The following is a 117,217-nucleotide window of genomic DNA, read 5'->3' as shown; positions in this document are numbered from 1 at the left end:
CTCTAAGGTTATTTTGTCTACCTTTCATGTATTTTTTATATGCTTATATACAGTGACTTGCTAGAGAGAGCCAACTGTTAAATTTTCAGGATGAGCATTTGATCTATTGTTTTATTGGTTGTCTAGAGGTAAGAAAGTGCTAGAAAACATACTAAGGCGGATAAAACCTAAAAGTGTGTAATGAATACATTTGCCTCCAGAGAGCCAGTTGTTAAACATTTACAAGCATTTATAAGCAACATTTATAAGCAAGCCCCTACCTAGGTGACACAGTTGTATGTGTCCTGTAAGATCCTTGAGGGCAAGGACTATTTCACTTTTGTCTTTTCATCCCCACAGCTTAGCACTGTGCCTGACATATAGTAGATAGGTGCTTAATAAATACTTGATACTGAGATATGATACTGATATCTGAGAGCTCAGGAATTTGAGCATTGCCCTGTGCTTTTCACATTTTTATCAATGACTTGGATGAAGCCATAAGATGGCATTCTTATCAGACTTGCAGATGGCATAAGCTGGAAGATGGCTAACACATTAGATGAGAATCAGGATCCAAAAAAAAGAGCTTGACAGCTTGGAACATTGGATCAAATCTGATAAGATAAAATTTAATAGGGAGTTGGCAGTGTGGAAGGGAGGAGGAAGCTCCACAAGTACAGAATGGGTTAGGCAAGGCTAGCCAGTAATATATTTTTAAAAGACCTAGGTGGCTCAGTGGATAGAGAGTGAAACCTAGAGACAGGAGGTCCTGGGTTCAAATGTGGTTTCAGACACTTTCTTATTGTGCAAGACCCTGGGCAAGACTCTTAACTCCCATTGTCTGGCCCTTATCACTCTTCTGCCTTGGAAGCAATACATAGTATTGATTCTAAGAAGGAAAGTAAGGGTTAAAAAAAAAAGACCTGAAGGTTTTAGTGCACTGCAAGCTCAATATGAATAGAAAGCATATGAAATCTTGGGCTGCATTAAAAGAAACCTGGTGAGGTAATAACCCCTCTACTTTTTCTTGGTCAAATCAAGCCTGAAATGTTGTCATCACTTCTGGGTACTACTTTTTAGGGAGGAAAAACTATTAGCTGGAAGATATTCAGAAGAAGGCAAACAGGATGGGGAAGGGCCTCAAGATCATGCCATATAGTAGTCCTTAGTAGAAGGAGTTGAGATTTTTAGCTTAAAGAAGAGACTTGGAACATGGCGATGCTCAAGTATTATAAGGACTGTCATTGTGAAAAGTGTTTAGACTTATTCAGGATTATCATTTTAAAGCTGGAAGGGACATTAGAGGCCATCAGTTCTAACCTCCTTATTTTATATATGAGGATACTGAGGCCCAGAGAGTTTGAGTGATTTATCCAGGGTCACACAGCTAGTAACTGGCTGAAGTTACTAGATCTTCCCCACTCAGTCCTGTATCTTACATTATTCTGCCTCTCTACTTCTACTTGGGCCCAGAGAACAGAACCGTGAACAAGTATTAAAAGTTGCAAAGAAGAGAATTTAGGCTTACTAGAAGGAAAAACTTGCTACTAAGTAAAACTAACCTCAAGTGGACTGGCCTGTCTCAGTAGGGATAGGTTCCTCCTCAATGGAAGTCTTCAAGTAAAAGTTCAATGGCTTCTTGTGAGGAATGTTGGAGAAGAATCTTGTTCTGAACAGACTAGATTAGATGCCCTCTGGAGTCTGTTCCAAATCTGAGCTTTTGAGATTCTGGAAGTTTTGATTCTTAGGTTGAGAAAGTCTCTAATAGGCAGAGGTACAGGAGAGGATGTTTTCATCCTGGAGCATTAGTGATATGGTTCAGGGGTGATGTGGCTGCTTGTCCCTGAGACGTTGGGAACTTTGCAGAAAGAAATGGGTGGGGGGAGCAACTGAGAAAGAGAGATGAAAGAAGGAACTATTAGAGAATGGGGGATGGGGAGGAGTGAACAAAAGGATAAATGACCTGAATGTTTCTAACATATTGGTCTTCTATACTGGGACAGAGAGGCAAATTTTGTTTCTCTGTGGGATCCACAATCTCCCCTTGTTCGACTAGGTTTTAGGTTGGGGCTTAAGACACTTGATTCCCCAAGACACCTGCTGATCATGTCCCATGCAGGGCCGGCCATGATACCCATATCCCATGCTTAAGAACCCCCCCGGGGACTTTGCCTTCCATCTCTCGCCAAGCCTTGGCCTGGGAATTGGGCTTTGGGCCAAGGCTAACAGTTCAGCAGAACGGGAGGAGGGGCAGGTTAGCACAGCTTTTGTCAGGGGTCACCCCTTCTAGGGAAGGGATTGGGAGCCCCAGGCAGCCCAAAGGGGAGTTCTGTGGCGGAAGGAATGGGCCATTGACCCCCTCCCTAGGGAAAGAGGGAGCCCTGCAGCAGTCCCACTGGAGGCCAGCTTGTTGCTCAGGGACAAGAATGTGTCTAGCCATAGAAAGGGGAAGGAAGGATGCTGAAAACTTGGTCCTGCTCAATGAGCTATTTATAGGCCAGAGTTGGGAGTCTCACCCTCCCTGCCCCCTAGGCTAGCCTCCACCTTTTCTCATTCTTACCATTTCTGTCTCCCCATCTTACCAGGTGTCCCTGCCAAGTGCTGGAGGTTGGGAGAGCTGGGAGAGGATGGAAGTGGACAAGAAATAAACTGGAAGAAGAAATAGACTGTGACTTAATCCTTGCAAAACTTCATGACTGAAGGGGACAAAAGGGAGTCCTGGAAGTTGGTACCCAGGCAAGAGGGTATCTGGTAGGGGATTAGGGGAGGTATCACAGCCTTTGCCATTCTCCTACAGCCAGTCAAATACCCTCCCTCACATAGAGGACTACAAGCTCCCTTTTCCATCCAGATGGCTAAGGTAGACACACATCCAGGCTTCTATTAACTTACACTTTTAGAGAGAGCCATGAAGACTTTCTATAACCTTATAATGTCAGGGTTGGACGACCATTTAATCTAGCTGTCTACAAATGAGCAAACTGAGGCCAGAGAAGTTAAGGTCAGTCACTTGGCTGTCAATTTAGTTGTGTAACAAAGTCCAAACCTTACTCCATACACAAAGGCCAGAGACACAAAAACACTCCCTTAACTCTCCTCCCAAAATATCCCCCACAGCCCATTTTTTACAAGCACAGGTGGATAACATACAAAATCCAGCAAGAATACACAGCAAGACTTGTACATATAGACTGACACAAAGCTGACAACAATGTCCATCCACTCAAGAAGGGGTAAAAATGAGGCTACTTGGTGGCACCTGGAGCCAATAAGAGTAAAAGGAAACTGGATTCTCAAGCTCAGTCCTTAAAGCTTTTTCTGGCTTGGCCTCAAGGGAGACACACCTACCCAACCACCCATCCTCTTCTTTGTCCTTTTACCTCCCTCCAAATCCCAGCAACTGGACTAGGAAAGCCTGAGGTCTGGGTTTTAGCCCCTCTGTCTCCCCAGCATCAGACCAGCTCCGGGATGGATTGAATTGAAGGTAAGGGGGTGAAGAATTCGGTCTTGTTGGCCCTTTGGGCTGGTGGTGTTGGTGGCGGGAAGGTCTCTTCATCACTCCCAGGGCATCTCCAAGAGAAGTCTCTGGACCGCAAGGAGGAAGAGGTTGGGGGAACGAAGACAGAAGGAGGGGGAGTTTAGAATGGGGAGGGGGCATGAGGGGGGCGTGCAAAACTGGCAACGCATGCGCACTCCAGTCCCAAATCTTCTTTATAAAAAAGGGAGAAGGCAAAGAAACCGCGGCGACAGACCCTGAAACTCGAGGGCCCCAGCGCTGCAGCCACCTGCTGGGAGCGGGGAGTGCAGATCTACCTAAGAGCCATCTGGGCCCCCCAGCGGACGGACAAGCGGGCAGAGGTGCAGCGGTAGTGGGCGCACCGGCTAGAGCACAGCCGGAGCCTGAGGCTCGGCCGCTTTGTGCTGGGCTCCCCTCGGCTCGCTTTTCTCCCCTCTTCCCTCCCCCCGATGCGGAGCCGCCTACCCGCCCCGGCAGCGCTCCGCCTCGCCGGCGCTGCGGGGATGCGCCGGCGCTAGGAGCGGGTGCCGCCGCCCCCTTGGCCCGCGGGCGGTCGGACCCACGGACGGCACGGCAGGAGGAGCCCTTACGCAGGTGGGTGCGCGTCCCGGGTCTGGGCCTGAGGCTTAAAGCGGGGGGGGCAGATTAAAGGCGGGGGGGATACATTTGGAATTCCCCGGCTTGGCAGACAACGCAGTCTCCCGGTTCGCAGCCCGCCCCGTCCTGACCGCCGGCTGAATTCTGCTAGTTCTGCTTGGCCGGGTTAGAGGTGCTGGAGGCGGGAATTCTAGTCGAACTGGCCAGCTGCAGCCCCCGACGCCTTCTCCTGGAAACCCAGAAAAGGGGAGTTGACAACTGGCCCGTCCCCAGAGGCGGCTGACTTCTGGGACCCGTGACTGGCGCTCACCATCCCCTTCCCGCTAGTATCCCTGGGGCACCTACTTCTTGAGGAGAGGGGCTTGGGCCATGTTTTCTTTTCCTCCCCTCTATCCGGTTGTCGAGGACGCTCGAGGGTCGCGATGGAGGGGACCGGTACGGGAACGGAGGATCCTGCCAGTTAATTTGGGTAGGAAGGTGGAGTAGAGGAAGAAGAGTTTGGGAATGGGTTTGTTATAACAAGATCTGGAGGAGGGGGTTGCGGTCAGGGACTCGGGGAATGGGGAACACAGATGATTGCTCCAAAGAAAGGAGATAGAAGCAGATTGGGAGCACCCTAGATGAAGACGACACCCAGGTGACTCAGGATCCTAGGGGATTTGGGCTAGGACGACACCCAGGAGAGCCGGGGGTGAGATTAAGATTCAGACATCCGTTGAGTGGAAGAACGGGTCAGATGGGGCAGAACTGAACCCGTGCTAGCTTCCCACAATGGATTCTTCATTCTGTCTCCTCCCTGGATTAGGGGCAGAAGTCCCCTCCTCTCCCTAGAACGAGGCAAAGAAGGAACTTTGAGGTGGTCTGTACTGGGCTCTGTGTGGTCAAGGGCCTGTAGAAAACACCTCTGGGATAGAGAACCTGAAAGAAAGCTGACAGGCTATGGAGATGGAGAGTGTGAAGAGAGCTAATGAGAAGTACACTAGAAGCTCCTTCCTTTCAGGCGACATATAACTAGGTGCCCTTCCAGAAGTGGCACTGGAAGCTGGAAGGACAGGTTTCCCAAAAGGAGAATCGGTCCAGACTGCCTCAGAGGAAATCGGAATGAGAGACTCCCTGGACAATATACAATGTATCCCTCCGCCTGCTCCCCCTCTCCTCCTCCTCCTCCTCCTCCACTTCTCACCCTATGCCCTGGTATATCTCGTGTGTGGAAGGCAGGGGTTGATGATGGGGCAGGGGGACAGCCCTAAAATACCAATTAGAAAGGCGGAGAGGAGAATCTGCAAGGGCCAGTGAGTAGCTCAGGCATCTCCACTTGGACAATTCCAACCGTCATCCTTATTCCTCCTTCCCTTTCCGATGCCTGAACAAACCAGCTCTTCCACGGGGTACCCCTGGCTAGAAGTCCTCGAGTGGACCGAGCCTGGGCTTTGTTCGATTACGGGGCTTCCCCGTTAGTGTGCCTGCCTCCTGCTGGTGGCTTTGATTGGAGGGGTGGATTTCTTAGGCTGGGTAGCTGCTGCTTGCGCTTCTCAAGCCCGTGCTTTGGGGTGAGGGAGGAGGATGGGAGGGGAAGCGGGGAGGGAGCAGAAGAGAAGATAGGTTATACTAGAGTATGGAAGAGGCTAGTTCTTAAGAGAAGAGGTCATAGCGTTCAGCAGCCACCCCTTCTCGAAAGACATACGACCCTCTTTCCTCATTCCCTGCCCCCTCCCCCAGCCCACCTTTTAATCTCTATATGGCTGTAAATGCATGTCTGGAATGATTGTATATCCCTGTGTGTTTAGAGAGGTGTCTAAGGGGGAGTGTATGTGGTTGTAACTGTGTGTGTGCACGACACTGCAGCCATGTCTTTGTGTGTGAGAGGGGATATGTCTGCTGGGGTGTGACTATGTGTTAGGATGTGTGGTAATCCTTGTGTTGAAATGGACAGATCCCTGGAACTGGCATTAAAGGAACTGGGTTTGAATCTTGGCTTTATTGCCTCTGTGACCTTGGGCAAGTCACATGACCTCTCTGAGCCTTGGTTTCCCCATCTGAGCCTTTACATTCCTATGTAAAAATGAAAGGCAGTTCTAGATCCCTTCCAGCTGTGTGCACATATGTCTGTAGAATTATGTGTCTCCTGGCACATGGCTGTGTGTGTGTGTGTGTGTGTGTGTGTGTGTGTGTGTGTGTGTGAAAATGATCCTTGGGTTGTGACAATGTGATTCAGTGGTGTCCAGGAGAACCCGGGATGTGAGGGCCACATCTTTCAGCCTTCAGGAAGCTCCTTGGGACTTTTCTGGAGCCAGTTTGGCCCCAACATTTTCCTGGGTTTCCACCCCTTAGCTGGTGACCAGCCCTACCCTTAGGATTTGTCCTGGGACCTTTTGAATGCTAATACTTCCCCAACCTGAGATCCAAGGGATTTCAAAGGGATCATAGTAAACCCGGAAAGATGGGGAGGAAGGGAATCTCATCTCTATTCATCTATCCCCAAGATTAAATTTCTCTGTGCTGTGCAGCTTGTACCCCTCTACAGAGTTGGTTCCACCCCTTCTCTGCATTCTTTCACACTCCCATAAATACAGATGCAAAGAAAGCTGTATCCATACCTACAAAGGCATACCAACAGAAATGAACCTTCCCAAACTCCTCCACAAAAACACATGAAAAAACATGCTTGTACACAGAGACAGAGACACATGGACATTCACAAATTTTCCCCTACAAAGACATCTCATGGCACATACTCATACTAGTATCCTTCACATACACATATCCTCAAAATTAAGAGGTCAGGGAAATCCAGCTAGGAGAGGGAGCTGAACATCCCCTCTAATCCTCTTCTCTCACCCCACCCAACCCCTCAACCCTGCCATTTGCCCGGAATTGGAGTGGGTTCCAGCTGAGGCTGGTCTCTAGCTCCCTCTTTGCCTCCACTTGCATATGTATGAGCTCTATGAATTATTTATGAGGTGACAAAACCCTTCACAGCTGTGAAAATTCACTAGGACTCTAGAGTGAGGGGTTATTTTAAGAGTGTGACTTTGGGTGACTTGTGCACCCTGTGTGTGACTGATTGCAGGTATGGGGGTGGGGCAGAGAATGTGGGAATGTGACTGTATGACTAACTGGATGATTCTCTGTCTGTGATGTCAACTGAGTGACTGCTTGTGACTTGGGGTAAGGTGGGGTGGGATAGGACTCTGAAAGAGCTTCTTATGATGGGGTTGGAACATACTGGATGCCAGCATTTATTGGCACCCGAGGGAGACCCCATCCCACATCCCCATCAGTCAACAGCCTGACTCAATGCCTGCCTGCCTGGCCCTGGCCCTGAGCAAGATGGATTTTACAAATTGATTTCCATTTTAAATGGGGATTAAAGAAGTCAATGGGGAATCTTTCTGTAAAACAAATACCTTCCCCAAGTTCCATCATCACTATTATCGGATAAAATCCTAATGCTTATATGTTAAGTTTCCATAAAGTTTCCATAAAGTCCACCTTCATTCTAGATTGGGAGAAGGGTATGATTAGGGACCAAATGGAGTCAAGGGCTGAGCAGCCCCTTGCCAAAGTTCATGGAGAAGACAGAGGATACTCACAGTTGAATAGTACCATAGGCTAGAAACTAGATTAGTTACCATTATCACTGCAGGCACCCATGTCGGAATATCCAGTTCCCAGACTTCAGTTAAGAAGGACCTGACTAGAGAGTTGAAGGACCCAGATTCAAACCTCACTTCTAATACTAACTACCTGTGTGACCATGATCAAATTACTACAAATCTTTGGCCCTTGGTTTCCTCAACTATAAAATGAAGGAGTTAGATTAGAAGGTTCCTGAGTTGCCTTCCAGTTCTTAAGTCTACAAGCCTATGATCCCATGAGAATTCAGGACATATAATGGAGGTAGGATAGATTGAAATATGTTTTTGGGGGGTAAAAATTAAGGGACTGTGCAAGTCCTTTGACTGTCAGGTTAAGGAACTTGAATTTTATCCTGTAAATCATTAGTTTAAAACCTTTTGAGTATGAGGATCCTTTTTTTGAATGGCAGGGTTTCTTTTTCTTCCTTCCTTTTTTTCTTTCTTTCCTTCATTTTTCTTTTTCTTTCTTGAATGCTTCTAATACAATAGCAATTTCACTTTTTAGTATGTGTTGGTTGAGAAAATACAAAGTATGGATAAATCTGCTTTGAATTGAATAATACTTTTAAATGAGTTTATATTTTGTTTATCAAAAAAAATCTACATGCTTTTGGAAAATAGGAATGTATATTTCTGTGAGACATTTAACTTACAGAAGGTAGATTTGCTTATTTATGGATTTTGATTTGGATTCAGGAAGTTCTTACAAAAACTCCTGGTCACAGGTTAGGAATCACTGCTGTAAGCAATGAACAGTCACTATAGTTCCTCAGTGGTCCCTCTTTCAACCCAGTGATCCTACAGAAGTCACCAGATTTGTTTTAGAATCCTAGAATGTCAGAACTGGGTGGGATCTTAGAGCATATGTTTGTCAGAACTGGAAAGGCCCTTAAAACACAGGATTTCAGAGCAGAGAGGGATTTTAGAGCAGAGAATAACAGAGCTGGGAGGGACCTTCATTGTCATTTAGCTCACCTCAGTGACTTTTTAGAAAAGGAAACTGAGACTAGATTCAGTTTCATAAAGCACAGTTCTGAAAACATCAAATCCTCCTCTGCCTTCTACAGTTCAGATTCCTTATCCTTACTTTCAAGGATTTATATGCTGAGGTCTTGACCCTTTTATCCATTCCACTGATATCAAGGATGGGAATAGGAGAGAGAGCTACTGGATGGCTCATTATAGCCCTTGGCTACCTTGGGGCCATAATTCAGGAAAGAAGGCTTCCTAGCATTAGGTGCTTTCTCAGCACCATGGACAGGGTCTTCTGCTTAGGCAGGACTCTAGCCACCATCCCCATCCAGGAGCTGTGGGGTGATGTTATGTTAGGGCTATGGCTACAAAAAAAAGTCTTTACCCAGTGTTGAGTGGCCTGCTCAGCCCTGAAAGTTTCTTTCTCAGCAGGAAACTCTGGATTTTCTTCCCACAAACTATAGTTCTGCTCTTCCATTCTTCCTCATCCCCAGTGCCTATTTCACCTTTTTAAACAGAGGAAAAAAGTGAAACCAGTCTGAGCTCTTGTTTCCAGCTTCAACTCCTTTCGCCTAAGATAGAGATCAGAGATATATGACCTAAATCATAGATTTTGAGCTGGAAGAAACCTCAGAGGTCATTGAGTCTAAAAACTTCATTTTATACATGATGAAACTGAAGCCAAGAGAGGCAATGACTTGCTTGGTCATATATCTACATTTTCCTGATTCCAAGTCTGGTACTCTATCCACTGCTAGGTCTAAGCCAATGATGATTGACTAACTTTTGGGGGTAATTCATTCACACTCAACCCACTACCACCTTCTACTCCAACCCCTCCTATCTCACATTCAGTGCACCCTCCCTCTTCCTGTACTCAAGGAAATCTCAAAGGCCCTCTGTAGTCAGTGAAGGATGGGGGGTGTTAATTATAATGTACCCCTATATCCAGATAAAAATCTACAAGTCTGTAATAAACAGAGGAAAGCCTCAAAAGAGAGGAACCATGGATTCCTGAGTGGGTATTACCTAGTATTATGAATCAGGGGGAATCCTCTTTTTATTTCTATAAGACTTTCTTCCTTTTGACATTCACAGACTCCTGGAACAGAATCCTAGAATTTTGGATTCTTGAAATAGAATCCTAGAAAAATGGAACAATAGAATCATAGAACAATTCTTTTGCTTATCAGCAGATATTTGCCAAGTCCCTACTCTGTCATCGCTGGAGCAGATACAAAGATGGACAACAATAATAAAACATTTCTCTTACTCTTTCAGCTTTACAAAATGCTTTCCTTAAAATGATCCAGTGAGGCAAGTATCAGGATTTGAGTGTCAGGAGGAATAGGACCTGGCAAAGGAAATCACTTGGCCAAGGTTAAAATGCTAGAGAGGAGCAGAGCCAGGCCTGGAATGCAAACCCTCTGACACCAAACTGAACTCTTTCCACTACCTTCTCTTGCTCCCAGGATCTTAAAGGGGAGAGAGGGTAGAATGGGAAAGGTCTAGATAGCTTTGCTAGGTTCTGCCCTGATCAGACCAATCCTGAAGACTTTTGATACCATTCATAAGAGCAACAACAATAACAATGGTTAACATTTATATGAAGCTTTAAGGTTCCTTCACAACAATCTGGCAAAATAGGTGCTATTATTATCCTCTCCTTTACAGACAAGGAAACTGAGGCTGAGAGAGTTTAAATAACTTGCCCAGGGTATCACAGCTAGTATGTATCTGAGGCAGGATTTGAACTTCGATCTTCCTGTCCCCAGGTCTATTGCTCTATCCACTATACCACCTCACACAAATTCTGTGCATATCATTTTAGGAGAAACCCTGACAAACAAACATCTAGAGGAGGATCACTAGGAAAGCAAGGTGACAAGATATTATGCTTATGTGAGGACTGGTTGAAGGAACTGTCAATTTTTAGCCTGAATAAGACTTAGAGGGGACATGATAAAAATCTTCAAGTATCTAAAAGGTTGTTTTGTGGAAAAGAAATTAGACTTGTTCCACTTGTTCCTAGAGGGCAGAAATAAGAATAATGGGGAGAAATTGCCTAGAGGCAACTTTGGGGCTCGGTGTAAGAGGAATCTTACTTTAATAAGTAGAGATATCCAATCTATGGAATGGGTTGCCTCAGGAGGCAATCTGTTCCCCATCACTAGTGGTCTTTTACCTGGTGACTGACCATGCATTGGCTTTGTGTGTAAAGAGTTCCAATATCGATTGGACTAAATGACCTTTGAGGTCCCTTCCAACATTGAAATTCTATGTGAGATGGAAAAGACATTAGAACATGGAATGTCAGTGCGTGAAGGAACCCTAGAGGCTACAACTATTTAGTCTAGGGACTCTCAAATTCTTTAGTGTCTTGGACCCCTTTGGCAGCTAATAAAGTCTATGGATTTTCTCAAAATAATGTTTTATATGCATAAAATAAAATACATAGGATTGCAGAGGAAACCAATTATATTGAAATTCAATTATTAATTTTTAAGTACATGGGCTCCAAGTTTAAAAGGCTCTGATTTAATCCAAACACTTCATTTTAGAAATGAGGAAACTAAGGCCCAGGAATGTGATGAGGTGCTAACCAGAGGTCACACAGGGAATTAGTGGGAGAGACAGAGCAAAAACCCAGGTCTCCAGCTCCCCACCCTGATATTTCTTCCACTCTACCATACTTGCTTACTTTAGCCACCTCCATTTCTGGGATTAGGCATTTATGTGTCTGGAGTAGCATTGGTTTCCTTAAGATTCTCTCTACTTATCCCTAGATCTTGCTTAACCCCTACCAAGCCATTTTCTCCCTTCCCAATCAGTGTCTTTGTTGATCACATTCTCTGCAAGCAGAGTCATTGAATTTTGCTACCAGCTAGGGCTAGTGCTGAGGCTAAGATAGGTACCATCCATCTCCTGGATAGACTATCTTGACATAGTGGCATCCTTCTTTGAAGACCTATGAAGATAATTTTCAGAGGCCTTAGCCTCCAAAGATGGGACCCTGGATTGGGGAAGTCTTAAAGCATCAGAGAAGTAGTTGAGAAGGGATAGGAAAATTACCTTCTAGCTGTAGGGAGAATATCATGACTTTCCTCAGAGCTCACCTTTTCCAGGAAGTCCATAGTGGTTATCTGAAGAGAAATTGTATAGAGAACATCCACTCTTTTTTTAAAAATAAGTTTGTGTTTGTATCTTTGGTTTTTACATTGCCTAAAATTTCCTCTGTATCCCTCTTCTTCCTTTCTCCTAGTGATCTATTCCATATAGCAAATAGTTTTTAAAATAAAAAGACCTGTCAATACATTGAAAAAATCTGAAAATATATGCAAGAGTCTCCCCTATCTCTTTAAAGGAGTCAAAGCAGGGAGCACATTCACTTTTAAGGCTGGGCTGATTCACCATCTCAAAAAGTTTAGCTAAAACCTGTAGTGCTGGGAGCCATCAGGCCATGATGCCTTGACAGAGTCATGTGTAGTAGTTAAGGAGGCCACAGAGTGGCCCTTGGCAAGATGTGATTGCCCACTCAGTCCCCCTTGCATGACCTCTCTCATCAATATCCCTTACCTATGGAACTGACACAATTATTATTCCCCCTAGTCTCAAAAGGAATAATGCAAGAGCAAAATACCTGGACCCTAATTCTCTAAAACATCACCAAAAGATCAGACCCTCAAATCCAACCCTAAAAGACTGTCATGGGTTAACTTTTACTTGGGTAATAATCCCCAGTGAAACCACAGCTACAGGCCAAGCTCAGAACTTTCCCAATCACAGAAACTTATTCTCATGAAGCCAACACACATATCAATCATAAAAGGTCCATACAAAAGGTACAGGTACACCAACCTTCAATATGCCTCAGTGATTCCACTTCACAAACCAGTAACTCAGAAACTCCCTAGTAAACCCTGAGAAATGACCAATCTAATATTATTAATCTGAATTGTGTTCCCAGTACCCTTCAACCTCAATGATATGATTGTTGAATTGTCTTTTAAGAACTTCTGATTAATTATTCCATTTTATTAAAAGCAATAATTAATTTTCCTTGATTGTTTGTAAGCTCAAAACTTCTCACAGGGTAATGAGAAAATTAAGCAACCTGTGACAAAATCATTTATCTAGTGTGGAACCTTTATGCTGTCAAGAATCTGTAATCACAATACAAGAATATAGAATGTTAATCAAGTGATTTGTTAAAAGTTAATGTATCACTTTTCCAATTATCTCTCTTTGGACATGTGTTGGGTAATGTATCTGTGTGCCAAGAAAATGGGTATAAAAATAAACACCAGGCCTGGGGATGGCGGAGCAGCTATCAGATGCAAAGCAGTTCCATGGCCATAATGATTAAGCTGTCTTCCTTTGTTATTTTTTTGACTGATCCTTCGCCACCTCTCAGGAACCCCTGGAGTTGTGAGTAAGGGTGGACCTCGCCCGTGGCACTCTAGGGCAGTGATGGTGAACCTTTTAGAGACAAAGTACCCAAACTGCAACCCTCATGAATCATGTGAGGCTCACCCACCCCCTACCTTACTCCAGAGAGGGGAGGGAGGAAGCACTCCCATTGGGCTTCTGGGCAGAAGGGTGGATGAAGTAAAGAATGTCCTCAGGAGCAATGGACACGGGGAAGAGAGCAGCCCCCTCCAGCATCAGTGCCATAGGTTTGCCAACACAGCTCTAGAGTAAACATTAACTTTAGGGTAAGGCATGGGCCCTGTCTATCTAGTACTCTCAGTAAATGAGGTATGGGTTGGGGAAGAGCATTCACATTGGATTTCTATTCTAGATCAACAACAATTTCCTTGACAGCCCCTAGACCCCAAAGAACCTAGGCTGTGCCAGAGGAGGGGTGGAGGGAGGAATTGAATGACAAAGCCAGGAATCCAAAGAATACTAATTATTAGACCCTAAGAGACACAAGAGAGAAGGAAAAGGGGCAAGAAAGGTACTGAGACTATAATAAGAGTTACAGAATGAAATAGAGAAAAGCCAAGAAAGACAGACAGATAGACATGGGTGGAGGAACCCAGAAAGAAAAAGACCTAGAAGCATAGACAAGGTATTGAGGGGGAGAGGTTAGGGAATGGAAAGAGAGACATTGTAAGAAAGATAATAGTTGGGGCAAGGGAAGGATAGTGCTTCTCATCACCCTGGGGATGGATTGTTTCCAATTATCTTGAAGAGATGTATATACAGCACTGACCCTGACAGTGCCTTCCAGATCCAGCTTGCTTAGAGTAGAATTAATTGGGCAGATGAGGGCAGGAAAGATCAAGTGGATTGGCATCTTTTTCTTACAGAATAACCCTGGACGTTGAGGACTGTTGTATCTATAATTTTCATCATGAGGTTTGATGTGTGGGGACAAGGAGATGGAGCTGTCCCCTGGAGAGGGAACACTGCTGTGTATGTGGAGGGACTGGACCCTGGGGGTCCCTCTACATGCATAGGGCTCAGAGGTCTCAGGGGTCCTTGAATGAGGAGAGAGTGGGTTAAACCTTCAGAGATCATCATTGTAAATTGTGTTCAGTTTGGGGGTGGAACTGAGCCCTGAGGATCTGGGGAAGGGCCCTGGGAATCATTCTGCTTTGAATTGGGAAAGGGAAGATGACGGACTTGGACGTATCATAACATATATAAAAAAGCCCCTTCATATGGAGAAATAGGACAAGGTTGTCCAGTGATTCTGGGGCTATGTAAGAAGAGGAAGGTCACTTTGGGATGTAGTCTCTAGGGCTGTACCTTAGCCTAGAAGAGTCCATGTGGCTCCTACAGTAGGCTTGCTCCTGTCCTCATTGGGCCAGGAGAAACCCCAACCAGTCCACTGCTAAAGTGTTCTTAACCAAGAGCTGAGATTGAGAACAAACTCATCTTTCCTCTTCTCTCCTCCTCCTTTTTTTCCAGGTTCAGGATGGGGAGCCCATCTTTCTGGGCTGCCTGTGGCCTGCTGCTCCAGATGTTATTTCTCTGGGTCTGGGGGCAGGGTAAGTTGGTACCTGGGGATTTGGGGAAGAACCAAGGGCAAGAAAGGGTGGGGAATCTTTGCTCATCCTCTGATGCGCTTAATTTGCTCTCTCCTTCCTATGGTATTCTTTTCTTCTTTGGGTCCCAAGCCTGGGATCTGGCTCTCAGTTAAGTAAGGTCCACTAGCCTTTGGATAGCTCGATTTTGTCCTAAATTCCCTCTTCTCTTCAGAGAAGGAGGTCTAGCCACTTGTCTGCTTGGAGTTAAAGACCTCAGTTTGCTGCCTCTGTACCCTCCCCAATTCCATGACTTGATTTCAGATTTTGCCCCGTCTTACTACACACATCCTATTTATACCTTATTTGTACATAGTTATTTGCGTGTTGTCTCTCTCATTAAAGTGTGAGCTCGTTGAGAAAAGGGATTGGTTTTGTTTTCTTTTTAGTTGTACTTCCAGTGTACCCACAGACCTTGACACATACTAGACACTTAATAAATGCTTTCTGATTTGACCTCGCTGTCTCAGCCCGCACCTCACCACTGCAGCCTGGTACGTCTAGACTTAACTAACCTGTGATGGGGAATTCCTTCCCAATGAGTTCCCAGGCCTTTCTTCAGGTAGCTGGGTTGACATTCTCTTCATTCCTGAGGCCTTAAACTCCCCTATCCAAATACTGGCTCTATTGGATCCCTGTAGCTACTGCCATAATCTCCTTGCCTCGTCATAGAGTTTAGTTAGACAAGGATATTGATTTACAAGGGAAGAAATATAATGCTAGAAATGCAGAAAATGTAGGCTTTTGCTAAATATAGGCTGCATCCTTAACAGGAAAATATATAGAAACATCCTGAAAAATAATGGCACAAAATGACCATAACCCCAAAGTGGATTTCCTTTGAAAGTTTCACAGACTGTGTTACACAATTCGTGCAATTCCTACAGAGGTGGGGGGTTCTGATGATCGAAAAGAATATAACTCAGCCTCATTCAGGCTTAATGCAAATCAGCTTTGGGGACAAGGGATGGCCTGTATCAGGACCGATATAATTATACCCTAAATTTAAAAGGAATCGTTCTCTGCTCTCCTGCCTGTTTTCTCTCCTTATCAGACTCAGACTCTTCAGTCGTGAGAGGGCTGGGAGACAAAAATGCTCAGACTGGTCCAGCTTCAAGAAGGGAAGGAAATGACCCTCTGAGGCCTTGGGAGGCTGCCAGAGAACATACTTATGCAAATCTATGCAAACTTGCACATGCCCTCCTTAATGCTGTTATGCACCTGGTAGACCCTTTCAGGGAAGGCCTCTGAGGGCTTGGAAGAGGAAAAAAGGATGTGGGAGGAAAGAGTGGGGGGTGGGGAGGGCAACAAGCCTACCATCACCATTGGTTACTGCCAAGAAAGGGAATGAGTGAGAAAAGGGGACCAAACAGGGGAATGGTCTTATGAACGTAACACATCGTATCTCTAGCACACAGAGATCTGTGTTGACTGCTGGTGGAGATGCATAGGTTAGTCAAGGTCTCCTCCCTGCTCTCCTGGAGCATCTGGTCAAATGGGGGAGGACAACACTCACACAGATATCTATAATATAAATGATAATTTAAAGGTAAAGAATAATTTCTATATTAAACTATAAAATAATCAGAGAGGGACAGAGCATTTAAAGTGTGAGTGAGAAGGTCACTACTGACCCTCAGAGGCATCAGGGGAGGTTTTGAGTTTGGCTTTAAAGGACAAATAGGAATTTAACACCCAAAGGTGACAGGGCATAAAGAATAGTATGGATAAAGGTTCAGAGGCAGAAGAACAGAGTCTGTTTGAGGTGGGGAGCTCAGAGAACATCACAGAATGGCAAAGCTAGAAAGAAATTAAGAGATTATTTAATCTTATCCCTTTCATAGACAGGAGAATGGAGACATGGAGAAGGGAAGGGATTTGCCCAAATTCTATTTGTCTGGGTTAACCTGATTCGGAGGCCAATGATCATACACTATGTTTAGAGTTAGAGGGTCTTGATTCAACTTCTGCTTTTTCTGCTTACTATTTAATAATAATAATAATAGCTAACATTTATATAGCACTTATACACCAGGCATGATTCCAAGCACTTTATAAATATTGTCTCATTTTATCTCACAGCAAACTTGGGAGGCAGATGCTATTATTTTCTCCATTGTAGAGATAAGGAAACTGAGTCAAACAGAGATTTTTTTTAAGTGACTCATACAGGATCACATCTGAGGAGGGATTTGAATTCAGTATTCTAGGTACAGCAGTTTAGTTACTGTGCCATCTAGCTGGCTAACAAGTTACTTAACCCCTTGGGGTTTCAGTTTGCCCATCTATAAAATGAGATGATCTCTGAGATCCCTTTCTGCTCTAAATCTATAATTCTATGATCTTTCTCTTCCACCATGTGGCTGCCTAACCCATGTGCCCTGGGGACCTATATCGTCCAGAAGTTGGCATTTTTCTCTCTTATTTCCCATGAGATTAAGGGAGCCAGTATAGCCTTGACTTGGAACCTTTAGATGGTTCTTCTCCACCCAGTGTGGATGGCCCTGCTTCTTGGCAGACTTTTCTCCTAGTGGCATCTGTCCGGCTGCTCATTATTTTGTAAGCCAGCGAGGAGACAAATGTGGCTTCCAACTCCCCCTTTTCCCCCTGGCAAACATCTCAAAGAGGCCCTTCCTGGGTGTCAACCCTTGATTCCACTCACTTATCCTCAGCATCTTCACTTCTTTGTCTCTGGCGTTGTACTTGAATCCTCCTGAGCATCCTTTCCTGCCCCTCTATCTTGGAATGATCTAGGGATAACCTTTCTGTATGGAGCAGGACGATAATGACATGGAGACAAGCAGTCTGGAGTTTTTTCTGAGCTGGAAATGAATCTTACTCCACTTTACAGAAGCCAAGAACTGGCGCTTGTCCCTGTGTACAACTCTGTTCCTCCGTACAAGATAGTGTGCAAAATATGGGGGTGGAACCCAGGATGGGAACTTCTTTGTGAAAGGGAGAAGCTGTTCCTAGACTAGTCCCATGAACCTATGAGACAGAGCAGTAAGGCAGAGCTGGCGCTTGGGACCAGATTGAAGACATAGGTGAGTGGGAAAGGGCTCAGAGAAATGAAAGATCATGGAAGCATGTATTTGGTCAGGACACACACACACACACACACACTGGACGGGTTCATCCCCATAGATTTTTTTTTTAACACTTTCCTTCCATCTTAGAATCAATACTATGTTTGGTTCTAAGGTTGAAGAGTGGGAAGGGCTAGGCAATGGGGGTTAAGTGACTTGCCCTAGGTCATACAGTTAGGAAATGTTTGAGGCCAGATTTGAACTCAGAACCTTCCATGTCTAGGCTGGCTCTCAATCCACTGAGCCACCCAGCTGCTTCCTAGATTTTTTTTTAAACCTTTACCTTCTGTCTTAGAGACAATAATGTGTTTTGGTTCCAAGGCAGAAGAGTGGTAAGGACTAGGCAATGGGGGTTAAGTGACTTGCCCAGGGTCATATAGCTACAAAGTATCTGAGGCCAGATTTGAACTGAGGGCCCATAAATTTTTTGGTGATCTTATGGAGTGATTTTAGAACTAGATGCCTTAGACACCATCAAATTTAACCCCCTTTTAAAAAATATGAGAAAACTAGGGATAAAAGACTTGTCTAGATAGTGTCCAGGGTAGAATCTAAGTTCTAGTCTTCCTGACTCTAGGCTTAGCATTCTCTCTACTATGCTGACTAGCAGCCATACGAGGGAAATCTTTGACAGTGAGACCCTCAATATTTCCCCCATGGACCCAGGGGCCTTCCCTCTAATAGCCCCTCTACCCTCATACCTTGGCAGAGAGTGTGAACAGCCCTATCTGAGTTCCAGGAGGAGGGAAGGGATGTCATATCCCATGGAAGCTAGACTTTCCTCCCACCTTTGCCACTGATTCAATGGGTGACTTTGGATCATGCCTCCTGTCAATATCCTTATCTGTAAAAGGAAGAGACTAGTCTAGCTAAATTCTCTGAAATTCCAAGGTCTCCTCTCCTATCAAGAGCACCCTACCTGCTGCTTACCCTGGACCCTACAAGTACTAGCTACAGCTATGAGTATAATGGACCAGGATGGGTTTAGAGCTATTAGGTTCCTCATAACTTATCTACTCTAGCCCCATTCATTTAACAGATGATACAGCTGAAGCCCAGAGATATTAGGTGACTTGTCCATAGTCATTGTGTGTCTTCATCCAGGAGATGCATGGCCCTGGCCCCAGCCCTAGAGGTGGCAAAGTTTGTGAGGCAATTAGTTGGTACTATGGATAGAATGCTTAATCCTGGAGTTAAGAAATTCAAATCCAGCAACAGACACTCCCTAACTGTGTGACCTTGGTCAAGTCTCTTAACCTCCTTTGGCCTCAGTTTCCTTATCTGTTAAAAAGGAGATAATAATAGTATCTACCTCCCAGTTTTTATTTGTGAAGCACTTTGCATACCTTAAAGCACTATCTAAATTCTGGCTTTCTGACATTCCAACTCCAGCATTTTGCTAGGATGCTTCTCAGGAAACAGTGCTAGGCTTGGAATCGGGAGAAACCTGGATTCAAACCCTTACTTTGATACTTACTAGTTATCTGATTTGGAGTAAATCACTTACCTCTCTGAATATCAATTTGTTGCCTGAAAAAACAAAACAAGTAATATTTGTATTATCTGTGGCAGGCATCTAAGTGGCATAGTGGACAGAGCACCCGGCCTGGAGTCAAGGAAGACCTGAGTTCAAACTCAGCCTTAGACAAGTCATTTAGCAATCTTTGTTTGCCTTAATGGCAAATCACTCCAGTATTTTTGCCAAGAAAATGGCGTAATCCACATTAATTATTATTATTATTATTATTACTGAACAACTACAACCTCAGGCATGGAGTGTTCTGCATCACTGAAGGAAATCTTCGTATTTATAATCAGGAGATCACAGATTCATAAAAGCAAGGATCCCTTGCCTTTCTATGTATCCTCAACCCCTGGGGGCAATCATTCCAATAAAACCTAAGAATCTCCTTTCTCAGAATCATGTTTGTAAATGTGTGAAATAAAGAAGGAAGAAAACAAACATTTATTACACTCCAACTATGTGCCAGGCACATACTAAGTGCTTTTCAAATCTTATCTCATTATGCTCATTTGCTATCTAGAGTTGCATAGAACAACTCTAGAGGCAGGTGCTATTTTGATCCTCATTTTATAGTTGAGGAAACCAAAACATAAATAGTTGAAGTGATTTGCCTAGTCACTTAGCTAACAAGTGTCTGAGGTCACATTTGAACTTGGATCTTTCTGGCCCCAGGCCCAGCATTCTATTCACTGCAGTACCTAGATGCCTCTGGTCATGATATAATATTTATAAGTACCTGGCATCGTGACTTGCACACAGTAGGCCTTCAATAAAGCCAGGTCTTGACTAGAGTGAATAAAGAATCCCCTCAAGTGATCACATGTATTTGAATTTATACTTATTCAGAGTTATAATTATGTAAAATATGATCATTGGTTCCAGCCCAATAGAAATATGCAGTGCTCCTTTGAATAATTTATCCAGTTCAGGGGGTTTGTTATTCTAACTAATAAGGGCCTAGCTACAAATGTCTAGTCAATTAGAAAGAGCACTGGGCCTCGGGATACCAGGTTCAGACCCCAGCTCCAACATCCTACCTTGGGCAGGTTATCTCCCCATGCAAAGATTTGGTTACTTGTCTATTAAGATGAATGGGTTAGACAAAATGATCCTCAAGAGGCTATCAGCTTTGACTTTCTGTGTTCTGAGGGTCCACCTGTGATTCTTTGAAACAGATTTCAATCAGATGAGGAAGGAAGGGAACCAGGCAAGTAGGGTGACAGGGAATGTGTCACTCAGGCTTCTCAATTATATTTCAGCATGACTAACATAGTTCCTGTTTTCTCTGACTCAGGAACCCAGGATGGTGAAGAAGTGATCCAAATTCAGAAGGTGACCCATGGGACCGTGAGGGCAGGACTGGCAGAGCTGGTGGCCCTACCGTGCCTCTTTGTCCTCCGACATCCACAGAAGCCTGGCCCTCCACATGACCCAGCACGGATCAAGTGGACCAAAGTTCGGGCTGCCTCAGGCCAGAGGATAGAACTACCAGTCCTAGTAGCCAAGGACAATGTGGTAAAAGTGGCACGTGGCTGGCAGGGCCGGGTGACACTGCCTGGTTACCCCCAGAACCGTTCCAATGCAACCCTGGTGCTGGGGCCCCTGAGAGCCAGTGATGCTGGCCTCTACCGCTGCGAGGTAGTGACTGGCATTGAGGATGAACAGGACCTGCTGCCCCTGGAAGTGACTGGTTAGTACATGGCTAGAGGGTCACCATAATGGCCTTTATCCTAGGGCTAGAGGAAGCTCTAAGAAATGAGAGGCCCTTGGACTATGGAAAATCAAAACCCAGTGAATTGTTTATTCTTCTCTCCTTCCCTCTTTCTCCTTCAGGTGCTCAGTAAGGCAGGAAAGTGGTCCTACAGCCAATGTCTCCCCACTTTTCTCCCCATTTTCCCTTACTATGAAGGAGAGTAGAGAAGGCAGGAGACATGAGCTGAGGGTAATGTTATTAAGGCGGTATCACCTCTATGAAGGTGACAAATTGGCCAGTAAGAGAAGAGACTAGAAGTTGGGTCAGGCCAGACTAGACTTGGCATCACAGAATTGTGGGCATATTATTGTTGTTGCGTTGATGATGTTATTATCACTACTCTGCCTGTGATTTTATTGGTCCAGGGAACTCCCAGTTGAGCAGCTCTCTCTAAAACAGATAGAAGGAACTCCTTTGCAACTGAAAACCATAGAGACTTGCCTGAAGCTCTGAAAAGTGAGGTGACTTTCCCAAAGTCACACAACTAGTCTCCCAGTATCTTTCTAATTCTCATGACTTTTTTTTTAAAACCCTTACCTTCCATCTTAGAATCAATACTGTGTATTGGTTTTTAGGCAGTGGGGGTTAAGCCCAGGGTCACACAGCTAGGAAGTGTCTGAGGCCAGATTTGAACCTAGGACCTCCTGTCTCTAGGCCTGGCTCTCAATCCACTGAACCACCCAGCTGCCCCATAATCATGATTTTTAGAGCCATAAAAATGAAATAGAATCAGAATTTATGCAAATGAACGGAATAATTGAATTATGGAATTCATAGGATTAATATATTTTGTATAATCTAACTCCCAGCCCTATAAGATGACTACCAGAACTAATTCTCCAGCCCTGACCCACTTCCCCAGCTGCCTCTAGGATATATAGGATCATAGCTCCATTGACTAGCATTTTTAATTAGCATACCTCTAGAGCTGGAGATACTTCAGAAGCCATCTAGTCTGATTTCTCATTTTACAGATGAGAAAATTGAGACCCAGAGAGGTTAACTGACTTGCCCCAAGTCCCATGGAGTAAGTAGCATAAACAGGACTCTGGAGACAGCATTATTTACCCTGTGCTATGCTGTCTTCACTGAGAGGCCCAGTGGCACTGTAGACCCACCTTGTCCAAAACCAAGCTTGTTACTTGCACCCCCCCCAAAAAAACCCATCCCTCTTTATGACTTTATTGTCTTTATCAGTGGCCACCAGCATTTTCTTATTCTCTCACCTGTGAGAGCTAGGAGGAAGGTTGGAGAGGGTAGATTCAGAGGGACTTAGACAGCAGGGAGAAAGCCAAAGGTCAGACTTTATTCAATTTACAATTTCACTGTGGGAGAGGAGGGACAAGGATGCTATATATAATTGCCTCAGAGGCACACATCTCAGCCCAAATGATACTGGAATAATCCTAGTTTGAGAGGGGTTAGGAGAGCAGGCCCAAGGAGAGAGAATTGGCTTGATAATGATGAAAACTGACATATAGAGGATTTTAAGATTTGAAAAGTACATACATTATTACTGTGGCCTCTTAGTGAGAGATGCCCATTGGATTAAAGGTTTAAGGTGTCCACCATCTTCCTCTCCACTTCCTTGAGATCCCTATCCATAATGATCCTCTTCCATCCATCCCTTCATTCCCCCAGGTGTTGTATTCCATTATCGGGCTGCCCTGGGCCGCTATACCCTGAGCTTCCAGGCAGCTCGAGAAGCCTGCCGACGTAACTCTGCTGTCATCGCAGCCCCCCGCCATCTGCAGGCTGCCTTTGAGGATGGCTATGACAACTGTGATGCTGGCTGGCTCTCTGACCGCAGTGTTCGGTGAGTGGGTCCTGGGAGATGGGATGGGATGGAGCCAGTGACATTGGCATAGTAGCAACTCTGGCCAGCCCCTCAAAGCTGTGGGTGTTGCTTAGAGGTGGTAGTAGGGCAGACCCTCCCTTGGAAATGGATTTAGATCCTAGAACCTTGGGATCTCAGAAATGGAAGGGACCTTCGGATTCATTTCCTTGCTCATTCAATGATCATCTCCTTCATCCCTCTCTCTCTTCTTCTGTCCACCTACCTTAGGAAGGTGAGGAAGTGATCTGAGCTTTAAGGGTACAACTGACCTTTGAGCCCTGAGACTTCTCATATCTGTCTCTCTTATTCCAGTATCCCAGGAGAGTGGGACACTACAGGCATTAATGTACTCACCAGAACCCGTTGTCTCTTAGGTACCCCATCACATTGTCCAGGCCTGGTTGTTATGGAGACCGAAACAGCCTTCCAGGAGTCCGTAGCTATGGCCGACGAGATCCTCATGAGCTCTATGATGTTTATTGTTTTGCCCGGGAACTGAAAGGCAAGTATAAGTCCTGCCTCTTAGTCTAAAACCTACTATTGCCCACCCTAAACCCTTGCCATGCCTGCCTACCCTGTGTCTTCCCCTTCCTCTGCAACTCAGAGAGTCAAAGCAATCTACCCTGCAAGGTTGCCCACCTCATAGCTGGGGACCTCTGCACAGAAAACTTCCCTCTCCACCACTTCCCATTCAGTTCAGGATATCTAAGGGTCCAGGATGACCATCCACTCTTTGTCCTCTTGTTCTTCCTGGTAGGAGAAGTCTTCTATGTGTCACCCCCCAGCCGACTCACGTTGTGGGGAGCCCGAGCTCAGTGCCGGAGCCAGGGGGCAGAGCTGGCTACTGTGGGCCACCTCTACTTGGCCTGGCAGGAGGGCCTGGACCAATGTGATCCGGGCTGGTTGGCAGATGGCAGTGTCCGTTATCCCATTCAGACACCCAGGCGGCGCTGTGGTGGTGAGGCTCCTGGGGTTCGGACCCTCTACAATTTCTCCAACCGTACTGGTTTTCCTGAGCCTTCAGTCAAGTTTGATGCCTACTGTTACCGAGGTATTTATTCATTCAACAAACGTGGCTTTACTTTGAGTGATGGGATTATAGAGATTAAAAATGAAATCTTATCTACTCTAAGGAATCTGGGGGGTGAGGAGGAGGTGGGGGGGGAATTAGGTGAAGAAGCAAGGGAGTGCTCTAGCCCAGGCCAAAATCTTACCTTCACTTTCCTTCTACCTGTACCCATTTCTCCTGAAGCAGCTTCTAGACATTTGCTCTAGCTTCCTCTAAGCTGATAGACTATTGGGGCTATAGTCCATTATTTATTTGGCTGAAAGTTATGCATTTTTCTTCAAATGGGCTAATGATTTTCAATCTATTCTTTATCCTGGTCCCTAATTCAAGACTAAGTCCCAACCCTGTCTGCTCTCTCTGAAATATGTGATGTTGAGCATAATTTAAGACTTGAAAAGAGTACAGATGGTTCTTTGCCTCTCATTCCCACTCCTAGGACAAAGAGCAGGTTATATCCATCCATCAGCTTCGTAGCCAAGCTGGTCTGCTCAGACAAAAGTCAGGGCTTCAGAGGGCATCAGTCAGGCACTCAGCAAACACTTGTTATGCACCTACTCTGCAGAATTTCATCCTGGAGGTGACAGGAAACTACTAGAGTCTAATGATTAGGAGAATAACCTGGTTAGACCTGGGCTTTAGGACAGCTATACTGAATGAGGAGAGACTTGCAGCAGGCTGACCTATTAGCAGGCTGTTGTAATAGCCCAGAGGTGAGGTGATGAGGGCCTGCACCAGAGTGATGGCAGGATCACAGGGAGTATATGAGAGGTTATAAAGGTACAATCTGTTGGTCTTGGCAAGAGACTGGATATGGGTGAGTGAGAAATAGTGAGGGATTCAAGATGACAACCTGGGGGACTGGAAAGATTGGTGGGACCCTCAGCAGCAGCAGGGAAGTTAGGAAGAAGGGAGAGTTCAGGGGGAACGTTTAGGACATGTTGAATTTAAGATGTCTAGCGGTTGCCTAGTTTGAGATGTCCAAGACGGGGTCTTGCCTAGGAGGAAGAAGTAACAGGTTATAGTTTCTTAGTTGTCCCATGTGTGATAGGCCTTTCAGCAGTGACTGGATAAAGGACAAGCAGGGGTCAAGGAAACTGGAAATTCTATTCCACACACATTTCTAAGCTTTCTTGATCCCTTATTCCAGTCCTTTCTGGGAGGCCAGTTATGCACCATTACAAAATGTTTTAGCTGAAGACATTAGACCTTAGACCAGGGGTCCCCAAACTATGGCCCATGGGCCACATGTGGCCCCCTGAGGCCATGTATCCAGCCCCCACAACACTTCTGGAAGGGGCACCTCTTTCATTGGTGGTCAGTGAGAGGAGCACTGTATGTGGTGGCCCCACAAAGCACAGTGTTGCTCACATACAGTACTACTTCTGGTGACATAATCCTTTGCGTGGAGCCTTGTTCTGAGAGTAACTGAACGAGAACGAGGCACCACACAAAGGATTATGTAGCTGCACAATGGAAGATGTCATCGGTGATCTGGGTGAGCAGCGATCTGGGGAAGGGATTCCACACTGTGTATACTGCTGCCCAGTTAGGGATAGGTTTTTATAGTCCGGCCCTCCAACGGTCTGAGGGACAGTGAACTGGCCCCCCTATGTAAAAATTTTGAGGACCCCTGACTATAGAATGTCAGAGCTGATTTTACAGAGGAAGAAACTGAGGCCTAATGAAAAGTGATTTGCCCAAAATCACATAACAAGTAAGTGAAAAACTAGGACAAGAATCTTCATATCCTGATTATTAGTCCAGGCCTCAATAATAGTAATTATAACATTTGTATAGAAATAAATATAGAAAGATCATTCTATACTTTATATAGAAAGGCTATTTTATTCTTTACATAAAAGATTATTCTGCATTTTATATAGAAAGATTGTTCTTTGCTTTATATAGAAATATATTTTATATACAGAATATGTATACAGAATGTTCTATATTTCATATAGAAAGGTTAGTCTATTCTTTATACAAAGAGGTTCTATACTTTAGAGATTGTTCTATGCCTTATATAGAAATATTAATCTATTCTTTATATAGAAAGTTTATTCTATGTATAGGAAGATTGTTCTATTCTTTATACAGAATGATTATTTTATACTTTATATAGAAAGATTATTTTATATTTTATATAGAAAGGTTATTCTATATACAGAAAAATTATTCTGTATTTGACATAGAAAGATTGTTCTATACTTTATATAGAAAGGTTATTCTATTCTTTACACAGAAAAATTTTACTCTTTAAATAGAGAGATTGTTCTATGCCTTATATAGAAATATTATTCTATGCTTTATATAGAAAGTTTATTCTATATTTTATGTAGAAATATTATATCTATATGTTTGCAAAGCACTTTACACATATTATCTCATTTGATCCTTACACTAATCCTGTGAAGTGGGTGCTATTATTATCCCCATTTTACAGTTTAGGAAACTGAGGGCAGACAGTAGTTAAGTGATTTATTCAGAGTCATGGAACTAATAAGTGTCTGAGGCACGATTAAATCTAGCATTCTATCCTCTGTCCCACCTCTCTGTTCAGCCTCTATACCGTGGAAGACATGTCTTTAGTTTCCTGGAACAAATGGGTGGTTGAGAAACTTATAGGCTCAGTGATCAGAGTTGGTAGAGACCTTGGACTTCCAATGAACCCTGTATACCTCTTGCACTTACATAGCCATTTGCATGTTGTCTTCCCCATTAGCCTGGGAGCACAGGCTGTCTTTGCTTGTCTTTATATCCCTAGTGCTTAGCACAGTGTCTGGCACATAGGAGCCATTTAACAAATACATATTGGCTGGCTGGAGGCCATCTAGTACAACTCTGCCATTTTATAGTTGAGGAAAGTGATTGCCCAAGATCACACAGATAGTAAGGGTCAGAGATAGCACTGGGGAAGTAGGTCTTTGTGTCTGGAGAAAGCAGAACTTGGACAGGGTGATGATCACCCTTCAGGGTCATTGTGCTTAGAAGGCACAGCTGCCTTGGGGGACTAATCAGTTTTTCCCCCACACCCTGCAACCCCGCACTACATAACTTGATTAAACTGTAATTAAGATTTATAATATGCCTTGTCCTGGCCCCCTGATAAAGGACCTTCTACCTCTTGAGAGACCCTCCTCCATCCATCTCCTCCCCCTCATCTCCCAGCTGCCACCAAAAGAGAACTCGAACAAGGAATCATCATGAAATGTGATATCATGAGACCTCAGAGTCTAGGGAGAAGGGACAGGCCATTGCTTCCTGTCCCTGAGGAGAGGGTGGGGTACTAGATGATCTCAAGTTCTTTCTAGTCCTGACATCCTGTGTTCTAAGAGCCTTCTCAGCTCTGACATTCTCTGTTCTAAGGTCTCTCCCAGCTCTGACATTCTCTGTTCTAAGGTCTCTCCCAGCTCTGACATTCTCTGTTCTAAGGACTCTCCCAGCTCTGACATTCTCTGTTCTAAGGACTCTCCTTGCTCTGACATTCTCTGTTCTAAGCTCCCTCCTAGCACTGACATTCTCTGTTCTAAGGTCTCTCCCAGCTCTGACATTCTCTGTTCTAAGGTCTCTCCCAGCTCTGACATTCTCTGTTCTAAGGTCTCTCCCAGCTCTGACATTCTCTGTTCTAAGGTCTCTCCCAGCTCTGACATTCTCTGTTCTAAGGCCTCTCCCAGCTCTGACATTCTCTGTTCTAAGGGCTCTCCCAGCTCTGACATTCTCTGTTCTAAGGATCCTCCCAGCTCTGACACTCTGTGTTCTAAGGACCCTCCCAGTTCTGACATTCTCTGTTCTAAGGACCCTCCCAGTTCTGACATTCTCTGTTCTAAGGACCCTCCCAGTTCTGACATTCTCTGTTCTAAGGACCCTCCCAGTTCTGACATTCTCTGTTCTAAGGGCTCTCCCAGCTCTGACATTCTCTGTTCTAAGGTCTCTCCCAGCTCTGACACTCTCTGTTCTAAGGACCCTCCCAGCTCTGACATTCTCTGTTCTAAGGACCCTCCCAGCTCTGACATTCTCTGTTCTAAGGTCTCTCCCAGTTCTGACATTCTCTGTTCTAAGGACTCTCCCAGCTCTGACATTCTCTGTTCTAAGCTCCCTCCCAGCTCTGACATTCTCTGTTCTAAGGTCTCTCCCAGCTCTGACATTCTCTGTTCTAAGGTCTCTCCCAGCTCTGACATTCTCTGTTCTAAGGACCCTCCCAGTTCTGACATTCTCTGTTCTAAGGCCTCTCCCAGCTCTGACATTCTGTGTTCTAAGGACTCTCCCAGTTCTGACATTCTCTGTTCTAAGGCCTCTCCCAGCTCTGACATTCTGTGTTCTAAGGGCCCTCCTAGCTCTGACATTCTCTGTTCTAAGGAGTTCCCCAGCTCTGACATTCTGTAAAGGGTCCCCCCAGCTCTGACCTTCTCTGTTCTAAGCTCCCTCCCAGCTCTGAAATTCTGTGTTCTAAGGATCCTCCCAGCTCTGACATTCTGTGTTCTAAGGGGTTGATCCTCCCAGCTCTGACACTCTGGGTTCTAAGGACCCTCCCAGCTCTGACATTCTCTGTTCTAAGGTCTCTCCCAGCTTTGATATTCTTTTGTAAGGGTTTTCCCAATTCTTGACCTCTTTGTTCTAAAGCCCTTCCCAGCTCTGACCTTGCACATTCTGAGGTTTCTCCTTGCTTTGACATTCTTCCATGAAATTCAGGCCCCAGGATCCTTGATGCTCCCCTTCTTCTCCCTCCCCCTACTTTCACCTCTCAGCTGCCAACAAGCACCGTCTGCACAGCTCACATTCCCTATTTTTGGCTGGAACAGAACATATTGGGACAGGATATATTTATCCCCATCCCCGCCTGCCTTGGGGGATCCACAGGCTCTGTTCCTGACTGGGTTGTTTGGGGGAGGATTATTTGGGCTGAAGAAGAAAATACTCTCCTATCCCCACCTTGTCCTCTCCCCATCTACTCCCTTTCCCCACCCCAATCCAGTCCAAGCTTTCATTCCTGCATTCCGAATTTCTGTGAAGGGCACCAGCATTACTTTAGTCATCCAGGATAGAAATGCTAGTGTTCCCTGGGAATACTTCCTTTCCTCCATGCCCCATGTCCAATCAGTCCCCAAATCTGTCAGTTCTATCTCTGTAATATCATTTTCATCCATTCCTTTCTCTTCATCTCCTGCCCTTAAGGAGTCTCCGGGCTGGAACACAACTAGAAAAAATCAGAACTACATTTGTTGCCTCCAGAACCACCGATTTCTTAACAGTGGCTAGTGGGATAGCTGGGACACCTAGGTGGCAAAGTGGATAGAGCCCCTAGACCTGGAATCAGGAAGGCCTGAATTCAAATCTGTCCTCAGATACCTACTAGCTGTGTGACCCTGGGCAAGTTGTTTAACCTTGTTTGCCTCAGTTTCTTCATCTGTAAAATGAGCTGGAAATGGCAAACCATACCAATATCTTTGCCGAAAAGATCCCAAATGGGATTACAAAGAGTGAGATATGACCGAAAAATAACTAAACAACAAAGTAGGCTAACTAGGTGGCAAAGCTGATAAAATGCTGTGCTTGGAATTAGAAAGACTTTAGTTCAAACTTACCAACTGGGTAACCCTGGGCAAGTCACTTCACCACTGGCTGCCTCAGTTTCCTCATCTGTAAAATGGAGATAATAACAGCACTTATCTTTTCAGAGTTGTTGTGAGGATTAAATGAGATCATAGTTGTAAAGTGATATTTGTAAAGCAGTATATAAATACTAATTGTTATAGCTGCCGAAGTCTTGATATTCCTGATTCTCTTACAGCTCATCACCCCACATCTCCACCCAGGTACCAAGATAACCCTGCCACTGATGGGGAAGACCTAGAGTCTCTGTCTGCAGAGGATCTACCCATCACAGGCCAAGAGAATGCCCTGCCCTTGGATTCCCAGGAACCGCTGGTGTTCAGTGGGGTCCCTGCTGATGAACAATCCCAGGATTCCTCCCTGCTTCCCAATGAAGCTGGTTCTGGAAAGACAGGGGGGACCCCAGTCCCATTCCCTGGGAGGCTTTCCTCAGTCAGAACCACATCCCAGAGGCCAGAGCCAGCCAAGCAAGAGGAACCATGGTTGAATATGGTAGATAGAACACCCATGCCTGGAGGTTTCCAGATCGAGACAGTCCTTCCAGAGGGTACAGAGACCCAACACCCAGCCATGGTAGGGGCAGAAAGTGCCACCCCAAATCCTGGAATCACAGGAGACCTTAAAGCCAAGGGTACTGTGGCATCTGCCACTGAAATGGGCATGGAGTCTGATGCCCAATCACTGAGCAGCACTGAAGCAACCCCAGTGGGCACCACAGCCAGGAGGAGGGGTCTGAATGGACGGTACTTCCAGCAACAGCATCTGGAGCAAGCAACCTCCAGGACGGGGTGGGGCATCAGGACAGGCACAAGCCCCACTCTCCCAGGCACCAAGGAGACTGGGAACCATGTGGAATTGCCCCTAATCACAGCCACTAGGCCCATGCTGGACCCCCAGAACACTCTGTCCAATGAGGTGGACAGATCCCACTCTAGTGAGTCTTCCATCCCCACCAGAGCCATTGGAGGGGACCCCGAAGCTGGAAATTCTCCAGAACCCCTTGAAGCCAAAACTATCCTGTGAAACCCTTCTAGGCAGAACCCTTGGGGACCTCTGAGCCTAAAGGGGGAGTCACAGAATCTCAGAGCCAGAGGGAGACTCAGAGGACATCTGACCCAACCCGTCCATCTCTCAACAATAATCTCTTCTTCAGTCTCCCTAACAAAGGGTCACCCAGCCTCTCCTGAAGACCTCCAGTGAGAAGGGATCTGCCTCTTTTTGAGGCAGCCCATTCCACTCCGGGAAATCCCTAATTGTTAGGAAGTTTCCCCTGGCAGCAAACAGAATTCTGCCTCTTTGCAAATTCTATCAGCATACTGCCTGCTGGGAACAAGCAGAAAAAAAGTCCAATTCCTCTTCCAAATGACAGTCCTTCAGATACTTAAAGGGTCCTAGATCGCCCTTCCCTTCCTATCCTCCCCTACCCCAGGGCTTCTCTTCCAGAGGCCAAATACCCCCCTTTCTTCAGAACATCCTACTCTAATAGGACCCTGAAGCCCTTCACCATCCCAGTCACCCACCTTGGGATGCTCTCCAGCTTCTTGCTGGACCATAGGCCATAGGACCAGGCAGAGTCAGCTTCTCAAAGCTTCCTCAGGGCTCAGGACAGGAGCGAGGGGGTCCTGCAGTGGTCACCTTTTTGTGCACCCCAGCAGCTGGACTTTTCTGTTGGTTAGAATAAAGAGCAGGGAAGACACAGTGCCATCTGAGGGGAGGCTTCTTTCCAGGAGAGATCTAAGAACGTAGAATGTCAGAATTGGGAGGAGGCTTAGAAAATTGCCTAAAGGATATCAGGACTGGAAGGTTCTTTGAGATCATCCAGTCCAATATTTTCATCTTATGGAGAAGGAGACTGAAGCCTAGAGAGAGGAATTGAATGGTCCATGGTCCTTGTGGCACCTGGAAAGCCATGGATGGAGGAAGGGGATTAGATATAAAAGAGCTATCCTCTATGCTGGCTTTGGTGACTCTCTCCAGCAAGTGAGGGGTTGGGTCTGGGAAGCCTTGGTTCTGCTCCTGGCTCTGTTACTAACAGTATGACCTTGGGCAAGTCACTTTTCCATCTATAAAAATGAGGGGGGGACTAGATTGTCTCTAGGGTCCCTTCTAGCTCTGACATTTTGCGTTCTGTCAAGCCTTGGTAAGTTGAGACAGAGAAATCTTTTTCCCAAGGGCATTTGTGAAGAGGTAACTTGCCCTGGGGGTAGTGGTTGGTAGGGTGGCACCCATGTCATGTCAGGATCATCCAGGTTGAGAGACGTGACACTCCCAACTCCCAATCCACCCTCCAGTGTCAGAGGATTTGACTTCCAGGGAAGGGCAGCAGCCTAAGCACAGCCGATGCTTTATTTTTCCAACTAAAAATAAATGTTTTGTGGAGGTAGCTCATTAAAACTAGAATTGCAGATTGCAGCAAGCCATTAAGTTTTATAAGGGAAGTCATCAATGGGACTCTCAAGGGAACAGACATCTGCAGAGATACAGAGCTCACCTAAGCCACTTGGTATCTCCTTTTCAAGCAATCACTTCCCTTCTGGACAAGAGTCTGGGCCTGCAGCCCCCACCTCCCACCCCAGTTCACCACTTTCTCTTTAAGGCCCAGGGAAGTACCCTTGAGTCAGGAAGCCTTGAGGGTCAGACTATCCGTCCAAATACCCCAATTCTGCTATTTTCTATTGTGGTGACAGAGCCCTGAGCAAGCCATTCTCTCCATAAATGAAAGGGTTGGACCACTTGGGCTCCAAGTTCCCACCCAACTGTGCCATTCTATACTCAGTGCCAATGTGATACAATGAAAAGAGGATTGGTGGGGGCACTGGGTGGCTCAATGGATTGAGAATCAGGCCTAGAGATGGGAGGTTCTGGGTTCAAATATGACCTCAGACTCTTTCTAGCTGTGTGACCCTGGGCAAGTCACTTAACCCCAACTGCCTAACCCTTTCTGCTCTTCTGCCTTAGAATCAATTGATTCTAAGATGGAAGGTAAGAGTTAAAAAGAAGAGTATTGGTTTTAGCATTGACGTCTGCAGCTTGAAGCTCAACTCTGCCACTTGTTCCCATGTAACTTTGGACAGTCTCTGGCCCTTATTTCTCTCTTCTGTTAAATGAGGAGGATGATCTAGATGACCCGAAGTATCCTTTCCCACACTAAATCTATGATCCTGAGGTTCCCTCCAGCACTAACATTCCCATCTTCAAGTATATGTATGATCTCTCTGGGCCTGGATTTTTCTTCTAACACTCTGCCTTCCCCCTTGCCATCTGAGTGAAGTTGGGAGGACTCTGAGAGAAAGGGAAACCATGGGCGGATTTAGGGTCAAGCTTCTGAGGAGCTGCGAACTAGGAGATGTCAGGGACAGATAGGTCTGGGAGAGACCCCAGAGCTGGAAGAGGAGGTCTTCCTTTCATGGCATTGGGCATAAGAAGGGAATTGCTTCTCTGACTTTGAGTTGGAGCAGGGAGAAAAATAGGGCGGAGGGCAAAGACCAAGATATATGTGTGGGGAAATGAAGTCTTATTCCCACTGCTAAGCCCTGGAAAAAGGGAAGCCAATCAGTGTTTCCTCTGATCTCAGCCCTCTTGTGCTTCAGCCTACAGATGGTCTCAGTTGTCACCATTAAAAGACCACTTTGGCACTGAGATCCTGAAAGCCAGCCTTCTCCTTCTCTTCCTTCCCTCACAGTAGACAGTGAGACCCAAGAGCAGCTTGCCTCTATTCCCCAGGACCCTTCAACCACAGTATGCTGCTTCCGTGGCAACCTGCAGGGGCTGGGTTTGGCTGATTCTCTCTAGATCTTCGAAAACCCAAAGCCAAAGCTTTGGACTTTTCCTGGCCTGGTCCCTGAAGTGGAGACATTTTACCTGGCATGAGGAGCCATAGAAGCCAAAGGCTGTCAACCCAGAAGGGAAGCTGCTTAATTCTGTTATTAATAATATTAATAACTCTCAATGCTATAACGTGAGGGCTGTTAACCTTTTCTGTCTGTACTTTTAAAGGCATAAAAGATAATGTGTAGGATTACAAAGGAAAACAACAATTAGTGAAAAGCAAAATGTGATTTTTTTCCCACCCCATTTCACAAGTACCCCTGAAATTAATCTACAAACTCCATGATAATTACCCCCATTTTAGACTGTCAGGTTTGCACCGATTACTTCCCAAAAAAAGCCAAGCCCAACAACGTAGGTAAGTGCAAGTGTTGTTATTTCCATTTTACAGATGAGGAACCTGAGGCTTAAAAAGATTTGCCTAAAGTGACATAATTCAGAAGTTTCACCCTGTTGTCTGACCTGTAAGACCCCTTTGTCCTCAGACCTTAGAAGGACTGAAAGAAGAGATCCTATGATATGACTGATAAAATAGCTCCCTTGTGGTAGGATCCCCTGACTGACACTCCCAAGCTTTAATCAGTTGGCTATCTCTGCCCCTAATCTGCTATATGGTATTTTTATTGTAGGCTCTTCAGGAATCCAGAGTGAGGGGACTCCACTGAATCCCAACTCTGTGCCATCACCAGCCCCCAAGAAAAAAGAAGATGCTTTTCCTGGGAGCCAGAATAGTCCCTGGGATCCCGAACAGGGAACCTCAGGCCCCAGCAAAGATCCCCACCTAGGCGTGGAACCAGGAGAGCCTGAGGACTCTTCAGGGGAGGCCCATGGGGATAGGGATCTGCCTGTCCTGGCCATGCTCCGGGCCCCAAAACCCCCTTTAATGTCCCTTCCCACACCCACCCTGGACACTTATTTCCCTGTAAGTGTCAGAGATGACATGGGGTTGTCTGAGTATGGTGGAACCACGCCTGCCCCAGAAACACCCCACAGCCCTTTCCCCCCCTACACTGACTGGCCAGTCGAAGGGAGAGACATCCTAGGAGAGACTGGGATTAAGCCAGAGATAAATGGGACTGAGTCACCTGTACCATCCACATTCCCTGGCCCCAGTCCCCAGAACAAAGGTGATCTAGAAGGTGATTCCTGGTCCCTAACTGTAGGGTGGGACAACAAGCAGCTTGAGCAAAGCAAAGAAGCTAGCCCAACTGAATATGCTGGCTCCCATGAAAACTTGGGGCTAGGGTCCACCTTACCAAATGAGGAAGACACTTCATCCCCAAGGCCAGGATCTGGCCTGATGTTGGCTCAAGACACAACTACCCAACTTGAGACTGGAGAAGAGTCTAAGGGAATGAAGGAGTTTGATTTTCATACACCCAGTCCTTCTCCTGCTCTAGTCCTTGGAACCCAGAACCAGCAGCTCAGCCCTGACCCCGAAGCCAGGACCAGTGAGCCTACATCTCAAGAGACATCTAAGCTAGCAACCTCCTCACTCCAGCCAGCTTCTGAAGCTGAACTATCCATTGAACTCCCCTTGGCCACCCTGGATCTAGTCAGTCCAGTCTCTCCCCAAGGACGCAGCCCCTTAGGAGAAGCAGTCTTCATGCCCTGGACATCAGGAGCCTCAACCCTGGCCAACAACAATTGGGCAACCCCTGCCACCCCAGAACCAGAGGGAGATGACACCTCTGGAGAGGGGCAGAAGGGGGATAGCCCTTTGTGGGAGGCCTCTCAGACCAAGGTTCCCTTACTGCCTGGTCTGGAAGATAGTGAACCAACCAGAGATACAACCCAACACATACAAAGGCACAGCCTTGGGGACCTAGAGATTCCTGACCCACAGGAGGTTGGACCAAGTTCTACCTTGGATGCAGGGGCTCATGTTCTGGGTGAGGTTGGGAGTGGAGAGGAGTCTTCAATAATGGGAGAAGTGGAAAGTGGATCATGGGCTGGAGAGAGCAACCGGAGCAAAGAGGAAGGTGAGTACCAAACCAGGACAAGGGTGACTGACCAGAGGAAAGCAGCTAGCTCTGGGTGACAGGACCTGGGGATGGGGAAGGGAGGAGTCCATCTGTGGCCAGTGCTTGGACATAGTCTCATTCTCTGGACCTCTTTTGCCCGGCTCTATCAGGATATACTTTCTAGGTTATTGGCATTTTTGATTCATTCGTGCTACAGCCCACAAAAGCCCTCTGTAACCATGAAGAGCTACAAAGATGTCAATCATTGTTAGCCCACCACTCTATTATCCTCCAATTACCCACCACAGCATGGAAGTGACTCTGAGCTCTCAAAGGCTAGGCCAGCAGAATGTAAACCCTGATGGAGAACAGGGACTAGACCTGTAACTTCACCTTTTCTGCAATTTACTTTTAGAGAGGTACCTAGCCCTGAGATTAAGTGACTTGTCCAGGGGCCACAGAGTCAGGGCATCAACCTATGACTTCCTGGTTTCGAGACTGGCTATCTATCTACTCTGCCACACTGTTCCCTATAAATACTGGCTGATCCTCAAAGTTTTGAATAATGGGTGGTATATGTATGTCCAAGAATCAGCCCCTAGTTATGTTCAGAGAAATTCCCCCCAGGTGATGGCATCTTTTTATTTATTTATTTATTTTATCATCAACAAACATTTAGTGAGCACTTTTTAAAAAAACTTACTTTTTGTCTTTAAAAAATTTATTTATTCCCCCCTCCCATGGTAACATGATTCATGTTTTCTCCCTCCCCTTAACTCTCCCCCTTTTTGGAGTTGATAAGCAATTCCACTTGTTTATATATATATATATATATATATATATATATATATATATATATATATATATATATCTCACTTGAGCCCATTTCCATATTATTCATTTTTTAAAGTGCAATCCTTTAAAACCAAAACCCCAAATTCCATACCCATGTAAACAAGTGATAAATCACATCTTTCTCTTGATGTGGATAGTATTCCTTCTCATAAGTCCCACAAAATTGTCCTAGATCATTGCATTGCTATTAGTAGCAAAGTCTATTACATTTGATCACAATGTTTCAATTACTATGTATAATGTCTTCCTGGTTCTGCTTATTTCACTCCACATCAGTTCATGGAGGTCTCTCCAGTTCTTCTAGAAATCAAGCAGTTCATCATTCCTTATTCCATCAGATGGCATCTTTTTAGCTACATAAGCTCATGAAATCATCTAAGGCATGGAGAAGTTTCGGCCCAGTTCTGACTACACTGACATGTCCTTAAAACACTGATATGGATAGATGAACTTTGGCCATCAAGGATTGAGTTGAATTCTGAATAGATCTTAGTGATCTGACCAATGACCCCACTCTTTATGCTTCAGGACCCTCCCACCAAAGTCCCAATATTCATGATGCTCATCTTTAGAACTAGAGGCCATCCTGTGTCAGGTTCTCTTTCCTCCTGGACCATCAAAGACCAAGGTAAACTGATCCAGAGACTGAGGCCATGAAGAGAACTGGATTTTCACATATATTAAACTTATTGCAAATAGGTTTGGGTTTTACAACTGATACCATGGCTAACTATCTCATCAGCTGGTCTGCCAAGGGGCAAGACACTAAACTAAAGGAGGCGTCGGGGTCCTAATATATTGCTTCTCTGCGGTCACCACTTCTGCAAAGTGCTGCTCAGAAGCAGGACTGGAGTTTGGAGATTTGAGTTCTAGCCCTGACTTTTTTCTGTTTTTTTTAAGTAATTTCTCAGAGGCAGCTGGGTGACTCAGTGGATATAGAGCCAGGCCCAGAGACAGGAGGTTCTGGGTTCAAAAATGGCCTCAGACACTATCTATATGACTCTGGGAAAGTCACTTAGCCCTCATTTGTCTAGCCTTATCACTCTTCTGCCTTGGAACCAATAGACAGTATTGATTCTAAGATGGAAAGTGAGGGTTTAAAAAATAATTTCTCTTAATAAGCAACAATCTGCCTTTTTTCTATTTGTTTCATTCTGATCTTCAGTGAGTTCAGAGCTAAATTTTGCACATCTTGTCCCAAGTTGTTAATTCTCCTTCCAATTCTTCCAACTCTCATTCCTTTTCTAATTGTTTCCCTCTAACACTCATTCCATTGATAAGATATTTAAAACTCTTTAAAAAATAACTCTTCTGACCCTGAACAAGCAACAACCCCCATTGTCTAGCCCTTACTGTTTTTCTGCCTTGGAATCAACACACCATTTTGATTCTAAGATGGAAGGTAAGGATTTTTTAACAAAAACAACAACTCTTGCTTCCTCCCTCCCAGGAATTCTAGTTGAATTTGTGCCCAAGCTATGGTTTTCTTTGAGACTTTGCTTGTAATTATTTTGTAGTCTACTCCTTTCTGGGTCTGGGTCTTGAACATCTCTGCCATCACAAAAGCTTTTTTATAGTGGGATTCTTTTTTTTTTTTGTTTGCTCACTCAGCCAGCACACTTCTTCACTTTTGCAAGGCTCTGCTCACTTTTGGAAGGAATATTGAGAGTTGTGTCATTCCAGGAACTTCAGGACAGATCAGGTTTGAATCTGAGCAGCAAGCCTGTAGGCTTGCCTCCTCTGGAGTTTTAGTAGACTACTGTTAGACTCAGTGACTATCAATCAGCCAGCTGGAAAGCTCTGCTGGTTCATGGTGACAGAACTAAGCTTTCCTTTGGTTTTGGATGCCTGCCTTGGCTATTCATCTGTAGGCTTCAGACTGGGCTAAAGGCTGGATCTGAGACCCAATTCTGCTCTTGGGGTCCAAGCCACACAGCTGCTGTTTGCTTCTGAACTTGCTTCTCACTCAGTACACAGCCTAGGAACTTACAACAGCTGCTCATCCTAGAGGACCATGCCTGGGCACAGGTTCTCTTCCTCAGTCCGCTTTGGATCTATGAGCTGGAACTGGGTAATGAGTAGCAAAACTTTCAATTGGCACCTACTCTGCACCTTGCATGAGGTCAAGGTACAAGGTTGGAGATCTTGTCTTGCCTGAGTACACAGCCTCTATCCGTCAGTCTTTGGGCACTGGAATGTTTCATGTATGTTTTCACTCCTGGCCAGACCCTGTCCCTGTTGTCAACAGTCCTCCCAGTCTCTCTCTTTCTCTGCCAACCTGGGCTAGAAAAATGACTCATTGTGACTTTTTCTTGGATTTCTCAATCAGGATGCAGTCTGATGTATGTTTTCTAGATCTGTTTGGCAGAGTTTTGTTAGGGAGAGTTCCTTGCTGCTTTGCCATCTTGGCTCTGCCTCTCTAGTCCCAGCTCTAGCTCTCTCTTCATTGTGTGACCTTCCATAAGTCATTGCTCCTTCCTGAGCCTTAGTTCTCTTGTTTTATGACTCAGATGGTTTAATTTAGGGGAGAAAACCAGAGATCTCTAAAGCTGAGAATTCCTGAGAACCTTTGCCATCACACTGACTTCTGGTGGGAGATTAGCAACAGCTAAGCAGAAGGAGACCCCCTTTTTCTACCCCAAGGGATTAATTTTGTAGGATGCTAAATATCAGAACCAAAAGGTACCTCAAAGGGGATCTAATCCCACTACCTACTCAACATAGGAATTTCCTACATAATATCTCTCTTCCATTTACAAGGAGCTCATCATCTCGCAAAGGAAATCCATTTGGAATTCTAGAATCCTCAGGTTGGAAGGGCTTCAGAGGTTCTCATTTTATGTAATAGTCTTCAATTCCCTCACAATCCTACTGGTTTTCCTATAGATGGTCTCCATTTTCCCCTAACCATCCTAAAAGTGGCACCTAGAACTATACCCAATACTCTAGGTGAAGTCTAATCAAGGAAAAATACATATGGAAAAGCTGTAATTTTCTCTATTTTGTATATCAGAATATGGCCTGGGATATGACTAGGAGGATGGTGGTGCCCTCAACAGTGCTAGTTCCAGTGATTGGAAAAGGGGAAGGTTTAGAGGGGAAAGATTGAGTTCAGTTTTAGACAAAGAGTTTAAGGTATTTATAGGACATCCATGTGTGGAGTAGAATTCTGGGGAGTCTTGAACCCCCAGAAACCACTCTGATGAGCAGATAGGAGACTCAATAAGATGCTGGGAGAGAAAAGTGGCATTATTTGGAGAAAACGGGTTAAAGGGGAGGTAAAGGGATTTTGCCCACCCAAATGACTTGCTCAGGGCAAAAATGTCCTCTCTTCTTCTAGGTACAATCACAGACTTTTATAGTAATCCTGATGGAAGATTCTCATCTTTCCCTCTGTCCAATTCCACAGAAGAAAGGGGTTATGACCTTCACAGTCTTGATTGTGATTTTCAACATTATGTACCCCTAAAGACCCCCATAATCAAGAAAAACCCATGACTATCATGGGGTTCCCAGCCTAGGACAAAAAGATACTTTTGAAACTCACTATATTATCCTTCCTTCAGCTTCTCTTATAGTTTGACATTCTTCTCAAGGTTTTTGAAAATAGGTCAGGAAAACTAAAAATTTTATGGGGTGGGGGGATAGTTTTAGTCTAAAGAATAGTAATACTAAGGGGTCTGGAAAATTGGGGTTACAAGTCAAATACTACTCTGAAAAATATACATTAAATCTCATCCCACACATCTAGATTGAGATGTCCAAAAGGCAGTTGGAGATATGAGATTGGAGGTCAGCAGAGAGACTAAGGCTGAATAAGCAGATATTAGAATTACCTTCATAGAGATAATAATTGAATCTTGATCACCAGGTGAAATAGTATAGAAGGAGAAAAGAGTCCAGGACAGAGCCTTGTAGGATGACTATGGTTAGCAAGCGTGACTTGGATGAAGACCCAGCAAAGAAGATTAAGAAGGAGTGGTCCAGAAAATAGGGGGGGAACTAGAGCAGAGCAATATCAAAAATAACTAGAAAGAAGAGAATATCGAGGGGAAGAGGGTAATGGTAAAGGTTGCAGAGAAATCAAGAAGAATGAGAACTGAGAAAAGGCCATTCGATTTGGCAAGTAAAAACTCATTGGTATTTTTGGAGAGTAGTTTCAGTTGAATGATGAGATCATTAATAAGAATAGAGGAAGTTAAAAAGAGAATGAGGGGAGAGGAAGTGGAGGTACCTTACACAGACAGCCTTCTCAAGTCGTTTAACCATAAGAGAAAGAAGAGATGTAGGAAAATAGCTAGCAAGGATGGATGGATCAAATGAAAGTCTTTTGAGAATGAAGAAGTCTTGGGCATTTCTGTAGGAAGTAAAGAATCAGTCAGTAGACAGAAAGAGATTGAAGATAAGTGAGAGTAGGGATGATAGAGGAGGCGATCTGCTGGAGAAGATGGGATAGAATGGAATCAGTTGTTCATGTAGAGGGGTTTGCTTTGGCAAGGCAGGCTGGCTGTATCTTCATGTGAGATAAAGGTGACTGAGGACATAGTGGCAGAGGGAAGCTTCCTAATGTGAGATGAAAAAGAAGGGAAGAAGAGAGATCTCAGCAAATGGCCTCAAATTTTTTCAGAAAAATATGAAGCAAACTTGTTACTTGAGAAGATGGAAGGAGAGGAACTAAGGGAGTTTCAAAGAGGGATAAAAACATTTGGAAGAGACTTGTGGTAAGTGGGATAGTGTATTGATTAGGGAGGTATAAAAGCCAATATTGACTCCAAGGCAGGAAAGTAGTAAGGGCTGGACAATGGGGGTTAAGTGACTTGCCCAGGGTCACACAGCTGGGAAGTGTCTGAGGCCAGATTTGAACCTATGACCTGCCATCTCTAGGTCTGGCCCTCAACCCACTGAGCCACCCAGCTCAGGTCCACCCTTAGGACCCAAGTTAGATGAACATGAACATTAAGTTGTAGTGGCCCGAATCAACATGGTTTTGTGATTTCCTCCACCTTCATTCAGCAACATGCCCATTTGATTTCACTATTATCCAGCCCACATTTTTCCATCTTGGCCACGTGAGAGACTTCATACGATGTTTTACTAAAATGTAGGTATCTACAGTATTTCCCTTATCTATCAACAGGCATTTATTAAGCAGCTACTATATACACACACAGCAAGCATTGTGCTAAGTGCTGGAGATACAAAGGCAAAAAAAAAAGTCCCTACTGACAAGGAGCTCACAATCTAAAGGAGGAAACAACAACATGAAAACAACAAAGTTCATAAAAGCTATATAAAGGATAAACTGGAGATAATAAACAGAGGGGAGATAATATAATAATATAATATAATAATAATAATAATAATAATAATGCTAATAGCATTAAGGGGGATGGGGATGTGAGATTTTAGCTGGGACTTGAAGGAAGCCAGGGAAATCAGGAGGTGGGGGTGAGGAGGGAAAGGTTTCTAGGCTTGAGGGACAGACAATAAAAGCACTTGGGAGTCTGGAGATGGAGTGTCTTAGCTAAGGAAAGGCCAGGAGACCAGTGGCACTGGATTGAAGAACACCTGGAAGAGAGTAAAGTATAAGACAACTAGCAAGGTAGAAAGGGATCAGGTTATAAAGGGCTTTGAATGAGAAACAGAGGATTTTATATTTGATCCTGCAGGTGATAGTGAGCCACTAGAATTTATAGAGTAGAGGATTATTGATAGAGTAACTGGGGGAAAAAATTAAAAGGGAATAGGGCTAACCTGACAGGACCTGTTCTTTTCTTTTCTTTTTTTAAACCTTACTTTCTGTTTTTGAATCAATTTGTTGGTTCCAAAGCAAGAGTGGTAAGTGCTGGCAATGGAGGTTAAATGACTTGCCCAGGGCCACACATCTAGGAAGTATCTGAAGTCAGATTTGAACCCAAGATCTCCCATCTCTAGGTCTTGCTTTCTATCCATTGAGCTAACTAACCACCCCCAAGACCTGTTCTAAATGAAATTCTGTCGATTTCTTGATCATCACTTCCTTTTCTTGCTGGTCACTCTTTACACTTTCAATAATATGCTCTAGAATTTATAAGAAATAGAAGTCAAGCTCAAGCTGCCTGCTGTTTTTATTTTCTGCTCTACCTTCTTTGGGAAATTAGGACAACCTTTGTCCTTGTCCAGTCCTCTTCCGCTCTCTAAGATTTTTCACAAATTACTGGTGACTCAGCAATCACACCCTCTAGCTCTCTCCGTACTATGGGCTATACTTCATTTATCAAGACCTGGGGGTTTGGACTTTTCAAGGGCAACTAGCTGCCTTATAAGCCTAGCGGAGCAGAAAAAGACCTAGATTTGGAGTCAGAGGACCTGAGGTCAAATTTAGGCATTTAATATCTATCTGGGTGACATTGGTCCAGATGCAACCTATCTGGGCCTTAGTTTCCTCCTCTATAAAATGAGGGGATTGGACTATATGACCTCTAAGAGCCCTTCTAGTTCTTAATCTGTGGTCCTATTATCTCTTTAGTTATCTTGACGATTAACTCCATATTCGTTATTTTTGGTTTTCCTTTTCCAGTCCAAAGATCATTCTCCTGGCCAGAGCAAACAGAAGTCAGATAAGGACTGGGCAGCACTGGCTTCTCACTGTAGCCTATTATTATCATCCTTTCCCCTCTCAACAATGGTTCCATCTTTTCTTTGACCTCCTTTATTCCCAATATAGAAAGAAAAACTAAACCACAAAAAAAAAGCCCTCCAACCCTTTTAAGTGTCTTTAACTTTCCATACCAGTCTCAGCTCATTCTTAGCTTCAGCACTCCTGCCACTGTTCTTACAGGACCACGAGAATATTGCATTCATCCTCCATTGCCTGTTCTTGTCCTCGTCTTCTTGGTGTGTATTTTAACAATCCAAGTAGGTCAATGAGTTTCCTGTGCACCCACATTGGTCTTCTTTTTTCTGCCTCCTCAGAATGGTTTCTCTTTGTATCTTCAGAATTCCATTCTTGAATTTCTCATCCCTTCTGCACTGACTTTTCCTGGAGGATTTTAGTTCATGGTGTCCATAACTCTTCCATGTTGGAACCCTTTGAAGGCGCCCCAAGGATGCATATCAAACAATGGCCAACTTTCCTTCCTGCTTTATTATAAAATTCTAAGATGCAGCGGTTCCTCTCCTCCAAGATTCCCCTCATTGCTACTTCAGCAACTGGTTTCTTCTTATTATAGAAGATTTGATCCAGAATAGAACCTCTTCCTCTTAGCTCCTACATCTTTTTGAGGATGAAATTAGCAAATCAGCAAGCCAAGAATTTAATCGCCTCTGTGCTCTAGGCAAAGAGAGAATTCAGACAGATGTTTGGATAATTGAAGGCCAAATACTGTGCCACCGTCCCAGATTTGTGGTCTGTTTTCTGATGTCTCATCTCTTTCTTTTGTTTGGTCCAAGGGGGTCTGTAATATACCTCTACAAAACTCTCTCTTCAGTTTCTGTTTCTGTTGCTGTTCACTCAAATGTTCTGCTCCATGTTTGCTAACTCCTTCTACTTTCTAGATCTCTCCACATGAGTACATGGTATCTTTTTTAAAAAATTTAAACCCTCACCTTCCATCTTAGAATCAAGACTGTGTATTGGTTCCAAGGTAGAAGAGCACTAAGAGCTAAGCAATGGGGGGAGGGGGGGAAGAGGTTAAGTGACTTGCCCAGAGTCATGCAGCTAAGAAGTATCAGAGGTCAGATTTGAACCTAGAACCTCCCATTTCTAAGCCTGGCTCTCAATTCACTGGGCCAGCCAGCTGCCCCTGATTCTGTCCCTTTTCAGTAGCAGCCCCTCCCAGAACTATATTTCAGGCATGGTACCCATACTACCAAGTCATACTGATACCTGTAAGGTCAGATTTTCCTCCTTGCATTAGGATCACTAGTTTATCTTACTTTAAAGAGAAACCCTAGGGGCAGCTAGGTGGCTCAGTGGATTGAGAGCCAGACTTAGAGATGGGAGGTCCTGGGTTCAAAATTGGCCTCAAACCCTTCCTAGCTATGTGACCCTGGGCAGGTCACTTAACCCCCATTGCCTAACCCTTTACACTCTTCTGCCTTGGAACCAAGATCCAGTATTGATTCTAAGAGGGAAAGTACGGGTTTAAATAAATAAATAAAAATTAAAAAAAAAAATAAAGAGAATCCTTTGTATATTTGAGAATGGATTTCTGAGGCTATGCTTTTTATTGCTAGCTTCTTTCCCATATGTTATCTCCTAGGAATATCTAGGTATCTCTACTGCTTTTCTTCCTCATTATATGCTGGCTGACTGAGTGAATACATATTGGTAGTATTCTCCCTCCTCCTGCCTTTTCATCTAAAAGTCCTTTTGATCAGATTTGCAAGACAACAGGCAAGGCACTCTAACCAAGCCTGGTTAAAAGCAATTGTTTCTAGCCAGGAGCTCCTTATTTCTAATTTCTAAGCTATGGTCCAGACATCTAAATCTTCCTCGTAGATGTCATCTTCTTAACTGCCTGTTGATTTCCTACATCTGCCTTTTCTTCTGAAGTCTGGGCCTTTGATTAGGATAGGTGAGGAAACATCATTCGAGTCACCAAGGTCCCCAGTTTATTGGCCAAGTCCTTAGCAATGCTTTCTAGGATCATGGTGCTCCCATCCATCACCAGAATCAGACGGGAGTCATGAAGTTTGACAGGTCTTGGGAAAGTCTCTATCACCATGGATACATGGCCCAGGAAGAAAGCAGACTTATCTCTTATTATTTTCAGCAAATCATATGGCTCCCTCGGTGGGTGCTCCTGTATGGGAAAAGCACCAAGGCAGACAAGAAACAAACAGAGCATTTACTGGGTGCCAAGTCAAAAGTTCTGGGTTTGAGTCATTATTTGGCTGCTTACTACAGGACTGACTGAACAAATTACTTACCCTCTCTTGGCCTTAGTTTTCTCATTTGTAAAATGAAGGGCTTCCAAGGTACTTTCCATTTCCAAATCTATGATCCTATGCCCACCCCCCAGCTGGAAGCCCCCAGTCTCCCCTCTCCACTTGTTTATCTTCCTTTTTTTAAATTGAAAATTTTTATTTAATTAATTAATTTAGAATATTTTTCCATGGTTACATGATTCATGTCTGTGTATCTTCTGACCCTTACTGGCAGACCTCTCACCTGAGGGCTCCACATAATCATTCTTTAGAGGATGAGCATCTCAGATGGCCTTTGTTCCAAGTGGAATGTGATCTTTCTTCCTTTCCTTTTCTGTGTCACATTTTCCCATCCTCCTGTCTCTAAACATAGGTCAGGATTCCCGTCTGCCTCTTCCTATCCTTTTTGTTCTTTGCTTTTATGTTGAAATCCTTCTTTGGGGTTTTTATAGAAACCCTTCATTCTTCCTAATAACCTAGAAAGCAGAGAGAGAGTCTTCAAACCCCTTTACAATCAAGACTAAGCTGTACTTTGAGTGTGGATAGCAATTACTTGTCTTGGATGCTAATAATCTCTAACATAACTTTCCCTTTATCACAATCTGTTGTCACCCCACCCCTCCCTTGGATTTGTAATCCCAAACCCTGTTCTTTGTCCTTACTGTGACCTCCAATCCCTCCACCCCTCAAGTCTTTCTCAGACCATCACTCTTGGACCAGTTTGCCTTCATTTCCCATCTTGACCCCTCAGAGAACCAGGTCAGCTCTACACTGTCTTTGCTTGAGCACTCTTTCCCCTTAGCTTATAGTTGACCTTGCTCTGCCAAGCCCCAGGCTTATATTACTCCCATCATCACTCGAAAATCGCAAAACTGGGCTGACCAGGCCTATTACAAATTTGTTAAATAATTCCAACTGGGCCTCTACTAAAGCCAGGCAATCCTTCAGCTCTTTTATACCACCTAGCTGGTTCACTAGGGCAGGTAGGTAATGCAGTGGACAAAGTACCAGTCCTGGAGTGAGGAGGATCTGAGTTCAAGTGTGGCCTTGGACACCTACTAGCTGTTTCATCCTGGGCAAGTCACTTGACCCTGTTTGCCTCAGTTCTTCATTTGTAAAAGAAGCTGGAGAAGAAAATGGTAATTCACTCCAGTATTTTTACCAAGAAAATCCCAAATGGGGTCCCTAAGGGTCTGACACCACTAATTGGCTAAACAACAATTGACTCATTATACCACTTACCAGCTCATTTTTCCAAATGTTTGAATCCCTCCTCAAACCTTCCATCACTCCCTCTCACCCACCTCACCCCACTCAGGTGAGAGTCTTAGGTGTTTCACTGAAAAAATGGAGGCCATTCTAGGAGATCCCCCTTTTGTCTCTACCTCATCTCATACCACTTGAATGTCTTCTACCACCATCTCCTATTCACCTGTCTCACCCAACGTGGTGCAAACCTCTCTATATGCACAAATGATCCATTCCATCCTACCCTTTCCAGAATATTGCCCCTTCCATCACCCCCATTCTTTCACTTATCTTCAGTCTCTCCTTATCTCTTGGATATGTCTCTACCACCTACAGACATGCCGATGTCTCTCCCATGTTCCAAAAATCCTCATTTGATCCATCCATTCCTACTAACTACTTTCCAATATCTCTCCTCTCTTGTGGCTAAATTTGGGAAGGTTCTCTATAATAGAAACCTCTACTTCCTTTCTTCTCACTCTCTTCTTAACTTTCTGTAATCTGGCTTCTGCTCTCCTCACTCAACTGAAACTATACTTTCCAAATTTATTCATTACTTATTTTTAATTGCCAAATTTAATGACCTTTTCTCAATGCTCTTTTTCTTTTTTAACCCCTACCTTACATCTTAGAACCATATTATGAGTGGTAAGGGCTAGACAATGGAGGTTAAGTTATTTGCCCAGGGTCACACAGTTAGGAAGTGTCTAAGGTCATATTTGAACCCAGAGCCTCCCATCTCTAGGCCTGACTATCAAACTACCGAGCTACCCAGCTGCCCCCAAATCCTCATTCTTGACTTTTCTAAAGCCTTTGATAGTGTCAGTAATCTCTTCTTGGTATTCCCTTCTCTCTAGGTTTTTTGTGTTACTGGTTTCTGCTGGTTCTCCTCCTACCTCTTGAACCACTCCTTATCAGTTTCTTTTGCTGGGTCTTAATCTAGGTCATGTCCCCTAACTGGAGGTGTCCTCCATGGACCATCCTGGACCCTGGTTCTCTTCTCTCTGTATATTGTTTCACTGGTCGATCACATCAGCTCCCATGGTTTCAGGTATCATTTCTATGCAAATGATCCTCAGATTTATTTGTCCAGCTCTAAACTCTTTCCTGCCTCCCATTTCCACTTTGGGAGCATCTAGCCTAATAGATGTATTGAACTAGATGCTCCCAAAGTTTCTTCATTGAGCTCAATATATCTGAAACCGAACTCTATTTTTTCCTCCAAACTCCCCCACTTCTGAACTTCTCTATTATTGTCCAAGGTACCACCATTGCCCCCAATCATCTAGGCTTGTCATCTCGATGTCCTCCTCCATGTTTCACCCTCACCCCCTTATCGAATCAATTGCCAATCCTGTCATTTCTACCTTCCTAAATATCTCTCCCAAATGCCCCCTTTGCTCCTCTGACATTTCCACCAGCCTGGGACACATCCTCAACACCTCACCCCTGAACTAGGCAACAGTCTGCTGGCTGGTCTCCCTGCCTCAACTCTCCCCTCCCTCCCCTCCTCCTCCACTCAGGTGTCAAATTGATTTCCCTAAAGCACAAGTTGGGCCCTGGCAGCCCCCCCCCCATTCCATAAACTCCAGTGGTTCCTCCAGGATCAAATAGAAAAGCCTCTGACCTTCAAATCCCTTCATAACTTGGCTTCTTCCTCCTTTTGTGGCTCCTCTAACCTTATTCCCTCCCTTCTCCTATGTTCTTCTGTCCAGTGACAATGGCCTCCTTGTTGCTGCTCAGACAATGCATTCCATCTTCCCACTCCAGGAATTTTCACTAGCTGTCCCCTGTGTCTGGAAGGCTTTCTCCTCATCTCCATCTTCTGACTTCTCTGCCTTTTTTTCAAGGCTCAGCTAAAGTTCCATCTTCTACCAGAAACCTTTCCCAGTCCTTAATTTTAGGGCCTTCCTTCTGGGTTTATCTGTAATTTACTCTTTTTTGTTTTTAAAACTCTGACCTTCCGTCTTAGAATTAGTATTGGATATTGGTTCCAAGGCAGAAGAGTGGTCAGGGCTAGGCAATGAAAGTTCAGTGACTTGCCCAGGGTCACACAGCTAGGAAGTGTTTGAGGTCACATTTGAACCCAGGACCTCCCATCTCTAGGCCTGACTCTCAATCCACTGAGCCACCCAGCTGCCCTTGTAAATTACTCTTATTTTAAAAAACCTTTCCCTTTTGGCTTAGAATCATTAATACTGTGTATTGGCTCCAAGGCAGAAGAGTGGTAAGGGCTAGGCAGTGGGGGTTAAGTGACTTGCCCAGAGAGTCACACAGCTGGGAAGTGTCTGAGGCTATATTTGAACCCGGGTCCCCTGGACTATCCACTGTGCTAGAGGGGTGCCCCTATTGTGTCCATTTCCAAAGTCCTCTTACTGTACAATCATCCATTCCCCAGCTTCTTTCTATCTCAACCTAAAGGCCCATCAGTAGTATCCATTACCAATGAAATATATCTGAGGCACAATTAATGCAATCTGTAAAGTTTTCCTGACTTTGTTAAATGCTTTTCTGACACGCCTATAGTTTGAAGACTGTATTGGCTTCCTTTTTTGGAAAACGGAGGTGTTTTCTCTTCTCTAGTCCTGTGGCAGCCCTCCACTGTGTTTCAGCGATCACTGGCATCCGCTCAGTGGCTCTTTCGAGACTGGGAAATAATTCACTCGGGCCAGGAGACCCGAACGTTCTATTCTTGAGCCGTTTTGTTTGTAAGAAAGTCCTTGTCTACATGAAGCAGAATCTGTATCTGTTCTCCTCCCCTGCTTGTCTTCCCACTGGTTCTCATTCTGCCCATCTACTCCTTCCTCCAGTCTGTCGGTTCTTGGAGTCATTTATCCTCCCCTGGGAAAGCACCCTTCCAGAATGGGATGGATAATGGTACCCATGCGGCCACTCCTGGCCCTGAAGGGGCCACGGTCTTCTCCAGGGACCAAGCCCAGCAGTACTGGGAGCCCCTGGATTCCTCTCCCACTCCCAGATGGCAGACCCCACCGATGAGCATCCAGGGGCTTTGACCCACGCTCACCTCATAGCCCTGTGTTTGGGACAAAGACCTGTTGGGGAAAGAGAACTGACTGACTGCTCAGAACCACAGCTCAGCCCACCCTTCCACTCTCCTCGAGCCAGCAGGCAGCCTCTTGCCGTTGTCATGGCAACGGAAGAGGAATCTTGGCACGGAGCTTGGACAGGCATGGTAAAGTTCTTTCCCTGCCTACTACCCCCTTCTGCCTAGAATGAAGGCTCCGTTAATCCTCATTAAAGCCTCCAAAATGCTCATCCTTCAAGCTTTCAAGCTTCCCCTTCCCAGGATTCAGGGGGGAGGGAGATGGCTCTTGGGGCTGGGCCTGTACCTTCCTATGGGATCAAGTATTCCTCCAGGAATGATATCCGGCAGTCAGAAACCCCGCAAAGGTCAGGCTCATATCTCCTTCCTCCTCAGAGGGGAGATTCCCCGGGAGTCAGGATCATGACTCCTAAGTCTACTGTCCAAGCCAGCTCCATCCATGAGGGCAGGACCTGGGCTTAGGCCTTAGACCAGGGACGCCTCCAGGACAGGGGCCATGTCAGCCTCTCTTTCTAGGGAGGGATGGAGGCATGTTTCACCCTCAAGCTAGAGATAACCACATTTTAAATATGCGTATTCTCTGCCATCCTGAACAGATACAAGTTTTCCCATTCCACCAGTCTCTCTGTCTGTATCTGTTTGTGTCTATGTCTGTCTCTGGCTCTTTCTTTTTGTTTCTCTCTCTGCGTCTCTTCTCTGTTCCCCCCCCCCCTCCGTCTCTCTGTTTCTCTCTGTCCTTCTGTCTGTTTCTGTGTGTCTCTCTGTCTCTGTCCATCTATCTGTCTGTCTGTCTGTCTCTCTCCTCTGTCTCTCTTTCTGTATATATCTCTGTCTCTATTTCTGTATCTTTCTCTCTGTCTCTCTCTGTCTCTTTCTGTATCTCTCTGTCTCTCTGTCCTGTCTGTCTCTATCTGTTTCTGAGTGTGTCTCTATGTCTCTTTCTGACTCTGTCTCTCTCTCTGTGTCTCTGTCTGTCTGTCTCTCTGTCTGTCTCTCTCTCTCTCTCTCTATCACACACACACACACACACACACACACACACACACACACACACACACACACACACCCTTAACTCTCAGGCTTCAGCTTGTGCTGAGAGATGACAGTCACACTTTCCATCTTAGAATAGCTCTGGGCATAAATTATTCAGTGATGGGTCAGGTCACTGACAATATCTAAATGCTCCTCTCCCAAGGGATCAGTAGACACATAATTCCTCCTTCTGCTTCCTCTTTTCTCACTTCTCTTTGACTCTCCTAGGGGAAAAAGGTCATGAGACCTCGGTCCCTAGAATTCCAGCCCAAGACTCCTGCCATCCAATCTAGCAGACCAAATGTTCCATGCACACCATAGGCAGAAAATTTAGGATGGAATTGGACCCCGTGGTGATGCATTGTTTGGGGCAGAGGCCAGAATTTCACCAAAAATCATAGCATTAAAGAATAGCAGAATTGGAACGGACTGTAGAATATAGAACATAGAATGTTAGAACTATGAATCATCTTAAGACATCTAATATTAGAGCCGTAGGGAACCTTCAATCATTCCTTCAGATAATTCACCAAACACTCGTTGAACAACTTCTCTGTTTCTGTGCTAGGTACTAGAGGAGTTATAACATTTCATTGGGTCACCAAAATGACCTTCTTTAAAGTCAGCAGTTGGGGTCAGAAAGACTGAACTTTGTGAGTTCAAATCTGGCCTCAGACACTTACTAGCTATGTCACCTTGACTAAGTCACTTAATGCCATTTGCCTCAGTTTCCTCATTTGTAAAATGAGCCAGAGAAGGAAATGGCAAACCACTCCATTATATTTGACAAGAAGACCCCAACTGTGGCCATGCAGAGTAGTAAACAACTTAAAAAACAACTTAACACCAACAGAGTCACCAGTAACTTTATAATCATCAAATCCAAAATGGACTTTTTTCTAAGCCTTATCATTTCCTGATTTCTCTGCAAATTTGCCCACTTTTGAGCAACCCCTCTAACTGAATACTCACTCCTTCTTTGCCTTCAGAAGCAGTACATTCTCCTGGTTCTACTCCTACCTCCCTGTTCCTCCCACCCCCAACTGTTTCTTTTGTTCCTCATCCTTTTCCAAACCCATTAAAGTGTCTCTTCACCAAAGACCTGTCTACCTCTCTGCAGATGACTCCCTAATCTACACGATGCCTCTAGTCGTGACCGCACTTCTGAACTCTAGACCCACATTTCTAACTGAGGTCTCCATCTACCCAGAGGTCTCACTGACACTTCAACATGTCCAAAACCGAGCTCTTCAAGTTTCCTCCTGAACCTGCCATTCATTTGGTCTTTTATGGCATTAACCTCGAGTTTATCCCTGGCACTTTCCTTCGTCTCAACACTGACACCTACTCTGTTACCAAGTCCTATCAGCTCCTTCTCTACAACATCCCTTCTCTCCATTCTATTCCCATTGCCATCATCCCAGTGCAGCCCCCCTACCCCATACTCATTTCTTTCTCCAGCTAATCCTTCATTCCTCTCTAAAGAAATGTTTTTTAATGCATAATCAAGTTACATCCTTCCCCTGCTGTGGCTCCCTATTGCCTCCAAATAAAAGTCACTCTTTGACATTCAAGACCTAGAAAGGATTGTCTTAATAGCCTTATCATGTTTCACTCCCTTCCACATACTCTTTGCCAAATTGTACACATTTATGACACTCCCCCTTCCTCAAATTAAAACTCAAAACCATGCCATGCACTCCCAGACTTCCATGCCTCTGCCCAGTCTGGGAAGTGTCCCTTGTCTCCCAACTTTTCTTATTAAATTCTTTTAAAAGGCAACCCAAAAATCTACCTCTTCCAAGAAGTCTTTCTTAATTTCCCTGGTTGGTAACACTCTTCTTCAAATCTCACAGAACACCTCATTTTACAACTCTCTAATGAACTTAATAGCCCTGTGGTATAATATAATTAATGCTCTGTCTTATTCTCTACTAACTTGTACCTTCCAGATGGGCAAGTTTTATTGTAGCTTAGCTAAATTTTGCATCTTTGCCAGGACTATCATAAAGCTATGGACACATTTTTTTAAAATCAGAAAATACATAGAAAAATATTTTCTATTATTTCTAAATATATATTTCTAATATATTTCTAAAAACAAACAAACCCTTACCTTCCATCTTATAATCAAGACCGGGTATTGGTTCCAAGGCAGAAGAGCAGTAACGGCTAGACAATGGGGGTCAAGTGACTTACACAGCTAGGAAGTGTTTGAGTTCAGATTTGAACCCAGGACCTGGCTCTAGATCCACTGAGCCACCTAGCTGCCCCAAATAACAACTCTTAAGAGAGGAGACCAATGATCAGACAAATAGGGTTGTGACTTGAACCCAAGTCCTCCAGACTCCAGGCATGGCTCTCTATCCACTGAGCCACCTAGCTGCCCCCACACCATAATCTCAGTAAATGCTATGGATTAGTAACTGATGGTCTATGAAAACACATTGATCATAGACTTTGAACCAAAGGAAATGTAGGAGTAATTTAATCCAACATCCTCATTTTACAGAAGAAGAAATTGAGTCTGGGACAGATTAAGTGTCTTGTTCCATGTGATGGAGAACAAATAATTAAAGATAACTCTAAAGGGTCATATACAAAGTAGACTGATTAAATGAGAGGTTGGAGAGTGCTATTGACACTGAGTCTAAAGAGAAAGGGAATGAGCTCAGATTTGGACATATTGTGTGTGAAGTGCTGTTGGGACATCTGTATAACCACTTCTCTCTTTTTTTGCATGTAAATATTTTTCTTTTAGAAATATTTTCTTTATATTTATCTTATTCAGCCCCTCCTTCCCCTCCTATATCATAGAAGGCAACATCTGACAAAGTAGATTGATGGCATCTTTCCTGTTTCCACTTCTCAGTTCATTCTCTAGAGGAGAACATTCACAAATTATTCTCCAAATATTAAATCTGTAGCTATATATAATGGTCTCTTGGTTCTACTTGTTTCAGTCTTCATTATCCTATGTAGTTCTTTCTAGGTTTTAAAAAAATTGAACTGCTTGTTGTTTCTTGTGACAATCATATGCCACAACTTGGTTAGTCATTCCCCAATTAATGGACAATTAATCCCAATTAAGGAGATCCTTGATTTCCAGTTCTTCGCCACCACAAAAAGAGCTGCTATAAATATATTGGAGCATTTCCTTTTCCCCTGATCTCCTTAGAATTAGACTCAGCAATAGTATTGCTGTGGCTAAGGATATACACAATTTTGTGGTTCTCTAGTGAAGCTACTTCTTGAAGATAGTTGGAGATGGGAGGCTGGGGCTCAGCCGAGATGAGAGACTGAGATTAGAGTTTTCTGGGAAAGAGTTGGTAGGACCAAGTGGTGGGAATGAGTGAGATTGCCAAAGGAGAAAGTGTAGGAAAAAGAGTCCCAGGATGGATCTTTGGGAAACATACCCATTAATGGGAGTTAGAAGAGAAGCAGGAGAATGTGGGGTCTTTTTGTATGTCCAGGAGAAGGGAGTGATCAAGAGCAGCAAAGACTGCTGAGGTTTGTAATGTGGCTCTGAAGGAGGCTGGATGGAGTCTGATTAAAGGCTATGGTGGAGGGATGAGCTTTAGTAAGAACACAGAATATCAGAGCTGGATGGGACTTAGAATTTAGAATGTGATTATTTGGAGGGTTCTTAGCATATGAAATGTCAGAACTGGAAAAGATCTTAGAACATGGAATGTCAGAACTAAGAAGGACTTTAGAACATAGAATGTGACCACTGCAAGGGACTTAGAACACAGAATGTCAGCATTGAAAGAGGCTATAGAATCTAGAAAATAGTATATCAGAGCTGGAAGAGCCTTTAGGACTTAGAACAAGGAATGTCAGAGCTGAGTAAGCCTTTGGAACACAGAATGTCAGAACTAAGGAGGGATTTTAGAACACAGAATGTCAGAACTATGAGAGACTTTAGAACATAGAATGTGATAGCTAGAAGGGACTTTAGAACACAGAATGTCAGAACTAGGAGGGACTTTAGAACATAGAATGTGATAACTGTGAGGGACTTTAGAACATAGAATATCAGAACTAAGATGGACTTTAGAACACAGAATGTCAGAACTAAGAGGGACTTTAGAACACAGACCGTCAGAACTAGGAGGGACTCTAGAACACAGAATGTCAGAACTAGGAGGGACTTTAGAGCATAGAATGTGATAACTGTGAGGGACTTTAGAACATAGAATATCAGAACTAAGATGGACTTTAGAACACAGAATGTCAGAACTAAGAGGGACTCTAGAACACAGAATGTCAGAACTAGGAGGGACTTTAGAACATAGAATATCAGAACTAAGATGGACTTTAGAACACAGAATGTCAGAACTAAGAGGGACTTTAGAACACAGAATGTCAGAACTAGTAGGGACTTTAGAACATAGAATGTGATAGCTAGAAGGGACTTTAGAACACAGAATGTCAGAACTAGGAGGGACTTTAGAACATAGAATGTGATAACTGTGAGGGACTTTAGAACATAGAATATCAGAACTAAGATGGACTTTAGAACACAGAATGTCAGAACTAAGAGGGACTTTAGAACACAGAATGTGATAGCTGGGAGGGACTTAGAACACAGAAGGAGCATTAAAGAGGCCATAGAATATAGAATAGAGCATATCAGAGCTGGAAGGGTTCTTAGAACTTAGAGCATGGAATGTAGTCAAGGTAGAAAGGGATCTTAGAGACCAACGGCTCCAGTGTCCCACTGGTCTCCTGCTAAGCCCCTGTGGAGCAGGCAGGAAGAAGCAGTCTTTTGGCCCCATTGCTGGTGGGGTGGAAGGAAACTTCATATGGGGGAAGGGTGTGAAGCAACTTAGGGAGCTACAGACAGTCTCTCCTGGCAGAAATGCAAATGAATATGAAAATAGTAATCAGCGCTGGAAAGAGCGCCTGAGTCATTGCAGTTCCGTGGGCAGGTGAGAGAGGGTGGCTCCACAAGCCTCCCACATGGGCCCATGCTTGCCAGACACAGACCAGACCTGGACACACACACATGTTGGCTCAGCAGCATGTGTGAGCACAGCCCCTGTGTACATGATTCTCTCCAGCCTGCTGGTGCTCCAAGGGACTTGTGACCTAGAGCAGGGGTTCTTGACTGCTTCCTGTGTCCTAGATGCCAGGGGCAACCAGTCTAGAGAAGCCCACAGCCCCCTTCTCAGAATCCTGTTTTTAGGGGACAGCTGGGTAGCTCAATGGATGGAAAGTCAGACTTGGAGCAAGAGGTCCTGGGTTCAAATCTGACCTCAGACCCTTCCCAGCTGTGTGACCCTGGTCTTTGCCCCATTGCCTAGCCCTTATTGCTCTTCTGCCTTGGAACCAATGCACAGTATTGCTTCTAAGACAGAAGGTGAGAGTTAAAAAAAAAAAAAAAGAATCCTGTTTTAAAGTCACAAACCGAAATCCTTAAGATTACAAGAACTAATTATGTTGAAGTAAAGATGCCGTTGTCTCCTCCATCCGAGTTGAAGAGCCCCCTGAAATCCAAGCCAAGAAGTCTCGCCCTAGAGTTATCTTTGACTGGAGATGGATGGCAGGATGGTGTCTTGGAAAGGTGGCTGAATCTCAAGGCTAAGAAGCTGGGTTTGAATCCTCCCTACCTGTGTGATCTTGAGCAAGTCCTTTCTCTCCCCAAGCCTCAGGTCCCCATCCAAGAAAAGAAGGTTTTGTGCTAGATTATCTCTCAAGTCCCTTTCAGATCTACATGTTGCCACCTTATGGAAATGGCTTTGAGGATTCTTTGAGAAACACACAATTACGCAGGCAATGGGAAGGTCAGTCTTAGACACTGTCAGCCTCAGAACAAGTGGCTGAATGTTCAGTCACATCTATAGCTTCAGTCACAGATGCCATCCATCACCCTAGATACTTACACAATATCATGGGTGGTACACTATGGAGTAGAGTGCTGGTCTTGGACTGAGGAAGACCTGAGTTCAAATTCTACGCCGATACTTACTGTGTGACCCTATACAAGTCACTTTACCTCTCTCCACCTCAGCTTCCTCCTCTATAAAATGGGTATAATAATAGCATCTAACTCCCACATATGTGATGTGCTTAAAATCAGGGGTTCAGGGAAAGCCTGAGGAACCTCCACAGTAGGGCAGCTAGGCAGCACAGTAGATAGAGTGCCAGGCCTGGAGTTGGGAGAACCTGGGTTCAAATCTGGCCTCCGACACTTCCTGGCTGGGTGACCCTGGGCAATTATTTAACCCCAACTGCCTAGCCCTTGCTACTCTTCTTGGAATTAGTGCTAAGACATAGAGTGAGGTTTAAAGAAGAACCTCCACAGATGCTCCTGTATCTCCACAGCTGGGGCCATGGGGGGCACAGATGGTAGACTGCCCTGGATCACCTGCCTCCTCTGCATCGCTGTCTCTGTGTCCCTCTGAATCCCTGGGAGGGACAGGACACGCCATGCCTGACTGTGGAATCGATTTCCTTGGCAGTCTCCACCCTTTTATCATAACAATTGACTGAAAGGGAAGAGAAATAGGGCATATGTGTTCTTGGCTGAGCTGCTGAGAGAGGAAAGGGCTCTGGGCAAGCGACAGAACCTTCTGGAGCTCTCCTTGCCCCTCTGGGCTGGGGAGGGTCAGCTCTGCCTTATACCCCCCACACCGCTGCCTGTGGTGGGAGGCGAGCTTAGGGTCAGCAGAGGGATCTCCCACCCTGTGAGTCTGAAGTCCAACTCCTTTTTTTTCCTGCCCAGTCCACGGGTGCCAAACAATTGTGTCTCCCTAACATGAAAGGACTGAGCTACGGGGAGCTGGGTCCCCCTTCCCTCCCCCCTGCCTAGATACTCTTCCGGCCAGGCCAGAATGCTGATCTCCCTCGGGGGAGAGATGGCTTAAAGTCAGTCAACTAATTAGAGAAGGAGTAATTGATGCCCAGGCTCATGCCATCTGCTGAGGCATCTGTGGGGCCCACGCCGCCTGCTGAAGGAGTGGCAGCATTGGGAGCCTGGACGGGAGGTAGTGGGAGAGGAGGTCACTGGATTGGGTTGGGATAGGAGCCGCCCGTGGGTGCTGGGCAGTGTGGACAATAGGGAAGAAGGAAATGCCGGACAGTGTGAGGGAAGGAAATGACCAGGAGCAGATCAGAGAAATCAAGGAAGGAAGCAAAAACTAGCTGCTAAGGGCCAGAGAAGGAATACTGCCTCCTTCCACCATCACCCAGACTTTCCCCCGTCTAGCCATTACCTCTGGCAGAGGCAGGAGAGAAAAGGACCCCAAATTCCAATGTTCTGTTTGCTCAGGACCCTTGCAGCTCTGACATGGAATATGTTCCTGAGGTTCCTCTGCGTTCTAACATTCAGTGTTCTAAGGGTCCCCCCCATTGTTGGTGTAAGTGCCCAGGTGATGGTGAGATTGTGTGTGTATGTGTGTGAGTGTGTGATAGCATGTGTGAGTGCATGTGAATGTGTGCATGTTTGTGTGAGGGTAGATGTGAGTGTGTATGAGTGTGTGAGAATGAGTGTGCGTACGTGTGTGTGTGTGTGTGTGTGTGTGTGTGTCTGATTGGGAGACTGTCTGTGACAGCACCCCCCCAAATTCACCTCTCCCAGGATGGGTCATCAAAATCTCAGTAGAGTATCTCTCCCAGCAGCCCTCTCAGAGAGACCTGGTTCCATCCAGAATGATTCAGAGTTGTGGTCCCTTGGCTACAGGCCTATGATTGGGGAGAAAAACACACAGCTGTGGCCCTGTACTGTCCCAGCAGTCATCCCAAAGGAAGGGCCATTTCTTCCTGCAGGACCTGCATCAGAATCATTATATGATGGGTTTTGTCTATCTTTTTCTCAAAAGGATACCAGGGAAGCAGCTGGGTGGCTCAGTGAATGGAGAGCCAGGCCCAGAGACGGGAGATTCTGGTTCAATCTGGCCTCAGACACTTCCCAGCTGTGTGACCCTGGCCAAGTCACTTAACTCCCATTTCCCAGCCCTTACCGCTCTTCTGCCTTGGAACCAATACACAGTATTGATTCCAAGAGGGAAGGGTTTTAAAAAAGTATGCCAGGGTACAGGGAGACAGATTGCCTGAAGCCCAGCTGTGGGGGAAGAGAGCTAAGAAAGTGACCACTAAGTAGAGAAAGATGGCCCCCATCCTCACTTCAGTGACACTCCCAGGGAAGCCTATCAAATCTGGAGCCAGAAGAGACTTGGCTTTGAAGCTGGCCTCTATTTTCCCCAGCTGTAAAATGGGCATGATAAATCACTGCAGCTCTCTTCCTCACTGGGTAGCTGAGAAGCCATAATGAGATCATTTCTTTAGAGAGTTTTGCAAACCTCTAAAATGTCATTTAAATGACAGTTGTGTTTTCATTCGTGATGGCGGTAGTGATGATGTTAATTTTGTTTCTTGGAATCCAAACAAGACAGAGTTGGGACGCTTGTTCCCAGGGGAAAAGAAGAGTACAGATAAGAAAGGGGGGTGGCATGTTGGGAATGGGGTGGGAGTGATCTTCTGGAAGAGGAGTCATTTCGGGGCAAGCTGTGCTCAGAACCTTCCAAGAGAATTTGTTTTGCAACTTGTTATCTTTACAAGGGTTCTAAGTGTTTTCTTTTTCTTGTCAATGTTGGAGAGAGAGAGAGAGAGAGAGAGAGAGAGAGAGAGAGAGAGAGAGAGAGAGAGAGAGAGAGAGAGAGAGAGAGAGAGAGAGAGAGAGAGAGAGAGGAAGAAGGAGAGGGAGAGGGAGGAAGAGGGGGAGAGAGAGGGAAAGGGAGAGGAAAAGGAGAAGGAGAGAGAGAGAGAGAGAGAGAGAGAGAGAGAGAGAGAGAGAGAGAGAGAGAGAGAGAGAAGAAGGAGAGGGAGAGGGAGGGAGAGGGGGAGAGAGAGGGAAAGGGAGAGGAAAAGGAGAAGGAGAGAGAGAGAGAGGAAGAAGGAAAGGGAGAGGGAGGGAGAGGGGGTGGGAGAGGGAGAGAGAGGGAGAGGGAGAGGGAGAGGGAAAGGGAGAGGGGAGGAGAGAGAGAGAGGAAGAAGGAGAGGGAGGGAGAGGGGGTGGGAGAGGGAGGGAGAGGGAGAGGGAAAAGGAGAGGGAGAGAGAGGGGAGAGAGAATAAATTCTTAATTGAAGTTTTAAAAAAAGAACCTTTTTAACCCTGGGCCAAACCTATGTCTCATAGAACATGAATTCCTTGAGGGCAAGGATTGCCTTATTGTATCCCCCACATCTAACACAATGCCCAGCTCATAGGAGGTGCTTTAGAAAAGCTTGTTTGGGCAGGGGAAGGCAGCTGGGTATTTCAGTGGATTGAAAGCCAGGCCTAGAGACTGGAGGTCCTGGGTTCAAATGTGACCTCAGACACTTCCCAGCTGGGTGACCCTGGGCAAGTCACTTAACCCCCATTGCCTAGCCCTTACCACTCTTCTGCCTTGGAGCCAATACACAGTATTGATTCTAAGACATAAAGTACGGCTTTAAAAAAAGAAAAGAAAAGCTTGTGCCTTCGTTCTGTTGGGGAGAGGACAAAGGCAGAGTCATTGAGGATGGGGGAGAGAAGCAGACTTGCAGGCTGGTATCATCCCACCAAGACTTTCAGATCATCTCTTCTGGCTACCATTGGCACATTCTGAGGATTCATGGAGGCCAAGTGGCTGGAATTGGGTCTGGGCTGAGGTGGGCAGGTAGGCGCCCCTGCTTACTCTCAAGCTTCTGTCTTCCAGTTCCAGCCAACCCCTGTGAGAACAATCCTTGCCTTCATGGAGGCACGTGCCAAGCCAATAATAGTACTTTTGGCTGCAGCTGTGACCATGGTTTCACGGGGGAGAACTGTGAGATTGGTGAGTGTCTTCTTGAAACTTTGCCCTCTCTGCCAACTCATGTACCACCCGCCATCTTGAAGAAGGAGACTGACTCCTGTCCTCTGGAGCCTACATGCAGCCTGAGGGGGAGCCAGCCAGATGAATTAGGCAACCACAGACCCTTAGACTCAGAGGGGACCTTTGGAAGAGGCTGAGGATCAGAGACAGGAAGCCTTGCCTATGCACACACAGCCTGTTAGAGGACAGAACAGGACATGGATCAGGATCAGGACTCCCCTCTGCCCCCCAAGTTCAGAGCTCTCTTCTGCATCCACCAGCAAGTAAAGATCATGAAGATATTGAAGAGTTCAGCTGCAGATAGAAATACGTTGGTAAACATTTAACAACCAACTTTCTAGGGAGTGGGGAAAGGCATACAACACATTTTAAAGTTTAATCTTCCTTCTTAACATTTTCCCCATCACTTTATTAAGTCTAAACAGTCAACAAAACAACAAACCAAGCCTGGTTTGTAATATTTACTGATTTCTGACCAGTGATTTAACCACTGGCTCTCAAAAGCCACTCCAGCACAAAACTGACTGCAAATAACATGGAGTTTTCGAGATTATAGAATGGAGCATTAGAAAAAACATTAGAAATCCCTTCTCACTTTATGGGTGAGGAAACAGGGGATGTGCCTTGCTGAAAGTCCTATAGGTGGCAAAGAAAACAGCTGGGATTTGAACTCAGGTCTTGTAAGAATACCTGGTACAACCGATTTAGAGTCAGAAGCACCTGGATTCAGATCCCAGCTTCTTCTGTTCTTTTCTGTATGACCTTGAACAAGTCATTTCTGCTCTGTGGGCCTCAGTTTCCTTATCTGTAAAGTGAAGAAGTTGGACTTGATTACACTTAAGGGCCCTTCCAACTCTGTGATCCCATGAGACCAAAACCAGTGCCCTTTCCACTACTTCATGAGGTTGGAGACTCAAAGAACAATTCGGACCAAAGAAGGCTGCAGCCCAATCATTGGATCTTCACTCTAGTGGTGGAAGAGACCTTAGTTGCCATCCAGTCCCAACCCCTCACTTTAAAGCTAAGGATCACATAAACAGGCAGGATTTGAACTGGGGTCTTCTGATTCCAAATGCAACCCTCTTTTCCTCTCCCCTATACTGCCTCATCACCCTCCGATAAATCAACCTCTATAACACTCTCACCAACCAAGCAGCAAGCTTCTTAGAGGTGGTTCCAGTTCAGTGCTGCCATGTCTCCAAGGAAACCCTTGGGAGCCACAGAGTAGACCAGACAGAGGGATGAAAGCCTGACTTAACTGTCCTTTTCCATGAGGGTGTGTAGGGACAGAACTGTGCCTTGTTCTCTGAATTCTTGACCCTGGAGCCTGTCCCCCTCCCCTCAGGATTCTAGTCCTCGCTCTGCCATTATTTTACTGTGTGTCCTGGGGTGGGGCAAGACCCTCCCTGGGCCTCAGTTTCCCCATCTGTACAATGATGGGATTGGAGGAGATGGTCCAGTGCTAACGTTCTGTGGTTTTGTGATTCTTTACAGAATCTGGCTCTTGCCTCAATCCTGGAGAGTTTTGGGGGTGGAGGGGATGCATTAGACTTATATCCCTCCCTGCCTGAAGCCTGCATTGGCCCCTCCATCCCCTCCCTCCTCCTGCCCAGAGCCTGCTTATTCTTGGCAGCTCTTGTGGGGCCCTAATTAATGCTAATTGCTTATGGAGCTGCCTTCTCCATCTGCTGGAAAGCCACCCAGGGGGAGGGGATAGATTGCAGGGTCATGGTCTCTGCTTTTGGCATAGCTCAGGAACTGGGGGCTGAAGGGAAGTGGAGGAGGAGGCTTGAGGGAGGAAAGGAGGCTGCTTTCTGAACCCGACACCGTCTCCTCCACAGATATCGATGACTGCCTGTCAAGCCCTTGCCTAAATGGGGGGACTTGCATCGATGAAGTCAACTCCTTCATCTGCCTGTGTCTGCCCAGTTATGGCGGAAGCCTCTGTGACAAAGGTGAGGTCGTTTCTTCATCCTTACCCCAACCCACCTCAGGAGCCCCACCAGTCCAGTCCAAGGCCCAGGAGCCCCCCACCAGTCCACCCTGGGCACCACCTCTCCTTCTCCAAAGGGAATAAGATTCCATGCTCCTCCCTCCCCCATCCCATTTACTGCTATCTTAGACCTTGCTAAAAGCAACCTGAAACCAGCCCTGGAAGGGAGAAGAGAGGATCCCCAGGGTGGCCATTGCCTCTGGCTCAGTATGGAAGAGGAGATGGAATTAACTCAAGCAAGGTATCAAGAAAGAAGGAAAGGGAAATGACCCTCAAAAGGGGACAGAGTTCTGAACCCCAAATGGTTTCCCCTTAAGCATCCCCCCTTTTCTCTGACACAGTGAATTGAGAGTGGGTCACTGTAGGAAAGTGGGCTCACTAAGGGGAAGGAGGATGGAGAGGCAAGGGCTCACTGATGAGGGGGTGCAGTGAGAAGAACTGGGGCTCTATGTGGGAGATGGAACTTGGTGAACGGAATGAGGTACCATAAGGGGGACTGGGGATCGGTGAGGGAAAGTAGGCACCATTAGGGGGTGAGAGTTTCGTGAAAGGGCTATAGGGAGCCCAGGAAAGATGGGAAATTCTCAGGAAGCTTGTATGAAAGTATAATAAAGGTCTGGGGCTCAGAAGGCTTTGGGTGGTTGGATGAATCCATGTTTCTAGTTCCTGCAGGTAGGGAATTGGGGTCTTTTGAGAAGAAAGCAGCTGTGACTCAATATCCAAGCCCCCCAAAGAGGCAATATGGTACAGTGAAGACAGCTCTGGCATGAAAGTCGGGGACGTTGGTTTCCAGTCCCCCATTTACCTTTAGCTACTTATGTGACCTCAGAGAAGTCTCTAACTCCATCTGCAGGCTCTCCCTTGGTAAAATGAGGAATTTGGACTCCTCAGTGAGGTCTCTTCTAGTGATGACCTCCTCCAAATCTTTTGATCTGTGATTCATTCAGGATTTGCCAGATGCTAGAAATATTCCAGCAAGAGAAATTCAATATTCTAAGCCCCCAGACTTGGCTGGGCCATTGAGAGGGGATAGGATGGATGGAAGAAGCTGAGCCCTCATGAGCTGGTGGAGGGTGGGAGCTGGGCCTGGCAATTCCAGTTGCTGATCATTTGCTGTGTAACTTTGGAATGGTGCCTTGGCTTCTTGGGGCCCAAGCTTTGGGTAGGTGGGGAAGTGGTTGGATGAGGGGTGAAAGAGTAGAAGCTTCCAGGTCAGGGATTCTAAATATCACCTCCCGCTTCTGGCCCCAGACACAGAAGGCTGTGATCACAGCTGGCACAAATTCCAGGGACACTGCTATCGATACTTTGCCCACCGACGGGCCTGGGAGGATGCAGAGAGAGACTGCCGCCGCCGAGCTGGCCACCTCACCAGTATCCACTCTCTTGAGGAACATGGCTTTATCAATAGTATGGGCCTGGGACCCTGGAGTTGGGAATGGGGAGGAGGGACCTGGGTGGGACCTTTGGAGATGGAGGAACAGCCAGGAAGATCCAGTCAAATCAGAGGCAGCGCTTCTCAGTATGTGACTGGATCAATCTGAGCCTCAGTTTCCTTGGATGTAAAATGAGGAGGATTCTTTTATCTCCTGCCTCAGAGGTCTCTGAGAAAAGTGTGTTGTAAGCTTTAAAGCACTGTAAAAAAAAGCACTGTTATTGCTGTGGTTGAATCCAAGGACCCCCAAATCCTGGCACAGTGGCTGCTCATCAGTGGTCTCTGCACAAACTCTCCTCAGGTGGTGGGATTCATGGTGACCCCTAACCTACTCCGCTTGGGCATATGGGGGATCCCACTGGCCTAGATCCCCAGTGATGGCCTTGTTCCCCCATCCCCTGGGCTGGGGCACCTCCCTCCTTAGGCTTCGGCCATGAGAACACCTGGATCGGGCTCAATGACCGGATTGTGGAGCGGGATTTCCAGTGGACAGACAACACAGGCCTGGTGAGCTGAAAGAGGGGGAGTCAGTGAGTGGCAGCAAGGTCTGAATCCCCTGATTTGGCCCTGGGGAAAAGGGGACTGAGTCTGGGGCTCTCTGGAGGAGTACAGCTGCTATAGGAATGGCAGAAGGGAATGAGGATGTATAAGGGTCCTAAACTGAGAGTCAAAAGAACAGAGTTCCAGTCAAATCACTTCCCTCCTCTAGGACTATTCTATAAAGTGAAAGTAGGGAATTAGATGCTGTCTAAGGTCCCTTTGAGAACCAAAATTCCCAGTGGGAGCCTGTGGTCCTGAAGCCAGTCCTAGGGCAAGAAAGAAGTAAGAGCCATGGTTTCTCTCTCCCCTCTCCAGGGAGCTAAGGGCTAAACAGGGACTCTCCACGTTTGGCAATGGCCTTGGGAGAGGCATCCTAAGCCAGAATGGATGTAAAGAACAGAAGAACTCTCTCTCTCTAACAGAGATAGGGCTGACACTCTCCCTTTCCTCTGACCCAACAGCAATATGAAAATTGGCGGGAGAAGCAGCCAGATAACTTCTTTGCAGGTGGGGAAGACTGTGTGGTGATGGTGGCCCATGAGAGTGGCCGCTGGAACGACGTCCCCTGTAACTACAACCTTCCCTACGTCTGTAAGAAAGGCACAGGTAACAGCAGCCGCTCCAGACACAAGACCCCGGGAAGCTAAAGGGGTGGGATAGGCTAGAGGGGCGAGAGGGCCATACTGGGGGATCCAGAAAAGGATAGAATCCGAAGACCCATGGTGGAATACAGGGAGCTCTGATCTGGGAGTCGCGGAACTTGGGTTCTGGTCCTATCTCTGCTCTTGTTTTGGGTTATATGACCTTGGGTAAGTCTTTTCCCTTCCACATATGTCCCTTTCCTTCCCTGTGAAATGGAATGGTTAGACTGGATGGCCTCTAAGGTCATTGAATCATAGATTGGAAAAGACTTTCAAAGCCCTGTAATTCAACCCCACTCATCACTTACTGTATTACATATCATTCTAAATGTCAACCAGAACCATCAGCTCACCCCACTCCCATAGCATTCTGCAAATCCGCTACGTTACAGCCAAGCTGAAGGTTAAGAGGTGCTTGCGTGTGGGAGTGGGCAAATGAGTGGGATGGATTACGGTGATAAAAATGGCGGAATCTTATATTCAGACCAGTAGAGGACATACACACACAGAGGCATGCATATCACGGGTATGTCTAGGTATGTCTACCCACACTCCATGTGTATCCATCATGGCCCACACATCAACATTTAGCTTGTGTTCATGCATCACAGGTCAAGCGTTCTATTTATCTCTGTTCCGTAGGCAAATGGTCTTACGTACAGATCTTAGCCCTGTTTAGGGGCCCCTGGTCTCTCCCTTCCCCATGTTCTAAAGTCCCTTCCAATGCTGACATTCCCTGTATTTCCATCAGAAAATACCAAGCCTAGAGAATGGAGCAGCCTGCTGCTAAGGGAAGTCTTTCCTAGGGCTAGTTACCCCACCTTTTCCAGAGGTGGGTCCTCTCCCCTTGCCTACACACCCACATACCCCTTGACACAAGGCATTTTCATTTCTGGCCCAGCCTGACCCTGGGCTTGTCCTCTGACCCATTCTGACTGGGTGCTGGCCCCTGTGTCCTCAGTGCTATGTGGCCCCCCTCCAGCGGTGGAGAACGCCTCGCCCGTCGGCCCTCGGAAGGCCAAGTACAGTATCCACTCCAGTGTGCGCTACCGGTGTGACAAGGGCTTCACTCAGCACCACGTGGCCACCATCAAGTGTCACAGCAATGGAAAGTGGGACCGGCCCAAAATTGTCTGCACCAAACGTAGGTGACTGCCCCTCCTCCTCCACCCCAGCCCTACCCTGATTCATCTAACTAGCCAGGAAAAGAGTGTTGCCTCCCTGGAGTCTGAGCAAGGAGAATACAGATTTACTTTTCTCTAGCAGTCCAGGGGTTTAAGAAATGCTTGTTGACTTGACCTCTTGGGAGAGAAAATGGAATAAACAAACATTGATGAAGAGAAGGTGTGGGGGGAGGCTGGGGGAAGTGGTCTTCATCATCCAGGAAGCTGTACTATTTTCTCTCTGCAATCAGTCAGTTAGGAGATACCAGTGACAGCGATGATAATCAACATTGAAATGCAGCTGGGATCTCATAACAGGCACTTCCATCACCCCTACAAATCCTGCACCCTCTCTCTCTCCTCCTGTGTGACTCTTGCCCATGGCCTCCCAGAAATCCTCCACCAGAGCTGTTGGTTGAGTCCAAATGAAATAAAATATTAAAGCTACTCTCTCTCTCTCTCTCTCTCTCTCTCTCTCTCTCTCTCTCTCTCTCTCTCTCTCTCTCTCTCTCTCTCTCTCTCTCTCTCTCTCTCTCTCTTGTCTCTCCCTCTCCCTCTCTGTCTCTCTCCTCTCTCTCTTCCTCTTCTCTTCCTCTCTCTCTCTTTCTCCCTCCTTCCTCTTTCTCTCTCTGTCTCTCTCTCTCTCTGTGTCTCTCCCTCTCCCTCTCTGTCTCTCTCTCTTCTCTTTACTCTCTCTCCCCCTCTTCCCCTCTCTCTGTCTCTCTCTCCCTCTCTCTATCTCTCTCCTCTCCTCCCTCTCTCTGTCTCTATCTATCCCTATCTCTCTCCCTCTCTGTCTGTCTCTCTTCTCTCTCCTCCATCTCTCTCTCCTCTATCTCTCTGTCTGTCTGTCTGTCTCTCCTCTCCTCCCTCTCCCTCTCTCTCTCTCACCTCTTCTCCCTCTTACTTTCTGTCTCTATTTCTCTCTCTCCCTCTCTATCTCCCTCTCCCTCCTTCCTTTTCTCTCTCTCCTTTTCTCTCTCTTTCCTTCTCTTCCTCTCGCTCTATCTTTCTCCCTCCTTCCTCTCTCTCCTCTCTCTCTTCCTCTTCTCTTCCTCTCTCTCTCTTTCTCCCTCCTTCCTCTTTCTCTCTCTGTCTCTCTCTCTCTCTGTGTCTCTCCCTCTCCCTCTCTGTCTCTCTCTCTTCTCTTTACTCTCTCTCCCCCTCTTCCCCTCTCTCTGTCTCTCTCTCCCTCTCTCTATCTCTCTCCTCTCCTCCCTCTCTCTGTCTCTATCTATCCCTATCTCTCTCCCTCTCTGTCTGTCTCTCTTCTCTCTCCTCCATCTCTCTCTCCTCTATCTCTCTGTCTGTCTGTCTGTCTCTCCTCTCCTCCCTCTCCCTCTCTCTCTCTCACCTCTTCTCCCTCTTACTTTCTGTCTCTATTTCTCTCTCTCCCTCTCTATCTCCCTCTCCCTCCTTCCTTTTCTCTCTCTCCTTTTCTCTCTCTTTCCTTCTCTTCCTCTCGCTCTATCTTTCTCCCTCCTTCCTCTTTCTCTCTGTCTTTCTCATTCTGTCTCTGTCCCTCTGTCTCTGTCTCTCTCCTCTCTTCATCTCTCTCTTTTCCTCTCTCTTTCCCCATCTGTCTCTCTCCCTCTCATTTCTTTACATATATATCTTTCCATTTCTTTCCTCTCTCCCCTCTTTCACTCCATCTCTCTCTCCTTGCTCTCTCTTTTCATCTGTCTCTCTCCATTAATATATATATATAATATATATAATATTGCCATAATTTTTATTGAAGGAGCTAGACAACAGTATATAGTGTGCTATACTTGTAATCAGGAAGACCCAAATTTAAATCCTGCCTTTCACACTTACCAGCTAACTATATGACCCTACATAAGTCACTTAACTTTTCTTTACCTAATTTTCCTCCTTTTTATCTTTTTTCTTCTTCTTCATTTCCTTATTTTTCTTTTTAATTTTAATTTTTTCCCTCCTCTTTAGAAAATGAGGGACTTAAGCTTGGGGGCCTCTGAGCTCCCTTCTTACACTAAAATGATGATCCTATGATTGCCAGCTCTTACCCCAGCATGATCCCCTCATCTCCTTTTCCAGTCTTCTGACATTCTTTAAAGCAATAATGTTCAACTCAAATGCAAAGGGGCCCCTACCTATGGATCCCTGTGAGCTGCGTATTGACTTGGTTTTTAAACGTAATGTTTTCTATGTTATGTTGTATTTTTCTTTATTTTGTTAAATATTTTCCAATTACATTTAATCTGGTTCAGGCGACACTGGGGACTGTTGTGGGAGGCATGTAGTCATGTGTCTGACACCTCTGTTTTAAACTACTGATCTTGTGCTGTTCTCTGTGACATTTGCAGCCTCCTCGAGCACCGCATACACTCCTCTGTTGCCCTTGGGGTGACCCACAACTTAAATTCTTGGAACACTATAATACTTCATGCCTCCAGCCATACAGCAACATTATAGGAGTATTACTTTTGCAAAGATGGGCTTTTGTTCCAAGGAGAAGCTTGGATCCTTTAAAAGCCCCACCTAGTTTCCCAAAAGCAATTTAGTTTGTTCACCTCTTTCTCAATCCTGGGCCTGGAATGGTCTCTTTTAATCCAAATTATCCAAATTTTAATCCAAAAGAAGGAAGTGGCATATTTCAAGGGTAAGAGTATATATGTATATATAATGTATATTATATATAATTATATTATATAGCCATATATTACATAATATTGTATAATATATATATATATATATATATATATATATATATATAATAAAAGTCTGGAGTCATAATACCTGGGTTCAAATCCCATCTGTAGCTTGAAATACTCTCCTTCCTTCCTTTAGTCTCTTGGCTTCCCTGACTTCCTTCATGTCCCAGCCAAAATCCTACCTTCTATAAAAAGACATTTTGATGCCCCTTCATCCTAGTGCCTTCCCTCTGCTGATTAGTTCCAATTTAGTCTTTCTAGGTCTTATTTGTATATAATTTCTTGTGTGTTTTCTCCCCCATTCATAAGCTTTTGGAGAGCAGAGACTGTCTTTTTTAATATAATACTTTTTGTTTTGTTAAATATTTCCCAATTACATGTAAAAAAATTTTAACATTCATCTTTTAAAATTTAAATTTCTAAATTCTCTTCCTCCCACTCCTTCCCCTTCTTGAGAAGGCAACCAATTTGATATTGATTATACATTCAAAATCATGCAAAACATATTTTCATGTTAATCAAGTTACAAAAGAAAACCCAGACAAGGGAGAGGAAGTCAGGGAGACAGGGAGAGAGAGAAGAGAGGGAGAGAAGGAGAAGGAGAGGGGAAAGAAGGAGGGAGGGATGGAGGAAAGGAAGACAAGAAGAAAGAAAGAAAGAAAGAAAGAAAGAAAGAAAGAAAGAAAGAAAGAAAGAAAGAAAGAAAGAAAGAAAGAAAGAAAGAAAGAAAGAAAGAAAGAAAGAAAGAAAGAAAGAAAGAAAGAAAGAAAGAAAGAAAGAAAGAAAGAAAGAAAGAAAGGAAGGAAGGAAGAAAGGAAGAAAGAAAGGAAGGAAGAAAGAAAGAAAGGAAGAAAGGAAGAAAGAAAGGAAGGAAGGGAGAGAGAGAGAGGAAAGAAAGAGAAAGAGAAGTAAGGAAGAAAGAAAGAGAGAGAAAGAAAGAAAAGTATATTTCATTCTGCATTCAGAGTTCATCTTTCTTTCTCTGGAGGCATTTTTCCTCATGAGTCCTTTGGAATTGTTTCAGATCAGTATCTTGATCTGAGTAGCCATGTCTTTCACAGTTGACCATCCTTACATTGTTGCTGTTACTGTGTATGATGTTCTACTCACTTCACTTTGCATTAGCTCATATTAAGTCTTGGAGGGACTGTCTTGTCTTTCTTTGTATTCGCAGTGCTTAGCCTGGTGCCTAGCATACAGTAGACATTTCACAAATGTTTTTGGCTTCCTACCTGTAGGACCTTGGGCAAGTTAGTTAACTTCCCTGATCTATTTCTACAAAGTAAGATCCCTTCTAGCTCTAGGTCTCTGGTCTATAATCATATATGTGCCCACTCTATGGGGTATCATCCATCCAACAACATAGCAGTGTCTATACAATAGTCATTCTTTATCCATTGGGTCTTTTTCTGTGTCGATAGATAGTTAAGCTGAGCCTTTTTAAATAATCTTGGATCTCAGTTAGGTCTTACAGTGATGTCACAATGTCATCCACAAACAGGTCAACCTCGATCAACCTCTCCATCTATAGAAAAATCCCTCTTCTATTTGGACAGTGCCCTGGACACCCTCCAGAATGGTGACAGACGCCTTTGGCAAGCTCAGGGCTCCCAGTGTGATGCCTCAGGTGATATTTATAACCCGAGTCATCAAACAAAGTTATCTCTGGCACATCTTTCAAGAAATATTGTGTAGCTTTGACAAATGCATGGGAAACACTTTGTTGGAAGAGAACCTTCAAAGAGTTGCTTCACTGTGTTGGATCAAATGATATTTCTTTCTAGTCCACAAACAATGGATGCAGGGAGAACTACACCCTTCAGCCAGCTGTGACACAATAAAGATGTGGATTTAGAATACCATCTTCAAAAGCCTGCCAAGTTCCCTTCTCTGACTTTCATCATCTTGTCTAGAATGTGGCCATTAAAAAATTTATAGGAATGGGAAAATAGACATATGGGTCAATAGTAATTGAAATGAATTCTCTTGGTCACCTCTTTTGACAACAGAAATTGCTATTATTTAAATGATTAAATGTCATTATTAAATTATCATATTACATTTACTTTGCTCAATCAACAAGCATTTTTTAAGTGTCTCCTATGTTCTGGGTATTCTTCTAAGCTCTGGAAAGGCAGAAATAGTTATTGTCCTCAAGGACCTTACATTCTTGTAGGGAGTGACAGCAGGTATTGATCTAGGTGCATGCAAGGTACATAGAGAGTAGGTAGAAGATAGCCTTTAAAGGGAAGGCTCTAGCAGCTGAGGGATGCAAGAAAAACCTCCTACTGAAGGCAACAGCTGAGCTGAGACTTGAAGGAAGGAGGAATTCTAAGAGGCAAAGTTGAGGAGGGAGAGACAAGGGACCATTTCTGGACTTTAGGGATCTCTCATTTCATTCATATGAGGGCTACTCCCACCATCACAGAGTCTATATAACTTCTTTGATGTCATACTCACTCTTTCAGAGACCTTGCACCCAAAAACATTTGACATTTGGTCAACATGGTGATGAATTTCTCAGAATTCAGCCAGGATGGTCATTGGATAACGGACGCGTCATCTGTCTCTAAAGCGAAACTCAAAGTCTTTCTAGCTCTGTTGGGCCTAATAACTTCTTTACAAATCTTAAATTTCTATTATAAATACTAGCTATTATTGCCGTTGTCACAGTCATCATTGTAGTCATCATCATTATCGTTATTGTTGGCATAACCTTCAAGAACCCACACCACAAGGAGAAAACTTTCATATTGGCTTAGTAGCATTTTATTCTCTTCATCAAAAATAGTATATGCCCACCACCCCACTTGGGCTCTAACATCACTATTCCTAGCATACAATTTGGGGAATTAAAAATGATAGTAAAGAAAACAAACCAAAAAAAGACAAAAAATTTTTTTTCAATCAGTTAGTTGTGCCTGATGCTTTGTGACCTCATTGGGGGTTTTCTTGGCAAAGATACTAGAATGGTTTGCCAATTCCTCCCCCAGCTCATTTTAAAGATGAAGGAACTGAGGCTGGATTTGAACTCAGGTCCTCCTGACTCTAAGGTTGGCATTCTATCCACCCAGCTGAGTTAGCTGAAGAATACACACAGAAGAGGTCCATTCTGGAAGTATGGCAATTTAGAAGAGGACGTTATAAAGATATATAGAGGCAGGAGCAGAGTGCCAGGCCTGGAATTAAGAGGACCTGGGTTCAAATGAGGCCTCCGACATGTCCTAACTGTGTGACCCTGGGCAAGTCACTTAACCCCAAATATATAGCCATTACCATTCTTCTGTCTTGAATTCAATACTTAGTATTGATTCTAAGACAGAATGTAAGAGAGGGTTTTGGCGGGGATGCTGAGCTATGTAGAGGCAGCTAGGTGGCACTGTAAATAGAGCACTAGGCTAGTCATCAGAAAGATGAGTTCAAATCTAGTTTCTGACCTTGAACCCAGACCTCCTGATTCCAAATCCAATATTCTTTCTATGATGCCACATTTACCCTTATAATAACTACATATAGGCATCTGCTGGCTAGGTGATCAGGAGCAAGTCACTAAACCTCCCTCTGCCTCAGTTTCCTTATCTATAAAAGGAAGATCACAACAGCACCTGCATGGGTTGTGGTGAGAATCAAATGAGTTAATATTTGTAAAGTACTTTGCAAACCTTAAAATGCTAAATAAATGCTGGCTATTATTTGTATTATATCTGAAAGAAAGAAGGTTACCAAAAGGTTGGGGCAAGGGAAATCAAAGCCATTATTATAATTCCCCAAAAGGCAATCAAGAGACTACCACTAACTACTGACCCATATTTATGCTGCTTTCCCATCTCTCTAAAAACCTTTGAGAATAATCTACACACATACCAAGGGGATCCTTGACAAAGTTATGAGAAAGGAAGAGGCAGGCTTTCCCAGATGGTATCCTAAAGCAGGCTGCATCTCTGCCATTATCCAGTTGACCAAATGGCGCCTATCTCACCATGATCATTTATTGTTTGCTAACTCAATGGAGTGAAATATGACTTCAAAGACTGTCTTCCAACAAATGGAACCTGTGAATATCTCAAGATCATGCACGATTCCTTGAAAGATGCAGAAAGACCCCTCGGATTATTGCTATGAAGCAAAGCATAAGATGAGGAGGCATGTACTCGACAAAGGTGTTTGTCAACTTTGACATAGATGTCCAACACATTCCAAATGGAAGAGGACATCCTTCGAGATGGCAAGTACCTCCAGATTATTCTATTTGGAGGTGGCATTGGGCTGATTGTGTCACACCTTGGAGTATTACAGAGCCTCCTGTGTGACTTTACTGGTCTTGATTAGAATCACAGTTCACAGAGTAGTACCAAGTACAATCAGCTCCTCTTAGGAAAAAAAAAAAAAGCTCTTATCTTCATAGCATTTTATTGTTTAAAAAGTACTTTAAGGGCAGCTAGGTGGCACAGTGGATAGAGAGCCAGGCCTGGAGTCAGGAGGACCAGGGTTCAAATCTGGCACTTGAGGATTTTAAAATTAATATCCAAAATACTCCAAGGATCATTTTAAATAAGATTTATTTATAATACCTTAAAGCAAAAAGGGAAAATAAAAGGCTAGAGAAACAGAGAGAGCTCACCCAGCCTCAAAATGGAAAAAAAGAGAGTGAGAGGGCTGAGCCCCAAAATTATATACAAACACATAACAAACACAAACGTGAATGAAGGGAAAAGGAATTTGGGGATGAGGAAAGAATTCTGGATGATGGAGTCCAAATTCTTCTAATTATACACACTTCCTGTGTGACTCTGGTCAAGTCACTTAACCCTAACTGCCTACGCCTTGCCCTTCTGTTTTAAAGCTGTTACTAAAACAGAAAGTAAAAGGTTTTTTTTTTTAATCCTAGCTGCCAAGAACACATGTGATACCCAGTGGAATCATGTGTCGGCTATGGGAGAGGTGGGGGGGAGGAAAAGAAAATGATCTTTGTTTCCAATGAATAATGTTTGGAAATGACCAAATAAAATAATGTTTAAAAAAAAACCTAGCTGCGAGGCCCTGGGTAAAAAACTTAGCCTAGCCTTTACCTCTCTTCTGCCTTGAAAATATACTTAGTATTGATTCTAAGATGGAAGGTAAAACACTTTCTCATTACAACAATTTCGTGCAGGGTAAAGTAGTACAAATAGTAATATCCCCAATTTACAACTCGGGAAACTGAGGCCCAAGAGAAGTTAAAATAACTTGCAAACTGCCACACAACTTATAGATGTGGGATCGGGAATTTGAACCTAGACCTCCTGACTCCAACCCCAATATTCTTTCTATGATGCCACATTTACCCTTATAATAATAGCTACATGTAGGCACTGCTTTAAGATTTACAAAGTTCTTTAAATGAATAGCCTTTTTTAAAAAATCATACTTCTGACTTCATAAATGTAGGGATTACTTGGGTAAGAACTCTCTTATCTATAACTTCTCCATTAGAAAGTGAACTGAAGCACTGAAACATTAAATTACTTACCCAAGATTCCTTAGCCAGAGTAGAGCAGGTTTTCCTGATTCTGAGGCAGGTTTTTTATTCACTATGCTAAGCTGATTCATATAAAAGGCATCATTTTTTTAAACTCTTAGTTTCTGCCTTAGAATCAATGCCATGTATTGGTTCCAAGGCAGAAGAGTGGTAAGGGCTAGACAATGAGGGTCAAGTGACTTGCCCAGGGTCTGAGGTCAAAATTGAACCCAGGACCTCCCATCTCTAAGCTTGACTCTCAGTTCCCCGAACCTTTTAACTGCCCCCAATAGCATTTCTAATTGATACATCTCTATGTAAGTGTGTTTCAAAATTCTAATTGATACATTTCTATGTGTGTTTCAAAATTCTAATTGATACATCTCTACATAAGGGTGTTTCAAAAATTTATTCTCCTGGAAGGACCTCCAGGAATTGATGCAGAGTGAAAAGAGCAGAACCAGGAGAACCTCATACACAGAGACTGATACAATGTGGCACAATCAAATGTAACGGACTTCTCTACTAGCAGCAATGCAATGACCCAGGACAATTCTGAGGGACTTAGGAGAAAGAACGCTATCCACATCCAGAGGAAGAACTGTGGGAGTAGAAACACAGAAGAAAAACAACTGCTTGATCACATGGGTTGAGGGGATATGATTAATGACACATGTAAAACCCAGTGGAATTGTGCATCAGCTACGGGAGGGGGTGGGGAGAAGGGAGGGAAAGAACATAATTCTTGTAACTACGGAAAATATTCTAAATTAACTAATTAAAATTTTCAAAGAAACAAACAAAAATAAATAAAGAAATGTATTCTCTGAGGTAGGCTAAACATTCCCCATGGATAAAATATTTTTTCAGTCATCTGGGGCAGGGTAGGAGAGGGGAGAGGGTGGTATATGTATAGTTTACTTACACTTTTCTTTTTAAATCCTTACCTTTTGTCTTAGAATCAATACTGTGAATCAGTTCCAAGGCAGAAGATGGAGGTAAGGGCTAGGCAATGGGGATTAAGTGACTTGCCCAAGGTCACCCAGCTATGAAGTGTCTAAGGCCACATTTGAACCTAGGACCTCCCATCTTTAGATCTAGCTCTCCATCCACTGAGCCATCTAGCTGCCCCCTACTTATACTGTTTTAAAATTTTTTATATTACTTATCTACTAACAACTCTTTATCAGCAAACAGATCAGGAGTCAACTTCAGCCTAGCCCCTGTGCGAATGAGTGATCAGAGGCTAAAACTCACAAGGTTTGAAGTATGGAGCTTTGCTCATGTTTGTGTTTCTCTCTCCCTATAGCTCGTAGGTCACATCGCCTACGGCGTCATCACCATCACCACCAGCATCACCACCAGCATCATCACCGCAAATCCCACAAGGAACGGAGAAAACACAAGAAGCATCCCAAGATAGACTGGGAGAAGGAGGAGGAAGACAACTTCTGCTGAAGGGCCAAGGCGTAGGAAGCACAACCCTCGTCCCCACTCTGCCAGATCCCTCTCTCTTCCCTAACCTCCTTTGTAAAAAGCCCTTCATCCCTATTTCTCACCCCCCACAAGGTTCTCCCAAGTATTCGAAACACAGTCTGGCCCCTAACAGACCTCTGGTGTAATGTCCGAATCAAGGGAAGAACAGTCAGGAAGTGTGTATGGTGGTTTGTGTTGAGTTGAGCCTTCTCTTCATGAGGCTGATTGTTTATTTGTGGTTAGGGAATTTGGCACTTGAAGACATTTGAATTTACTTTTCATGAATTCCTTTTCCCCACTGGGGGACCAAGAATAACCAACACATTGATGTGCCACTGGTCCTAGACAGAGCTGAAATTTCTACCTGAGACGATTCTTCTTGGGATTCAAGGAATGGCAGAAACATACACGTGACTTTCTTGATTGTTCTCCCTCATCATGGGCATTAGCTAGCTCATGGCAGATCTTTATGACATGACAGATACACTTCTGCACTGCACCCCTGTGTGCGTGTGTGTGTCCTCTTTTTGGTCTGAATAGAAGATTCACCCTTTTTTAATCACAATCTCCCAATTCTTGTAGTATATCACACCCACCTCTCCATATCCAACTCACTCGATTACTCAAAAACTCTTAACCTTCCACTAGGATGGGATGGTGCTTTTAGGAGGTTCTGGGGGTGGGATCCATGTAGAGTCAGGGATGACCTATATTTGGAGCAATATGAAAGGCAATGGAAGGAGGGAGGATTCCATGGATTGTAAGGTGCCTCCCAACTTCAAGATTCTAGGATTCTGAGGCTCAGATTCTAAGATTCCATGATTTTAAGATTCCCTGGATCTGTGATTCTGAGATTGTTTGATCCTATGATTCTGGGATTAGGAGAATCTATGATTCCTATTGTCCAAGAATCTATGATTCCAAGATTCTCTGATTCTGAATTTTTAAGATTCTGCGCTTTGGAGACCCAGTGCTTGGCAGGGGAACAGGATGGCTTGGATTGCCGCAAGGCCCTGGCTCCTTCATACCTCCCAACTTCAAGCTGCCAGGTCCAGGGGATCTAGACAGCCAGCAAGACAGGCTTAGGAGCTCCATGCCAATCCGAGGAGGGGGCCAGCTCATCTACACCTCTGCCCCTCTTCCTCCATAGCTCAGGCATTGGTAATCTCCATTCCTTACCCCAAGCCCTTACTAATCCCCTCTTTTACGTCCCCCCCATTCCCCACTCCCAACTCTGGTCCCAAACCTCCCCACCCCCATTTCCAGCGGCTGGCTGGTTGAATAGAAATGCATAAAATTCGAAGTAGCAACACCCACCTTGTGATCGTCTAGTAGAAAGTTTGCAGTATTAAACACACACACACACACACACACACACACACACACACTTTTTTTAAAACCACTTTTGGGTTTTTGTTGTATTTTTTTTAAACAAAGATGTGAGAAAGAAGGAACGTTTTTCCCGTCCAGAGAAGCCCCATCTCCACTCCTCCCCCAGCCCCCATCCTGTTTTTAGCTCAGAACCATAACAAACAGAGCAGTGAATTATACCCAGGAGGACCTGAACTGGGGGCAGCGCACGATTCCGATCCCACAGCCTGGGAAAGTCTCCTCACATCAGCCACTGGCCCTCAGCCTGGATCCCTGCCCAGGTCAGCCCAGACAAGACAGGGGAGACTGTGGCTGCGACCCAACGGAGGAGCGTGGCCAGTAAGAACAACGAGCAAATGCGGGATTGTGGCTTCTGTTTAGATTTCCTGATGAGAAAAAAATAATTGTTGTAACTGTAAAGGAAAGACTGGACTTTTAGCATGAGTTTTAAAGAGGGGGGAATAGTGTTCCCTGAGCCTGGATCCCTGAAGGGGTGGCGACGGGCTCGGAGGAAGATGGGGCACTCCACTTGTTAAACACTGGGAGGAGTGTGTGTGGTACTGGGGGGCGGGGGGCGTGGAGGTGTGATACCTAGCCCTGAAGGGGAGACGGAGAAATAGGACGTGGTTCGTCACCTTCAGAAACTCACTCAGTGACAGATGTGCAAACACCACTCTGATTTGGGACCTTTCTCTTATTTTTTCCTGCTGTGGACATTAGCTGTATTTCAGTCTTTAAAGTGGTCGGATGGAGCCACGGTCTGGTGCTGGTTTTGTGCTTTTCTTCCAGGAGAGTCTAGAAGCCTTTTTTTTTTTACATGTAAATGAGGCCGGCCAAGGATGGTCACGATTGTTCGCCTACCCACCTTCCTTTCTTCCTTTCTTCTTCGACTTGTAACTTTGGTCTCTTCACAGCCACAGCCTCTGGGTTTTCTGCTGTCATCCCATGGCTTCCTCCCTGGCAAGGTTGGGGAAAATTTCTCTCTCTCTCTCTCTCTCTCTCTCCCTCTCTCTCTCTTCCCTCTTCCTCCCTCTCTCTCTCTCTCTCTCTCTCTCTCTCTCTCTCTCTCTCTCTCTCTCTCTCTCTCTCTCTCTCTCTGTCTCTCTCTCTCTCTCTCTCTCTCTCCCTCCTCTTCTCTCTTCTTCTTCTTCTCCTCCTCCTCCTTTCTCCCCTCCCCTCCCCACCTCTCCCTTTCTCTTTTTCTCTCTCCTTTATGGGGTTATTACCTTTGTGTGCGGATGTGTAGGTGTGCCTGTGTGCGTGTATTTGAAAAGCTTTGGACTCAGCTGGTTTTGCTGTAACTACAGTGTTCTGTAGGCCTGTGGTATCTGACACTGTGCATTGGTGTGCTCTCTTGGACATTTTAATAAATTTTTTTAACACTTCAATTGTCGCTTCCATTTTGGTTCAATTGTCAGGATTGACAGTCATACTATTTGGGATTTCTAGGGGCACTCAGCTTGCTCAGCATTGCCCAGATACCTATTGGTCACAATATAGTGGAAAGAAGGGGCAGCTGGGGTGGCTCAGTAGATAGAGCACCTGACCTGGAGACAGGAGATCTTGGGTTCAAATTTGGCCTCAGACACTTACTAGCTGTGACCTTGGACAAGTCACTTAACCCCAATTGCCTGGCCCTTACAGTACTCCTACCTTGGAACTGATAACTTAGTACATATTCTAAGACAGAAGGTAAGGGTTTGGGGGTTAATTTAATTTAATTGTCCCCCAACTACATGTAAAAACAGTTTCCAACATTTTTCAAAGAATATTGAGTCTAAAATTCTCTCCCTCCCTTCCCCCTAACCCCCATCCTCTTTAATAATAGTAAGTAATCTCATATAGTTTTTACATGTGCAATCATGTAAAATATTTTTCCATATTAATCCATTTGTGAAAGAAAACTCAGAGAAAAAAGTTCACCTTGGTCTGGATTCAGATTGAGTTCTTTTTCTCTGGAAGTAGAGGGCATTTTTTATCACAAAATTTTTGGGATAGTTTTGGATCATTGTATTGAAGAGAATAGCTGTCATTCATTGTAAAGTATTCCTTTCACTGTATAATGTTCTCCTGGTTCTGCTTATTTCATTCTGCATCAGTTCGTGCAAGTCTTTCTAGATTTTTCTGAGCTTTTCCTGCTTGTCATTTCTTACAGCCCAGTAGTGTTCTGTTTCAATCATATACTATAACTTACACAGCCATTCCTCAGTTGATGGCCATCCCTTCGCTTTCCAATTCTTTGCCCCCACCTAAAAAGAGCTGCTTTAAGTATTTTTGTACATATAGGCCCTTCCCCCCCCTTTTTTTTTAAATATCTTTGGGATACAAATCTAGTAATGGTATTGCTGGGTCAAAGTGGTATAACCTTTTGAGCATAGGTCCAAATTGTTCTCTTTAATGACTGAATAAGTTTGTAATTCCCCCAACCATGTATTTGTGTCCCAGCTTTCCCAAATGGGGAGGTGGGGGGAGGATTAAAAAAAAAAGAAATAATACATTGGAAAGAGTTCTGGATTTGAATTTGGAAGATCTGAGGCTGCACTATGTGACTTTGAAAGCCACTATACTTTTCTGAGACTCAATCTGTAAAATGGGATTATAATACTATCTATATGAAAGAGGATATAAGGGAAAGTCCCTTAAATAAACCAAATAGTAATGGATAGATAGATATAACAATAGACTATATGGATTATATATAGTTCCTATATAGAAAAATGAGCTACTATTACCATTTTATTAGTCTGAATCAACTAGATTCACTTCTCAAATTTGCCTCCTATAAAATGCATTGAAGCCAAATTTTCGCTTTTATTCACTTTTCTCATTTCCACTTGCTTTGTGAGGAAGACAAAGCAGAATCTATAATGAGAACAATGAATAAAAGCAACTGCTTTTATTTTAAACAATTAGACCCATGCCCATTAGAGTGTAAGCTCCTAGAGGGAAATTAATTGCTTTGCTTTTTCTTTGCAGCCCCAAAGCTTAGTATAGTGTCTAGCCCAGGGTAAGTAGTTATCCAATACTTGTTTGCTGCTGCTACATGGGTAGATTGTTGGCCTCAGCCACTCACACTTACTAGATGGGTGACCCTGAACAAATCACTTGGCTTTAGGCTTCCTCAGTTTTCTCACCTGTAAAATGGGGATAAGAATAGCACTTCCCTTCCAGGATTGTTATGAGGATCTTTGCAAACCTTAAAGTGCCATATAAATGTTAGCTATTATTATTGATTGATAGATTGATTTGCTGAGCACTTAGCTTGGCCCTAGAGAAAAAGGGATCTGTAATGTGTTAAAATTAATTGTCGTTGGACTCTGAATATTTATATAGGTGGTCACCAGGGATTTAATTTCTAAAGCCCAAAATGAATTACTAAAGTAAATTGAATTTATGGTAGTTTATTTACAATAGAGGAAAGATATTAATGAATGAGAGAGAGAGAGAGAGAGAGAGACACGAAACTCTGGCTTCCTCTGAGCCAGGTAGAAATACTAAGGCTGATACTGAATCTCAAGAAATACTTGAGATTCAGGAAAAAGAATCTCAAGATGATGGCCCTTTCTCGGAGGTTTACACCTCTGAGAAAGGCAGGGTAACTAAATCAGCCTTTCACTCACCAACAGTGACCATCTAAATGGAAAGAAGTCTGGGTGTCTGTCTTCCAGTCTCTCCTCTGAGTCCAGAGAGCTCTTCTATCTCCTGGAATTGAATATCTTCCTCTTCTGGCCTCTGGTCCTCTTTTTAAAGATCTTTTTCCCTTGTGTCACCTCCTCTAAATTTCACGTCTACCAATCACAGCAGATGCTCCTCTCCAGGACTGCTTTGGTTAGATTATACCTTTTTTGGTTACTTAACACCTTTTTGTAGTTAAAATGGGTAGATGTACTTAAAATACTATTTTTAAAAAGGTTATCACCTTTTTAGGGATTAAAATCTAAAATTGTGGATTGTGGATTACAATTCAATCTTTCCAATAAAGGAAGAGCTAAGTACCTTCATTGTTACAATCAGGCCATAGCTAAATCCAATCTTCACAAATGAAAGCAACAACTCTAGACAAGAGAATTTATTGTTGTTCAGTCATGTCTGACTCTTCTTGCTCTCCTAGAGAGAACGAAGAATTGGCACTTTAGGATCTAGGCAAGCTCATTTTGAATTTTCTTGACAAAGATACTGGAGTGATTTGCCATTTCCTTCTCCAGCTCATTTTACAGATGAGGAAACTGAGGCAAATACGGTTAAGTGACTTGCCCAGGGTCACACAACCAAGAAGTGTCTGGGGCCCAATTTAAACCCAAGAATCTCCTATGTTTAGGCCTGGTTCTCTATCTACTAAACAGCCTAGCTGCCCCACCTCCCATCTGACACATATTAGCTCTGGGATTAAGGACACATTATTTATATTCTGTGAGCCTCAATATCTTCATCTGTAAAATGGGAATGACATATAGCACAAAGCAGATGCATCAGACTCACATGGAAGCATGGGCAGCTAAACCATGCATAAGGATCCTTGTGGACCATATAATGACTTAGTTTTCCGATGTAATACTATCTATGTTTGTTATATTTTAATTTATCTCGATAAACATTTCCTAACTACATTTCTGGTTTGGGTCACATTTAGGAAAGTGCTGAGTGTTTTACACCTCTGGTATAATGGACAGAGAGCCAGACTTAAGTCCTGTAGATCTGAGATCAAGTCTCACTTCTGCCATGTAAATTGTTAGTAGTGCCCCAGGAAACTTGAAGAAAATAACGTGCTGAGAAGGGGGATCTCTTTATTGGCAGGAGTTCTCTTCACCCGGCGCTCCCCCTATGGATGAAATCCCAGGTTTCCATACCTGCTTCATACCAAATGAGATGGTCAATCAATCAATCAACATTTATCAAGTGCTTTCTATGTGCCAAGTACTGTGCTGAGTGCTGGGCATAGGAAAAGAGGCAAAAGACATTCCCTACCCAGTAGCTCAAGGATCTAAATACAGTCATTCACAAATTTTTTAAGCATTTGAGAAATGTTAGTTATTGCTGTTTATGCAGAGGGGACCCAGGCTCCTGTCAGTGGAAACCAAACTCAAGCAGATACTACAAAGTTGGAAGGGGTTTGAATAAAGGTCCAACCACCAGCTAGGTTGTGTCACCCAGAGGTTGGCTGCCAGGGGATGACCCATTTCAGAATCATCGAAATCTCAGCAGGACTCCCCTCTTTGACATCTCTGATAAAAGCTCACCAAATATCCCCTTGAAGTCTACTGTCCCCTTACAGCACATTCCCAGAATGTAGCAGGGATCTTGCCCTAAATTATTTGACCAGATAACCTGTACCCACTACAGATGATTCATTTGGGGACTGAGGACACTAAGGCTAATGAAGTCCTGGACAAAGGATTGAATGCCTTGGGGACACGGGTGGTGTTTTCATGACTGCTATCAATGGAAGGTAGAATTAAGCCCCAAAAGACAGCTTTGGGAAGTAAATAATTGGCTCCCAGTATCTTAACTGAGAAAGGGGTTTGGATTTCTGGGCCCCAGATTAAAATAGAGGAACAATGAGTTATCAGTCAGGAATAAAATACCCCTAACAAAGTTTAGTATAAATATATTTGCTCAGAGTCTTGTGAATTTCTTCAAAAGGGTTTTTAATTAAAGGAACCAGGAGGGAGAAGATTGCTAACATGGATCTGACAAATTTGGTACCAGACAGTAGCAGGCACCTCAGAGGAGGAGGACTAGCAAAAAGAGGACAAGTAATTCATTGGCGATGATAGCCAAGGAAAGAGGCAGCAATAAAATGTCCATTTCCATCCACATGCCCAAAGTGTGGGTTGTAAAAGAATGAACTAGAGGTCTTAATGCAATTAATTCGATTCAACCTCCCTGATGAAAGATGGGTTAGCACTTGTGACTGGAATTTGAGCCAGACAGGATCCCGGGTGCTTCTGGGAAGTATGTTAACTTTATTAATATTAATTAATATTTAATTAATAACTCAATTAATATTAATATACATAAAGTATAGAAATCTTATGAAGGATGTGAATGGGAGATCCCTAGAAAATGTCCATGCTCCTGGTATTTCTCCTTCAAAAATATCAAATATGAATTATGTATTATCAAAAGGACTTAAAACAGACGGCACCAGAAGAGGCTTAAGTTTCCTTACTTAACTTTAAAATTTCTCTGAGCCTCCTTTATCCTAGAACTAGTCCATGCCTGAAAGGGGTCAAGTTAGTTTGAGAAACGTGCTATATCCAAGGAGATCTAGAAAGTGAGGCCAAACCTGCCTCAGATCGGAAGTCTATTCTAATGCTATTCTTTCTCAAGCAGGAGCCCAAGACTGCCACTGGAGGTGTTGGCCAGCTCCCGGCATGTAATTAGCACTTTGATGTCCTATGTCTTAGGATGGCCAACCAATAGGATTTTACTGATTTTAAATGCATTACCTAAAGTTTTAGCCAGGACACTGGGACTCAATACTTGTCTTGTCACCAAAGGAACATTGTTGGAACCATTGGTCTCAGTTGCAGTCTCAAGAGATCTCAATGCCCTTAATTAAATAATGTACTCTATAAAAGGAAAACCAAAGTTCCCACAAAATGCTGCTGGTTTTACATTACTGTGATGGGGAGCTAGGTAGTACAGTAGATAGAGCCCCAGACCTGGAGTTGGGAGCTCCTGGGTTCAAATGTGCCCTGGGGCACTTCTAGGTATATGACCCTGGACAAATCATATAATCTGTTTGCCTCAGTTTCCTCATCTAAAAAATGAGGAGAATAATAGCATCTACCTTACAAAGTTGTTGTGATGATTAAAAGAGACAATACTTGGAAAATGCTTAATATAGTGCCCTTCTAGGTGTATGACCCTGGACAAATCATATAATCTGTTTGCCTCAGTTTCCTCATCTGAAAAATGAGGAGAATAATAGCATCTACCTTACAAGGTTGTTGTGATGATTAAAAGAAACAATACTTGGAAAATGCTTAGTATAGTGCCCGGCACATAGCATATCTAAATGTTAGCTATTATTATTGTTATTATTATCATTATCAGAAGTGATAGTCCTCTACATCAACCAAACGGGTCTACACCAGTCTACACTCTGCCACCAATTACCTTGTGGCTTTTTGGACTTTGGCACCTTGGATTCAACTATTCTCTTCGGCCAGAATGCCTTTTGCCCTCCTCTATGGCTATCTAAATTCTAGTGGTCTTTTAAGGTCCAGCTCACATCCAGTTTTCACCATGAAACTTTCCTCAATGATCCCAGCCCAAAGTGAATGTTTCTTTTTGTGGTGTCTTCTAACACTTACTTGCCATTTCTTCATTTAGTATAATCATGTCTTATTTGGCATGGTATTATTCAGTACGTAAAATAAACAACTTACCTTTCATCTTAGAATAAATACTGCTCCAAGGCAGAGGAGTAGTAAGGGCTAGGCAATGGGGGTTGAGTGACTTGCCCAGGGTCACTAGGCAAGGGAGAGCCTGGAGTCAGATTTGACCTCCTGGTTTGGCTCTTTATCCACTGAACCACCTGGCTGCCTCCTATTCATTACCCTTTTACTGTATATCAGTTCAGACTCAGCTAAAATTCTAACACCCTTAAAGGAAGAGACTGTATCATCGTTTCCATTTCCCCCACAGTACACAGTAGCTAGGCACTTGATTCATCTGAATGATTGCTTGCTGAGTATATGGTAAGGTAGATTCTTTTCTGAGTATGAGTTGGACTAGATGCCCAACTCTAAAGTAGAATTTACAAATACTAAGAGGTTATAATCATATGAGGAAATCCAGGAACTTTAGGGGAGGAATGAAAGAGAGGATTTGGATGAGGATCAACAGAAGGAGAAAAAGGCGATGTTGCTGTAGAAGTATATTCTACAAACCACTTGGACAGATGGAGGAATTAGATGAAGAGTTTAAGAAATATATCATAAATCTGGCACTTATCTAGCAGCATCTTGGTGTAGTGATGACAGATGTCAACTACCAAGCCATCTGTTGGCATTCTGCCAAAAGCAGAAGAGCTAATAAATGTGTAGCTCAGCTTGGGAAATTTTTCATCTTTCAGTATCTGGAGAAAGTAAAAAGGGCAATTTCTATTCTGAACTGGATTCTGATAAACAAAGAGAATTTGGTTGCCAAAGCAGAAAAGATGAGAACTTTAGGGACAAATAGTTATTCCATCAAATAATCAATCCAATCACCATGAGTTTATTATGTGCCATCATAGTGTTTGTGATAGAAAAAGAAAAAAGCTGGATACATAATGGCCCAATATGCTTCCCAAATTTTGAGAGAGCAGATTTCAAAGGGTTCAAGGAAAGGATAGGTCATATCCAATATATTGAAGAAGTCAACTCAAGAGAGATGGATCACTCTCAAGAATAAAATTGTGAATCGTAAATATTTCCAATGAGTAGAGAAAAGGGAACCTGCCTAAAAGGATTGATTTGGAGATGTGAAGGATTCCTTGATAAATAAGATTTAAAAACAGATTAAACTATCAGGTGGTACTAGAACTATAATAGATATCATTTATACAGTGCTTTAATTTTTGCAAAGTGCTTTATATCTGATACTTTATTTGAGCCTCACAATAACACTGTGAGGTAGCTGTTATTATTATTATCCCCATTTTGCAGATGAAGAAAGTGAGACAAGCAGAGAGGTTAAAAGTGACTTGCCCAAAGTCACACAGGATGTGTGAAGCAGAATTCAGGCTCATGTCTTCAGGCACTTAAGTCCTGCACAGCATCTGCTGCCTATACCTAGCCATTAATGTACCTTATCCTATTCACCAGGAAAATCAGTTTCAGGAGTCCCAGACATACCTTTGTCATTGATATTCTCTACCCCCATGTATAGAAAGAACACAGGCTCTGGAATCAGAAGACCTGAGTTCAAATCTCTTCTCACTATCTGACCTTGGCAAGTCATTTAAGGTCCTGGACTGAGTTTTCTCACTTAGAAAAGTGAGGACGTTGGAATAGATGACTTCTGAGGTCCCTTCCAGCTCTAAATGTAGGATCCTATGATCTTATGAGTATATGCATTGGGGAATTGCAAGGACAACTTTTCATTCTCCAGCTCTGCCTTTCTTTGAGTGGTATTGTCATCCCCTAATGGAAATTCTATGTGAACTTTAAAAAAAAATTTCAATGATTTGCATTTCAATATAATTGATTTTGTCATCCTGGATGTTTTATTTTGTGGAAGAGAGGAAATAAACATTTATATAGTACTCAGCATGCACTATGCTAAGTGCTTTACAATATTATCTCATTTGATCCTCACAATAACTTTGGAAGGTAGGTGCTATAGAATCCTCATTTATAGCTGAGGAAATTGAAGCAGAAGTTAAGTGACATGTCCAGGGTCACACAACTATTATGTGTGCCTATGGCTAGATTTGAGCTTCTCTTCCTGACTCCAGGCCCACCACTTGGCTACCATTTAAAGACATTATTCTGAGGGTAGCTAGGTGGCTCAGTGGATGGAGAGCCAGGCCTTAGAGACAGGAGGTCCTGTCAAATCTGACATCAGACACTTCTTGTGTGACCTTGGGCAAGTCCCTTAACCCCCATTGCCTAGCCCTTTCCACTCTTCTATCTTAGAACCAATATACAGTATTGCTTCTAAGATTTCTGGAAGGTAAGGGTTATGAAAAAATGCATAAAAATGTAAAAAGACATTATTCTGAGGAATCCATAGGCATCACCAGCCTGACAGGGATGGATCCAGAATCCAGTGAGGTGTTAAGGACTTCTAAAGTGATGAGTGCAAATTTACCCTCTCTGAAGAGTTGTGGCCCCATCCTATCATATACCCTGCCTCCTCCCTGGATCTGCTATAATTTACTGAACCCTGGTCAGCTGATCTCAGTACACTGGGGTCCCTCTCCATAGTAACAGACAAAACGTTAATCGCTATATAAGGTGTTTTATTATTGGTATTAAAATGATGGTAGCAATGAGAGGACACAGAATAAAATGCCTACCAAGCTCTTTGGGCCCCGCAGCTTCTCTTAGCCCTAGCCAGACCCCTGACAAGTCCCAGGATGCTCTGAAGCCAGGAGCTCTAGAAAAGGCATTATTTCAGTTGGTTCAGCCTCTCCTTCCATGAGTAGGCAAAGGAATGTGGACAACACAACAGAGTTCCTAACTGAGCTAGAAAGGATGTTTCTTAAATGACGACTAAGAAATTCCGGACCTTGGTCACAGCTCCTTGTCCCAACACAGGGCTCACAAATGGAACCCTGTAGGACGCAGCTCAAAAATCTAGATCTTTGTCTTTTGGAGTCCTGACTCCAATGGGCCTCTCTGACTACTTCTCGTCACAACATCTCATCATTTATGGAGTAGGGAGAAGAGAGTTTATGGCAGGTAACGAGGATGGCTTCTCATCATTTGACCCTAGTAGCTCCCTGACCTCAATCCCTTCAGTTCCAGTTTTTAGTTGATAAAGAGTGACAGTTTTGATATTGAGATGGTATTGAAGTTGACTTAGTGCTAGTTGGTTAGAGTACCAAAGACCTTAGTTCAAGTCTTGCCACAAATACACATTAGCTGTGAGACATTGAACAAATCATTTTATCTCACTCATCCAGTTTCCCCATCTGCAAAATAAGGATAATAATGGTACTTACTTCACAGGGTTATTGCAAGGATCAAATGAGGTAACATACATAAAGTGCTTTGCAAATCTTAAAGCACTATTTAGGGGCAGCTAGGTGGCCCAGTGGATAGAGGGCCAGGCGTGGAATCCAGAGGATCTGAGTTCAAATGTGGTCTCAGACACTTCTTAGCTGTGTGACCTTGGGCAAGTCACTTAAACCCCAATTTCCTAGTCCTTACCCTCTTCTACCTTGGAGTCAAGAGTATGTATCCATTCTAAGACAGAAAATAAAGGGTTGTTTTTTTTTAAAGCACTCTTTACATGCTAGCTATTGTTATTTTTTTCTATCACATCCCTTCTCTCTCACTAGGTTTTATATCTTGTTCCCCAACATCTGTCCCTTGGCTGCCACATCTCATCACTTCTGATTATACACATCCCTCTCTAACCTCCACCCACAGTCAAAGGCCCAGAACTCCCACTTTGCTATGTATGAGTACAAAGGGTTAAAACCCAAGAGAAACCCTACATTTATAGACGATAGAAGCAGACTCAAATCACTACAGATGACTACCATAGCGCAGAGTAGTCTTGTTAAGATTGCAAAAACCGGTAAACAAAAACCAACAAACCAACCAAAAATCATGATAAACACATAATAAATCTCTACAGCAGCTTCAAATCTTAGTTAACTGCATTCAATGTGGGTCAGCAGTGGGATATGATGGCCCAAAAAGTAGAATTATTTTAGTCTGCTTCATGGGGAGAATGTACAGGATTAGGGAAGCCATAATGCTATCTTCTCTGCCTTAGCCAAGCCCCCAGAGTGTTCAGTTCTGGACATCACATTGAGGAGATATAAAGTGGAATGGGTCCAGAAGAAAGTGATAGAATAGAAGGACTGGAAGACAGAGAGAGGAGGGACAGAGAAGAGAGAGATGGAGAGAGAGGAGGGAGACACAGAGGAAGAGAGAGAGACAGAGCCAGAGCCAGAGAGGGAGAAAGGGAAAGATGGAGTCAGAGAGAGAGAGAGAGAGAGAGAGAGAGAGAGAGAGAGAGAGAGACCAAGACAGAGAGATAATCAGAGACAGAGAGAGAAAGAGACAGGGGGCAGAGAAGAGAGAGGGAGAGGGAGAGGGAGAGGGAGAGGGAGAGAGAGAGAGAGAGAGAGAGAGAGAGAGAGAGAGAGAGAGAGAGAGAGAGAGAGAGAGAGAGAGAGAGACCAAGACAGAGAGACAATCAGAGATAGAGAGAGAAAGAGACAGGGGGCAGAGAAGAGAGAGGGAGAGGGAGAGAGAGAGAGAGAGAGAGAGAGAGAGAGAGAGAGAGACCAAGACAGAGAGATAATCAGAGACAGAGAGAGAAAGAGACAGGGGGCAGAGAAGAGAGAGGGAGAGGGAGAGGGAGAGGGAGAGAGAGAGAGAGAGAGAGAGAGAGAGAGAGAGAGAGAGAGAGAGAGAGAGAGAGAGAGAGAGAGAGAGAGAGAGAGAGAGAGAGAGAGACCAAGACAGAGAGACAATCAGAGACAGAGAGAGAAAGAGACAGGGGGCAGAGAAGAGAGAGGGAGAGGGAGAGGGAGAAGGAAAGGAAGAGGGAGAGGGAGAGAACATGAACTGGAAAAATGAGGATGGCTTCCCAGTGGAGATAGCACTTAAACTTGGAGTCAGGATGTAGAATCTAGGAGGGAATGCACTGAGAAAGGTTTGCAGGAATGCATACAAGTAAGAGATGGTATAAGAAGTCTGGGGAACAGCAACCAGTCTAGTTTGGCTGGAATGTAGAGTGAATCAAGGGGAAGGAACAGTGTGAAATAAGGCTGGAAATAATACTTTATAATAATAATCTCTTCCATGAATTGAATTGGATGCAGTACAGGTTACAAAGTGTTTTTCTCACACCCCTGGGAGGGAAGCCCACTAGGCATTATTATTCTCATTTTTTACAGGAAAAAAACCAGGGCCAAAGAGAAGTGACTTTCCTAAGATCACATATGGAGTCAAAGCAGGAGTTGGAACTCAAAACCAGGCCACCTGACTGCCACTGGGACACAGACTTTGCCTTCCTGATTGAGGTAAAGATCACAGCTGCTATGCTGCTTGCCCTCTGCACACATGCTGACCAAGGGCAGGAGAAAGTCAACTCTGAATTAAAAATCTGCTGTGTTTGGAGCATGGAGAGGGAGGGGAGGAAGTCATTAGTGCAAGCTGGCTGCCTTGGAGCCAAAAAGAGAATCCCAGCTGTTAGCATCCATAGTCAGTTTTTAAGATCTACCCACCCACATCCAGTGGACATCCAAGGTCGAATCATCCCTCCCCCACCTCACCTAAACTATCTCTCCTCATCTGAAATCCAATGCAATGCAATAAGCATTTATTGGGAGCTTACTTGCAAGGCACTGTGTTAGGCACTGGGAATGCAAGGGGAAAATGAACAAATAGTCCTGCCCTCAAGAAGCTTACATTTTCCTGGAGAGTTTTACATGCACAGATAATCATATGCAGGAAAATTGGGGATGGGGAGGAAAGAGGTCCCTTTTTCAATACTTTCCAGAAGAAAGCTTTACCCCTCCTTAGGCCCTACATAATAAATAAGAAGTTCTTCCTTGGCCTTATTTGAAAGATCAACCCAATTCAAGATCTTGCTCCTAAATCCCATTCTCTTTGCCCTGGAAAAGAACAGCTCCGTGCAGCCACCATGACTCCACTAATGGTGAACACACAGAAGCAGCAAACACAAAGAAAAGGCTCTTCCACCAGATGGGAGTTCCATCATTTAACATTTATTACTGTGGAGAGAGCCTTTATCAGCCTCTTGTCTGGGGATCACAGCTGGGTCCCCTACCAGTCTCTAGTGCCCCCTTTCAACATGGAATCTTACAGCTTGGGAGTTTTGATGCCAAACATACTACAAAGGGTCTGGCCCCAAGCAGCAGGGAGCAGAAGCATCCTGGCCACCCAGCCTGAGGGTGCCCCAGGTGAACTGAAGCCCATCTCAGTCTTTGACTCTCTTTTTTTGTTGTATGTGTGAGAGAGGAAACCCAGACCCAGAAAAGAAACCTTAATAGGGACATGCAGATAAAACAGGCACAGGCTGAGATGGGTTGGACCTGCACTTTTATTTGGGGCAAGAGGGCTAGACAAGCAGGATGAGGTCCTGGAAGGGGAAGATCTTCTCCTCCCCAGGTAACCCCTGGGGGCAGTGGGGACAAGGGACTGGTTCATGCAAGCCTCTTGCCTCCCAGTCATAAGATCACACATTTGGAACTGGAAGGAGTCTTAGAGGTCATCTAGTCCAAATCTTTCATTTTAGGGATGAAGAAACTGCGGAGTTACCCAGAGAAGTCACATGACTTGTGACTTGCCCAAGGTCACACAGATAGTGTCAGAGCATGGTCCTTTGCTCCAAATCCAGTGCTCCTATGGCTTTGCTGATGTCCTGTCCCTGTAGGAAGTTCAGAGGAAAAGGAGAAGGGGAGAGGAAAGCGGTTTTTGGGTCCCGGGAAACCAGGCGTTCTGTTTTGTTTATTGTAAACGTCCCGAGGCCGCCTGCGGAGTCGGGCGCAAAGGATGCCACCTGGAGGCTGAGGTATCAGTTCCCACAGAGATGACTGGGTGGCTAAGAAGAGGTCAGTCACCGTAATGACTGGTGGAGGGAGGAGCCAGTCACTATGGCAACAGCAGAAGTATTCCTTCAGGGGGGTGGGGCAAAGGTCAGTCACCATAGAAACAGCTCTGAGGACCCACAGCCCTGATCACCATAGCGACTGCTAGAGGACCCCTTCCCCTTCCAGAGGCGGGGACAGGACTAATCCTTCCACAAAGGGGCGGGGCAGATTGGTCTTCTGGTTGAAGTCTCCAAACATCATACCTCCCTCCCCCAGGAGGAGGGGCAGAGGCCAAAGTTCCTTCCCTAGGGGCAGGACAGATGCTAGTCCCCATGCCTAAAAAATGCCCTTGCTGAGGAGAATGGAGTGGATGTTGATCTCCATGGTGACACCCAGAAATCCCTCTGGCCGGGAGATGGGGGAGAAAACCCGATCAGATGCTGGTCCCCATGGCAACATCTTAGAAAACTCCTTCCACTCCAGGGGAAGTAGCAGATGCTGGTCCCTGAAGAGGCACATCGAAGTCCCTCTCTGGGGGCATGGCAAATGCCAAACCCCTTGGTGACCGCTGAGGGAGCCCCTTCCTGGACCTTCCCCCCAGTTAGACGTGCAGGGGTCTCCAGGCGCTTGGGTCCCGCCAGCCCCAGCCCCAACGCGCTGCTCCTGGGTCCCGGGAGCCCGGCGCTCGGTAGCAGTAGACACCAAAAAGGCGATGTTTCTTGTCCGGGAAACCGAGGTTGCGCACTCCCGGCCGCTGGCCTCCGCAGCGAGCCCGGGGGTTGACAATGGGGTAACGCACGCTGCCGTCTCCCAACCAGCCAGCCTCGCAGCGGTCCAGCAACTGCAGCTTCCAGGCGGCATACAGCTGGCCCACCTTGGCCACTGCAGCGCCACTGCCGGCACAGGCCCTCACCGCCTCAGGGAAGCTCACCTTGCGGTAGGGCTTCAGGAAGAATACTTGACCTGTGGACACAGACACAGAGGATGATGCCCAAAAGGCTAAAAAAGAATGCATACCCTTTGATCCAGTAATCCACTGCTAGGTCTGTATCCCAAAGGACCTGCTTGTACAAAAAATATTCATAGCTGCTCTTTTGGTGGTAGTAAAGACTTGGAACAATTTTTGGTATATGATGGTGATGAAATACTATTGGAATAAGGAATGATGAACAGAATGACCAGCAAAAGAGGAGAAAACCTTCATGAACTGATGCAGAGTGAATAAGCAGAACCAGGAGATCATTATACAAAGTAAGTGCAACATTGTGGAAGGATAAAGTGTGAGAGACTTTGCTACTAACAGCAATACAATGAATGATCCAGGACAATACTGAGGGACTTATGAGAAAGAACACTATCCACATCCAGAGGAAGAACTGTGGGAGTAGAAACACAGAAGAAAACACATGATTTATCACTTGCTTATTTGGGCATATGTTTTGAGGTTTTTGCTTTATAAGATTATTCACTTATAAAAATATGGAAACGTGTTTTGCAGGCTAATACATGTAAAACCCAGATTGAATTGCTTGCCAGCTCCAGGAGGTGGGAGGGAAGAAGAGAGGGAGACAATGTGGATCATATGACTTTAGAAAACCTATGTGGAAATTTGTTATTAAAATGAAATTAGAGTGAGAGGCCAGGACTGACGGGAGGAAGAACTGACCGAAGGACCAACAGGAAAGTCAAAAGCTTGGGTTTGGGGCCGTGGGCCTGGGAAAGAATATAAGAAGATTGAGGTGAGGAGTGCTGAGGGACTATCAGGTCCGGAAAGAGCTGATAGGGCAGTCAGTATAGAAGGTGAAAGAGCTGACAAGAGATAAGAGTGGAGTAGCTGCTGAGAGAATGAGGATTCGGGAGTGGGGGTGGCAGGGATGAGAGATGGCTTGGAGACCTGAGTGGGTCTAGAGAAGGATGAAGATGGGAATGGGGGTGGGGTGGGGGAGGAGGGGCAGTATTGCCGGAGCAGGGCAAGTGACTTCAATGAAAAGAGGCAGAAAGGAAGGTAGGGCCCAGGGGGTTTGGGGAGGAGCCCGAAGGCCAGGCAGGGCATGCACTTACCCTGCAGATTGGACGTGAAACAGAAGGCATCGTAGCGCTCATCCTCCTTGTGGCGGTAGCCGTAGTTGCGCACGCCCACGGGAGACTCCCGGCGGCCGCACTCTTCCCGTGGCTGACCCACGGGGTACTGCACGGAGCCGTCCTGCAGCCAGCCCGCGTTGCACCAGTCTAGGCCCTCCCGCCACGCTGCGTGCAGCTGCTCATAGGAGGCTAGGATGCCATCCTGCTCAGCGCACGCCCGCTGCGCTTCAGGGTAAGTCAGCGTGTAGCGACCCAGCCGGGGATGGTAGGGGAAGATCACACCTGATTTGGGACGAGAGTGGAAAACCTGAGATTAAAAAGGCCCAGGCACAGAGACCCCCCCATCTACCCCCTCTATCTTCCCCATCATCCCTCCTACACAGAGGCCATCAAAATCACCTCCCCAAAGCCTACAATAGGACATTCTATCCTATTCCCTGCCGTTAAGCCCCAAAGCCAACTCCCATCTGCCCCTGGATGACTCAGGCACCAGGCAAGACTTACCTTGTCCACAGGAGAAGGCCTGTAAAAATGGAGATTTGAACCCCAGACTTCAATCCCCAGAAATCCTTGGCCACTTCCCAGAATGCTTTGTAACCTCACCTGAATTCCCACCTGGGCCGAGAACAAATTATTGTTTAAAGGGTCTCCGCCTATGGCTCACTCTCTTGCTACTTCCACTTCCAAGCAGACATGTCTCTCATGATATAAGTGAAATTGAATGGGCCTTTCCATCCTCCTAGGCACGTGCTTTCTTACTTGTCTTTTCTTAAATTCTTAATCTTTAATAAACCTCATAAAATATAATACTTCTAGCAGAAAAACTAATTTTTAAATGCTACAGGCCACACTCCTCAGGCTAAGAGTTGAGGCTGTGGATTACCTTGGCTTATTTTCCCCTGAAATTCCCCCCTCACCCGGTTTCACCCATTATTCATGGCTAGCCAAACTAAAAAATCCTCTTCTTTTTTTTCTTTGCTCATGCATTTCCCATGCTTGGGATGCCCCCTCCCCATCTAAATCTGCTGTGGGAGCCCATGGTTATTTTCTCTTCCTTAGTTCCAGTTTCCTCATCTATACAATGAGTTGAATTTGATGATCTCTACCTCAATTCCAACTCTTAACATGATGTCCTACCTCCTAAAATACCTCCTGGCTCAAAGATTCTGTTCTAAGGGGCCCTTCTGGCTCTAACACTCAGTAGTTTGAAATTCTACTGGTCTTACTAGTCAAAATCCAACTTTCTCTGACCCACCAAAATAGAAATAATTTTTCCTTCCTTTGAACCTCTCGCCCTTCCCTGATCCCTACAGAACCTGTATCTAAAGACTTTTAATACCCCTCTACTTGGTATGGGAAATTATCTGTCTACTTATCTTATCCCCTACTAGATTAAGTCATCTGAACAGAAAAGACCCTGCCACAATCATTTTTATATTTTCCCTAGCACCAAGCTCAAAGCAGGCATTCTATATCACAGAAAAATTAGCCCATCAGAACTAGAAAAACATCTTCAAGATGGTCTAGTCCAGTAATGGCAAACCTTTTAGGATCTTTTAGAGACCCTCTTTTAGAGGGGCATGTGCCATGCCATACCCCCAGACCCTCCTCCACCTAGTCCCCCCTACCCTGCCACCTTATCCCAGCCAGGGGAGGGAGTAAGCTCAGAGGGTCAGGGAGACTTGGTGGAGAGGGGGAAGGAAGTAGCTCCACCTGAGTCCCACTGCCTTTCTAGTTACTAATTCTGCTGGGGATGGTGAGCATGCCCACAGAGAGGTCTCTATGTGCCATCTTTGACATGCATGCCATAGGTTCGCCATCATGGGTCTAGGCCAATATACTTCTTTTACAGATGAGGAAATAGAGAACTACCTCCTACTGCCTAAATGTTGTTATTTAACCAGGCATATATCCAGGTATGGATATATGCCTCAAGGCTCTGAACTGACTATATGTTCTTCTTTTGCAGACTTACCAGCCTCTTTATATCTAGTTCTAATCTTCCTCCCTCTTTTCCCCACCATTGAAATGAAAATCTATATCACTTACTGCATGCTGAATGTCTCCACTTGTATTTCCCATGAGAATCACAAATTCTACATGTCCAAAAAAGAACTCATCATCTTCCTCTCCTTCATTCTAGCATCACATTCATGACATTGGAATTATCTTTGACAGTTTGCTCCCTCTTACCTCCTCATCCACTCATCTGCTAAGTCTTGTGTATCCTGCTGAAATTTATCTCATATTCACCCCCCTCTCTACTTAGACAACCAACACCATAAATCAGGACCTCATCCCCTCTTCCGTCAATTATTGTAATAGCTTCCTAATTGGTCTCTGCTTACGAATAGCTAGTATTTAATCACACTTCAAGGTTTGCAAATGTCATCTCATTTCATCCTCACAACAATCTTGAGTGCTGTCATAATTATGCATTTTGCATAATTTCCCCATTTTGCAATTGGGGAAACTGAGGCTGAGAGAAGTTAAATGAATTGCCTAGAATCATGAAGCTAATAAATATCTGAGGTCAGATTTAAACCCAGGTCTTCCTCGCTCAGGATCCAGAACTCTATCCACTGTGCCACCAGCTGCCCCAACTTCCTTTACTTCCGATCTGCTTTCCACAAAGGACCAAAATAACCTTCCTGAAGCAGAGATATAAGCATATCACTCCCCTGCTCAAAAACCTTGGTGGCTTTCTATTGCCTAAAGGGCCTCTGCCATTACTCTTCAACCTGCCCTCCTAACATTATTTGAAATTACTCTGGATCCCACTCTACATTCTAATCATATTGGGTTACTTACTGTTTCCAAATCTGATGTGTCATTCCCCACATTAACCATCCCTCTTCTTGGAGTACATGCTCTTCTCATCTTTGCTTCTCTGAATGCTCATCCACCTTCAAGGCTCAGCTGAGCTGCCACCCTCTTGTAGGAACCTTCCTTGGTCCCCCCCCAAGATTTTAGCATTCTCCTCTTCTTCAAAATAATCTTTGCTCATTTGTATAATCTCATGTTCCCTTAGGAGAATGTAAGCTCTCTGAAGGAAGGCCCTGCTTTGTTTTTGTCTTTGTATCCATCCAAGTACCTAATTTGTTGGACTGAGTTATGTGATCTTAGCCTAGTCAACATGGAGAGTTAAATGGCAGAGCCAGGACTAGTCCCAGAATTGTTTATGAAATCCCCCAATGCTAGCTCCCAATCTTATTCAGGGAAACAATTCCCTCACCCATATACTGATCGATACTCATGTCTCAAAGGGAAAGAGACCCAGAGGAGATCCCAGGGCCCTTCCCCAAATTCCACATATTCTTTTTTTTAACCCTTAAATTCCAGTCTTGGAATCAATACTGTGTATTATCTGTCTACTTATCTTATCCCCTACTAGATTAAGCCACCTGAGCAGAACTGGTTCCAAGGCAGAAGAGTGGTAAGGGCTAGGCAATGGGGGTTGAGTGACTTGCCCAGGGTCACACAGCTAAGAAGTGTCTGAGGCCAAATTTGAACCCAGGACCTCCTGTCTCTAAGCCTAACTCTCAATCCACTGAGCCACCTAGCAACCTCTTACACATACATTCCTACAGGTGCTCATGGTTTCAAGGAGCACAACCTCTTCTATTAGTGATTCCAATGGGAAGGACAGGAATTTCCTATGAAAAAGGAGGAGATGGAGGGTCTTCAAAGCTATATTTGAGATCAATGGACACTCCCCTCCCTTCTTCATGCTACTAAAACCACAAAACTTAGCTGTATGATGCAATAAAATTATTATTATTATTATAGCAGCTAGCATTCATATAGTATTTTAAGGTAAAGCAAAATGCTTTATATATGTTAACTCACTTGATTCTTACAATAATCCTATGAGGACAACCCTGTGAGATAATTGCTATTATTAACCTCATTTCTAGGATTTGCCCAAGTTCACATAGGGTCTGAGGCAGGATTCGAATTTAGGTCTTTCATTCAAGTCCCACACTCTATCCTAGGGTCTCACAGTCAGAAGATCTGGGTTCAAATTCCAGCTCTAGTACTTATCAGCTGTATGATATTGGGAAGATCACATAACCTATCTGTGTCCCAGTTTCCTCGTCTATGAAACAAGAAAAAGAATTCTTGTTTTACATGTCTCAGAGCACTGTTTTGAAGAAATTGCTTTGTAAATATTAAAATATGATTGGAATATGAATTTTTATCTTAATTTGTTAATTATTTAGTTTCATTTAACCAGGTGTTCTCAGAATGTGGTTTGGGAACCCTAAGCATCTCACCCCTCCCTTCTTTAAAGACCTCTTCAGGAGGTCATTAAGATCAAAATCATTTTCATAGTAATAGTTGATTTGATTTCTTAAAAAGTAACTATCCTAATATAACCCACTTCAACAAAAGCTCTTGGGGGGGTCCTCAATAATTTTTAATAACATAAAGAAGTCCCAAGATCAAAGCATTCAAGAACCACTGTTAAAAAACATTCTCTGAAGTCTCTGCTTTTGGGGCAGTAGATAGAGTGCCAGACCTGGAGTGGGGAGGACCTGCGATCAAATCTGACCTCAGACACTTCCTAGCTGTGTAATCCTGGGTAAGTCATTTAAACCAGTTTGCCAATTTAGGAAAACTTATGGGGAAATTTATTATTATGTGTAATTGGTAAAAATAAAAATAAAAAAACAAATCAGTTTCCTTAGCCTTCCTTCTTCCAGTTGATACTAGGAAAGAAGATAAGGGTTTAAAAAAAAAAGATGCTACTTTTGCCTATAGATATGGCCAAAGTGGTCCTGAGAAGCCGTTAGCTCAAAGTAGGTCCCTAACCTAGATTGCTAGAGGGAGAGGATGCTCTGACTGATTCCCACACATCTAAATCCACTGACTTGGACTCCCCTGTGCTAAATCTATCACTGTCTTCTCTCCAAAGATAGTGATGATTTGTCTAGGTCTCTTCCAGCCCAGAGATCTTCTTTCAGTGCTGAACACCCCATATAGAAAATATCTTCGGTATCTCCCCAATATCATATGTTGTTACATGTTTAGCTTCCTGGACCTATCATAGAAACTACCCTCTCCCCCAGTGCCCAGCTCTGCAGACAGGAAATAGATGCTGAAAATACTGTTATCCAATGAAATTGTTATGAGGATCTTTGTAGTCCAAGATGCTGTGATTCTTGGATCCTGAAATCAGTATTAATAAAAATCCAGGTTTTCCCAGAGACTGAATTGAGAAAGCTATCTAATACAACCTGTCCACCTTGGAAAAGAATCTCCTGTACAATATACCTGACAACAGATCATCCAGCCATTGCAGAAACTCCTTAGAAATTGAACTCCTTGAAAGTGAGAGGACTGTTGCCTTAAGGTATCAATTTGCCTCTTCATATAGACTGACCACTTAATAAATAGCTTTTAATTAATTCATTCAGTGAGTGAAAGCCCATTGCCTTGGGAAGCAGCTCATTCCACTTATGAAAGCCCTAATTGTTAGGAAGTTGTATTTTTCCCCTTAATCAAGTCTAAACCTACCTTTGTGTAATTTCTACTGTTGCTTTCTATTTGGCTTCTTGAGGTCAAGAAGGACAAGTGGGATCCCATTTTCCATGACTGCCCTCTAAATATTTACCTCCCCTAGTTTTTTTCTTTTTTAACCTAAACATCCTTAGTTCCTTCCATCAATTCTCATGTACCATGATTTGAAGGTCCTGATTAACCATTGTAAACCTTGAAATTTCTCAGACTTGTGAATGTTAAAAATTTCCCCATTGGACTGGGAACACTCCCCATTTTGATGAGAAAACTCCTTGCTATGGGAGGACCTCTACTCCACCCCTACTTAAGACTGCTTTAGGGGAGAAAACTCCTTGCTAAACAATGAAAGTACTTGGACCCATGCTTATAATAAGGCAATGAGTTCTTTGAGCCATGCCTGTTTTTTAGAATTGATACAATGAGATGCTAGGTACCTAAAAGGGTCGGGCAAGTTTTCTCTTAATGAGATTAGTTGACTCAGCTGTGTTTTCACTGATTCAGACTTCCTGAGGAGATTAGTCGACACAGCAGCATTTTTTCTGGTTCAGACTTACTGAGGAGAATTGTCGACTTAGCAAGAATTCAGATGGGCAGTCCTTTGGAAAACATCTACAGTGATTGGTAGATGTAAGGACTTAGGGGAGGTGACATAGGAGAAAAACCCCTATATAAGAAAAAGCAGAATCTCTTGAGAGAAAAAAATCCTTTTGGAGGATCTCTGATGAGGATGGCTTGGGAAGAATCTCAAGAGAGGCTCTGGAGAAGGGAAGCTCTTGGAGGACAATCTCTAAGGAGGTCTCGCTGTAGCTCCTCTGAGGGGACTCTGTCCCTCTGGAGGCTCTGGAGAGAGGCCCTTTGGAACAGTCTCTGGCTGGAACTCTCGCTGGTGAAGCCAGCTGAGATGGAGCTGGCCTGGTGTCACTAGAATCCTTGCTTAGACAGATCTTGTGGTGAATGTTAAAAGACTGACTGACTGATCTCTCTCTCTTAAGACTCAGCTCTAGGCCATGTTGGCTTAAGGCCCTTCATACTTATTTCCTTTTTCTCTCTTTCTCTCTTTTCTTTAATTCCACATTTGTATTAATTAAAATCTCTATAAACCCAGTTGAGAGACTTCCGGTTAAGATGGCGGCTTAGAGAAAGCTGAAGTTCAGATCTCCGGAAAACCCTTCCCGACCGATCTCAAACTAGAAGCTCCTAAGGCGCCGAAATTCAAAACGATCAACAGCACAGACCCTGGGAACCCTCCTCCTGGACCTGGACCCGGTTCAAAAGGTACGGCTCCCCTTAAAAGCCAGAACCCGAGATCCCTCGGACCTCAGGGGTAGGAGCGCAGAGTCCAAGGCTCCCGGAAGCGGCAGCCGCGCCGGGCTCAGAGAGCAGGGTCTGAGGAACAACAACCCTCAGGGTCTTCTACCCAAGTCCCAGTCCGGGTGAAAGTTACTGCCTGGGGCTTCCGCTGCAAAGAGCCGGTCGGTCAAAGAGCCGGTCGGTCCGGGTGAAAGTTACTGCCTGGGGCCTCCGCTGCAGAGAGCTGGTCAAAACAACAGCATCCCTCAGGGCGGGCAAGACAGCCTCAAGGGCTGGATCCTGCTATCCAAGTCTCAGTGAAAGTCTGTGCTCTCGGAGCTTGGGGAAGCGGCAGCCCATCCCCCCGCAGGCCCACGAAACAGCCTCACGGCCAGGGATTCTGAAGGCAACTTCCGGAAATCGAGCCAGGGGGAGAGTGTGGCCTCGTGGTCCGACCCTTCCATTCCAGTTCCAGTGAGGCATATTCAGTTTAACCCAGGGAACACTCATAGAACCAACATCTGCCCAGGACTAAAGCCTCTGATCACCAGACAAAGACAAGAAAAGCCAATCCTCCACGTTCAGAGATGACAAACTCCACAGAAGCACAGAAGCCCCAAAATACCAAGAAAAATAAGAAGAAAGGGGCGACTCTGGACACATTCTATGGAGCCAAAATACAAAATACAGAGCAGATAGAAGAAGATATACAAGAAAATTCTCCAAAATCTTCCAAAGGAAATAGAAACTCTCCACAAACCCATGAAGAATTTGAATCAGAAAGGACCAAAAAGATGGAAGCCCTCTGGGAGGAAAAGTGGGAAATGATGCAAAAGAAATTCACGCATCTACAAAACCAGTTTGACCAAACTGTAAAAGAAAACCAGGCTTTAAAGCAAGAACTAATAAAGCAAAGCCAAAACACCAAGAAATTAGAAGAGAACATAAAATATCTCACCGACAAGGTGATAGATCTGGAAAACAGGGGGAGAAGAGAAAATTTAAGAATAATTGGACTCCCAGAAAAGCCAGAAATAAACACCAAACTGGACATGGTGATACAAGATATAATCAAAGAAAATTGCCCAGAGATTCTAGAACAAGGGGGCAATACAGCCACTGACAGAGCTCACAGAACACCTTCTACACTAAACCCCCAAAAGACAACTCCCAGGAATGTAATTGCCAAATTCCAAAGCTATCAAACAAAAGAAAAAATCCTACAGGAAGCCAGAAAAAGACAATTTAGATATAAAGGAATGCCAATCAGGGTCACACAAGACCTTGCAAGTTCTACGCTGAATGATCGTAAGGCATGGAACATGATCTTCAGAAAGGCAAGAGAGCTGGGTCTCCAACCAAGAATCAGCTACCCAGCAAAACTGACTATATACTTCCAAGGGAAAGTATGGGCATTCAACAAAATAGAAGACTTCCAACTTTTTGCAAAGAAAAGACCAGAGCTCTGTGGAAAGTTTGATACCGAAAATCAAAGAGCAAGGAATACCTGAAAAGGTAAATATTAAGGAAAGGGGAAAAATGTTATCTTCTTTTACTCAAACTCTCTTCTATAAGGACTACATTTATATCAACCTATGTATACTAATATGTGGGGAAAATGTAATGTATAAATAGGGGGTAAAGAAAGACCAAATAGAATAATGGTTCTCACACAAAGATTCACAGGGGAAGGGGAGGGGAAGAAAACTCCTATAAGAAGGAGAGGAAGAGGGGGGGGGGGTTACTTAAACCTCAATCTCAGGGAAATCAACTCTGAGAGGGAAAAACATCCAGATCCATTGGGATCTTGAATTCTATCTTACCCAACAAGGGTAAGGAGAAGGGAAAACCAAGGGGGGGAGGGGGAGAGGGAGAACAAAAAGGGAGGGAAAGAGAGGGGGGAGGGGGAGGGAACAAAAAGGGAGGGACTAAAAAGGGAAACATCAAGGGAGGGGACAAGGGGGACTAATTCAAAGTAAATCACTGGACTAAAAGGTAGAGCCGAAGAAGAAAAGGTTAGAATTAGGGAAGGCAATCAAAATGCCAGGGAGTCCACAAATGACAATCATAACTTTGAACGTGAATGGGATGAACTCACCCATAAAACGTAGACGAATAGCTGAATGGATTAGAATCCAAAACCCTACCATATGTTGTCTTCAAGAAACACACATGAGGCGGGTTGACACCCACAAGGTCAGAATTAAAGGATGGAGTAAGACCTTCTGGGCCTCAACTGATAGAAAGAAGGCAGGAGTGGTAATCATGATATCTGATAAAGCCAATGCAAAAATAGACCTGATCAAAAGGGATAGGGAAGGTAATTATATTTTGTTAAAAGGGACTCTAGACAATGAGGAAATATCATTAATCAACATGTATGCACCAAATAATATAGCACCCAAATTTCTAATGGAGAAACTAGGAGAATTGAAGGAAGAAATAGACAATAAAACCATACTAGTGGGAGACTTAAACCAACCATTATCAAATTTAGATAAATCAAATCAAAAAATAAATAAGAAAGAGGTAAAAGAAGTGAATGAAATCTTAGAAAAATTAGAATTAATAGACATATGGAGAAAAATAAATAGGGATAAAAAGGAATACACCTTCTTCTCAGCACCACATGGCACATTCACAAAAATTGACCATACATTAGGTCACAGAAACATAGCACACAAATGCAAAAAAGCAGAAATAATGAATGCAGCCTTCTCAGATCACAAGGCAATAAAAATAATGATTAGTAATGGTACATGAAAAACCAAATCTAAAACCAATTGGAAATTAAACAATATGATACTCCAAAACCGTTTAGCTAAAGAAGAAATCATAGAAACAATTAATAATTTCATCAAGGAAAATGACAATGGCGAAACATCCTTTCAAACCTTTTGGGATGCAGCCAAAGCGGTAATCAGAGGCAAATTCATATCCCTGAAAGCTCATATTAACAAACAAGGGAGAGCAGAGATCAATCAATTGGAAATGCAATTGAAAAAACTCGAAAGCGATCAAATTAAAAGCCCCCAGCAGAAAACCAAATTAGAAATCCTAAAAATTAAGGGAGAAATTAATAAAATCGAAAGTGATAGAACTATTGATTTAATAAATAAGACAAGAAGCTGGTACTTTGAAAAAACAAACAAAATAGACAAAGTACTGGTCAATCTAATTAAAAAAAGGAAGGAAGAAAAGCAAATTCACAGCATTAAAGATGAAAAGGGGGACAGCACCTCCAATGAGGAGGAAATTAAGGCAATCATTAGAAATTACTTTGCCCAATTATATGGCAATAAATACACCAATTTAGGAGAAATGGATGAATATATACAAAAATACAAACTGCCTAGACTAACAGAAGAGGAAATAGAATTCTTAAATAATCCCATATCAGAAATTGAAATCCATCAAGCCATCAAAGAACTTCCTAAGAAAAAATCCCCAGGGCCTGATGGATTCACCTGTGAATTCTATCAAACATTCAGAGAACAGTTAACCCCAATACTATACAAACTATTTGACATAATAAGCAAAGAGGGAGTTCTACCAAACTCCTTTTATGACACAAACATGGTACTGATTCCAAAACCAGGCAGGTCAAAAACAGAGAAAGAAAACTATAGACCAATCTCCCTAATGAATATAGATGCAAAAATTTTAAATAGGATACTAGCAAAAAGACTCCAGCAAGTGATCAGAAGGATCATTCACCATGATCAAGTAGGATTCATACCAGGGATGCAGGGCTGGTTCAACATTAGGAAAACCATCCACATAATTGACCACATCAACAAGCAAACTAGCAAGAACCACATGATTATCTCAATAGATGCAGAAAAAGCCTTTGATAAAATACAACACCCATTCCTATTAAAAACACTAGAAAGCATAGGAATAGAAGGGTCATTCCTAAAAATAATAAACAGTATATATCTAAAACCAACAGCTAATATCATCTGCAATGGGGATAAACTAGATGCATTCCCAATAAGATCAGGAGTGAAACAAGGATGCCCATTATCACCTCTACTATTTGACATTGTACTAGAAACACTAGCAGTAGCAATTAGAGAAGATAAAGAAATTGAAGGCATCAGAATAGGCAAGGAGGAGACCAAGTTATCACTCTTTGCAGATGACATGATGGTCTACTTAAAGAATCCTAGAGATTCAACCAAAAAGCTAATTGAAATAATCAACAACTTTAGCAAAGTTGCAGGATACAAAATAAACCCACATAAATCATCAGCTTTTCTATATATCTCCAACACGGCTCAGCAGCAAGAACTAGAAAGAGAAATCCCATTCAAAATCACCTTAGACAAAATAAAATACCTAGGAATCTATCTCCCAAGACAAACACAGGAACTATATGAACACAACTACAAAACACTCGCCACACAACTAAAACTAGACTTGAACAATTGGAAAAACATTAACTGCTCATGGATAGGACGAGCCAATATAATAAAAATGACCATCCTACCCAAACTTATTTATCTATTTAGTGCCATACCCATTGAACTACCAAAATACTTCTTCACTGATTTAGAAAAAACCATAACAAAGTTCATTTGGAAGAACAAAAGATCAAGGATATCCAGGGAAATAATGAAAAAAAACACATATGATGGGGGCCTTGCAGTCCCAGACCTCAAACTATATTACAAAGCAGCAGTCATCAAAACAATTTGGTACTGGCTAAGAAACAGAAAGGAAGATCAGTGGAATAGACTGGGGGAAAACGACCTCAGCAAGACAGTATACGATAAACCCAAAGATCCCAGCTTTTGGGACAAAAATCCACTATTCGATAAAAACTGCTGGGAAAATTGGAAGACAGTGTGGGAGAGACTAGGAATAGATCAACACCTCACACCCTATACCAAGATAAATTCAAAATGGGTGAGTGACTTAAACATAAAGAAGGAAACCATAAGTAAATTGGGTAAACACAGAATAGTATACATGTCAGACCTTTGGGAGGGGAAAGGCTTTAAAACCAAGCAAGATATAGAAAGAATCACAAAATGTAAAATAAATAATTTTGACTACATCAAACTAAAAAGCTTTTGTACAAACAAAACCAATATAACTAAAATCAGAAGGAAAACAACAAATTGGGAAAAAATCTTCATAGAAACCTCTGACAAAGGTTTAATTACTCATATTTATAATGAGCTAAATCAATTGTACAAAAAATCAAGCCATTCTCCAATTGATAAATGGGCAAGGGAAATGGATAGGCAGTTCTCAGATAAAGAAATCAAAACTATTAACAAGCACATGAAGAAGTGCTCTACATCTCTTATAATCAGAGAGATGCAAATCAAAACAACTCTGAGGTATCACCTCACACCTAGCAGATTGGCTAACATAACAGCAAAGGAAAGTAATGAATGCTGGAGGGGATGTGGCAAAGTAGGGACATTAATTCATTGCTGGTGGAGCTGTGAACTGATCCAACCATTCTGGAGGGCAATTTGGAACTATGCCCAAAGGGCGACAAAAGAATATCTACCCTTTGACCCAGCCATAGCACTGCTGGGTCTGTACCCCAAAGAGATAATGGACACAAAGACTTGTACAAAAATATTCATAGCTGCGCTCTTTGTGGTGGCCCAAAACTGGAAAACGAGGGGATGCCCATCAATTGGGGAATGGCTGAACAAACTGTGGTATATGTTGGTGATGGAATACTATTGTGCTCAAAGGAATAATAAAGTGGAGAAGTTCCATGGAGACTGGAACAACGTCCAGGAAGTGATGCAGAGCGAGAGGAGCAGAACCAGGAGAACATTGTACACAGAGACAAACACACTGTGGTATCATCGAACATAATGGACTTCTCCATTAGGGGCGGTGTAATGTCCCTGAACAACTTTCAGGGATCCAGGAGAAAAAAAAACACCATTCATAAGCAAAGGATAAACTATGGGAGTGGAAACACTGAGAAAAAGCAACTGCCTGAATACAGAGGTTGAGGGGACATGACAGAGGATAGACTTTAAATGAACACTCTAATGCAAATACTAACAACAAAGCAATGGGTTCAAATCAAGAAAACATCTAATGCCCAGTGGACTTACGCGTCGGCTATGGGGGGTGGGGGGAGGAAAAGAAAATGATCTATGTCTTTAACGAATAATGCTTGGAAATGATCAAATAAAATATATTATAAAAAAAAAAAATAAACCCAGTTGACTTGGGTATTTGAATAATTGGGAATATTTCCCTGGCGACCACCTTATATTTTATTTAAAACCCAAGACACTGTAGTGAAACATATTTCTGCGGTCAAATTTACTCACCCTCTCTTATATCTATCCCAATTTATATCTTCCACTATTTTAATCACTACAGTTTAAGACCTCAACCATTTTAAATCTTACACCATCCAACTTGACCTCCTCTGGAAACTCTACAACTTATTGATGTCTTCCTAAAATGGAGTGTCCAGAACTAAATATAATCATCTCAGTGGATCTATCCAGAGGAGAGTCCAGAGATCCTTTCCTACCCTGCTCATGGATGCTAGATGCTTGTCTTAAAGATGGCATTAATTGTCTTGGCTGCCATCTTGCACTGTTGACTTCTGGCAAACTTGCAGGTCACTAAAACCCCTAGGTCTTTTTCAAGCAGATTTTATACTTGCAAAACTGAGAGGTGGGGGTAGGAACAAGGTTTAATCTCAAGTATTAGATTACATTTATCCCTAGTAGATTTCATATTATTAGATCCTGGTCAATATTCTTTGTTTAAGATTGCTTTGAATTCTGACTCTTGTCCAAACAATTAACAGGAATTTATCAAGCTCTAGGCAGTTTGGTGGCTCAGTAGATAAAGAGTGAGGCCTAGAGATGGAAGGTCCTGGCTTCAAATCTAGGTTCAGATACTTCCTAACTATGTGACCCTGAGCAAGTCACTTAATCTCCATTGCCTTGCCTTTGCCCCTCTTCTGCCTTGGAATTGCTACAAAAGGGAAAGGTTAATTTTTTTAAGCACTGACAATCAATTGAATGCAAGGCCTGGAGTCAGGAAAAACTGAATTTAAATCCAGCCTCAGACACTAGCTGAATAATCCTAAGCAAGTCATTTAACCTTCATTTGTCTTAGTTTCCTCAATTGTAAAAATATATCTTAGTTATTGTTGTTCATTTACATCCAACTTGTAACTCCATTTGAGATTTTCTTGACAAAGACACTGGAGTGGTTTGCACTTTCCTTTTCCAGCTCATTTTATAGATGAGGAAACTTTAGGCAAACAAAGTTTAAATGATTTGCCCAGGATCACACTGCTAGTAAGTGTCTGAAGCTGAATTTGAATTCAGGTCTTCCTTATTCTGAGCCCAGTATTCTATCCACTCTTACCATCTTGCTGTCCTCGTAACAGTTATGTTTAATGGTGGTTTTGGGAATCAAATGAGATTTTTAAAGTGCTTAGCATATAGCAGGCACTATATAAATGCTAACTTTTATTATTCTTTGTAAGTATATACAAAATAGATGCAGGCTATCTTGGGGGGAGGGCTCTTGCAGCTGGGCAGACCAGCAAAAGTTTCTTTTGAACTAAATTTTGAAAGAAGCCAGGACTTCCTCCAAGGCAGGAGGAAAGAGAGAGAGCATCCCAGGTCTGGGGAACAATCAGTGCAAAGACGAAGATGGGATGATGAAGTATGGTGTGTAAAGAAGAAGAGGTGGACGTTTCTTAGCTGCGTGATCCTGAGCAAGTCACTTAACCCACATTTCTTAGCTCTTAAAGCTCTTCTGCTTTGGAACCAATACCTAATATTAATTCTAAGACAGACGATAAGGATTAAAAAAAAAGAAAAGCAAGAAGGCCAGTCTGGCTGGACTCCAGAGTGTAGGAAGAGGAATGACACTAGAACAAAGTGAACAAGAGAGCTCAGAGCCAGATTAGGAAAGTCTTTAAAAGTCAACCAGAAGAGTTTACATTTGATCCTATAGGAAATAGGGAGCCAGTAGAGTCATTTGAGAAGGGAAATAATATGGTCAAGCCTGGACTTTCAGAAAATAATTTTGACAGCTGCGTGGAAGATGGATTAGAGGGAGGCTCTGGAGGCATGGAAATTAATTACAAGGTTATTGCAATGGTCCGTGTGTGACGTAATGAGAGCCTGAAATAGGGTGGCGGCTGTGTGAATAGGAGGAAGGGCTTAGATCTGAGAAATGCTGTAGGGATAGAAATGAAAAGATTTGGCACCTGATTGGAGATGTGGAGTGAGTGAGGAGGAGGAATTCATGATGACTTGAGGTTTTGAACTTCAGTGACTGGAAAAGAAATAGGGAAGTTTGGAAGAAGGATGCATTTGAGGGGAAAAAAAGAGAGTGAGTTTTGCTTTGGATATCTTCAATTTAAGATGGCTTTGGAGCAAGAATCAGTGAATTGAGAGCCAGGCCTAGAGACTGGAGGTCCTGGGTTCAAATATGACCTTGGACACTTCCTAGCTGGGTGACCCTGAACAAGTCATGGTATTGATTCTAAGGCAGAAGGTAAGGATTTTTTAAAAAAAGATGGCTATGGGACATCCTGTTCAAAATGTCCAAAAGGCAGTTGATAAGAGAAGATAGGACTAGAGAAAAAAAAGGTAGGGATGGATTTATATATCTCTTGGTTATCCACATAGATATGATCCTTGAACCCACAGGAACTGAGATCCTGGGTTCAAATTTGGCCTCAGACACTTCCTAGCTGTGTGACCCTGGGCAAGTCACTTAACCCCCATTACCTAGCCCTTAACATTCTTCTGCCTTGGTACCAATACATAGTATTGATTCTAAGATGGAAGGTAAGGGTTAAAAAAAAAAGAAAGGGGCCAGGACAGAGCCTTGGGGGTATGCCCAAAGCAGGCATGGCATGAATAATGGCGAAGGGGATTGGGAAGGAGTAGTTGGAAACATAGGAGAAGCCTTGAGAGTATAACAAAAACTTAGAGAGAAGAGAATATCCAGAAAGAACAGATGGCTGATCAATCAACCAATTAATAAGCATTTATTAAATGCTTATGTGCCAGAAACTGTGTTAAGCACTAGGATACAAAAAATAGGTGGACACAGGATCTTTGCCCTCAAGGGGCTTACATTCTGATGGAGCATATAAACAACTGTGTACATACAAGATCATATATGGTATAAAGTGTGGGGGTAGTAATCAAACAAAGATATCAAAAGGGTGATTAAGGGGAGGAGAATCTGGAAAAGGGTTCTTGCAGAAGATAGGATTTTAGCTGAGCCTTAAGGAGGATGAGATGAGAAGAGAGAGTTCCAGGCCTAGGAGATAGTGAGTAAAAAGACACAGATTGGGAGATAGTGCCCTGTGGGAGGTACAGCAAGACAGCCCACATTGATGAATCATGGAGGAGAATATAAAAAGGATTAAATTATAAGAAGGCTGGAAAAGGTAGCTAGGGGCCAGGCTGTGAAAAGAATTTTATATTTGATCCTGGAGGTTAATAGGGAGCCACCAGATTTATTGAGCCAATGAGATCAAATTTAAACTTTAGAAAGATCACTTTGGGGGGGGGGCAGCTGGGTAGCTCAGTGGAGTGAGAGCCAGGCCTAGAGATGGGAGGTCCTGGCTTCAAATCTGGCCTCAGACACTTCCTGGGCAAGTCACTTAACCCCCATTGCCTAGCCCTTACCACTCTTCTGCCTTGGAACCAATACACTGTATGGATTCCAAGAAGGATGGTAAGGGTTTAAAAAAAAGTAGGGAGAGATGAGGGGGTCAAAGAGACAAACCAGCAGGATATAGTCTAAGCATGCTATAGTCTAGGCATGAGGTGATAAGGCTGGGAACTAGGGCACTAGCAATGTCAGAGAAGTAGACATAGACAAGAGATGTTGTGAACGTCAAAATGGCAAGACTTGACAACAGATCGCATATGACTGGAAGGATGGCGATACCATTGATGGTTAAAGGGAAGGTAGGAAGAGGGGAGGGTTTGGGGAGAAAGATCATTCTGTTTTAGACGTTGTTAATTTAAGACATCTACAGGACATACGATTTGAGATGTCCAAGAGGCAGTGATGAGAGACTGAATGTCTTGAGTGAGGTCAAGGCTAGATTTTTAGATCTGATGAAATAAGCAGAACAGGTAGAATGTTGTACACAGTAACAGAAATATTGGACAATGATTCTGTGAAAACTTGACTACTCTCGGCAATGCGATGATCTGAGACAATCCTGAAAGATTTATGATGCAAGTAAGATATATCCACCTCCAGAGAAAGAACTGTTGGAGTCGTCTTTCACATCAGTGTATGGTTTTATTTTGGGGTATGTTTGCTCTTACAACAATGACTAATATGGAAGTGTGTTGTGCATGACAATAGAAATAAACATTTTTTGAGATATTTAGATCTGAGAATCATTTGCATAAAGATGATAATCAAATCTATGGTGGCTTCTGAGAATACCAAGCAATATAGTATACAGTAAGAAGATAACGCCCAGGGTAGGGTGTTAGGGTATACCCACAGATAGAGGATGTCAAATATTCTTCCTATCTTTGATCATTTGTGTATTTGACCAACATGCCTTTTGAAACTTTCCTTTTAAGTTTCTAATAAAAATATTGAATAGAAGAGGGAAAAGCACAGATCCGTGGCATGCCCCACTGGAGCTTTCCTTAAAACATGCTGATGTCACATCATTAAAGTTCAGATTAAAAGTTCAAAAAAATCTAATGTAGTTATCAATTATTCAGTCATTTATGAACCTACATAACTGAACCATCATTGAGCTCTCATCTCTTCCTTTCTTTTTTTTTTACTTTTGACCTTTTTTTTAATTACACATAGAAACCATTTTTGACAATTGTTTTCTGACATTTTAGAATTCAGATTCTCTCCCTCCCTTCCCCAAGTTCCCACCCAAGGTGGTAAATAGTCTGATATAGATTACACCTATATCAGTTTAGCTTTCATCTTTTCCACAGAAATAGCCGAGACCTTGTCAAATGTCTTGTTAAAATCTAGTTAGACTATATCTAGAGCATTCTCTGATCTTCCAGTCAGAGAGCTTCCACCTCATCAAAAAGGATATTGGATTAATTTGTCATGAACTATTCTCAGGGAAGCCATTCTAACTCTTTATGATTGCTGCTTCCTTTTCTAGATGTTCATAAACCATCCTTTAAGAATATATGATGGAGTTGGAAGGGATGTGGGAAACTGGAACACTCATCCACTGCTGGTGGAACTATTCAGCTATTCTGAAGAGCAATATGGAACCACCTCCAAGGGGCCATAGAACTACATATATACCCTTTGACCCATCAATATCACTATTGGGTCTATATCCCAAAGAGATCAGAGATAAGGGAAAAGGACCTACTAGTACAAAAATATTTTTAGCAGTTCTTTTTGTAGTGGCAAAGAATTGGAAACTATGAGGCTGTCCATCATTTGGGGAATGTAGGAACAAGCTGTGGTATATGGTTGTAATGGAAAACTATTGCACCATAAGAAATAATGAACAGGATGAGTTTGGAAAACCTGGAAAGACTTATATGAACTGATGCAAAGTGAAGTGAGCAGAACCAGGAGAATACTGTATACAGCAACAGAAATATTCTACAATGATCAACTGTGGAGGACTAAATTATTAATAGCAAAACAGGGTTTTAAGGGATTCATGATAAAAAAAAATGCTATTCACAGCTAAAAAATGAACTATTGGAATCTGATTATTTACCACCTTGGGGAGGGATGGAGGGAGGTAGAGAATCAGAATTACTTAATGTCAGAAAACAATTGTCAAAATTGTTCCTACATGTAATTTTTAAATTCAGTTTTTTTTTTAAATACACAATAGAATTTTGCCAGCAATCAAAATAACTGGTCTCATTCTCTCATATGATCTTCAACTTGCAAAGCTCTTTCCAATCTATGAAGAAATTGTTGGACATGGCAGGAATTATTATTGTCCCTTTTGTAGTGTCACTCTGTTGTGTGAAAATGGAGCAAATGAGACTATAAAACATCAGGAATGAGGCTCGGTTGCAAACATGGGTCTAAGAAGGAGGTACTAGTTCAAGATTAACTGAGATCCAAAGGAAAATGATGTCACAGATGTTGACCTTGGGTCAGGTATCCCCAGACAATGCCACAAACCATTGCACTCTTCCACCCACCTTTACTGAACTGGGAAAAACTGCTGGGTGAGAGAATGCTTAGGCAGCTAGATGGTACAGTGGATAAAGTGCTGGTCCTAGAGTCACTGAGATTCATCTTCATGTGTTTAAATCTGACCTTAGACACAACCCTAGCAAATCACTTAACTCTATTTGCCTCAGTTTCCTCATCAGTAAAATGGTCTAAGGAAGGAAATAGCAGGTCACTTCAGTACCTTTCCCAAGAAAACCTCAAATGGAGTCACAAAAAGTCAGAAATGGTTAACAACAAAATGAAAATGCTTAGGCTTAGAATTTCTAAGACTTAAAGCTGGCCTCAATTTGGCCTTATTGGTCAATGGTCCTTTGTCCTCTCCTCCTAAGGAAGAAGGGTTGATGCCTGAGAGAGAGAGCTTAAGGCTGTCCCTCCTAAGATTAGCTCTGTTTTTTTGTTGTTTTTTTTTACCAGAGAGACCTCATAATTTGAGTTGACCCCACCTTAGGCAAGGGTCAGAGAAAGAATCCAAAGAAGAAACAGGGCCCTTCAGTCCTGGTGGTCTACAGGCTGTGACCCTCCCCAGAGGACAGTATCAGATCCAAGTCTACCTCTTTAGAGACGGAGAAGTAGTTTTGAGAGAAGGGAAGAGAGAGAGAGAGAGAGAGAGAGAGAGAGAGAGAGAGAGAGAGAGAGAGAGAGAGAGAGAGAGAGAGAGAGAGAGAGAGAGAGAGAGAGAGAGAGAGGGAGAGAGGGAGAGAGGGAGAGAGGGGAGAGAGAGGGAGAGAGGGAGAGAGGGAGAGAGGGAGAGAGGGAGAGAGGGAGAGAGAGGGAGGGAGGGAGGGAAGGAGGAAGGAAGGAAGAAGGAAGGAAGGAAGGAAGGAAGGAAGGAAGGAAGGAAGGAAGGAAGGAAGGAAGGAAGGAAGGAAGGAAGGAAGGAAGGAAGGAAGGAAGGAAGGAAGGAAGGAGAGAAAGAGAGAAAAGAGAGAGAGAGAGAGAGAGAAGAGAGAAAGAGAGAAAGAGAGAAAGAGAGAAAGAGGAGAAAGAGAGAAGAGAAAGAAAGAAAGAAAGAAAGAAAGAAAGAAAGAAAGAAAGAAAGAAAGAAAGAAAGAAAGAAAGAGAGAAAGAGAAAGAGAGAAAGACAGAGGGGCACACAGACAAGGCAATGTTGGTACTAACATTAAATTTAATGTATATTAAAAGGCATAAGTTGTAAGAGTTTTGCTACTTTATGTACAATTCTCATTTCTGTCCTGATTTTCTGATTCATAATAAATATTTTTTAAAGACCATAAATTTTGTTTGCTGAATTAAAACACTCCTTGACAACCAGTGATGCTATTTTTTCTTCTAATAGCACAACAGTATCCCACTTCTTGATTCTTCTAATCAAAACACCCTTCTACACCATCCCATTTTCCTTATTTCTAATCAAAATATTGTTATACTTTCTGATTTGTCCAGTGGAAATACCCACACACATACCCACACACACACACTATCCCACTTTCTTTTTCTTTTTATTAAAATGCCCCCCCAGACTATCCCACTTCTTTTTCTCATGCCTCCTACATTGACCCCTGGGCCAGGTACCTTCTAAGTCCAAGCTGACCATGCCAAGCATCATCTTCGAGCTCATTGGTGACCTCACATTCGTAACGGCCATAGTCCTGCAGTGTGACATTTCGGATAATCAAGGAGGCATCTCCAGGGCCATCTTCCTGCAGGATGTCCGACCCCTGTAGCTGCCAAAAGCCCGCCTCTCCTTGCCCATGGCCACAAAGACATCACGGAAAGCCAATGGGTCAGTCACTTTGGTCCACTTGAGGCGGATTTCATCCTCGTCATGGCTGAGATATCATAGTGATAGCGGCAGGGCAGGACGATGGTTCCCCCTCGGTGTGTCACCACCTTCCTGGTGCTGTCTGGACCACCACAGCCCCCGACTCATCCTCTGGAGAGCACGGAGTGTCAGAGGAAAGAAGCAACCACCCAGAGGAACTCTGAACACTGAACCACCTACCCCACCGTCACCCTCCTCTGGTCATTGTGGAAGAACAAGGGAGCTCAACTACAAAAGGCAAGCTAATCCTAGGTCAGGACCCAAATGGAGGCAAGGGATTGGGTTGGAAGGAGTGCTGATCGGAATAAAAGAATTTGAGGACTAACTCTAGCTTGTTCCCCATGTATGTACCCTTAGCCTTCCCTCCCAATGTAGTGTCTTTCAGTAGTCAGAGAAGGCTCCATGAAGGGATGGGGGCCCATGTACTAGGAGAGGAGGCGAGCGATGAAATGAAAGTTCTTTGAACAAGAGGGGGCTGAGTCGGGGGCATGAGACCCTCAGTGAGGGGGTGAAGAGAAATTAGATGAGAGAGAGAATGGAGGCTCATTGAAGGGAATGAAAGCTGTCAGGGAGAGAGACAAGTTCACAGAAATATTGATGGTTCTGTGAAAAGGACGGAGGGCCTACTGAGAACAGGTGGATTCTCTTTGAGTGGGCAGGGAGACAAACCAAAGGGAGGGGAATCTCAGGTGGGTTGGGTAAAGGCTTAATGAGGGGAATTGGACCCAATGAGGAATATTAGGGTTCAGGGAGGGGGATGGGACCTAATGAGGAAAGCTGGCACTAAGTGAAGGGGGATGGGAGCATAATAAGGAATATAAGGGTTCAGTGAGGGGAATGGAGCTCAGGGAGAGGGATGGGACTTAATGAGGAATATTAGGGTTCAGGGAGGGGATTGGGACCTAATGGGAGAACTGGCACTAAGTGAAGGGGGATGGGAGCATAATAAAGAATATAAGGGTTCAGTGATGGGGAATGGGGGCTCAATAAGGAGAATGGAGCTCAGGGAGAGGGATGGGGTTTAATGAGAAATATTAAGGTTCAGTGAGGGGGATGAGACCTAATGAGGAGAACTGGGTCTAAGTGAAGGGAGATGGGAGCACAATAAGAATATAAGGTTTCAGTGAGGGGAATGGAGCTCAAGGAGAGGGATGGGGCATTAATGAAGAATATAAGTGAAGGGGATGGGACCTAACGGGAGAATTGGGATTAAATGAGAGGAATGGAGCTCACGGAGGGAGATGTTCAACTCAGAAAGGACAAAGATTTCAATGAGGAGGATGAAGACTTAATGAGAGGAATGGAACTAAACGAAAGGAAAGAATTCAAGAAATGGGATGAAAGTTTCATGAAGAATGAGAGTTCAGTGAGGGAGATTGGTGCTCAGTAAGGGGATAGGAGGTCACAAAGAGTGAATGAGGGCTCAGTGAAATGGGTGAACCCCATTAAATGTGTGAAGGAAGGGATGGTTTCATGGGAAGAAAGGGATCTGTGAAGGCCAGGATTATTTCTCATTTCTCACCTTATTCATGCCATGGGGAACTTCTAGGGGAGTACTGCACAGCCCTCCAACTCACCTAGCACATGGACAATCTTCTTCCGGCCCCTGTCACTGCCCCCCAGGGCAGAGGCTGCAAATACCAGGAGGATCCAGATGATGATGCCCACTGGCTGGCAGAAGGGCCCCTAAGGGAATGGAGGTGCCTAATGTAACTAGCAGATAGGGACTGATCCCTCTGGGGACTAGGAACTGGAGAATGGGGAGAGGTTTATGCAGGTATCTACTGCATCTCTACCCACAGGGCCCAGCTTAATTGAGTCCTCCATTCCCATAGGTTTCCTCTCAGATCATTTTCAGTACAGATTCCTAGAGAGAGTAGACTGTGACTTGAGTTTTGAAGGATATAATTGGGAATTGGGGGAGACAAGGAAAGGGAGGAAGAAGAGCACAATCTAAGGGAAGGAGCAACCTGAGGATAAGTGGAGGTAGGGAGGCATAAGATGGGTTCAAGATACAGTAAGGAAGCCAGCTGACTAAAGGATGGGCTATGTGTAGAGGCACCATGAGAGGTAAGGCAGTGCAGTGTAATGGGAAAAGCCTTGACCTAAAAGTTTGGAGACCTATGCTATCATCCCAATCCTGCCACCAGTTAGCTGTGTCACCTTGAACAAATCACTACCCCTTCTCTGGACCTCAATTTCCTTATGTATAAGATGTATAGAGGGGAACAAAGAGAACTAGATGACCTCCAGACTTTCGCCCAAAATGTACAATTTTATGGCTGGAACAATAGACTGGGAATAAATTCCAAAGGGCCTTGAAGGCCAAGCTAAATAATTTACATATAACTTTGAGCCTCTATACATAGAGATCTGTCATCCTGCCCTCAATGGTATTCCATTTCTGTGTCCTCAGTTCTCTTTCTTCCCTCCTCTAGCCATCCAAGAAAGTTCCAGAATGGAACCTGAGCTAATGGTATCCATTTAGGAATTGGTGGTCATGATAGCCTGGTACTTGGTATCCCAGGACCCATTTCTCATAGGAAGCACAGAAAATCCATCACCAGGAATGGACTTGGGAGTCAGAGAACATGACTTTGAACCCCCTCTCCTCTCCATTCTGCCATTAATAGCTCCAATGAGATAAAAGATGTGAAAATGGCAACATAAAACACAATAATCATAGAATGTCAGAGATGAGGGGGCCAGGCAGAGATGGGGGGGGGGGGGCCTTATAACACTCTATATCCAAACTTGGAAGGGACTGAAAACATATCAAATCTGAGAAGAGCTGAAATGTCAGAGGTTCTTAGGTTCTTAGAACACAGTGTCAGAGCTGGGAGGGCCCTTAGAGCACTGTCAAAGCACTCTCTCTCTCTCTCTTTCTCTCTCTCTCTCTTTCTCTCTCTCTCTGTTTCTGTCTCTCTCTCTCTCTCTCTCTTTCTCTCTCTCTCTC

General features: G+C 44.0%; 2 protein-coding genes and 1 long non-coding RNA gene across 5 annotated transcripts in view; 1 reads left to right on the top strand and 2 right to left on the bottom strand.

Moving 5' to 3' along the window:
• Positions 1-2,590: 2,590 nt before the first annotated feature.
• Positions 2,591-78,540, top strand: NCAN (neurocan). Of its 3 annotated transcripts, XM_007489198.3 has the most exons (17): positions 2,591-3,466; positions 3,705-4,093; positions 14,626-14,705; positions 20,647-21,042; positions 22,747-22,921; positions 23,317-23,444; positions 23,700-23,993; positions 29,800-30,555; positions 34,079-35,431; positions 60,206-60,322; positions 62,203-62,316; positions 63,606-63,764; positions 64,214-64,296; positions 64,791-64,935; positions 65,932-66,114; positions 75,265-75,303; positions 75,615-75,712. In XM_007489198.3, the coding sequence occupies exons 3-16, from the start codon at positions 14,633-14,635 to the stop codon at positions 75,276-75,278; spliced, it is 3,990 nt and encodes a 1,329-aa protein (XP_007489260.1). In that variant the 5' UTR covers positions 2,591-3,466; positions 3,705-4,093; positions 14,626-14,632; the 3' UTR covers positions 75,279-75,303; positions 75,615-75,712. The 3 variants fall into 3 exon arrangements, with proteins under 3 accessions (XP_007489260.1, XP_003340783.2, XP_007489261.1); XM_003340735.4 differs by lacking the exon at positions 75,265-75,303 and having other exon boundaries at positions 75,615-78,540; XM_007489199.3 differs by lacking the exons at positions 65,932-66,114; positions 75,265-75,303 and having other exon boundaries at positions 75,615-78,540.
• LOC130458276 (uncharacterized) lies at positions 44,438-49,568 on the bottom strand. Its single transcript, XR_008917392.1, has 2 exons — positions 49,452-49,568; positions 44,438-45,654 (listed from the first exon to the last, which is right to left on the bottom strand). It is a non-coding gene; the product is annotated as an uncharacterized LOC130458276 (long non-coding RNA).
• A 12,337-nt stretch (positions 78,541-90,877) lies between the features above and the next one.
• HAPLN4 (hyaluronan and proteoglycan link protein 4) overlaps positions 90,878-117,217 on the bottom strand; it is a 28,226-nt gene continuing 1,886 nt past the window's right edge. The window contains 8 exon segments of the mRNA XM_007489200.2: positions 90,878-92,348; positions 93,447-93,749; positions 114,012-114,036; positions 114,038-114,147; positions 114,150-114,275; positions 114,278-114,331; positions 114,334-114,372; positions 115,839-115,947. Of these exon segments, the coding sequence (XP_007489262.2) occupies positions 91,987-92,348; positions 93,447-93,749; positions 114,012-114,036; positions 114,038-114,147; positions 114,150-114,275; positions 114,278-114,331; positions 114,334-114,372; positions 115,839-115,947 (1,128 nt within the window). The 3' untranslated portion in view covers positions 90,878-91,986.

The sequence above is a fragment of the Monodelphis domestica genome, chromosome 3, assembly GCF_027887165.1.
Source record: "Monodelphis domestica isolate mMonDom1 chromosome 3, mMonDom1.pri, whole genome shotgun sequence".
Lineage (NCBI taxonomy): Eukaryota > Metazoa > Chordata > Mammalia > Didelphimorphia > Didelphidae > Monodelphis > Monodelphis domestica.
Note: the sequence above shows the minus strand (reverse complement) of the source record. Positions and strands in the feature narration are given on the sequence as shown.

Bases quoted from the DNA above. Each gene is read 5' to 3' on its own strand.
- NCAN (XM_003340735.4), top strand. From the start codon at position 14,633: ATGGGGAGCCCATCTTTCTGGGCTGCCTGTGGCCTGCTGCTCCAGATG. The intron at 64,297-64,790 runs GTGAGCTGAAAG...CTGACCCAACAG, and splicing joins GGACAGACAACACAGGCCTG to CAATATGAAAATTGGCGGGA. The intron at 66,115-75,614 runs GTAGGTGACTGC...CTCTCCCTATAG, and splicing joins CAAAATTGTCTGCACCAAAC to CTCGTAGGTCACATCGCCTA.